This window comes from Perognathus longimembris, chromosome 24 (genome assembly GCF_023159225.1).
Source record: "Perognathus longimembris pacificus isolate PPM17 chromosome 24, ASM2315922v1, whole genome shotgun sequence".
NCBI classification, from domain to species: Eukaryota; Metazoa; Chordata; class Mammalia; order Rodentia; family Heteromyidae; genus Perognathus; species Perognathus longimembris.
Window position 1 is genome coordinate 28,963,725 of NC_063184.1, and position 144,179 is coordinate 29,107,903.

At 42.1% G+C, this 144,179-nt stretch overlaps 1 protein-coding gene across 1 annotated transcript; it reads left to right on the plus strand.

Annotated features, from left to right (window-relative positions):
• The first annotated feature begins 21,142 nt into the window (after positions 1-21,142).
• Positions 21,143-120,614, plus strand: Ttc29 (tetratricopeptide repeat domain 29). The gene is made up of 12 exons (XM_048333553.1): positions 21,143-21,202; positions 25,380-25,477; positions 27,821-27,904; positions 39,685-39,908; positions 43,777-43,962; positions 61,043-61,255; positions 63,383-63,468; positions 90,681-90,772; positions 97,513-97,636; positions 102,117-102,367; positions 110,163-110,187; positions 120,333-120,614. The coding sequence occupies exons 2-12, from the start codon at positions 25,386-25,388 to the stop codon at positions 120,612-120,614; spliced, it is 1,659 nt and encodes a 552-aa protein (XP_048189510.1). The 5' UTR covers positions 21,143-21,202; positions 25,380-25,385.
• The last annotated feature ends 23,565 nt before the right edge of the window (positions 120,615-144,179 follow it).

A 144,179-nucleotide genomic window follows, 5' to 3' on the forward strand; every position in this document is an offset into this window, starting at 1 on the left:
GCAGGGGAGAAAAGACACTGTCCATGTTGATGTGATTGATTCTAGAGTTATTCCTAGCCGTGCTCACCCCCAACATTTGTGCTTTACTGGGGGCGGGTGACGACATGGGGACATGGTGCCTCTTCAGGTCACGACGTGGTGCTAGGTGTGGTGACCTTTATTTCACTTGGCTCATTGGATGATGATCAACAAGAAAAGTAACCAGCGCCGAGATGCACAGACATAGTTTCCACCCGCCCTCTGCGGCAGCGCGCTGTGGCCGACCCCCACAGAGAGGGTCTCCCCAGCAAGCTGTGATGCTGTCGAGATAGTTCCACAGGAAACGAAGCAACAAGACCTCAGAGATGTGGACTCCACTATGCACCTCCTTTTTATTTAGAAAGCAGCCCCGCAGACTCTCCTAGGCTTCACCGGTTATCCAGATTGATGGGGAGAAGCTTGACGTGATTGTTGCATATTCCTTGTCTTAGCCTTGCCTTCTGCTCCCCAAACTGAAAGGAGATTCTGGTAGACCGCACCCGCCATGCCCGCACGCCGCCCGTCCCCGTTAGCTGTTGACACGTGTGTCTGGGTTGAGTTGTGCAAACCTCCAGTCCCAGGCATGCAGGAAGGAGCAGGACAGCAGAGCCCCTGTGCTCCCCCTGCCTCTGGGAATCCACGGGAGACCGGCTCGCGTGATTCGTCCTGCCGGGATCCCCAGAAGCAATTCTTTGTTTATCCAGATTTCCTCCAGATCATCGCCAAAGGTCTATGTGCTTGTGTTTTAATCACCCATGTTTTATTTACAGCTTCTTGCTGAGAGCAGGCAGAACAGAAAGGGACTTGTGTTTTGTGACAGATCCTCCTTTCAAGCCTTCATGCTCAAAGAGAATTGACTGCAGGGGGGGTCAGGTGACCTTTCACTGAGGCTTCCCAAGGAAGGAGGATACAGCCATCAGAAAATGGTTCTAGGGGACTGCTCACACCAAGCCACAGGACAATGTCACGAGCCCCTCCCCCATCTTCAGAATCTGAATACTATGTATTTATAAAAAGAAATTCAAGAATGCTCATGGGAGCCATTTGGTCTTGTCCCATTATATTTCCTTCCTGGATAAAACTTATTCAGAAGTTGCAAACAATGTGTTGCACTTCTGCCATATTCGGCTCAGTAGGAAACCATGTCAGCCAGAGATATTAACTCCTGCTTGTGTGCATGTGAAAGTGTACAATTACATGCCATGCCGGCTCTCAACTTATTGGAGAAGAGGAAAAAAAAATAAGACCTCAGCATGAAGCTCAGTCTGACTCTAGTATGCCCCATGAACGGTGTTTAAAAATTCAGCAGAAAATGTACTCGTCGCATACATGAGGCTCATTTTTAAATGCCCAAGGCTTTAAATGTGAGGAGTCCTTTCCATGACTGTGTTCCCAGGGAGTCTATAAACGCAAGAAAAGATGCTACCATCGGTGGCATTGTCTGCCAAGATGTGTCCCCTGGTGTCCAACTCCATGGGGCTGCCGGCAGTCCTTGCTGGATTTTGCACAAATAACGAGTGTTTCCAACATTGCTTTGCAATACCTACTTCTGAAACCAGTGAAGCAGTGTGTTAGTCAGATTGCTGTTACTGTAACAAAACGCCCACAAAATCAACTTGAAGAGATGAAAGATTTGCTTTGGTTTAGTGTTTCAGAGCATGACTGGTTGGCCCCTGGGTCTTCAAGCCCAGAACAACACAGTGCTATATGGTAGGGACAGACGGTGAAGCAGAGACGGGGAAGAGGCAGGGATTCTGCTATCCCCTTCACGGGTGTGCCTCCAATGACCTAACTTCCTCCCGGTTAGGAAGCTTCCACCACTGCCCAATCTGGGGACCCCGCCTCTAATAAACAGGCCCTTAGGGAAAGTCATAGTCCAACTATACCAACCTGCTGATGGCAAAATAAAGGACAGAATAAAGCAGTTTCAGATAGTGAAGAGGCTGGCTCAACAAGTATGGGGTACTACCATACACAGCCCATCTTGCCCAGACCTTCCCTGGCTTATTACCACATACAAACCGTGAAGCCCAGCTCTGAGCTGGGCCGTGATAGGCAAGAATCTGCCCTTCAGGGACATGGGGACATGTCTGACATGTCCCATCATCAGTAGTAGTCATCTGTCTTTTGGAGCTGCTCTTCCGATTTATCTCAGGTGTCTCTGCTTTTTTTTTTTTTTTTTTTTTTTGCCAGTCCTGGGCCTTCGACTCGGGCTTGAGCACTGTCCCTGGCTTCTTTTTGCTCAGGCTAGCACTCTGCCACTTGAGCCACAGCGCCACTTCTGGCCATTTTCTATATATGTGGTACTGGGGTATCGAACCCAGGGCTTCATATATACGAGGCAAGCACTCTTGCCACTAGGCCATATTCCCAGCCCCGGTGTCTCTGCTTTTGTTCTTGAGTTTGAAGTATGTGCTTATTAGCATCCTCTAAATGACAGGCCTGGTGCGGGGCGGGGGGGGGGGGATTCACTCTTTGATATGGGTGTGAGAAAGCCTACATTTCTCCGCAGAATGGCGGATGGGATTGGACTTGTGGCACTCTGAGAGGCATAGCCTTGTGTTCTTGTGGTCCCAGGGAACTGAGCGATACACTGGGCCCTTCAGAGTTAGAGGATTGTGGGTCCACTTCAGGGGGTTCAGTGGCATGACTGGCTTCTATCTGTGACACCCCTCCCCCCCAATTCATGGCTACCAAAAGTGTCTGCAGACATTTCTATATAGAACCCTGGTTAAGGACACTGAGTTGAGGAGTCACTGGAAACCAGGGTTGGAAAAGAAAGTCAGGATCAGAATCAGAGAGCTTCCTTATCCTGGCATGCTATTTATGCTTCACTTAGCAGTCACTGGGTACTTGGGGATAGGGAATGAGAGGAATCACTGTTGTTGTTTATGGATAATAATTTGGCAGTGTGCACACTTTTGTGAAAATGTGTGTATTTACTTTTTGATCTACTGCAATAATTTTTAGTTTAGGTCAATCCGTTTTCTCAACTATAAAGCAGGACCAACCAGGGCTTTGCAATGAGGATTAAGTGAAATGATTCGCTTAGGAATTGCAACAGTGACATGTTTGAAGTGAAAAAATAAAATTCCTAATCAGAATCCTATCACATCATTTATACCAAAACCAAGTCCTAGGACAGCCGAAACATGGATCCTCTGGGAGATTGCCGCTCCAATTTCTCCATCAATCTCAGAGTCAGAGCTAATGAAATCATCTTTCAACCCCCAACTGGAGACAACGTCCAAGAGATAACTAAAGCTGATTTTTAAAACATCTTCTCAAATATGTATCGGGATGCTCCCCAAACCATGGAAAGACAGACTGAGGGGAAGGCAGCCGCCTAGAACTCGTCTGCAGGGGCAGCTTTGAATGGGTCGCCTTCCCATGGCATAATTGCTAACAAGCCACAGGTACCAAGCCACAGGAGTAGATGATAGCCTGAGTGTTGAGGAGAGAAATGACAATTCTCTACCCATCATTCATCCCCAGGTGCGCCTGCCATCTCCCATCGCAGGGAACGAGTTACCTTTTTATTAGTGGCTTTGAGAATATTTTCTCAGCGAAGTTGCAGCAGCGACCCTCTCTGCAAAACTCGGTGTAAATGAGACTACGCCGGTGGAAGGCATGCGAGACACCTGCCAGGAAGATGAAAAGTGTGTGTCTGAGTTCTCCAGCGCGACAACCAGGCGCCGCTTCCTCTCTGCCTTTCACACACGGGTGTTGTCGGGGGGCACATTTTGGGCCCGAACCACAGCACGAGTGATAGGATCGCTTGCTGGTACAACCGGTAGTGTCCGATGTTATGTCCACTGCCGTATGAAGTCATAGACTCGGATGTAAAAAAAAATCAAGACCTGACAAAATCGTGAAGGAGAGCTTTGTCCCGTACACCGTACACTCACGGGCATGCTTGCGGTCAAGGGGTGCAAGTAGTTTTCCATCTAAATTTTGTCCTTGTTTCATTCTAATCCTTGATCTCTCTGGGAATAAGAAACGCTGAATACTTTTTTTTTTTTTTTTGTGGCACCAGCCTGGGGCTTGAACTCAGGGCCTAGGCTTTGTCCCTGAGCTGTTTTTGCTCAAGGCTAGCTAGCACTCTACCGTTCAAGCTACAGCTCCACTTCCAGCTTGTTGGTGAATAATTGGAGTTCAGAGTCTCATGGGCCTTCCTGCTTGGGCTGGTTTCCGACTGTAATCCTTAAATCTCAGCCTCCCGGGTAGCTAAGATTACAGGCATGAGCCATAGGCACCCGGCCAAATAGTTTTTTTTCCAATGAAAATAAAAGATCGTGACCTTTTGTTTTTAAAAGTGGAGAGCAGAATGGAATCCTGTGTGAAATAAGAATGCTTGGTATCTGATCAGCAGTTTAGGTTCTACCTAGAGCATGTTAATCTAGAAGGATAAAATTCTGATTGTTACTGTCATATTCCCAAGAAATCTTTTTTTTTTTTTTTTTTTTTTTGGCCAGTCCTGGGGCTTGGACTCAGGGCCTGAGCACTGTCCCTGGCTTCTTTTTGCTCAAGGCTAGCACTCTGCCACTTGAGCCACAGCGCCACTTCTGGCTGTTTTCTGTATATATGTGGTGCTGAGGAATTGAACCCAGGGCCTCATGTATACGAGGCAAGTACTCTTGCCACTAGGCCATATCCCCAGCCCCCCCAAGAAATCTTTATCAAGAACAGGGTGGTAAATTGTACTTAAAAGGAATCCACTTTTGCCCAACTTTTCAAGTCTGAAGTTTATGTTGGATGCTGTACCCAATGGGGCTCCCAATAGTTATTTTTAAAAAGACCAGATGTTGTTGGGTGCCAGTGGCTTACACCTGTAATCCTAGCTACTCAGGAGGCTTAGATCTGAGAATTGTGGTTTGAAGCTAGCCTGGGTAGGAAAGTCTGTGAGACCTATCTCCAATCAAACACCAAAAGAGTTTGAGCAAAAATTCATGGACAGTGTCCAGGTCCTGAGTTCAAGCCCTAGGACCAGTGCAAAAACTAACTAAATAGATAGCAGATCTTTACTTAAAGATTATACTTAATGTAACAGCTGCCACTATGTTAACTTAGCTTGTAAGTATCATAGTTCTTCAACTAAAAAACCAGGAAACAATTCTCAAATTGAAGGATTAGTTTTCTTTTCACCTAGAAAAAAATTTGTGAAAGATGAATGGAAAGCAATACAATACAATAAATTACCATCTATCTATAAAAGGTCTCATTTCCCCTTTCTCATTTCTTCCTTATTCCTGGCTTTATTGCATGCAGTTTTGATGAAGGGTAGTCAATGTGGGGTTTAAAACAAATCAGAGGACGTTTCAATCCCCCCACTGAAGGTTAAATTCCTGCACACACATACTGCTGCTCAGTTGTCTTGAAGAATCTTTCTCAGTATCACTCTATCATCTATTATGTGCAATTTGCTCAGTGCTTCCCTGGTCCTAATTTTGTAAAAAAAAAAAAAAAAAGTGTGCCTCTGTAAAGTCAGTAGTTTCCCCCAAAGCAACGTTGTTGTTGTTGTTTTAAAGAATGTTTTTTCATTGGCGTGATAAAGTGAAAATCTGAGACTGGCTGAAAGGTGGCATGTCTTTGGCAGAAGTTGAGATGTACTGTGGGGAAAATGAGTTAGGCATCCTTAGCACTGTTCTGAACTGTACGCAGCCTGAGCATCTTTGTTTCCTCAACAGTGGTCTCCGTGGAGCCATCTTTTTGTGGATACCAAAGGTCTTAGGTAGAGGAGCCGAAGCACAGAAAGGTTAGTAACTTCCTCACGGAGTTGACAGGAGTGCTGAGATCTCCATACAGAAGCTCGGCCATCATCAGAGTAGCACATCCTGTGGAGCCTTGTGTATTTTAGGCTCATAGAAACAGAGATCAAAATTAGTAATAGAGTTCAGCAGGCAGGCACACCTGTGTATAACATAATAGGATCCAAACGAGAGGGTTAACAGGGCTCACATCTGTAATCGCGGCCACTCGGAGGCAGAGATCAGAAGGAACACAAGTTGAAGACCAGTCCTGACAAAAATGTCACAGGACTCCCACCTCAAAAGAAGCTGGGCGTGGCCGCACACCTGTCACGCCATCTATGTGAATAGAGAGGCGTGAATAGAGAGAGAATAGGAGAGGCGTGGTCCAAATCTGTCTATGCATAAGTGCAAGACCGTTCTTAAAAAAATAACCAAAGCAAATAGGGTGCGGGTATGGCTCGGGTGGTGGCGTGCCTGCTTCGTAAGTGGAAGCTCTTGAGTTCAAACCCGAGTACTATAAAAAATAAATGTAAGTTGAACTTGAAACTTAGGATGTCAGAAATTAGTTGTTTGTAAATATTTTTTCTTAAATATTTGTTAGTTGGACTTAGGATATTAAGCATCAGTGATGCTTGCAATGGATGATTTTAACCCCCAAAAGGCAAAAACAAAACACAACAAAAACACAAAACCCACACCTGGCTTCCATATGCCATTTGCCCTGAGGGTGCATATTGCCATACATTGGCCAAAACAGCTCAGCTTGCTCAACTTCAGAATGAGTGATGATTGTGTTCAATCAAAATGGCAGGGTGCCTGTTGGCTTCACATTCTCTCAGATGCAGTCTCCTTTGATTCCTCTCCTCCTTCTTTTACCTTTCTCTTCCTTTTCTAAGACCAATTCCCTAGTCTACCCAGCTTAGAAACTTTAAGTTCCAGACTGGACTTGCCCAGGTGGTGCAGTTAAATGGTTGAATTTAGCAGCACAGGAAGCACAGGTGAGCGAGCATCCAAAGCCAAACCAACTTCTTCGTATCTTGTATTCCTTTTGCCATTTCATTTTTTTTCTCTACAGTCAATAGCTAACAATTAGCATTTATTGCATATCAACACTGTGCAAAGTACTGTACTACAAAGAGGCATGGGAGGATCCTTTCTGCACGCTATAATTCATTGGGACTAAACATAAAAATAAGTATCAAGCCCACAGCGAAAGTGTCCACTTGCTCCTCTGCTGGGAAGAGACCTTTTAGAAGTATTTGTTGGTGGAACAGGTGGTCTGGCCAAGTACTGAGGGAGTCTGGATCTGCCCTTTGCTCAGTTCACGTAATCAGAGATCGGGATATTCTTAACCTTTCTTTTTTTCGGGTGGATGAACAACAAATTAGGAATTTTGAATTGTCTCCTCCCCAAGGACCTTCTCTTGCAGTGGTATTAGCAAGAAAGTGTTGTTCATCCAGGGTGATGTTAACTTTTTGTGAAACTAAGAGACCTTTATTTGAAAACAGCTTCTATAGCTGGAGGCGCAGAACAGAAGAAATGTACTCCAGGCTGTAATAATTGCGGGCTGCCCTGGGAAATGGCTTCAAGGCTGGAGAGTCACGGCTCTACGCAAGCACGTCCTCTAATTACTGGAAAACCTGTGTAGAGCCTCTATGTTAATCAGTCTCTCAGAGACTTCAGCTTTATCTGCTTAGTGCAGATTCATGGCAGTTTTCTTTTCCTGTTATTAAAACTGATATTTCACAGGGAAGAAACTATCTCCTGACAACTGTTAAAATGCAAAGTTTCCCTCATAAAAGAGAACTACAAGATTATTCTGAGAATATCCCATAGAGGATTCCAAACAAGGCTAAGAAACAACACATCAAAGGAGGAGGGGCAAAATTTGCTTTTTTAAAAAAAAGGCAACTGAGTCTGAAATATTAACAAAAAGACTCAACAGTTGGCCCATAGAATCGAGAGGTTATAGTGTAATTAATTTAAGTGCTTGTTATAATTATGGAAATAAACATTTCATGCATAAATGCAAACCGAATTATACATAATTATGAAAGTACCAAACTAATTGGAACATTTGGCAGAACATAGCAGACGCCAAATTGCCGTTTAAGCCAATGACACAGTGCTTTGCATGTGTTTTGCATGTGCCTGGGAACTATTAATACTGCAGAAGGGTATAGTTGGAAACCGTATATCTGCCATATTGGAACTATGTTTCCTTTGTTGATTATACTGTACATTCTACATTAAGAAACTACTGCGAAATGTTATGGAAGAAACACAAGAGGAAGGCTGTTTATTATCCAGCCGTGTCGTGTCATTTCACCAAACTAGGATGATGCAAATCCTTATCACTCACAACCCTCTGTAGACATGTCTCCTGCTTGGAAATAAAAAATAATGCAATATCACAGGACAAATATTCTTTCTGCTTTTCTTCTGTCGTTTTGAACCTTAAATTCCTATACAGCAAGTGACTTCAAAGAAGACAATCAATTCTTGAAGTACTTACTGTTCATGTCCCCCATGAAGCACATGGCATTTGTCCTCCACATGTTTACGCATACGTAGATGCACAAGATGGATTTATTTAAAGTCCTTGGAGAGTAAGAACCATGACTTTTGTTCTTTGACTTCTTAGTGACTGGTACATGTGTGCAGTAGTGTAGCCTCTGAGGACATTACGAACTTGAATACCTCATTACTCCCTTCTTGGCTACTGAGATCGTAAATGAGAGCATTTGTGGACCTAAAATGGTTTCCTTACACCTTGCTTAGATTCCTATGGGTGTAAAATATTCCGTTTATAGAACTGTACAGAAGAAATGTCCATCTTTCCTGTGTATTCTTGTTACAATAGAAAGTAAGACATAGATAGAAATATAGAAAACTAAAAAAAATAATAAACAAGCTAAAGCTCTTCCTGCTTTGGTGCAAAGGATTAAACTAGGGCCTTGTGAATACCAGGCAAACCGTCTACCACTGAGCGAATCTCCAGCCTCTTTCTCCTCCTTCTCCTCCTCCTCTTTTTCCTCCTCCTTCTTCCTTCTCCTCTTCATTTTTACAAAAGAAAATCCACTGTGATTTATATTTTTCAGCATTTACTTCATCTAGTGAAAGCACACATCATGTGAACAAATACCAAGTTTTTTTGTTCATCACAGGAATGTTGAGTTGTGAGAGTTTCTCTACCCATTTCCCCTTTCTTCTCTCCAAGGGCTTGGAAGGCAGCGTTTGAGGTGAAGAGTTTGAGTTAAGAGTCAGTCAAGACTGTATGGACACTTCTCTGAGCCTCAGAGATCTCCATTCAGCAATGTGGATAACAATTTCTTTTGAGAATTAGGTGATGTAGTCCAGTGGATCCACTATTACCTGATCTGTGGGAAACATTCATTAAACCACATGATTTTGCCCCCCCCACAAAATGCTCTAGAATACTATGGTACTTGTTTTATTTTCCTAGCCAAAAAATGTGTGTGTGTGTGTGTGTGTGTGTGTGTGTGTGTGTGTGTGTGTGTGTTGGTCTCAGGGCCTGGGGTACTGTTCCTGAGCTGTTTTGATCAAGGTTAGTGCTCTATCACTTGAGCCACCTTCCACTAATGTCTTTTTGGTGGTTGGTTGGAGAGAAGTGTCTCAGGGACTCTCCTGCAAGGCCTGGCTTTGAACTGCGATGCTGAGATCTCAGCCTCCTGAGTAGCTAGGCTAACAGATTACAGGTGTGAATCATAATCACCTAGTGAGCCAATCAGTTTTTTATTCTTAAAATGTGTATGACAAATTGTCCTTTCTGCAAATGTTCCCGATGAAATGGAATTGATCCTTTACAATTAGGAGGTCAAGTCCATACATACTCACTCATGTCCACAGGCCACGGCTACTGCTCGCTTAGTGAGTTAAGAAAATTTTTACTGTTTATGCATGTATTTGCTGCATAGTTAAAAATACAAGAACACATGTATATCCTACCATTATTTAGAATGCACTTATTCAGGGATAATTAATCTTGACCTTAATTTAATGTCATCCCATTCTGGTTAGTTCCTCGGTACATCATTGGGTGTGCCATGATGTTCTAGTCAACAACAGATCACACATCCTGTAGTGGTCCCAGTAGATTACATCACCTGCTGATGTCATGGCTGTTTTAGTTTATGGTATACAATACTTGCACAACCTAAAAAAAAACAAACCCAAATGGTACATTTCTCAGAATGAATGCATCCCTGGCATTAAATGAGGAGTGATTATATATGAAAACATTACACAAATATTACTGTGGCTGCCTGTTGCTAGAGTTTCACTTACCAGTGACTTGTTTCCCTAATGTTTCATATTCTAGCATTTACCGCCCTACCCAGTCCTTGTGCTACTGCCATGCATTTGTCTTTGTGTTTGCATTGTCTGGTAATTTGGATATTTTTATTTGAGATTATTTGGCCTGTGTCAGGTATTCTTCTTTGTGGTCCCCTGGGTCTTGTATCTTCTTTTAAACTTCTCCTTTTTCCTTGCTCTCTTTTTTTTATCAGATGTCATCCATTGTGCCTTAGTATTTTACCCTTGGGTGTTTCAATTATGCATGAAGGAGATCTGCCTCGCACGCGTTTCCATTTTCAGTCAAAATAATGGCACACAAGAATGAAAGTCTCTGTGTTTAACTTGAGGGACTTTGCCGGGCCGGGGTTCAGTTGAACTTTCTCCTGTTCTTTCTCCTACTATCTTGGGGGGACCTTTACATGAAGGGTCCTCTGGACTCACCCTACTCTGGGATGGGCCGAGTTTTTCCATCAGCCTTTTCCAGCATTCTCACCCATCTTGTAGCTAAGCCTGTATTTCCATGTGTGTAAACTTGTGGCTACTGTGGTTGCTTTGAGCTTCCACTCAAACAAGAAGAACCAGGGAGTGGTGCCATCAGAGAAATGTGATATTTCTGCAGCCCCTTATTATAGTTTGAAAATGAAATGTCCCCACAGTCTTGTTGTTAAACATTTGATTGTTGGATCTGTTTTGAAAACTTTAGAAGGTGGAGGAAGTCAGTCACTGAAGAAAGCGTGTCCTTGAGGGTTCAGGCCCAAGCCTTTCTCTACTTCCTTCCTCATTTCCTGTCTGCCCAGAGGTGACTAGTCCCTGCCATTTGCTACTACCTCCATGATGCTCTGCCCATCAGGGCCTAGAATCAACGGAGCCCAGGACTGGACTAAAGTCCCGGCAACTGTGACCTAAAACAAACCCCTCCTTCCCGCAGGTATTTTGCCACAGTAATGAAAAATCTGACTAGCACAGTCTTTAACCAAAAAAAGTCTCCATGTGTTCCTGAAATCAAAAGCTTTCAACACTTGTTTGGTTAGTGCCAGAGGAACCCTGTTGTCCTGCAGGGATCTACCGTGAGAGTAACATCAAGAAAACCTCAAGAAACAGAAAATCCACCCACAGACTGGGTTTTGCCCACCTTCCAGATAAATCTTTTCTCTTAAGAAGCTTCATTGTCATTCAAACTGATCGCTTATTACTAAATACGATTTAAATGGGTTAAATGCAAGTGAAAGACAATGAACAAAATATTCGTCTGTGTTACGATCAGCAGAACTTCTAACGGCATAGATGCATGGCAAAGTAAACACAAATCAACAAACAGAAGTGAAAACAACATGGAGCCAAGCAACCCATCCCTCCTGGGAACTGTGCTTTAAAAATAAATAAATAAAAAGAAAGCAACCTGCTTAAACAAAGACTGGATATGAAAGATACAATTATTAGTTAAATCATCTTAATGAAATATACAGACCTATGTGCTCTTATATAGATAATTCATGTGTAATTTTATTATCTCTCCAGGTTTAATTAAATCTGTGCCTTTTGGCTAATCAACAGCAATTAATAGGAGATGCTTATGTTCATACAACTTATAAGAAACACTGCTGTAGCTACCACTGAAAGTGTCTGTATGAAAACAAGGGTATACAAGATGGCGGGCAGGGTGGGGGGTGGGGTGTTGCCAGAACTGAGTAGCATCAGTCCAGGAAACAGAGCCCGTGTGTGTGTGTGTGTGTGTGTGTGTGTGTGTGTGTGTGTGTGTGTGTGTATGTGTGTGTGTGTGTGTGTGTACATAAATGTGATTCTGTGATTTACATAATGAAATCTCACGTTCTGGTTCTCATGGCTGGTGTAGTTCTGACACGGAGTTCCTACAACTCAATTTCCTGGGTGATAGAGATGGCAGGACAGTATTTGTGCCTATCATTTACTCCTGGACCCTGGTTCCGACCCGAGTTTCTACTGATCTGAATGGGGATAGGCCACTATTTAATTAGGTCACTCTTGGTGGGCGCCTACATGGGGGTGGATTGAATCTAAAATTGTACCTTTATAGAAACATCTAGACTAGTGTCTGACCAAATATTGTAATTCCATGGCCTAGCCGAGTTGACACATATATTAAACATAAATGAACCATCATAACTTTGGGAAGTGAAACAAAGAAGTGAGAATATTTATTTTAAAGTAGGAGACCAGAGACAGATGAATATTCTAATAAGACAAATATAATGAATGTCTTCTTTAGGTATGGCATTTTTCTGTGTAGAACTTAACAGAATTTGAATGGATTGAGAAGAGGAGGGTGTGAAATGAATGACTGATTGGAATAACCTGAATTGTTCGAATGTCATTTTGGTTTTCAGAATGCAAATTCACCCCCAGCAACTAAAACATGTGCACGAGTCATCTACGAATCATGAAAACGCAAAGTAAGAGAAGGGGCACTTATCAAAGGCCTGGAAAACTGAGTGTGTCATTTGTTTCATAACTTGTCATAAAATAAATGATGACTTCTTGCTCCTCAGCTTGGTGTCACCCTTTCAAACAAGCAAGATGACCGTTTCAAAGCCTTCATATCACTTGAGACTATAAAATCCTGGGAGGGAGAGAATCATGATACTGAGTCTAAATTATATATTTGGACAGTTGGCAAGCCCCTTGGCAATGCAAGAATAAACATCATGTCATTTCTGGTGGAAATTTGTTTTGCTTTGTTTTATGCTTATGCTTCATTAAAAATAACTTGGAGGAAAGAAAAAGTTTAAACCTCAATCTATAATAAACCAAGGTTTGGAGGGGGAAAGAAGGAGAAGCCTGCCCCTCCCGCACCATGCACCATATAATTCGAATAGCTCTGATTTGAGCATGAAGTTAGACTCATTAGCAGAAATGATTCTATGACTTGAGAAGGCTTTCAAATCACCCTCTACACCATTTTCCTCATTTCATGATATTGGAAATTATCAATCATGAAATTGTTTGGATGTCTACAAAAGCTCAGGAAAATGATGGCACTGCTGGGTCCTGGTGATTCTATGAAGAACCTTTGCCCCTGGCAGTTCAATTGGCTGCCATATTCTCTTCCTGGCCACAGCCCACCAAGCTGGCAGAAAGTTTGGCCAACAAGAGGCACCACTGTGAGCAATATATGTCATTCTTTCCTTTAGGTACGACAGCCTTCCTTGACACACAAAGGCAAGCGAGTGGAAATGGGCTGGGTTTCAGCTTCATTTTCCACCTCTTCTCTTTGGGAGTCTTTGGGCAAGGTGGGAAACACACAGTGGAGCTTCAACCCGAGCGGATACAACCCAGCAGTCCAGATAAGGTATTGAATATGACAATATCTGCTTGGCAAATGAATTCCAGTGGTTTTCAGTAGCTTTCTCTGCTGCTAGTTGTGTTGGTAGCAAATTTCACCCAACACTGTCCTGACAGATCAAGTTACAGAGCTTTCAGACACAAAGAACACTAACTCATGTAGAAACACATACACACACACACACATCAAAGAGGGAATAATGTGTGTTCTACTTTTACATTCTGCCCACCCTTCCTAGAATTCACCCTCAGAATAGGCAGCAAAGAGACAGCTATTTTCTTAGATACAAGAGAGGACAGCCATCTCAAGACTCTCCTTTCCAGGAAGAACGGGGCTGATTTTCTAGATATTTCCTCTTCAAGGGCAGTATCTCTGCCATTCCTGTCGGGGTTAGAAAGTTCCGGCCTGACCTGACAAGAAGCAGAACATGCAGAATGGAAGTAATACTGTGGATAGAGTCTGGGCCAGGAGAACGGTGTGCACCTGGAAGGATAGAGAAGTCGTTGGAGAGATTGAGGCACTGAGACCGTATAAGAGACTGGCAGGGACTGAATAAGGAGAGGAGGGGAGGGGACAGAGTGACATCTAGGGAAAATGCATTCCGCCCTGGCTATCACCTACCAGGAAGCTGGAAAAGGGCAGTGGTTAGAGCAAGCTAAGGAAGACACTGTTGAAGTCTCTGTCTTTTGGAATGTGCATATATTAGTGAGTATTGCTGAATTGGTGACTGATGATGATAACACATCAGGAAAAAATACTTTTGAAGAGTGTGTGTGTGTGTGTGTGTGTGAGAGAGAGAGAGAGAGAGAGAGAGAAGCAGTTCCTCACCTTTTCTCTACTCTCTTCCATTTACGTCTGCTCATCTAGTGTAGAAGAGAAGGCAAAGACAATCATGTAAAGCAGAAAGCGAACAGAATCAGATTCTTTACACAATTTTCCTTCTCCTCGCAGTAAGACCACTTTCATTTCAGTTCTAACTGTTCTCTGTTGTGAGAGGAGAATAGTGCTTCTGTTTTAGAGAACAAAATTTGAGCATACTCTGAGAAAGGATAGACAGTCATTAAGTTCCAGAGAAATTGTTCTACCAGGTCTGGATTCACTGGCGTTGTGTGAGAGTTGGGAACATGGCGGAGGCTTTTGATCTGTACCAAATAAGTATGTCAGTGTGGAGGCCCTGTCGACACCTCGAGGGATTTTCGTAGCCTTTGCTTTTCCTCCTTTTGTGATTTTTTTTTTTTTTTTTTTTGGCCGTTTGACTGCTCACTAGCAACGCTACAAGAAATACAAGAGGAAGTAAAAGAAGGTAAAATTCCAATCAATGGAGTGGTAGAAATTCTGATTTAGCTAAGAGGAAAGTTTGACATTCTGACTAAACATGCCGTTTGTGTTTATTTGTGAATATCAACAGTCGATCCTCTCTCTCAAATATAGACCACGTATTGTTGTGCTGGTACGGGCTTGGAGAGGGCCCCCGCTTTGTCAGAGTTGGCTGTCCTAGGTTCTGTCCTAGGCTGTCTGTTCCTTCCTTCAGCCAAATAATTGCTTCCTTTCTTGGAGCCGCCATTTCCTCAATTGTAATTTGGACTAGATGCTCGCAATTTGTTGAGGAAAAAAAAAATCCTTGGTTCCAATCAAGCTACTGGGAGTTACAGAAATGTACTTTAACAAAAACTCATTGTACTTGCCTAGCCTTCTTGTGGTCATCATTTTATAAGAAAGACATCTGGGCGTTAGGTGAACGTTTTGATCAGGAAATAGAGCTGCACCCCTCAGCTTGCTTTCACTCATCCCTTATCATTTTCCATGGTCCTATTCTTATAGATGCCAGTCTGTGGCTATTCTCGTGACTCACTCTCTTCCATTGGCAGTGGTCTTCACTTCTATCCCCTTGCCGGATGAGGATGATCTTGGCTGAGAATAATGTTTTCATCCCCCCTAGTTCAGGAACCTAGCTATTGAGTTCAATACCCTTCACATCTGAAGACTGAAGAGTATGCATATGTTAACAACTGTCATTCCTATATAATTCATATTTATTCTGATATAAATCTAGTTCTTACCCTAATTCAGACATACTGCCTGCTTCTCTTACTTCTGTATTATTGTTGTTTCCCAAACACCCTGTTTCTATGTAAAAATCTTTAACCAGAACACCCAGTTTGGGTCTATTCATTCTTTTCTGGATATCAGCATAGGAAGTACCTCATAGCTGTTCATGACTCACTTTGGCTCTCTGCTAATCATACATGTTTGCTCCTGTAGAATCAATGTTTATTACTGTATGTGTGAATTGAAAAGACACAATTGAAACTTTCAAAGAAAATCTTTAGTGAAGTTAATGCACATAGTCTTCTATATCAAGTACTCTTTTGCTATATAATATAAAGTAGAGTAATTTTGTTGAAATGTAAACACATGAGATGTAATTTAATTCTTCCCACAAAAAATGGTGTTTATGACAGGTCATAATGTCATTATGACAGCTTCATTTCTCATCACTTGCTTACCCATCTTTAAAAGGTGTTGATACTTCATCCTGAAACATTTTTTCCACTTGTTTTGAAATTGTGATTACAAAATGAAACAGGGTCGGTGCCTCTTACCAGTTGTGCTGTTTTCATTCTGGCCCTCAAGGGCAGGCCTTCTTCCTTGTGCTCGGTGCTAGATCCTTTTCCCATGTCACTTTTTTCCCATTCTGTTTTACTTCTTCTATCAAAACCCTTTGTTTTTCTCTCTCTCTGAAGAGATCCACCAGAGTTTCTAAAGCTTTCAGACACATACCTCATACATGTGTCTTGAGAAATGGATGCAATGAAGGAAGCTTGATATCTTTATAATGATAATTTAATGGCTACACTACTTGATGTTAGAAAAATCCTCAAAGTAAAATAGTCAGAATGAGATTACAATGTGTGCAGTCATTAAGCATATCTGATAGGCATGATATGAATCATAGATTAAAATGTGTTCTGAGTTAAATTTCATGCATTAGCTTAAACAATCCCCTATAGGATAAATAGTGTCTTGGCCTAGATTTTGATTATTATCTTTCATTCAGTCCCAAGAAGACCTTCAAACTTACTTGCCTGAGGCATTCGTAGGCTCCAGGTTTTTCACACTCATGAAAGAAAGATAACAATCACCCTGGAGAAGTGGGAAATCCTCTAGCAAAAATCAGTGTGGGATTATCTCTTTGTATCTTCACCCAATCAATCTCACTTTTTAAAAAATATTAATTTATTTTTATCCGTTCACTTAACTCTTCAACCATAATCCTGTATCAGGCTGGCTGCTGTGTGTTCACATTAACTAAAAGATAAGGGAGGGTGCTGTAGGTCTGAATGCTTGTAGTCCACACAAATTTATATATTAAAACCCTACTGCAATGAGGGGACACAGAAAGAAACTTCCACCGAGGAACATCACACAGCAAATCTGCTCTCTTCACCTTGGACTTCCCAAGCCTCCAGAACTGATAGAAATCAAGCTCTGTGGCTTATAAGCTACTGTCCTGTTGTGATTTGCTAGAGAAGCCTGAACTGCCTAAGACACGCGGTATAGCTGAAGTGGGTATGGACCATAATTCCCAACCATGTCACCCTGAGTACCGTATTCTCCAATGTTGTAATCTGGAATGTCCAAATCTCAAAAAAGACTCAAATCCTGAAAGATGAAAATCCCAAAAAAACCAATTGTGAAGAAAAAATAATCTAAAAATATCTTTCAAATTCTTGCTCCTTTTTTTATTTTAGAAATTGAGCATTCCTTGATACGTTTTCTGTTGCTTTGGGTACACATACATGGTCATCGGCACAACCACAGATTTGGTAGAGCCAATACTCGTAGCCAAATGGCTTATTCTTCTATGCAAACGATTCATTTCAAGCCAATCGTGAACTTTCATGGCTTCTGAGGCAAACACATTTTTAATTCAGTAGAATCTCTTGGAACTGTATTAGGCACAATGAATGCCAATGCAGATAAGTGCTGTGGTTTTAGCCAGAACTGTTTGCCATACCACACAGAAAGCCACTTATTTTACATTTTCTGTCAAATGCACGAAACTAAATGGAAACCCAGATCACACAGACACAAGCTTCATGGGTTAGCTGAACTTTCCTTTGGGGTGTCCAAATGACACCTAAGTCCAGATCTGTCATCATAACTGAAGGATTCAGCTGAAACCAGTTTTCTTCCATAAGATCCACCATATCTTCCAAGTAAAGGTGTATAAAATTTAACACACAAACAGATCAATATGTTCTGGAATTTTCAGATCCAACACGGGGTGTGACTTGTATGAGGATGATCAACATCAATAGTGATTACTTTGAAAATGCCTTGTTGTCACTGTTTTTTAGGTACCCTGTGTCTTGTACAGATGATTATCTGATTTGGGGGAAGGGAATGGGGAATCACAAAATGGTGAGACACAGCACCAAGGGTGAACCAGTGCAACAGCGATACACACAAGGCACTATGTTGGGAATGAACTTTACAGCTTGGTGGGAGGGGAGCCAGGGGGGAGGGAAAGTGGGAGAAAACAAGGGAGGGGGTAACACTGTTCAACCAGAAATGTGTTCATTACCTTACTTACGTCACTGTAACCCCTCTGCACATCACCTTTACAATAAAATAAAGTTTCAAACAACACAAAAGAGAAAGTGCCATCCATTAGTCAAAGTGAAGCATCAATTCACTGTGCTTTGTTAGATTTGATGGTTGAGAGACCACGTCAGCCTTCTTCAAGCATCAAATCTCTAACCAAGAAGAGTACGTCATGTAACGTGCTTTCTAACACAGAAGGGACCTCTACATCAGCAAAGGTCTTTGGTTCAGAAGGTCACCAAGCTTGACACCACGTCTCACTTCTCCTTTTGCAATGAAGAAAGGAAATCATTGATCAGACATTCTGCCGGCACGCACAGAACTAGAAGAGGTCCATGTCCTTACCAGATGGGAGCTTTGGCCACACGTGGTATTGCATTTCTCTAGGGGCATTCTTGCCTAGAGGACGTGTCATAGGGTGTCAGCACTTGCATCTCTGCAGCGCGCTTGAAGGACACTCTTTCTAGTGGTCACGGCATGGCCTCTTCTAGACAACTCATACTTGCTAGTGATATTAACTGTAGACTCAATTTCCCCAAAATACAACGAGGTCTTGGAGACTGAGACTAAGAACCCCCCACCCCCACCAAAAGTGCTATTTTTGCAGATGGTTACTCTTGCTTATAATGGCTGAATGCTCATGTCTATTACAATAATGCTTATTTCACATACAATAACATGACTTTAAAAATTTTTTAAGATTTTTTACAGCTCTCAATGTTATTTAAAAACCTCTTCCTTTCCCTGTTGATATATTGTTACTCGTTGGCTCCTGTAGCTTCCACGAACTGACTTTCTACTTTATGAAATAATCATCTGCTCTGCTTGCTGTGATGGTACTAATAGGGGAAAAAAAAACGAAAAATATTTTCATGATAAATTTCATCAATATTTAGAAGACTACGTTGTTGGAAAACATCTGTGGTTTTCTCTCACAGTGTTCAGTGTTTCCCCCTCTGGAGCAGAATGTGATGCAGAGGACGAAATAAACACATAGAATGTCAAGTTCCTTGAAAATATTTGATTCTCCTTTCCATGTGTTGTTGGAGCAGTGAACCCTGACACAAACATGCTTTTCTGAGGTTCTGATGTTTAATGACTTGCACTGCGAATTATATCTGCTGAGAACCCTTACAATGGTGCTTTATTTCATTTTCTACATCACTGTCTCCTTTCAGCTCACAACCTGAATGTCTTAAAAAGGACACGAGATTTGGGGAATTTCTGCAGCCCATCTATTTCAAGTTAGTCCATTCTTCCATACTAGAAAACCAACAGGAATTGTCAACTGAATCCATCATCATCCGTGCCCTGCATATACAAAAATATACCTTCTTTCTTTGACTATTGTGCAAAATTAAGTGTATAATGTATGCCTTTGTGACTTGTGGCAAACCCTGATTCATCTAACACCGTCTAGGCAGATGTGAGTCTATACACGAAGGGGATCTTTTCCCAACAGAACCTTTGCCATTTCAAGAAGGAATTTTTACATGAGGTTACAAAATATTGTTATTCCAATTGTGGGGATGGGTTAGGAGCCCAATGGAGCACTAGAGAAAAGCACACCAAAAGTTCCAGGAGGCAGAGAGAAGCAAGGATTCCGGGATGGAATCAGGCAGAACAGGCCATCACATCCATACTGTTCTTTCTAGAAAAGGGGAGTAAATTAACATTAGATAGCCTGGTAACGGGTGAGTGCAAAGACTGGAGCAGCACAGGAATGATCTGAAAGGCGAGGGTTGGTTTGGGTAGAAGCTAAAACTTTCAGTGAGCTAAAATTTGAAAACATAAAGAACATCAACTCCAGTCAAAAAGAAGGAAATACAGATTCGATGCTAAGCAAGGCATTTAGATTTTCAGTGCCATGTTCCTGATGACTTCTTGGGTGGTGAGAGAGCAAGTCATTTCTTAGCAGCTCAGCTTCCAGTTGGCTCTGTTCTGCTGTGGGTATGACTGAGTTCTGAGCCCACAGACGGCCCCTTCTCCTTTGCCAGCTGCCTCTCCGTTTACAAAGTCCCACGGAACAGAGGGGACACATCTAAAACACGTAGTTCAGAAATGATTTCCTGATTCTATTTGATTGGCTCTTTTTGTGTCCTTCCTCCCTCCCTCCCTCCCTCCCTCCCTCCCTTCCTTCCTTCCTTCCATCTGTCTGTCCTCCCTCCCTCCCTCCCTCTCTTCCTTCCTTTCTGCCAATCCTAAGCTTGAACTCCAGGAACTCTGGGCTTTTTCAACTCAAAGCTAGCATTATGCCATTTGAGTTATATCTACTTCTGGCTCTTTTTAACTATAACACATTTGTGACAATTATAAGACCAGTATACCTATGGATAAAAATTTATAAAAAGTCTTTCTGCTCTACATTTAGTAAAAATAATGGTTTACTAGCAAGCATCAATATGCAAGTGACTTTTTTCTGGGGGGGGGGGTGTCTAACCTTAGAAATAACTAGTGCAGTCCAACTGTTTTAGGTGCGATCCATCAATATTGACTGAACTTCTCCATCTGATTTAATACACGAAGGTAAGACGTCTGAACCTAACGAAAATAAAGTAATTCACAATATTAGTCAGGTCAGAAACCACATCAGCAGTAGAGAGTGAATAAACAAAATGGTTTGGCCTCGATGTTTAAAGTTAATTGTGTCAAGAGTCTATGTAAGCAGTAGGAAAACACGCCAGGGGAAGCTAGAATCCTTCAGTGCCCAAGCTTTGGGTTTATATGAACTTGACTTGGCTTGCAAGGCCTGCTGTTCCCTCGGGCCCCGCCCACCTGTCCATCCGCAGGCTCCGCCCCGCCCCCTAGCTCCGCCCCCACGCCGCAAAGCGTCCAATCCCGATCCTCGGCTCGGCATGGCTCCGCCCACCTGTCCATCCGCAGGCTCCGCCACGCCCCTAGCACCGCCCCCCACGCCCAGGGGTGGGACGGGAGGCTGCAAAGCGTCCAATCCCGATCCTCGGCTCGGCCCGGCCCCGCCCCCCCCCACGCCAGCCCGCCCGCCCCCCACGGGCGCTCCGTTTCCCTGGAGACGCCCGGCGCGTCCCCTCTTCCAGCTCCCGGCTGAGCCAGGCCCCGAACCAACGCGGCGGAGGGAGCGCCCGGCCCCTGCCGCACCTTCCACCCCGACTCCACCGCCAGGAAACCCGGCTCGTCCCCCTCCCTCCCCTCCCAGAGCCGGACCACCGAGGTTTGTGATGCCCGGGGCTGAGGGTCAGGCTGGGACCGGACGGGACGGGCCGGGCCGGGCTGGGCGGCTAGCTCCAGGGAGAGGCGGGCCGTCCTTGCGGGCGGGCTGACCCCCCCCCTCCACCCATGGGCGGGGCTCCAGCTTCCAGAAGGGAATGGGAAGAGTAGGGCAAGGCCCCAGGACGGAGGGGACAGACACGGCCCCAAGGAAGTCAGTCTCCCAGTCCCGGGAACTCTGGACCTCCCCCAAGTCACGAGTGGGGTGGGAGGAAGCGTGTAATTTCTATTTATTTAACAACCTGCCTAATGGCCACAGAGCGCTGGTGTCCAAAATATATATTTATATTTTATATATTTATATATAAATATATAAGATATATATTTATTATATATTTATACATAAATATATGGAGAGTATATATATGTATATATATGAGAGAAGGGATAAATAGCTAATAGCTTTTTAAACTTGTTCTTCTGTCGTTTTTTCTTTTTCTTTCATGAGGAGACAATGTGTAATAGGAGGGGGAAAAAACAAAACTCAGGCCTCCCGAATAATGCCGCGTCGCGTCACGGTGGTGAAACCACACTTATTTTGAGCTCTTCTGATGGTGCATAAGAAATTTGCTTGCTGGAGTAGGTTGGTTACAAGCTCTTACTTCAGAGTAACCAGACCCCAGAGAGACTGGTCGGCCTCAGCCCTGGCCCTCCCCAAGTGGCATCCCTGCTAATCCCTCCCTCCCATGTGTTTGCTTTGGAGGGCATCTCCGGGGGTCGTGGGCAAGAGGGTTCGTCTTTGAAGAATTTTACTTGGTGGGGCGGCCAATAATTTCAACTCACACCGTGGGACACAGTCGACCTGACCCAGGCTTGCAAACCTTTCATCCTGTATTTCTTCATTCTCATTTGTCTTTGCATGCGGGGGCCAAACTTAGAGTCTGTAACTGCTAATACGAGAGCCAACCCGCAGATCAAAGAATGTACCAAATCTCTTCTGAATACCAACAGTGCAATGGCTCCGGGCGGCCTTTTGATCTTGTCTGAGCCCTGTGGTGCCACGTGTAGCACTGCCCACTTGCTGGCACGAGGGGGTGTGGGCTGCCTCTGGGTCCTTCTGGCAGACTGCCTCAGCCCGGGTTTCTGTGGCTAAGCTCATCCCCATACCAGCCCCAGAGGCCCCTTCCATTCTCCTCCTCACTCTCACAGTTCCTAGAAGTACCTCTCCTTCTCTCCTACCCACCAGAACCTGAGCCAGGCTCCTTCCCTCTGTCTCCTTCCTCCTGGGTTTCCTTCTGTGGTGAGAAGCTGGGAGGAGCCCAATCGTTAAGGGGGCAAGCGTTCCAGTTCTGCTCCTGGTCGAGCTCAGTCCCCATAGAACACTAGTGGGCTGGATTCCTCATTGTTGATTCTGGGTGGAAGGAAGCTTCCCTGGGAACTAAGAAGGCTGTCTGGCCGCCACTCACGTTACAAAGCCCAGGAGGCTTTCCTCACCGCAGGTGTAACTACACCCTGACAAGACGTCCCCTAAACACGCTCACACTTCTTTCTACTCGTGTGCCTCTTCGCTGCTTCTACTTGCTAGAACACAACGGCTTCCTATTTTAAGGAAACCAAGCATCAGTACGATGGAATGTATGCAGATAAAAGGGATGTCAATTACTTAGACAAGGATAGTAGCACTAATGAGAATAATTGGGTACAGGATGCCGTTAAACATTGGGTACATTTCGAATACCATCCGAAAATCTAGATCACACATGGTCTATGATATAAGGCAGAATTGGCCAATAAGCCTGGGTGAGGTAAGATACGGGGTTTGGGACCAAGACACAGCTGGCTCTATTTCCACCCTCACTCCCGGCTTAAGCTTCCCAGCGTAGATGAGCTGAGCGATATTTTTTTTCAACGTTCACTTAATAACTTTTCTCCTACTTTATAATTCAGCTCTGACCACCCCCCATTCAGCGTTTGTGCCTTGAGGCTTGCCAGCAGGGCTTGCGATACTTACATTAAACTAAATTTAAGAGTAAAGGTGTTCCTGCTGCTCATGCACTCAGATCAGAGGAGAGCAAAACGAAGGAACTGGCAGCTGAAACTTTAATGGTAGGAAACGTTGACTCAGAATTTGAGGGAGGAAAAAAAAAAATCACAGTTGATCTGTGTGACAAAGATACATTTGCACTTGATTTTATTAGACACTCGCGTTTCCTAGCAAAAGTTTTCTATCCGCAGTGATCATGAAAAAGGGGTTGCTTTCATGCATCGCGCTGGTGGGCCAACTGCGTGGGGCGTGTGGAGCGCATCAGAGTGTCTGTCTGCACGGGTTTGAGGGGGCTGCAGGGCGAACCCTTCAAAAGCCCCTGCCGTTGCGTAGAGATGACCCTGGCTTTGATGCGCATCGCACAGTGCAGTATGAAAGCAACTGCTTCCACGGGCCCTGCGTTGGCAAATGAACAGCATCTGTGGCACACGCGTGCGCACAAGCACACACGCTGGTACTGGAGTTGGAACTCAGGGACTGGTTGCTGTCCCTTAGCTTCTTCCTCTCAAGGCTAATCGTCTACCCCTTGAGCCACAGCTCCACTCTGGGCTTTTTTTTTGGGGGGGGGGTGGTTAATTGGAGATAAGAATTTCCTGAGCTTTCCTGCTTGCTCTGACTTCCAACCCGAATCCTCCCATCTCAGCCTCCTGAGTAGCTGTGAATACAGGTGTGAGCCACCGGCGTCCAGCCCCATTTGTCCTATTATTATTATTAGTTTTTGGGGTTTTTTTTAGCAGAAGTATCTATCGGTTCTTTCGCAATGAAAGGAAGCCTTTGCAACGTGGGAACGTTATTCTATTGTATCAAGCCTCCTGAATGAAGATCACGGAGGGGGCCTCCCTCGTCGCGCCCGCGTTTCTTCCCCGGTGCTGGGGTTTCCGTCGCTTTGATGGCGTGGCCCGCCTTTCTCGTGGCTCGAGCTGTAGCGCTCCGTAGTTCCCACAGAGGGTGCCAGGGTAACTCCTGACACACATGCCCTCCTCGCCACGTGTGTCTCACACTCCCCCGCCAGCAGTGCACCTGGGCTCACTTGCCTCGAATCGGGGGTGGGGCTTGAACTCAGGGCCTGAGCACTGGCTTCCTTTTGGTCAAGGCTAGCACTCTGCCACTTGAGCCACGGCGCCACTGCTGGCTGTTTCCTTATATGTGGTGCTGAGGAATCGAACCCAGGGCTTCGTGCATGCGAGGCGAGCGCTCTACCGCTAGGCCACCTTATCATCATGAAAGTGATCCAGGACCAGACCCTAAGAGTGCGTGCCCCTCATTGGGATAGTAGCCCTCCTTGGAGCCCCATGCTGTCCCTAAGGACTGTGAGGAAGCCCGAGTCATGTGAGCAGACCTCACGAATGGGTTCCAGCTGACAACCTCAGCGAGGCCCCATCCATAGGAAACTTTGACCTTCAGATTCCTGCAGACACCACTGGGTTCCTCCAGCTCTCAGGCTCCAGTGGACACTTGGCGAGGATGAAGCGGAACCAAGTCATCTCTATTGTGCCTGGCCCAAATTCCTCAAACACAAGCAGGAGTGTGAGAGAGATAAAGGTGTTTGGAACTGGCTTTAAAACCACCGCACACCTTGACGTGTTCTGTTATACATCACAGGAGAGCTGAGGGCCTCTGGGGCAGCTGCCCCCCCCCCCCCTGTTGAGAATCTTCCTCAGCATCCATCTCTGCCAAGGGACGTCTTCGTTTGTAAGTGACAGTGTTCTTAGAAAACAAGTATGAGATAGTTTCAGTTATTGCTTATAATAGGGGGAAAAAAAACCCCACCAGACACCCGAAATGCTTATTTATCCTAAATATCTTGCTTTCCTTGCAGTCATGACCCTCTAACAAAACTTTCACCCAAGCTGCTGATTAGCTGACTCTTCAAGGCAGTTATCAGGTTTTCTCCTTAAGCCGCTGTGGTGAAGATGCAGGCAGGGAATAAATTGGCCAAAGAGGCAGACCGTAAAAGAAAATAATGAGAGAAGCAACCTGTAGAATCCACTCGCGAAGAATTGCTCTCAAATAACCCAACCAGCGCTCCACCTAGACGAGAATGCTTACCGTGACAGATTGCGCGTCGTTAATCATGCGGTAACGGATCACTTGAACATGCATTCTTTAAAATTCTATTTCTGCTTCATTTTTACAGTCCAAAATGACCACCTTTCCCCCACTGCCCGTGACGAGGACAAGACTTTCTGTGTTAGCGAGACAGAAGCTACCATGCTCCAAAGGAAGAATTCCAAGGTATGCACCCTGCTTCTTGTTTCTTTTCCTGTGGAATAAAATTCCCCCGATAAGAGAGAGGGGTGGCATAGCTCAGAAAATAAAATGTGTTTAAGGAGCAGAGCATCAGTGGCTCACACCCGTAATCCTAACTACTCAGGAGGCTGAGATCTGAGGATTGCATTTTGAAGTCAGCCCAGGCAGGAAAGTCTGTGAAACCTTTATCTCCAATTAACCACCCCAAAAGCCAAAAGTGCAGCTGTGGCTCAAATGGTAGAGTGCTAGCCTTGAGTAAAAAAAGGCTCAGGGATAGTGTCTAGACCCTGAGTTCAAGTCTCAGGAAAGGCGCACACACACACACACACACACACACACACACACACACACTTAGGAAAGTAGACAAATGCATGATGGTATTCAGATATTCAAATTTGCTGTTGCCAAAGTATCAGCGAAGCTCACTCCAGTGCCACAGGTGTATTTATTGGCCAACGCAGTGCTTGTGGAATTAGTTTCTTTCATACCGCAATTGTGTTGTTGGGGCCGATAGAGTGGGAACATGTTTTCTTTTGTAAATGTGTGCAGAGAGAGGAAAGCAGAAGCTTTAAGAATGGAAAGTAGACAGCTTTTCATCCACATGGCCCCTGAATGCTGACTTGGGAAACAGGAGGGAAAAGCCATACTCCCCAAGATAGACTGGATGATGATGTGAATTAGCTCTTGAAATGACCCTGGGGCCAGAAAATGTACTATGAAACCCACGGCTGCCGGGGAAGGGTGCTGAGCTACTGTACTGTAGTTCCGTGGAGAAAATGCAGAGCAGGGAACTTGATGCATTTAATCCTATTTAGGAATGCTGACTGAGATTGTGCTACTTTGTCACCATTTCATTTGATTGGCTTTTACTATCCTGCCTCTTACTTGTCAATATAAATAATTTGCATATGTAAGTTTCACTGTTTTCCTCACTTATGTCTCAACTCCTCTGAGGAGTACTGATCCAAGTATGACATCGCTTCTTTGTTCTCACACCTTATTTTGATTATTTCTGGGGAAAAAGCAAACGCCCTGAATTAAGATAAAGATGTAGTTAAATGAACGTAAAGGTTCTTTTAAGATAGTAAATCAAGAATTTCCTTTTCGTGTCGTTGCCAAATTTTTCAATAGCTGCAAACTTCCTGTGAATACATGCCTACGTATACATGTTCCAGTGTTTTACTTTTGAGTATTGTGAAATATTTACACAATCTGAACAGGCTTGTTCTGCTTTTGTTTGTTTGGTGCTGGCCCTGGGCTTGAACTCAGGGCCTAGCTGCTGTCCCTGCCCTTTTGTGCTCCATGCTAGCACTCTACTATTTGAGCCACGGCTCTTCTCCAGTCTTTTAGTGATTAATTGGGGATGGGTCTTACAGACTTTCCTGGCCAGAGTGGCTTTGAATCTCAGCCTCCTGATAAGTTATTATTACAGATGTGAATGATCGAGATTATATTTTTTCCCCAAGGTGAGTAAAAATATAGTCTAGTCTTACATCCTGAAAATAAGATGGACTTTAAAGAAAAATTATTGAAGAAAATATTTAATCACCTACCATTTTAGGCAGAGTTTATATAAACATACTTTAATAATAACATTTTAAATAAAACAGAGATTTTTTAAAAAAAAATTAGTCTTGAATTACCCTAGTTAGGTTAACTGTTTTCTTTCTTCCTTTTTCTAGTTTTCTTTCTTACTGCATTTTTATTGCTGTTATCAAGGGGTTATAGGTAATAACTCAGGTAGAGGGTACGTTTCTCTTTGAACAAGGTTGACTATTTCAAAGATGCAAGGAGACATGAGGAATGAACTTGCTGAAACTTGCTGAAAGTACTTTTTAAAAAATGATTTGCACCTTGAATCTCTATCAACAATTGGAGTTTCAGGTGTGATTTGAAACAACTACCCAAGCAGCATTTACAGGGAAAATTTTTTAAAAAGACTTGGAACAAATGCAGCTTATACATTTGTATCAGATAGGTGTGCCTGATTCAAGATTCTATGCCACACAGAACAAAATTTCCCCAGTGAGATGCTTAGGACTGTGAAACACCATGAACTAGACAAAGGCCCGATGAACTCAGAGCAGTCTCCACTTGAGGATGTTGCCTGTTGGTATTTTATTTGTATCTTATTCATATACTTCCCTATTAAAATGGAAATTTTGAAGTGATCTATCAGTAATTCAGTTCTCTAGCTATTCAAAATATTTATTAGCAATGCTGTTATGATAGCTGACCTACACATTTCTGTTCTCTTAGTGGCCTTCTAGGTGTTTGACACTGTCAAATGGCCTGTACTGCTTGCTTACTTCTTCCTATTTCATTTAGGTCTCAATTGATCAAAGAGAAAGCTGACATAGATTGTTACCTGGAGGCGAATATCAAAGGCTTATCAAAAGAGGAGGTTGCAGCGTAAGTACACCCTCTTAAAGGCTTTAATATCAAGTTTGTTTCTTTTGTCTTGATTCTTTATTGAAATTTCAATGATCCTGGGTAGTACACTTTTTCACTGGAACATAGCATTTAAATATTTAAACTCATATTAAATAGTGATAAGTCATATTTATTGATCTTACACATATCAAGGTGTATAATTTTCACTTTCCTATTCTTATATTTACTGAGATAGTATTCGCTCACATTTGCACTATTTAGTTAAGTCTGCACATTCATTGCTTCTCAACCTCCATTTTAAGGTATATTTCCTGTATTGGGGAGAAACTTGCTTTTAAGAGGAAGACTTTCCCTCAGTGGTTAAACAAAAAGCAAAAATAACTCTTAGTAATGTATATTTTTCCCTCCTCCAAGAACCTACAAAAAGAATCAGTTTGAAAATAATTTGAAGTCATCTGGGTTTATTTTCAGAATGCACAATGTAAACTTTGCCATGTTATCTCCAGTTAGAATGTGGTATGTAGGATAAATGAAAGCGTTCTAGAAATCCATGCTGGTCAGAGAGAAAGGAGTTGCGACCTCAAACAGGAGCTGAGCACTTAATCCTGCTCTCCTTTGGGTGTATTGATCATTATAGTCCATTCTTTCGATCTAAGTATTAGAAACTGAGAATCTTCGGCATGTGTGTGCATGCATGGAATTCATTTATGTCTTCAATTATAATATTCTTGGCAACCAAATGTTTTATTTAATATTTTATTAACATTTTTATATTTATTAAATTATCTAAAATCCTGAAATTCTACTGTTGACATTTTCTAAGGATATTTTAGCCATTTCATTGGAAATTATCTTTGGTGATTTGTATACAAATGTGGAAAAACAAAGTAGTCCGTTGTGTCAATAGACCCTCTGTAGACTGACATTTACAATAACTGTTGTCACGTCTGTGAGCTCTGTAGTGGCCCTCTGTAGTACTTAGGACTGCCGTGTAGAGTGCTAAGAGTACTTAGCACTAGTACTTAGCTAGTAGTGTGCAATAAATCATTGGAAAATATTGTTGAGCTTTTGTTGGGATTGGACAAAATTTATGTGTTACTTTGGGAGAACCGAGGTCATTACAATATTGAGCCCCAACTAACAAAACCCACATTTTCAATATTGTGAGGGGTATACCTTCACACTCCTGCATCCAGTGAAAATGACTTTACAATGCTACAAGGCACAAAGCTTCACACACACACAGCTTTTTAGTAAATATACATCGCCAACAGTTTTAGTTTCTGCTTAATCACAAATGAGTTTTTGATGTTATTAAATTATTTTCTAGCAGATGCTAAGATTATATATTTACCAGGTTTTCTAATTGTTAGCTCTTCTTACAAATTTGGAACAAATCCTGCTTAACAAGTATAGGTTTGTGTGTGTGTGCACGCGCGCGTGCTTGCCTAAGCTTTGCATCTAAGTCATGATGATCTTGATTTCTGAATTTTCTTTTGCTCAGCTACAATTAGGGATTATGTCAGATGAGCTACGGACTTTTTCGTCTCTCGATATACTGGAACATCTCAGATGAAAGGGGAATTTCTTACTTTTAGTGGAACTCCCTTGCAAAACCAAATAGTTACGGTTCCTTTTGTAAGAAAAGGGATTAGGTCTTCTAATTGGTCTTTTAAGTCTTTTCTAGCCAGTACCAGTCTTTTTTTTTTTTTAACAATGTCTACTGATAAAAAAAAATTGTATTTTTATGGGACGTTAATGATGGTGTTTTCTATTAACGTTTAAATGTTTCCCACATCCACTGAAATAGTCTGTGTATCTCAGAGTTTGACACACTAATGACTGGCCCTGTGGGTTCCAGAATGAGACCGCTTGGATGAATAGCCCAGCTCTGTCGCTCACACTGAGTGTGCCCTTCCCTAGTTCTGAGCCTCTTTGTACCAGTTTCTCCCTCTGCAAAATGGAGAGAATAATAATAGTTTACCCATCTGATTTTTAAATGTGGTGCAAGGTTTAAGAAAGATATATTGAGAATAGCAGCTCGGTGTTTCTGGGACTTCAGGTGACAGCTTGCAATTTTATTTATTTATTTTGCCTTCTTACAACTTGTTTTTTTTTGGTCTCTATTTTATTAATGTTTTGTTTTACCTAGATATTTCTTTTTTGTTTTTTGGGTTTATTTCGCTGTTTCTTTTTTAAGATTTTTTTTCTTTTGTTAAGTTCTTGTATTCTGAGTTGAAGCTAGATTTCTCTTTACCTGTACCGTTTATTCCTTTGTGTGTGTGTGTGTGTGTGTGTGTGTGTGTGTGTGTGTCCTAGGGCTTGAACCCCCTACCTGAGCACTGTCCCTAAACTTTTTGCTTAAAGATAGAGCTCAACCACTTGAGCCACAGCTCCACTTCTGGCTTTTTGGTGGATAAGTGGAGATAAAAGCCTTGTGACCTTTCCTGCCCAGGCTGGCTTTGAACTGGGATCCTCAGATCTCAGCCTCCTGGTTGCCCAGGATTACAGGTGTGAGCCACCAGCATCTGGCTATTCCTAATTTTTAATAAATTCCATCCTACAAACTTCCTCGGGCCTATTGTGATTATTTCTTCCTCCAGATTTTGATGTTTAGGTGTTTTAAAAGTCCGAATTATAGTAATGTCCGTAATGGTTTCATCTTTAGGAAATAAATAAGTTAGTAATATATTTTTAATTTTTCAGACAAATACTTTTTCGTGTTTTTGTCAGCAGGGAATGCACAATTATTAATAGCAAATATTCTGTGAATGATAACATTGTTTTGAAAAGTTCTAATTTTTATAAATATTCTGTGTTCAGAAGATAAATATATTCTCTACTTGCTAGAAAGTTTAGGCAGAAATATCTATCAGAATTCAATGATCAGCTCAAGTCGGTTATTTCCATTAACTTGGGCACTGGCTATTCATACTTCTTTGCTTCACCTTATCTGTAAGTTTCTTTTTAAAACATTTTTTAAAATCAATCTCTCCTTACTCTGTTAATTTTGCATATTTTGGAGCTGGGTCCTTGGGTGCGTTGTTTCCTACCGGGTGTATTTTTCAGTTAATGAATCCATTTATGAATCCTTGATAATCACATGTTTCTTTAATTGTGTTCTGTTTTAATCCTGCTTTGTTTAATAAGAATGTAATCGTAAGTGTTTTTTTGCCATTTTTGCAACTCCAATTTTTGCAATTCCCATTTTTGTATGGGAATACAAAAGAAATGACATTGTTTGCCTATTATGTGATAGTTTTATCTACATTTTTAAGTTTGAATGCAAGGTTTGTAGTCTTCTCAGAATACTTTTGTTTTTTTACACTCTTTTTGCTGGTGCACATATTCGATTTTAAATGATGTTAGTGATAACTAGCAATTTCCTTACTATTTAAGATAGCTAAAATAAAATTAATATGACTTGCAGGAGAACAAGATAGTTATACACATGTATCTGGTAAATGGATCAGTGATCTATTTACTTTCTGTTTTTAATAGAGTTTTCATTATTTTTCTGGAAGTTTGATCACTGTGCTCAGATAGTCTGTGAGAAATTTCGGCTTCCCTATCTACTGTGTTCATGCATACCTCTCTGTAATAGCCATCGAAGAGTATGTAGTATGAAAGGTTTATTCACATGGCTTACGTTTGGTATTTACCTCTCACACATTCAGAAATAAAATATTTTTCCATATGGAAAAAATTAAAATGAATTTAGTGAAAGGATAAACTTCTAGGATAGGCACTTAAAAATCTAAAGAAATGTGGCCAACTGCTGTTCTTAAATAGTTGGAACTTGACATTTCTCTTTAGTTAAATGTCTACAGATTTTCCACCCAAAAAATATAGAATGATAGAGCTGAAGTGAGCCTAAAGAATGATTTGAGTTATTGTTGTGTTTCATTTTACCAATGAAAGAGCGAGCAAGAGAGTGCATTAATAGGGTATAACAGGGTAGTCTGTGAAAACAGCAGTGCTACGAGAAAATGTCCTTGATTTTCTTGTGGTAAGGTAGCAAAATCTTTCTAGAAAAAAATGCCAGAATTCAAGAAATCTAAATGAAGGTTTTCCTATTTACTTCTGTGTTATCTTTCATTATACTGCTGAAAGAACGTGAATAATATTTTGTTTTCATTTTTAATTTATGTGATTTTCATTTTGTGTTTTACCATTTACCATTCCCTTAGAGACTTGTCATACTTACAGCCTGATGCTATTTTTTAATGACATGTGTCATCCTAATACTTTTTACATATTGTAAAGGAATATGTATTTGGAGAAAACAACATTAGAATATGTAGCACAAAGCTATAAAGTATGAGGAGTTGGTTGATTTCCTTTTCCCAAAGAAATCTCCTCATACAGTTGTTTAATGTGAAAGGAAAAGGTGGGAAAACTTCTAATCAACTTTTGTACATTATGTAAAACTTCATTTTCTAAACTCTGCAAAAGAAAGTTTCATATTTAATGGGCAATCATGAATTATTCCATTTATTATCTACTTCCTTCTTTCAAAGACATGATCTGGATAAAAGGCGGGGTGAATAATTTCAAAAAATACAATACATTTTTAATGGGAAGGTGCAAACTACAGATTCTCATGACTATTAGCAAGTGCACAGGAAACAGAATTTAACTTGCAAAACTCGTCAAACTCTTGCAAAGATAAAATGTATGACACACTTTGTGAAAATAGAACACAGAGAGGCAAAGTTTTCTTTTTAACGCAACTTCTTGCTTTTGCTAAGTTTATGTTCTCCAGTTTCCTACTTTTCTTAAGTTTGGTATTTCACTCCATTTATATAGAAAATCAAGGGCCCTTTTATTTGTAAAGGTGTAGAAAGAATTGTTAGAAAATAGTTTGAGGGAAAAAATCTTAAATAATAGGATTTCTGAAAAAATAGAGGTTATCACTAAGTTATGTTTCAAACACAAAGCAAATATAATTTTATAATTTTTGTGTTAGCAAAATTTAAAATATTAATTTGGACAAAATAATGTTCAGTTGAGCTAGCATGAGCACAGACAGCTACCTAGGTTTAGCACAGCTACGAGGAACATGGCTTGCATTACTTTGTTTTCCTCCCCCTTTGTCATGTTTTCTGTCATTCCATTAGGACAAAATAGAATGGGATTATATTACTCTTTCAGATTTGGCTTTATCATTATTAGTGAAATTAAAAGCTATGAGTACTTTCTGGCTTTTCTTTCACTTACATTTAAATGGTTTTCCTATCATTGAAAGGTACGGTGTTAATTTAACAGAGCACAAGTAATAGGCTCACTTTGTTTCACTACTCATGTTTAGTTCTGGCTTCAAAATACTTTCTTGGATAATATTTACTTTTAAAATGGTACCAATCCACTCCTTTCCCTGTCTGATCTGTAGCTTCAATCTCATTCTTTTGTGGAGTGCATTTCTCATAGTATTTTACAAATACGAAGATTGCACGTCAAAATTGTGAGTATAATTGGCTTCATGTAAGAGTCTCTTCCATCCTTTTCCACCACAATTCTAAGGAAACAAAAATAAATGTTTTGCGTTTGAGACTTTTCAATGAGGAAAGTAACTGATTCTAAAATGCTGTGTGACAGCTTTGTGGATATTCCGACGACAATTTCCAATGCTATGTTTATTCATTGCTTGATGCCAGCCATTGTACTTCAAATATGCGATGGATGAGCAAATCATTTTAACAGGGCACAACTATTGAAAATACTCTTATTTTGTTCAGGAAAGTACTGAAGGCATTGAAAGGGTATCAGTATTCCACTGCCTGATAAATACGCTCAGCTTTCCTCTGTTATTGGGTGATTATCACCATCAAAATCCATTTTTGACTTATAACTATTCACTTATTTTACAAAAAGTGACCACATTAATGCTGAGCATCAGTTCTAACTGTTGAATCAGTGAGTTGATTTTTTGCTCAGTTTGACATGAATATTCTATGTGTCCTAAATAAAATCACCATGTTGAACTGAATCCTATTCTTTTAGGAGAGTTCTTTACTAACCAAGTTTTAGAATATTATTCATTGGTTAAAATAATTACATGCGTAATCTTATTTATAAAAAATATTATGGGCTAATCTTCATTTCTTAGTAATTATTATTAAGTTTCTTTACAAAAGAGTTATAGGATGATTAAGGACGATTAAGCTGTTGTTTTTTTCCAACTGGACTTTTTCAATTTGTATACATACTTTACAAGCATTAGAAATTTCACAAAGTATTTTAATTCTTATTGTTAAAAGATACAAATTTGTATTTAAGAAATATAGAATGAAACGTTTACATGGAAGAATCTCCTCAGGTTCAAGTTAGTAAAAAAAAAAAAAAAAAACAATCACACAGTTCTATTTCACGATCTTCTGGGGAGTAAATTTTATTTATTTATTTTCAAATTGAATCTAAGCTGAAGCAACCCTGCTACATTAAATTTATATTCTGATTTGTTAGCAATGTTTCTTTCTGTTCTTAGTTTTTAAAGACTTTTTTCTTTTCTCAATACATTTTTATCATCTTTAAGCAATTGTATGAAAGAGTTGCCATTCAACAAAGCAGTTAATGAACACAGTGTACTTGATCCACGCATCCCTTTCCTCATTCTTCCCCCGTTCACATAACATTTACATGTATTTTTTTAATTAAAGAACTGGAGGTTATATCACATTTATTTGGACAGTAATTCCAATAAAAATTCCATAGTTAATAGATGCATAAAGGTATTTATTTGGAATGAAACTAAAATTTTATATTTTCAATTCTTGCAAGAGCATTTTATATAAAATTATAGCAATATGTAAGATGTATAATGGTACAGTGTAGGTATAGCCCAAAACTTTCACATCAAAATTATTTCTTTCTCTTAAAATAAATGTCTATGCATTTTGCAAAGAAATTAAAGATTGTTAAAAATGGTTATGATATTGAAATCCTTATTACATGGTTAGTCCCAATCTCAGTAATATTATAAAGAGGGCTATCTTGTTGAAACATATGTTAGAATTATATGTAAGGTATAATGATTGTATTGTGCTAATTTATTTGCATTATTTTTGAGGCTTTCAAATATTTAGGAGAAATTAGCAGTGTTCACGTTAAGGATACTAATTATAGTACTACTTATAATGAATGATTCTTTTGATTCAGTGATAATAAAACTATACTTTCTGAGTACTAGGAATACTAATTGAATACTCCTCATAACATATGATTCTTTTGATTAAGACATAATGAAATTTACTGATTTCACTGACATCTTTTTTCTAGTGAATTTTATTTTTTAATTATTTCCTTCACATAGTTATACAAAGGAGTTGCCATTTAAACTAGCAGTTAATGAATACAATATATCTCGACCAATGTCACCTCTTTCTTTCTGAAATCTTAACATATCTCCATTTTACTAAACGGAGCAAATAAACAATGAGCAGCAAGTCCTTAGTGAATGGTGGAGGCACGGAGGGAGTTTGTTTGAGAGAAACCCCAAAAATCAAAAGTGATTTTTTTTTAAATCTGCATTCTATTTGGGTCAATGAAAATGCTTCACTAACTACAGGAGTGTTGAGTTCTAAAATGTCTTCGCTCGTGTTTCCAGTACTGAGAACTGAGTGGTTTGGGCTGAGATGTAAATCTGCCCTGTTCACATTTTGCACGGACTGTGGAGAGCTGATCTCACAGACAGTTATGTTTGGCTCTTCCTAGATGGAAGAGATAGGAGGCCACACATAGCTATCTTTATTGTCACTCTATTTCCATGCCAATCAACATAATACCTGCATGAAGCTAGCTAATGAAATTCATCGGTTACATGGCGTACCTGCAGTTTGCTCCATTTCCAGTAGATGCCTCCAGAGACCAGCCAACTCTTTGGAAAGCTTATAAACTTTAAAAAAAAGAATCTTTTTTTTTTTTTTTTAACATATCAAACTTTTTCAGTTGGGTGGCCGGCAGCTTATGCCTATGATCTTAGATACTCCGGAGGCTGAGGTTTGAGATACAAAGTTCCAAGCTAGCCAGAGCAAGAAAATCCGTGAGACTCTTAACCACCAAAAAGGCCTGGTGTGGAGCTGTGGCTCAAGTCGTAGAGCATGAACCTCGAGCAAAAGAGGTCAGAGATAATGCCCAGGCCCTGGGTTCAAGCCCCATGCCTGGTACCAAAAACAAAACAAAACGGAAAAGCATTTTTTTCTTGCTATATTCTGAAGCATTTGGGAAATAAAACCAATTTTTAAACTCTCCGTTAGTGTAATTCTTTTTGTGTTCAGTACAAATATATGCGTAATAGTATTAATCTATAATAATACTATGATGAATAATTTAGGAAAACCTAAATGTATAAAAGTTTCCATTTTTACTATAATTCTATATATTTTTAAGTCAGTTTCTTTCTACCTTATCTTCTTTATGTACTTATATGGCTGAAGAAATGTTGTAGTCCTGTTTTGGGGAAAAGAATACACCTGCACACACGCACATGTGCGTGCACACACACACACACAATCAACTAGTAAACATACTCAAAAAACATATCCACTTGTCAGTATGTGTATTTCTGGTCCTTCAAAGTATAGAAAATTGCTACCTACGCTAAGTCTGGGTGAGAATACTGATTCACTTTATTTCTTAGAAGTTATATTATCCAAGGCTGTTTAAGTATTAATTTAAGTCAATGTAATTATCCTGTAGGTGATTTTAATAACATTTATCCCTACCGTATGAATGTGAGATGGTGATAATTGGCCCAGATAACCCACTGGTGACTTATAAATATTAGCTTAATGGAAGAAAAGTATCATCCCGACTTTTGATTAGCTCAGACAGATCTTTAGAGTTTATCTTTGTCAGATTGGATAAAACTTAGATGGCCTTGTGTGAAAGCACAGGCTGAGTTTGAAATATTTGCCTGACTGAGGTGCTACACCTTGATGTGAGAATTTCAGTTCACCCCAGCCCCCGTATACTGGAGGTCCACCGCAAAGGGTATGTGTTCATTTCAACGTGGAGTGAATCAAGCCCATTCATTTCATCTACTTGTCTCTTTGATGGGCGTAGAAGCCTGTGCCTTTTTTATTTTTTTATTTTTTTATTTTTTGCCAGTCCTGGGCCTTGGACTCAGGGCCTGAGCACTGTCCCTGGCTTCTTCCCGCTCAAGGCTAGAACTCTGCCACTTGAGCCACAGCGCCGCTTCTGGCCGTTTTCTGTATATGTGGTGCTGGGGAATCGAACCTAGGGCCTCGTGTATCCGAGGCAGGCACTCTTGCCACTAGGCTATATCCCCAGCCCAGCCTGTGCCTTTTAAAATCGATTTCAGTGTGTGTGTGTGTGTGTGTGTGTGTGTGTGTGTGTGTGTGTGTGTGTGTGTCAGTGTTTCTACTGTTAGGTCCTTTTTTTTTTTTTTTTTTTTTTTTGCCAGTTCTGGGCTTGAGCACTGTCCCTGTATGTGTATATGTGGTGCTGGGGAATTGAACCCAGGGCTTCATGTATGTGAGGCAAGCACTCTACCTCTTGGCCGTATTCCCAGCCCAGGTCCTTGATTGTGAATCACTTCTATTTAGTCTGCTCTTCCGTGAGTGCTCCCTGCCAGTTCTTCCCTCTTTTTTTTTTTTAAAGAGGGGGGGTCGTGGGGCAGGATAATAATGAGTGGATAAAAAAGATGAATGGCTTTCCGATGAGAGATTACATTATAATTGTCAGCTTAGATCAAATTCTCAACCAATGTAAATTGAGAACATCGGGTAGAGGGAGAGGAGAAGAACCAGGAGGAAGAGGAAGGAAATAAGCTGCAATTGAATACAGGAGGAGCTCATGGACGGAAGAGGAAAGGACTCAGAATCTGTCACGGAAGAGGGCTTGGGGCGAGTCCCCACTCCGCCATTGATGAGTCTGTGTGGTTTGGAGCTGGGTGATCTGACTGAAGACAGGGGTCTCTTGTTTTTATTTTTGTGAACATGGAAGTTGCACTTCACAGAGATACTGAGCAAGTTGAAAAATGATGGCCACGCAGGGCCTGACTCATTACAGGCACCCCATTGTATCGTTTAGTATGGTTTCGTTTCTTCTTGCCCCCGTAGGCTTTTTTCATGCACGGGGGGCATGGGCATTCCGTGCACAGACAGACAGAGGAGGCACTGCTTAGCTGAGCAAGTTGGGCTTCGAGCCCCTGCTGTCTGATGCTCCAATGCCACACCTTCTGCCTCCTGGGCACCATTTGCCCTCAGCCTCCCCAAACTCCAGTTATCTGAGCCCAAGCTCATCTTTCCCAAGCCCTCATGCATCCTTTTATGTTTAGCAAATTACCAGTTATTCATGATCTCCTAGTCTGGATGTCTTTCCAGGTCCCCTCTGTCCTTCACCTCAAGCTCCTTTCCGTCGACAAGGATTCCATCTTTTTCCCTCCTAAATATGTTTTCGGATCCACCTGCTTCTACTGACCCATCACGCCATCACTCCTGGTGTCTATCTCTGGCCTTGTCTCCTGGCTTACCCTTCTCCTCCTCCCTTCTCATGGATCAGGTGGGAAGTTCAGATTCACAAACCCAAGGATGCTCTGCGGAAAGTCTTTACGTTTTTGTCACGTACTTTTTATTCTTGGCCCTGAGCCTCGATCTTCCCTAGTGTACAAATCCAATCTTGTCACTCTCCAAGAAAGTCAGGCCCACTCAGGTTGCTCAAGATTCTAACCTGTCTTCCGTGAGCCCGTCTCCCTAGACAGAAACCGTTGCATGCCTGAAAGCAGAGAGGAGTAGATAGAGCCAACAAAATTTTTGCAGAGATGGCTCAATTTCAGGTTCGAAAAGCCAGAAACCCTTTTTTTTTTTTTGTATAAATATGCCTCATGTAGCATTTACAAGATTCTAATATGAAAGCAGTTTGTTGAATGAAGAGGGATGGAATATTTACCTGCTATTTTATCTCCTAGAGTGTGGTTTATCATTGAAGTGAGAAAAGAACAGTTTTTGATTGATGGCTTTGTTTATTGACTTGGAAGTCTTGCTAGGTTGCCCAGCCTAGTTTTGAACGCCTGGACTCAAATAATCTTCCTATTTCAGTCGCTTGAATATTTAGAGTAACTAAACTGTTAATCTACCTAACTGTTGACTTCACTCTTCCTGAAAATCATTTTTGTGTATATATGTTTCATAATAGATTGCAACAAAAAAAGTGTTCACTATGGAAGCCCAACTATTAAAGTTACACATCATATAGTGGAGAAACTACCTAGTATAGAAAATACATTGTTATTAAATAGCAAGTCTGGGATTTTTTTTTGCCTGGATTATTGATTTTTGTTGTTGTTGTTGTTGCTCATTTCTTCAGTTGGTTGGTTGATTGGCTGGGTGGGTAGGTGGGTGTGGTTGGTTGATTGTTGATTGGTTGGGGGGTTGTGGCTAGTTGATTGTTAATTGGCTAATTGCTTGGTTGGTTGATTAATGATTGGTTGATGGTTTGGTTGGATGATTGCTTGGTTGGTTGGTTTCAGTGAGAGGCTGGTGTATCAAATACTTTTGAATATTGGTAGTCAACTAGCTTATTTATCTTAAAGGCAGCTCAGGTCTGGAATTGATCTGTCTATAAAGCAATCCTTTTTCAATCATCGTATTGCGGTAGCTTCTGGCATCTTTCATTCAGCGGAAGTGATTTGGATGGAAAGATCCATTGACAGGGATTCCGCCATCACTGAGGGGGGTGGGGTATCACGGGGGTGGGGGCTCCCCCTTTCATTGTGAGAACACGCAGACCTCAAGCAGACGGACCGGGCGAGAGCCGAGCTCTGCTGCGAATCTCAGTTACAGGAACTCCTACAAGAAGAGCATCTGCGTGGACATGCTTCGAGACGGCTACCACAAGTCCTTCACCGAGCTCTTCGGGCTGATGGAGCGCTGGGACTCCCTGAGGGTGGCGGCCAGTTTAAAGTCCATCTTCTGGCTGCAGAAGCCTCTGGAGGAGCGGCCGGACACGCTGGATCGTTTCTACCACTACCTGACCAGGGCCGAGAGTGCCGAGCGGGAAGGTGGGTGCCCAGCGGGAAGGTGGGTAGGCGGAGGCGTGCGAGGAAACAGGACCGGGGGAAAGACTTCAGAGTGTTCCACTGATGAATCCGAAGCCTGAGGGCAGCACTGCATGGTGCACTGCACATAGAATAATTCCAGGGGGTGGGGGAACACTAACTCACCAGGCTTCCCAGGCCCAGAGGACGACATTGCATAGCACCTAAGGGCGTGCGTGTGCGTGTGTGTGTGTGTGTGTGTGTGTGTGTGTGTGTGTGACATTGCATAGCACCTAAGGGCGTGCGTGTGTGTGTGTGTGTGTGTGTGTTGGTGGATATAATGGAAGGTGATTGTTCATATTATGTAACATATTTTAAATTGCACAATTAGTATAAACATATAGTGAGCGAAGTTCAAAGCCAGCCCAGGCAGGAAATTCTGTGAGGCTCTTTACCTCCAGTAAGCTTCGCAAGAGCCAAAAGTCAGAGTTGTGACTCAAGTGATAGAGCACTAGCCTGGAGAAAGAAAACCTCAAGGACAGAGCCCAGGTCATAAGTTCAAGCCTTAGCCCGAGGACCAACACATATACATACATACACACACACACACACACACACACACACACACACACACATACATACATCATGAATTGGACATTGATAGCTCACACCTGTCATTGTCAGCCTAGCTACTCTGGAGGCTGAGATCTAATGATGATCAAGATTCAAAGGCAACTCAGGCAAACAGATCCCTGGGATATTTATCTCCAGGTAACCAGCAAAAAGCCAAAGCTGCAAGTGTGGTTCGAGTGGTAGAACATCAGCTTTGAGCAAAAGAGCTAGGATTTGGGGCCCTGAGTTCAAGCCCCAGTAACAGCACAAATTGATCATTTTTATTTTTATTTTTTGCCAGTCCTGAGCCTTGGACTCAGGGCCTGAGCACTGTCCCTGGCTTCTTTTTGCTCAAGGCTAGCACTCTGCCACTTGAGACCACAGTGCCACTTCTGGCCTTTTTCTGTATATGTGGTGCTGGGGAATCGAACCCAGGGCTTCATGTATGGGAGGCAAGCACTTTTGCCACCAGGCCATATTCCCAGCCCCAAATTGATAATTTTTTTAAAAATTAGTCTTTTGATGAACTTTAAAATATGATTTACATATAATTTCCCACAAAGTCAATTTCTTTTTTCCCCCCTGTTGCTGTTGTAGTAGTGGGATTGAACCCAAGGCATTGTACACTTGAGCCATGCTAGTCTTTTTGTTTCTATTCTCCTTTTGAGAACATTGCCCATTCTACTCTTGAGCCTCAATCCTCACACCTCTGCCTCCTGAGAAGCTGAGATTACAGATATGCAACCACAACACCTAGCTTCAAAAAGCTAACTACTGTAAATAAAATATGCTATTGCAAGAGACCTGCACCCCAGCTATTAGCCCCATATTCCAAAGTGATACTTTTGCTAAAGTAAGATTACTCAAGGTAAATTTCACCCACTGGTCATTTTTAGGGTGAAATCTGTCATAGCCACTGATTAAACTAGAGGCTTCCATTTGAACAGTATAAAAAAAGGGCCAAACTGCTGATTTGTTGTAAAGGAATAAATTTATAATGCATTTTCTAATTATGAGGAATCTGGAATGCTAAATAGTCTGTTTTAACTTAGCATGCATTTTAATTTCTAGCCTTTTATTAAAGAAATGCAACTACATATATAAACATACTTCTCCAATTTCAGAACCTAACGAAGTCCCACTTCAGTAATAGCTAAAGTCTCATGCAAGTAGTAGGAGTCATGAAATACTTTTTCCACTTTATTGTATATCTGGTGACTAAGTTTGATGGGGAAGAAACCATGACCTCTTGCTTAGAATAACTCATATACAATGCCAGGGGTAGGGAGGGGTGGTGTTCTATGAAATTAAATTAGAAAATTAGAACTCTTATAGGAAGATTGTTATGGAAATATTTCCACTGACCAACATGGAAGCCTTTATATAATCACTTTAAAAAAATGGGGTAACGTTTTGCAATCAACGTGTCAAGTTCATTAGGGAAAAATAATGGCTTGCGTAAGGAATGCACCAGGAAATGGGATCTGTACTTTGATATGTTTGAATCGATCTTAACCCATGTGTGTCTGTGTGTGTTTTCAGACGTGTACATGTTTGTGTGTGTATGTGTGTATACAACATATAGAAATGTGTTACCAGTATCTTGAGGCCCCCTCCTCTGTGTGTCTGAGACAGTCACCCCAAGATGGCCTGGCTCTGAGCCTCCCAACTGTCTCCCATCGGATAGACCTCAGTCTGAGGTCACAATGAAGTTCATTTAATCACAGCTGCAGCACTAACAGTGGCCATCACAGGTCACTTTGCGTCCCTGGAGATTCGCAGAGCAGCAACCCAGAGTGATTTACATCACCTGGCAAAACATCTCTCTCGTGCCATTTTGTAGCAAAGTTGTGTTTAAACTCAGCCGGTCCCTTCTTTTTCATTTGCCCGAGCCTTGCTTTGTGTCTGTTACACTTCTTGTCCTCCCTGTCCTGGTGAGCTACTTCTGCACCATCTGTAATAATTGCGATTACGGTCTTGAGCCCCAGGGAGCTGGGGAGGAGATGGTAATAACCCAAAGGGGAAACTGACTTGATAGATAATGCAAACATTATTTACATTTGACTTTTAAATTCTTGTCAGAGATTGAGCAGCCTTTTTTTTTTTTTCCTGGTTACATGTTGTCTAACATACACAAAGTATATCCCACCTAGGGCTCCACGTGACACAAGTTTTATACAAAGCAAAAACAAAGCAAAAGTTGTCTGGTAAAATAAATTTAGCAACTAGCAGGTGTGAACTACATTGACACCACGGATATGAATTTATTGCAGGACTTATCAGCGTCTTTCATATGTTTGTGCATATTGTATGTTTTATTAACAGAGGAAGATTAGCAAGAAGATCTCCCCAATGTCTTTCACCATGAACAGTCACTTCTTTAGGGAGCAGAATGTCTACAAAACAAGCCAGTAATAGGGTTTCATCTTCTGAGTAACCCCGCTGACAAACTGAAAGCAGTAATCCACACACAAAGGGTAAAGGCTGCTTACAATATAAAGGGTAGACATAGAAAAATACCTTAGCTATTCCAGGAACAGGGTGCATGCCTGTAATTCAAGTTACACAAGTGGCAGAGGTCGAAGTGCAATCTGAGACTAGCCCAAAGTGTGAGACCCTATCTAAAAACTAAGGCAAAAAGGGTTGGGAGCCTAGCTCCCATGGGAAGGGGAGATGACAGGTGCAAAGGCCTGAATTCAAATTCTAACCAGAGAGAGAGAGAGAGAGAGAGAGAGAGAGAGAGAGAGAGAGAGAGAGAGAGAGAGAGAGTGTATGTGTGTGTGTGTGTGTGTGTATCTTCCAATTTATATGGCAGGCTAAACACAGAATCCTGAAAGCTCATGTAAGTAAAACTTGCTGGCTTAAAACTTCATTAAATGTTGAGACTATTTGGTATTAAAGTTTAATTTCTGAAAAATAGGAAAAAAAATAATTCAGTGACACCACCTCGCTCCTCTCTCCCTAAAGAAATGACACTTTGCTAACAGGTGTCATCCTATCCTGTCTTCTGTATCTCAGTCTCCTGTTTTAACAACAACAACCAAAAAAGTGTCTATTTCTAATCTGTTCTGTGTTTCCAGAAAGACATGTATTGCTTTATTCAAGTGTGCGTCCTTTTACTAATGTAATTGTCTTCATAGGCTCACCGGCATTTCCGCATTTAGATATGGTCTTGGAAACAGTCAAGGAAACGTGGAGAGTATAGATCCCCGCGTGGTCACGCAGGCCGAAAGGCTGCACAGTGGAACTGACGGCCACTCTGCTGTGTTTCTCTCTGAAGGCTACTTTGAAGACGTGTATAATAACTTGTACGCCCTGGCCTGTTACTTTAGCGATCCTGAAGACAAGTGGGTGAGAAACCACTTCTATGAACGCTGTTTCAATATCGCACAACTCATTAAAGTTGATGGAGGGAAGAAAGAAGCGGAATCCGAGTCACACATGGGCCTTCTCTACGAGGAAGAGGGTGAGTCTGACCTCTGACCCCAGGTCCTTCACCCCCACCCCCACCCCCCATCAGGCACCAGTGGCCATGCATGGGGGAAACTGCTGACCCAAGAGAAAGGATGCAAATTATCGAGGTCACAAAGCCAAGCAGTGTGACTTGTGCACTCAACTGCAGCATATTCCTCGAAGAATACCGATTCAACCACTCCCCATTTCTCTGTCCTGAATTAAAAAAAAAAAAAATCTCCACGCATGTTGGTTAGGAGACACATACACCACTTTGCTTTGTTGTTTCATCCGGCAACCTCTGGCCGCGCCGTGGCCCTGTGGTGAAGGCCGGTGAGCCCAGCTGGGGCTGGACGAGCTGGGGAAAGGCCAGGCGGAGGGCTTGCAGGTCTGGGGCTGGCTCGCATTAGAGGCTTCGTCCTCCGGCATGATGAAACACATCCATCCACCGCAGCAAACAGAATGTGGGGGCTTTGAACTACCTTAGGATTTCGTGTTTGAAATGATGTTGGTTTTTTTTTTCCTATAGCTACAGTCTGTTATTTTGCTTTGGAACTATCTCTTGTCAGATCTAAAAACGTGTTTTCTAAACCTTTAGATGGTGGATAGACCCTAGAACCATGCTTTTATTGCCTGATGAATAAAACAACTGTCAGTGTTGATGAAAATTCTAGAGGCTGTTTGATATGCCAAGTGATGATAAAGAAAAAACAAACAAACAAACATCCGTGTGGCTTTTGTAACCCGAGGTAGGATTTTCCTCTGGAAGAGTGGAGGAGGACTATGAGGAGGGAGTACAGCGAGATGGGGCGGGACTCACCTGGCTGGCCGTGGCTCTGATTGGTCCAGACAAGCTTGGCAGCAGCTGAGCTAGGGACAGGTGGCTGCCTCCGGATTCCACGGGTGCCCCCCCCCCACCTCAGGTGAAAAGAGGCTATCAGCCAGCAGATGGCACTGGGCCGGTTGTCAGGGCCCAGCGGAGCAGGCGATAGTCCAGGGCAAGCCTCCAGCTCGCACAGGGGTGACCAGGGAGCAAATGAGGAACACGGGATGAAGCCATTTTCACAGAGACGGGGCACGTGGTTGCAGTCGGGGGTGATGTTCAGCCCGCGGGCACAGAGATGGCCAGGCCCCACTCGGAGTGGAGCAGGGCAGACAGACCCAAGCCCCCAGGGTGGACGGTGTGGCCTTGTTCCCACTGGCTCAAGGGCTGGCAGATTCATCCCTCCCATCCACTCTCCCTGGTAGGCGCGCATGGGCCCTGGATTAACAAAACACTTGTAGCAAATCTCTGGCCAGTATCTGCTTCTGGAATCTTCCTTGGATTTGTAAGGATGTGTCATTCCCACTGGACGCTCGGACAAGCATCCCCGGGTCCCTGGAGAAAGCCCTCGAGTACTGCATCAGTATTGCTTCTAGAGCAGCGTTGTGAGCTCTGGCATGGCGGATGCCGGCAGTACAAGCCGTCGCCTTCCCTGATTGAGGAGGGGCCTGTGGCGATATCCTCAGGGAGGGGCTAGAGCCAGAAGACCAGAACCATGTGGCACAGCCTCAACTTCAGTCCTGTCCGGCCAAGCTAGCCTCGGGGAGGGGGGTCTGCTGCGGTCAGCCCCTTTCCTGGCGCGATGAGCGGACCTGGGTCTGTGCTTCAGTGGCTGGGCATCGGGTGAGGGATGGGTGCAGGCTAGTGGGGGGGGGGGGCTCGTTCCGACAGCACCTCCCCGCTTCTCTCTCTAATGACTTAGGAACTGATCGCGTCCTTGTGTTTGACCTACTTCTGACCACTTACTAGACTTCAGTGCCAAGCGGGCTTGTTTCCCCAGAGCCCAAAGGAAGCCATTCTCTTTGAGGAAGGACTGGACCCGTTATTAGCCCTTCCTTTCGGTACACCTTCTACGCCGCCCTGTCCCCGCCGTCCCAGTGGGAGTCTTCTGAGCATCGTCTCGAGGTCTTCCAGCACTGGCACCGTTGCTGACTGCTGGGGGGGGGGGGGGTGTGGGAGGACGACTTGCTGGATGAGACCCATGAGGTAGGGGACATCCTGGTGGGAACAGCCTAGAACAGCTTAGAGCAGCCTTGTGGAGTCTCTGCCCGGGACAATGATGGTCAACCATCAGTTCTAGGACCTGAAGCAGACAGGACAGCCTATTCTTTCTTCAGAAGTTCTCTCAGTCATTGGAAGACTTGGGGGCCGATATCACAGATCTGGATTCATCTCTACCCAGCCTCTGCTAACAGGGCCCTTGCCACCTCATGAAAGCTCTACCTCGCCTCAGTAGCACCATGGGCTGCCTGACCTTTGAGAGATGTATCGGTGGGATGGTGAACTTCGTAGAGACAGCGAATCCTTAACCCTCAGTACCTGAAGAATGTGACCTCAGTAGAAAGCACGGTCACCAAGAGTCTCACACCTGTAATCCTAGTTACTCAGGAGGCTGAGATCTGGTGTTCACGGCTCAAAGCCAGCCTGGGCAGGAAAGTCTGTAAGACTCCTATCTCCAGTAAACTATTCAGAAAAATCTGGAAGTGATGTTGTGGCTCAAGCGGTAGAGCACTGGCCTTAAGCACAAAGAGGCTCGGCAATAGCACCCAGGCCCTGAGTTCAAGGCCCAGCACCAGCACACATACAAAGCAGGGTCATTGCAGATGATCAGGTTAAAATGAAGGCATCGTGATGCCAGGCACTGGTGCTCTTGCAGCCTGGGCAAATAAAAAAATCTGTGAGACTCATCTCCAATTAACCAGCAAAACATTGGAGCTGTGGTTTAAATGGTAGGACACTAGCATTGAGCAAAATCCACAAAAACAACACAGGGACAGTGCCAAGTCCCTGAGTTCAAACCCCAGTGCCAGAACAAATAGAAAGACAAAGGGGGTGGGGAGAGATAGTACAGAAGGCCTTCATCGTCCTTGGCCATGCCCAAGCAGAGCTGGGAGCCCTGACTGCTGAGCCAGCCGGGTGCAGAGGAGAGGTGACGGGAAGACTCAGGGACCCCATCAGCAAGCCAGGCCATGCCCTCGGCCACCCAGGTTAGCAAGGGGCAGAGAGGAGGATTGTTTTTCCTCAAAGCCCTCAGCGGGAATCTGCTCTGCTGACATCTTGACTTGGGAGTTCCGGCCTGGACTTCCGGTCTGAACTTCTATCCTGAACTTGTGGCTCTGGGAGCATTGAGATCATACATTTCTGTTGGTTAAACCCTTAGTGACAAAGACATTATTTCAGAGGGGAAACAAAAGAAAATGTCAGCGGCGGAGTCACATCTGAAGACTGTAATGTGCTTTCCTTTTAAACTCTTGACTTGTGAAAGTCTGGGGGTGGTGATCAATTGAATACTTTCCAAAGTGACACGAGATGATAAACAAAAACTCCTTAATATCTCATACAAATGTTCTTTTCCTGGCATTTTGGTTTTAAAAAAAAATTATTTTACATCCCGTTATATATGTGGCTTTATTTTTATTCTTTAGCATTTGAAGAGAGGTTTATGATCACAGTGCTCAATTCTTAATAAAAAGGTAAAAAAAAAACCCACAATAATTTAATACAATCCAAGATACATCAAAATGGATAGAAATTTCATTGTAATTTCTTATTTGTCACGGAATAGCATTTCCCAGTTTATTAGAAAAACAGCCTTAATAACTAAAAGACATGCAATGGATATATCAGTTTTTAGTGTGGTATTTTATTTTCTCTTTCATTTTATTAAAAATTAATAGAGATATACGCGCAGTTGAGAGGATTTAAAAACCCATCAAATACACAAACTCTCCACTGGGGCAGCCTCTGGAGAAAGGGCATTGGCAATATGGAACGATATGAAGACTTATTCTGCATGATATTGCCTTTCCCCACTGTTAGAACTGATGACTTTGTGCATGTGTTAGTTTTTAATTGGAGGAGACCTGACTAGATTAAGAAAAAAGTCGGCAAAAGTATTGAGAAAAGATAGAAGGTTTTGATAGCGAATAAGAGATAATCAGGAAGATGAAAGAACCATTATAGATCCAATCACACTACTAGTGATGCAGGGAAGTGTGAGATGCTCATTAAATGCAGAGATTGAACTGTCAGCAGCTAGCTACAGAAGCCCAAATCTGCAGAGACTTTTAGAAATGTGGGACAAAAGTTTTAAATAATAAGTATCAAGCAGACCCTGCAAATTCACACACGGGGGGGCTAAACTAATGATGGCTAGTAGACACTGGAAAAATATTAGACAGGACAATCCACTGAGCTTCTCTCTTGACTGTGCCATTTGCTAGTTATTTCACCACTGAGCTGCTCACTGGCCTCATCTCTAAAATAAAGGGTCAGGGTGGATCTTTTCAAAGTTCATGCCTTCAACAGTATTTCTCTTCCCCTCCCTGACCCCCCCCATCCCAAGTTCCCCCCCCCCCCGCCCTGTCCCACCCCAGGCCTCTGGAATACCCTCTGAAGACCTACATAGCCAACATGCAACGACAGCAAAGCCATTTAGGAAAGGTCGCTTGTGAGCTGTGCACAAGATTTTCCTCGTTCTCTTTTCCTGCAAACATGCACCCTTGGAGAGAGGAGACTGTGGCCCAACAGGAACCTCCCGGTTGCCTTTCCAAGTAGTTAGGATCACTTTGGTGTATGCTGCAATCGGTACGCGGTACATTCCATCCATCTCAGTAACTTGAAGGCTTTCTTGCCCCCCCCCCATTGTATTGTTTCACTTGTATGCTGGGCTGTTGTACACAGCTGAGCTAAAATGCTGAAGAGAGAAGTAGTGTGGGTTGACAATGGAAGGAGCAAGAATTGTTCTCCTCCGCTGACTCATATTTCGTAAGTCTACAAAGCGATGCCTAAGGAAAAAACGCTATAAGCACGACACTAAGGTCAAGCAAGGCTTGTTTCTGCAGAATGACAGGTAGAGGAAAATATGGTAAATTGGAAAATAGTTCTCGCTTGCTTTGTACTTTCTATGTCTTCTTTCATTTGCCAACTCGTGAAACCATTTCCCTTCATCATTCTGTCTTCAGTCCTAGTTCAGCCCAAGAATCCTGTATAGAATTCAGCTGGTACCTCTCCCGTCACGACCAAATCCCCTCCAGACCAACCGATTACCTACCACACAGGTGGATTTTTAAAGAAAGCTCTGTGATGGTTAGTACAAAATAGAAATCTTCCAGAAATGGGGAACACAATTAGTGAAAAGTATTGGTAAACTGAGTCGGTTGGAAGGAGAAGATGTGGATGGGTTTACTTATAAAACAAAGTTTTTTTTGGTCACATATTGAAATTCAAATGTGAGCTTTGTTGTTTAGTAAGTGTGGGTAGAGTGACCACCAAGCAAGGGAAATTAGAGGAAGAAGGGAGGTTGAGGAGGTGCTATGATCTGTGAGTGGAGAGGTGGGTATGTTGTGTGGATAAATGTAAAGGAGGTGGATGGGCCTATATCACACAGGGAGACAGCAGCAGCATTCAGACAGAAAGTAGGGGGTGGGAAACGTGTTTTATATGCAGTACACATAGCAAAGGATTAGCAGCTATATTCGATGTGAACTATATATTAATTGATAAGAAAAAATGCCAAGACAATTGTAATTTAATAGTAAAAGATATGGACAATTCACCAGAGTATAATAATGAATTCATGGGGAAGAGACACAACTTAAAACTCAATTTGAATAATTGAAAAGCACTGTTTAACACTTCTTAAAATAGAGGTGGGGGGGACAATCGCTATTCCTTGAAGTAGGGTTTATGTGAATTGCTAGTAATAGAGAATCATTTCAGTGGTTTGGAAAGTATTATAGCAATATACAACCTTTCAAAACGTAGTTATGAAAATACACAGTATGAAAAATAATTCTAATATAGGAATCTAGATAAGCAGGAAACTTATATTTGACTCCTTCCAATTGTATACCAATTGCAAATGAATATAGAAGCAGAGTAGAATAAAAACTAAGCAAAATAAGCACCTTTTGAGTGATTGATGGTGTCATTGTTAGCAATATTTTATGATTTTTTTTCCCTGTAGGGTTTCATTCATGCCGATTTATTTTTGTCTTTAAGTAAATATACCTTGCATTATGGTTTTGCTAAATATTACTTGTTTTGCTTTATTGAATTATATTTTCAGAGTCCTTTTTGTATTTTGGGTCACAGTGCAGCTATCATCCCAGGCCTGAAGTAGTTCCTAGAACTTTGGTGACTTAACATGAGAACCAGGACAGTCCCTTGGAAATTGGCACGAATGGAGTCCCACTGAGGAGAGCAAATATTAACATTTCCTTTGTCTTTCTAAATCTGGTATTTTATTCATGGATTCGAATACTGAGGCAATAACGTCCTTATTATTTGCTATTAATAGATTTTTGGCAAGCACGATAGGATTATTCTTGGTTTTTAAATGACTCTTATTTTTCTATCTAAATTGCTGTCATATTTTAAAATTTGTAAGGAAGCAATGTCTGTTTTATACACTGTATTGTTAGGGAAATGACATTTTACACTGACAATGTATCTCTTTGTAAAATAGCCTTGAGAAATACACTTGTTGATGAACATTACAGATGTCTAAAGGTGTCTTTGACATCTTTAGTACAATTAACCAAGTTCATTGGAACATTTTCCCCCCCTTAACTGTTTATTTTCTAAGTACTTATTTTCCTTACTTGTAAATTTCTTCTAAGCCTGCATCTTAAAAGTTTCTTGGAGGAAACGTTTTCCCCAAAGGTTCTGTGGTAGAGCAAAACCCATTCTTCCATTCTGGTTTCCCAATGAGGGGATGGAGTCACCAGCAGACAGCTGGTCGGAACCCTTTTATTCAGGGAACCAGGTAGGGGTTTGTGGGGGGGGGGTGGGGAGGGGGAAGGGGAGCTCACAACTTCCTGGCTACTTCTTCCCACACTTTATTTGGGGGGGGGGGCAGAAATCCCACAAATGGATTTCAAAAGTGGCTCCTCGTTTACATTATCCAAGATGAGTCTGACCAGACCAATGATTCGCAATGGAGTCACTTGATACATCCATGAAGGTCTTTCATTAGAGTCTAATAATCAAAACTATTTTTAGAAGTCAATTAGCATTGTATTCCTATCTAAGCTAATTGTCCCTTTCTGGGTCATGTCAGTTTATTTCTCCATCTACTCTGTGTACACATTCATAAGGCCTTATAGTATTTAATGAAGAGATCCTTTTTAAGTATTGATAGCCATGAGAAAATTATACCATGTTTGATCTGTGTTAAAGAATCCAAGTCCAAGATCTTTGAATGGAACTTAGAATAAAAAATGTAATTAGGTTACATCCCTAAAGTCTGATATATCTTTAAACAAGACTGCAAATGAAACTTTATTAAAGCTTCAAATGAATTATTTCATGGCCTTTTTTTTTTTTGAAAATTCATTTTCTTCCCCTTCTCTTTCATGTCTGTGTTACTGACACTGCTGCTTGTATTTTACCTGTCTCTCTCAGGTGGTTTAATTATTTACTGCTTAACGAGTAGCACAGAAGGCTTCTTCAGAGGTACCGGTTCTGCAGCAGGTTCTCTGTTTCAAAGCTTTGCAAGGAGGCCTTGAATAGCTGCTCCACTGAACCAACCAGTCTGGAAGCAATTGCTAACTCTGACTGAAGCCAAGAACTTCCCTAGAAATTCCTCTACAGAGGCACAACTGAGCCCGAGTCAGATGGCTGCATGAACGCGTATCAGTGTCTTAGAGGACATTTACTCACAAAAGCCACACTGTTCTGTACTGTTGAAGTTCTAAGGCACTTCAAGGAAAGGACCTATCCATAGTCAGTATCACTGGCGAACTTAAACAGGTCACATGACACAGGAAGTCGCTGGGTGTCTGTGGAACACCAAGCGTTCGGCACAGAGCTGACACAACTTTATTGGCATGGGCTGCAGCCGCACTTTGACTGTGATGTTGAAGTGCAAACATTGGGCCCTGCCTGGAAGCCCAAACATCTGGCACATTTTCCATCAGGCTTTGAACATCTGTTGTTCTGTCTAATCTGTCTAGTCAGGACAGTCATCAAAGCTCAGCTTCCTCATCTCTAATGTGTAGACCTTGTATTAAGATAAATGAAACTATTCAAATGTATAGAGAGAGATAGAAAGACATATGTGTTTACATGTATGTATTTACATGTGTGTATGGACACACGTATAGACAGCAGCTAGTATCATGGCTGGCGCTTATTTATGTATTTATTTATTTATTTATTGCCAGTCCTGGGGCTTGGACTCAGGGCTTGAGCACTGTCCCTGGCTTCTTTTTGCTCAAGGCTAGCACCCTGCCACTTGAGCCACAGCACCACTTCTGGCCGTTTTCTGTATATGTGGTACTGAGGAATTGAACCCATGTATACTAGGCAAGCACTCTTGCCACTAGGCTATAACCCCAGCCCGACTGGCGCATATTCAAAGTTCAATATTGGTATTTCTCTCTCTTCACTCACCTAAATAGATGACTTTCTGTTTGATGGTAGGGTTTTTTTTTTCCCTCCTACTATCTAAAACAACATATGTTCACCACTCATCAAAGCTGGACAAAGAGGAGAACGTGAATACTCTCCTCTCTCTCTGCACCGCTGGCCTCATTTGCCAGTACTGATACTTTGGTATGTATGATTCCACAGCTATCATCTTGCTCTTAGAAACATATATGAATCAGATTGAATGTAGATGATTTAAAATCGTGAGCAGTATGTAACCAAATAGGAGTGCCATTATTGATTAGATCTGAGTAATGTAACTCATTAGTTAGCTGATCAAAGATCAATATGGAATTTATTTCCCAAACTTCTATACCTGTCACCACTTTTTACTAAACATCTTCAGTGAGGTGAAGACATAAAGGTAAAAACTATCATGTGAAAAAAATAATACATTCTGCTGACTCTCTAAGGCATGTTACCAACTGGTATTAATTTCATTCTTACACAGAATAGAAACGTTGCGTCGTCTTAACATATTTTTAATTTTTTTGAGTAAATTTGATGCCCTCCCTTGTTTTCTTTTAAGAGCAAAGGTTCTGGGTTAGTCAGACTTTTTGTCACTGTAAAAAAAAATAAATTACCCGAGAGCCGTAGTTAAGAGCAAAAGATGTACTTTGTCTTGTGGATTCAGAGGTTTCAACCCATGGGCTACTGGCTCTGTTGCTTTGGATCCGGCTGAGACAACATGGTGGTGGAGGTGATGTCCAGGGGAGAAAGGAGGGGCCCAGCACAAGGTGTCTCTTTCTAGGGCTAGCCCACAGGGACCTGCTTCTTCCAACCAGGCCCTGTATCCCAATAATGCCGTCATAGTACGAATCCATTGATGGATTAGGTCATCCACTGATTAGGTCCGAGTCTTCAGAATTCAATTATTCCCATTCCACATCCTCCCCCAAAATGCCCACTGCTTGGTAACCAGGCACTTAACACGTAAGCCTTTTGGAATTCCACTTTCAGCTTCAGCCCTAACAGGCGCTTTAGCGATTGAGGCCTAGGAATTGGCAAGCTCGAAAACCAGTACTGAAGTTTATCGATACATAGCTGATTCGACCTTGTCCAACTGTCTACTGCTCAGCCTCCTGAAATCATAAACTACAAGCACTGATGACAGTGCCTCCAGAATATTTTGACGGTTGTAGCCGATGTTCTAGATTTTCATTTTAAAAATTAAGCCAGGCTCACTAAAGCATTCCTGTGGTACCAGCTACGTAGGAGGCACAACTCGGGAGAACCATGCTTCTCTAGCTCAGGTAGAAAGTTAGGGAAACCCCCTCTCAGTCAGTAAGCCTGGTATCTGGAACCAGCTAGGTGGGTAAGTAGGAGAATTGCTGTCAGAGTCTAGTCGCAGGATCAAATGTGATGTGCTAGCTGAAAAAAAAATAACTTTAAAAAAATCTGTGCTAGTTTTGTTAACATCAGTGATTAAAACAAAAACCTTTAGAGTACTCCTTCTCCTGTACATGTCTTTCTGAATTTTTGACATCCTCTTCATTGACTTGGTGACTGACATTCCTTAATGGGTGTCTGGTCTCTTTCCTCTAATCCCTTCTTGAAATCTCTATCCAAAAAGGACACAGAGATTTTTTTTTTAAGGGAAATAACATTTTGAATTTTTTCTAAATACCCTAAAGTTGCTACTCAAAAGTTATAGGTACATTTTCCTTGAAGTTTATTAGAGATGCTATTGAATTATGGAACAAAACCTTTGTCTCCTGTGTTCCATTTTGCAGTGGTGTATAGTAGAGGATAGTGTGCCACAAATCTCACCAGACAGGAGATAAACCCTGGCAAGTGATCATTTCCATTGGAAATGTGGCGAGCCCTTAACTATTTCAGCGTGTGCCGTGCCGTTATAATTATCATAATTGAATGTAAAAGCCAAAGGATAATGTAAATTGTTCATGCAGTTAAGCCAAAATGGAAGGCACAAGGCCTTTTGTTTTTAGCAAAGGGTAATAACGTTTTTCTCTTTTGCTACTGTTCACTCTCGCTTTTAGTGGGTTTTATGTCTCCACTGAACAGAGTAGTAACTTATGCCAAAGAAGTTCCAGATTAAAATGCAGCACAATATGCATAACGCCTTATTGTTCCTTTAGGTTGTTGTCTTAAACTGAAGTGGACGATTTGCTAAAGTCTTCGACAATTGTGCACACAATTTGGAACTAAATAGGCTCAAGATATATACCAGGGTAGCTAAAGAGAGGGGCCCCTCGTACCTGTCAAATTATTTTCATACAATTGTTTCTAAAGCATTATTTTTCCTGGCGACTGTGCAAGTTGATAGAAAAAGGAGATAATTAGCTATGTTCAGGCTTGCTCATGCACAGAGCTAAAACAGGCTAGACCCCGCATCTCAGAGACTGTGACATTTTAAATTACCTGAACAATATCAGTAGCCATCCTTGGACATAATTAACACCTTGCCTAATTAATGTCACATCTGGAGTGAGTCTCACTTTATTTATGAAATGTGATTTTATTCAAACTTCTATCTTGCAAACTTTGGATTTGGGTGTTGTTTTCTTAAACAGGGCAACTTCTTTTCTTTTTTTCTATTCTTTCCTTTTCTATTTTTTTCTTTTCTTTTTTTTTTTCATTTCCCTCCCCCTTCAAGTAATCAATGCACTGCTGAATGAGTTCATTTTAATGCACTCAATCATGCCTCTAATGTTCGTAGCTTACGGGCGCAAGCATCAGTAATGCAGGAATGTTATATGGCTTTAGTTTGTGCCATTTCATAAAATATTCATGGAATCAAAAATGTGCATCAAAATAGCGGCTGGGAGAATTACATTTATGTTCCTGCTTTTATGGCAACTTCACATTTAAACCCATTTGTGTTAATATCTAGTCAATCTTCCTACTTTAAAAAAAAAAGCTAAAATGGGAGAGATCATATACATTCTCCTTTGCTTAATATTTGTTCTAGGCATCTGCTGTGATACAACAAATATCTATAAACTTTCAGTGATGTTGTGCAGAGAAGGGGAGGGGAACAACAATTTGGATAATATCCAAATATATAAAATCTTATTTTTGCTACATAGTGTTTGTCTTAACATCTTACAAAGCATTTTGCAGTTTGCAACACTATCTGGGTTTTGTTTTTATTTCTAAACCTTGTTCTTGGGGGCTTTAGATAATGTGAAACTTCCTTGTAGTACTTTTGTTTTTAAATGTGTTCTTTTAGGTCAAAAACCTACACATTCATACCAAACTTTATTGCTTATGAAGATGTCCTATAACTGTTGATGATGATTATAAACAGTAACTTGGGCTTCCTCTCTACATACCTATTCTTGCCTAGTACCATTGTTTGTGCTAGTTTTCCAAAGATGGGTTTTCTGAGATGATTTTATATCATGGAAATAAATTAATCACAGATGATATCTGTGCAGAGGCATCCTCAGAAACAGACATTCCATTTCTGTGCCTAATTCCATCGGACTTGCTGAGAGTCTGCCCGGACTTTTGCTTGGTGTAGACGCAAGCATTGCTAGCAATCAGGCACGGTGTTTGCGATTGTTGGTGTGTCTTCTTTGTCCTGTTCTTGGTAATTGGGATCCTAGTTACTCAATAGTCATGACAAAGGTGAAGATTTGATCCTGGAGCCCTGTGATAATCTCCCTTTCCCATTCAGTTCTCTGTTCAGTTGTATTTTTGTGACACCTTTGTGAAATCACTTCCCTTTCTCCTGCGTCTCTTCTTCAGTGGAAAATATAATGCTAACACTTGATAGTTTCATGGAAAGAAAATTCTTGGACATTTTGGCTAAAACATTTGTCCTTGTCCCTCTGAAAGATTGACGGTGGGATCCAAAAATCTCATCGGGCTTCTGTAAAGATTACTTGATAAGAAAGGGTAGACTATGGACACTGAAAAATCTGGTTTGTTCTCATCATGGATATTTACATTGAGCTTTGCATAACGGTAACTGGACTTACAGACTTTTATAATACTTCCGTTAGGAGTATTGAACTCAGATTTCTCAGAGAAAATGGGGAAGTAGTGCTGTGGCTCAAGGGGTAGAGTGCAGCCTTGAGTTCAAGTCCAACAAATGACAAAAATAAAACACTCCAGTGAGCTGAACGACTGTCCAAGCTGCCTGGGGTGGAAGGTGACCCAAGTTGGTGGAAGGTGACCCCTGCAGAGAGAACCCAATGGGCACCCCACACCCCAAACCTGGGCTGTTCCCACTGGCCTGGCCAAAGCCACAAACCCCATACTAGACCTCTAGTATCGGAGAAAATGGGTATACACTATGTCTTATTAAATGCCTAGTTAATAGCAGGGTCCTTTCTCCATAGGTAAGGTAATTTTTAAGGTTCCTAATCATGGTCAGGAACACAAATTGGATGGAAATCATCTCATTGTTGATCGTGCTCACGGGGAATAGTTGCGTGTTTATCATACTGCCTTTGTTGCACGGACATACCTTTTTAGTATTTTTAAATCAAATTTAACATTAAGCCGTGGGCTTTTAGATTCTGACCAGCCTTCGGGAAGAGCAGTCAGGCCATTTATATGGTTGGATCATTTGAACCATTTGGATCAGATCATTTCCTATGTTACTTACCACTACCAAATAATTTCAGAAATGAGTCCCCTGCATAGGAGAAGGACTGGGACAATTGGACTGCTGCGTTGTCGTTTTATTTAAGATAGCCCTGACGAGAGAACAGCAGTGATCAGTCTCATCCGTGGCCAGGTGGTTGAGGGGGCGATGCCCCTGAATGGCTGGAGGGAGCTGTCCACGGGGCCCTGGCTGACCATGTCCAGGACACCCCACGCCCTCCCGCTGTTCCCACGTGGCTTGGGAGGACTTCACATGGAGCTGTGGTTGTGTACCAGACTCCTGTGGAAAGACCAATTGGAAGCAGTCAGGCATAACGTCTTCCCTTTCATCGGCCATTACTTGGGACAGCCCGAGTCGTCCCAGGGTGTGAGACCCAGAAGAGCCTAGCATGCATGCATGAAGCCCTGAGTTCGATTCCTCAGCACCACATATACAGAAAAGGCTGGAAGTTGCGCTGTGGCTTAAGTGGTAGAGCACTGGCCTTTAGCAAAAGAAGCTCAGGGACAGTGCCCAGGCCCTGAGTTCAAGCCCCAGGACTGGGGGGACGGGGAAGATAGATGCAGAGAGGAAACCCTTCCATTTTGGCAAGCACCCTACGGAGAACTCTGGGAAGCAGTGGTGTTTTTGTTCACGTGAACGGGAGCCGCTCAGGCCTCCTCGTGGAGACCTTCGGTAGATCCTCGGAGATCCCAGCCTCGGCCAGCAGTGCAGCCATTCTCGTCCCCAAAGCTCCAGTGAAAACCAAGTTCAGCCTAAAAGACAGTTGCTAACTACCGCAAGGAGCCTCCCATAGCCATCAACTGACACCCACGTGCCCAGCCCTGCCTTACTCTACTCCTGACTAGAGACGGCCGGGCGGTCCAGGAAACCTTAGTTCCCCAGGAGTCAGTAAGGCAGAGGGATGCCGGCTTCCTGAGAATACACACAGACACTGACCCGCCACCCCTCTTTCTTCCGTTGTCCAGCACCCCCCTATTTTTTTCCACCTCTCTTCTTCCTGTTTCTAGTCTCCCTTCCTCTTCTTGCCCCTATGAAGATCTCATTTTAGGCACAGACATCCATTGTTCATTATTTGCATCCATAGACTTCATTTGCGTCCAATTTTAATTGATTGGATTATCTAGAGTGTCATCTCTTTCACATTCCTTCGTCACGGTCGTTGTTTTCCCAGAAACTACCTGGTTCTCTCCTTTTCTTGTGTCCCTATTCACCAGACCCAAAAGAAATATGTATCTCTACTTTATGAATAGAGGGGGAAGAAAGAAAGAACACTCGTATACATCTTTCTAGGGATATAGAGCTATAGTTTTAGGCAGAAATATAGTTGACCAAGGAAACATAACGCACGTGTGTGTCACTGCTCCATTCCAGTTTTTAAAAATGAGGGTCGTGGGTATTGGGAGGAAGGTGTTTCTGGCGAGAAGTGCTAGAGGAGGGGAATGAAAAACGACGCCTGCTTCTGTAGGAGTGCAGGAAAAAATTACGAGCTGAGAGAACAGATAGAGTGGTGAACTTCAACCTGGAACATTAGTGCAAAGTGAATAAAGGATTGGGCATTATATTTAAAATGACTTCTCTTGTATAGTGCTTGTTGCAAAATAAACGTGTTTTGATCATAGCAACTTTGGCAAATACAGTAAGCGAGAGGGAAGCAATCAAGGAAAGAAATAAGAAAATCGGGGGGGGGGGGAATCCATCCCCCACATTTCCGCCTCCCAGAGATAATGCTTTGAAAGTGTTTGCTCGGCGTTCACTTGCCATACACACCTTGCCGGATTGTGTACCACAGTATTCTCCTGTAACATCACGTCGATGGCATCATAGTTTTTATCGTGCAAAAAAGTCTCACAAGTGTGAAGTGTAAGTGTGTAAACAGCAGTACATTGCACCTTCTTAGAGGATCTTCGCTGACGCCCTGCAGCAAGGCACTGAAAGGGACTCTGGACATATGCAGACGATCCACTGTTGCTGGTTCTCTTCCCTTGATGGTATTATTCTTATTTGAATGCGTGTCCTTTTGTTTAAAGTATTTTGCTCTTATAAGGTGGTATACAGAGGGGTTACAGTGACGTAAGTCAGATGATGAGTACATGTTTGTTTCGGACAATGTCGCCCCTTCCCCTCGCGTTCTCTCAGTGTTTCTCTCCTCCCCCCCCCCCACGTGTTGTACAGTTCACTTTGCCCTTAGTGTCTAGTGAGCACCACTGCTGCGTTTCTCACCCCTTGTCCCCCCTTTGCTGTTCCCCCTTACCCTCTCAAAGACAGAATAAACCAACAAACAAGACGGGGGGAAAAAAAAAAGAAAACAAAAACAGCAGCAAAGAAAAAATAACTCTTGTTTCCATTTCATTTTGATAAATATTATTGCGTAGGATCAGATGCACACAGCCGTTGCGGCTCTGTGTTCTTCGTCCTCTAAGTATAGGGTGCGTGTTCGTTTTGTTGTTGCTGCTGCTGTTATTTTTTGAGACAGGGTCTCACCATGCAGCTCAAGCCGGCCTGGAGTTCCTCCTGCCTCAGCCCCTTTCACACTGGGCTTACAGCCTCCTTAACCTGCCTGGTGTGTGCACCTTTCATACTAATTTGGGTCACAAATTCGATGCACCGAAGTGAAATTGTACGCAGTGCCTATAGTCAGCAAAGGTTAACTTGCCCACACGATGCTGCTGTTAATCAGTTCTTACAATAACAAATAGCTAGTTAATTCTTACAATCCTTGTTATTTGATAGTAGTAACCAATTCTTGCTTTTGCAGTAAGGGTAAGCTGGATTTACAGCATATAACTAATGACTGACTTCATTTCAATTGGCTAATAGATAATGGAAACGCTGTTAGTATGACAACTAATAACGTCAGCCATTTTGATAGAGTACCCACTCTGGAACACGCTGAGTATGTATTTATTCATTTCTCACAATAGTGCCCCCAATAGTTACAGTGTGATCCTACTCCACAGGATAACAAACCAAAGCATAGAGAGGCAGTAATCAGCTTGAGACTTCTACACAGGAAGTTGTGGTGCTGAAGTCCCTCCTCCCATCCTTCCCCTTCTTCCCCTTCTTCCCTCCCCTCCTGCCTCCTCATCAAGATCTCTGATCGCCTACACGCATGCTCTTAACCACCATGCTTGGAATGCTTCAGTGGAAGTGAGTTTTCCAGTTAAGTCGAATGATATAGCTCTCGAAAACTATATGGTAGTATATTGTGAACATTCCCACGAGGCAATTAACAGGTGAAATATGCCTTGCCACATGGACCCGCACACCACTCTTCCAGAAATAGGTTAGCTCAGATTTGAAGGAATGGATGAACTCAGGGCACTTTGGCTTAACTGCTTGAACCACGTCCACAAAGGCGATTAAATTAGAGTCTAATGATTCTACACAGGTTGCAACACATACACACACACACACACACACACACACACACACACACACACACACACCCCTCACACTCTGAAAGGCAACTGAAAGATCCACGGGGGTTGGATTAAAACTCCGTACCAGACAAATCCTCTCTCACCATGTCCAGACGCTTCCTGAGCATGGGGACACGGCTGTCCCTCAGAAAGCAGCGCAGGGTGGTGGCTCTGGAGAATTCCTGCCGCAACACTTCTACACCAGGAGGCCTGAGCTGAGCTCTTCACCTCTCTGAGCCTCAGCTTCCTCTTCTGTAAGACATAATCGCAGCAAACCTCTGCTGGATTGTCCTGAGGAGTAGCTAGAAATGAATGTGAAGCACGTTTCTCAAAGATGGGGCGCTCGTTACATGTTGGCCCCTATGATTCCTGTTTGCAAGTGTTGCTGGACGTTCACACGGTCTCTCAATCTCCACCATGGGAGTTAGCCTCTGCACGCCGACGCTCACCCCTCCTGCAGGTGTTTCATGCCCAACCGGAGGCCCCGGAGACCCAGCTCCTTCCCTGTTTAACTCCCCCGTTGTAGATGACCCTTCACCGCACTCCTTTAACTGCAGAGAGCTTTTGGACGCGTCCTCCGGCCCGTGGTTGAGCTCCGTGAATGGCTTTTATTCCCCAGGTGACCTTCTGCAAGCTGCCGAGCATTATGAAGCATTCCATCACCTGACGCAAGGGCGGATATGGAAGGACGAGGAGGGTCGCTTTCTCAGCTTGTTGGCCTGCGAGAGTCTCCTGCGCATCTACCGATTGCTCGCAGACAAGATGGTGGAAAGCCAAGACTACAAACAGGCCATTAAAACTCTAACAAAAGCTTCTGAGATAGCCAGAGAAGGTAGGTGGGGAAGAACACGGTCCCACTGCTGTCTTTAATGCAAAGACCCGGGTTCTCCCAAGACGGAAGTTTAAAAAAATAATAATAATTGCCACGTGATAGGGTGATTATTTCCAATGAAATGCAAAGACAAATACCGTCAATATACTTTCAGATTCCACGACAGAGCAGAGGTGGCCTAGTGCTGACCACAAGAAATCCACTGTTTCTTGAGAGCTTTATCTCTAAAATGACAGCCCACTAGGGATCCTCTGTGCTGGAACCCACAATTAGAGGATAAAGTCATCTGCGAAAGTTGTGTGTGTGTGTGTATCTCGTGTGTATCTGTGTGTGTGTGTGTGTGTGTGTGTGTGTATTGAGCGCTGTGAACTTCTTACAATTGGAGAGACCTTTCATTGTTTACTCTCTCTTGTCAGATAATTGAGAAATCCTGACAAATACTTAGCAGTAACAGGAAAATAAAACAAGGCCTGGCCACACACGCACATCACCGGACGATACCACAGTGTTCAGGTTAGGGGAATTGCCAGAGTTCCCTATTGACCCCACAGCAAAAAAAAAAAAAAAAAAAACGCTTTTGTGAGAGCTGTTCAGATCCCTAATGTTCCAGAGCATTTGTGTCTCTGTGGAACAAAGAAAAATCAGAGCATACTCCCAAGCTTTTCACTTGCAAACGGCAAGGGAAAAGAGACTTGCCTCTCTCCATCATTGCGTAGTAACTTGCTGATAAAGTAGACATTTTCCTGAAGGAGAAAATAAAGTTCCAGTCCTGAAGCTGTGGTCTCAAAGTTAAGATGATTAGTCTCGGGGATAAGGTGATTAGCTCACGGACGTATTGAATCGATTGGTTTATTAATTAACAGATGAAAGTCAACAGGATTGGTTTTTCTGGTTGTGATTTTGATCTATTAAAGAGTGAAGTTAGGGGGCTGGGGATATAGCCTAGTGGCAAGAGTGCCTGCCTCGGATACACGAGGCCCTAGGTTCGATTCCCCAGCACCACATATACAGAAAACGGCCAGAAGCGGCGCTGTGGCTCAAGTGGCAGAGTGCTAGCCTTGAGCGGGAAGAAGCCAGGGACAGTGCTCAGGCCCTGAGTCCAAGGCCCAGGACTGGCCAAAAAAAAAAAAAAAAAAGAGTGAAGTTAGAATGTCTAAGCTTATTTTCTCTGTGACTTCTTGTAATTGTTTTAGTTGAACTATTCTCAGGGAATGCTCCTCACTGAAGAAAATGCTCTTGAATCAGTGACGATGCCTTCTTGGCATCAGCCATTCCCTCCCAGATCAATGTCCGCAGCAAACGAGTCACAGGAGACATTCCACAAGAGTTTCATGGTAAAGGAATGTACATTAGAAAAAGATATTTCACTTAAGCCTCTTTAGTGGATTCTTTATGACTTCCTATCTGTAAAATGATGTCATCTAAGTTTTCATCGACGGTTTTTTAAATTCACGTTATTGGGACAACAGTTTTTCATTGGTTGGTTATCCGCTCTGTTAGAAACTTAGCTGACTGTCACATATGTGGTGCCCACCATTTCAGTGACTTGCTAGCTGCTTCCTGAGAATAGTATGTTGGACAATCATAGATCTTTATGTGGTGAACTAGGAAACCCATTCTCTATTCCTGCCATAGTTATATCATAATTTTAGCGTATAAATGGAACATTTTCATAATTATATTATCAATACATTTGATTTACCCTATTGTCTGGGACCCGGGTAAGTCCATACTTACATCAGTCTACTTTTTCTCTTTCATGCACACAGCTAGGTTGTAGGGTCATTGGTTACGTGTGTATTCATTTAATCAATACTTTCTCCTGTCTTAAAAAAAAAATAAAGGGCTGGGGATATAGCCTAGTGGCAAGGGTGCCTGCCTCGGATACACGAGGCCCTAGGTTCGATTCCCCAGCACCACATATACAGAAAACGGCCAGAAGCGGCACTGTGGCTCAAGTGGCAGAGTGCTAGCCTTGAGCGGGAAGAAGCCAGGGACAGTGCTTAGGCCCTGAGTCCAAGGCCCAGGACTGGCCAAAAAAATAATAATAAAAAAAAATAAAGATGCTCTTTATTGTGATAAATCATTTTCCGAGTGGGATGGTAATTTGATGCGTCTTCGTTTTAGGAAATGACAGAAAGATGGAAGGTGAAGCATCCTATTACTTGGGTTTGGCACGCTTATCTGCTGGAGACTACGAAACCGCACTAGCAGTAAGTGGAAGTAGACGTCTCATCCTTGTTCACATTAGGGCAAATGTTGTTATAAGTTTGGGAGCAACAAGTTGGTCCTGATGTAACAGAATAGCAGCTGGGGGCTGGTGGCAAACGCTTGTGATCCAAACTGCTCAGGAGACTGAGCTCTGGGGCTAGGGATACAGAGCCAGCCCGGGCTGACACATCTGAGAGACGCTGCTCTCCACTCAACCAGCAGAAAGCCAGAAGTGGAGATGGGGCTCAGCCTGGCAAGAAAACCTCAGGGAGAATGCCCCGACCCTGAGTTCAAGCCCCGGGTAGTGACACAAAATAAAATGAGATTAAAATAAAACAAAATAAAAAGAGTAGCAGTGTCCTAGATGCGTGAGAAAGTGCACCTTCTTGTTTATAGAAGGAAGGATATGTCAGTTAGCAGAAAGTACTTCAGGGTATCTGACGGGTTAAATACAAGAAGCTCATGTCGTGATACAATTAGTGTGTGCTTGTTTTGCGGCCGGCTCTGTTTGTTTGGACTTAAACACAAATATATCAAGAGCTCTCTCTTCTGAATTAAAATGAAAATTATTTTTTCCCTTTACTTCCCCCTAATATATGTAAAATGCAGCCTCCTATTTTTGTTTCAATTCATGTATCTTATCTAATGATAGTCTTACTTCCCATGTTTGGTTTTGGATCTTATTTGCTCCTTTATATATTTATACTAAGTAGGATTCCTGTATTTGGGCCGGAAATTTTTCTGTAGCTTCCTTACAACAAATGATGGACAATCTAGACTTTTCTAGATGACTCTTCTACTTGCTATTTTTAGGTAATGACATGCACTGGGCAGAGGGCTCTTCCAGGTGCCCTGGGAAACAGCGACTAGCAAGTTGCACACTTCTTATTAGGAGCTGATTTAATAAAGGGTGACCGACTTGTAAACCATTGTAATTCAGAGCAGGATGAACAAAGGGGTTGGGTTCCAATACGGAAGACCAGCGAAGTCCCCACTGAGCAGCCCTCTGGGGACAGGTTCCTGCAGGCAGAAACATGGGAGTCCATGTTATTTGGGAGTCCTGTTATTTTCAGTCATTTGTAGTAATTTGATGTGTCAGCCCTAGGGATCTAAAACAGAGAGTGATTAGAAGAATTAATTTATGTGAGGGTTTAGAAGAGTCTGGTATATAACAAACCTTCATTTATTAGCTTTTGTTATTACTGTGCTAACCTAAAGTTCTGACTTAAGTAGCGTTAGAGACGATAGAGGGAAATAGACACAAAAGTCATGAAGGACTTGGTTCTAGAGTTCATGAAAAGAGGGTTCAAGGAGAGAGCTACAAAGGAACCGAGGCAGGAGTGTCCATGAACATAGAAGGAAAGCAGAACAAACGACCTCACATACGGCAGGGGAACTGGGCGTGGCTAAGACAAAACCAATGTGCAGTTCCCCTGGGTGTGGACCAGAAAGAGAAAGATCCGAGGACGGCTTTCCAGTGGAAGCTTCTCCTCTGTCCCTCAGGAGCAGGCGTGGCTAGAGGGAAGGTTAGGCCTGCCCATTTGAACCTCACGTGCAGGTTTGGGGGGACCAGGCAGGACCGCAAGCCGGCCTCCCTGTCGGCTTGCTGCAACCGACCGTAAACAAGCCTTTGCAGTTAAAGAAGCCGCAGCACGGCCTTCAGAGCCTGGGTCTCGCCAAAGGATGTAAGAAAAGAAACAGAGCAGGAAGGCAAGCTCAACAGTTCAACAGGTTTTATTCAGGCTGAAAATCTGGGAAGGGCAACCAAGTCTGGCTGGCTGAAGAAGAAATGGTACCCACCCCTGACAACTAGGTTCCCATTAAATATAAATATAGGCTGGGATATAATATATATATGGCCTAGTGGTAGAATGCTTGCCTACCAGGCATGCAGCTCTGGGTTCGATTCCTCAGCACCACATAAACAGAAAAGGCTGGAAGTGGCGCTGTGGCTCAAGTGGTAGAGTGCTAGCCTTGAGCAAAAGAAGGTCAGGGACAGTGCCCAGGCCCTGAGTTCAAGCCCCAGGACTGATATATGGATACATGGCTGACCTACATCTTTAATATCACCAGTAGCATCACCTAGGAAAAATACAAACAGATAAATAATGTGTGAGAAAAAAATTAGTGACATATTCTAGCAACTTGTGATTTGTTTGGTAAATACTTATTAGCAATGGAGGACATGAGTCTTGTTTGTAGAATGATAGCTTCTTGGTGTTTTATTGAATAATTGTCTTGAAATTTTATTCTTTCTAGTTAACAGGTGCAAACAAAGATTAAGCCATAATGTGTTTAGTCACTTATAACGAAGAATTGAACATTACTTAATTTGTAGTGCTTTGCTGATAGTGCTTTGGGGGAAAATAACTTGTTCGTGTTTAGTCTCTTTCTGTATATAGCTTTTTCATTCTTGCTTAAAAGTCATCTTGGTAGTGGAGTGTCAATCTAGCCAACCTAAGTTCCATTGGAAGATTCCACAGTAACATGCATAAAGCAAATTTCTGCGGTTCCTTCTTTTATACTTTTTAAAACTGAGGGACAATTTTTTTTAAATTCCAATAACTTCTAAAGTAACTTCAGTTTTTACTTAATGTTCTATAATCACCAGTAAAAAGAGATGGTATTCTTCTTTCACAGAGGAATTATTTTGTCAGTTGTGGACTTGAACTCAGGACGTAGGCATTGCCCCTGAGTTTTTTGTTGTTGTTGTTCCTCAAGGCTAGCATTCTACCACTTTTAGCTACAGCTGCACTTCTGGCTTTCTGGTGGTTAACTGGAGATGAGTCTCAAGGGGACTTTCCTGCCCCAGCTGGCTTTGAACTGCGATCCTCAGATCTCAGCCTCCTGAGTAGCTGGAATCCCAGGTTTGATCTACCGGTACCCAGATGCAGCACAGAATTTAAATTGGTTTCTTTCCTTCCATTTCCCTGAGTTTTCTATTTGTCAGTGAAACATTCTGCATCCTGTATCTTGAACTTCATTATCTACACCGTGCCACACCTGCGTTCTACTGACACGTTGATTATTCCTCTTTTCCCTACTCTCAGTTTTTGGCCTTATTTCCTTTCTCAGGTTAATAAAAGTCTTGGCTCTGTTTACTTTTCATCTCTAGCTTGTACAGTTCCAGTCCCTTCTAAAAATTATAACCCCAATATGCATAATCAAACCAGTAGAACTTAAGCTAGTTTGAGAGAGGAAGAATTCCAAATCAGCCATTGCCAGAATCGGTAGCCTGGGATAGGAAAGAAAGCAATACAGTCAGGCTTTTGAACCAGTCAGTGGGTGCATGGTTCCAAGGAGACCAACACCGAGGAAAACCCACAAATGTTCAGAATGAAGAAGAGCTCAGTAGTGTGTTTGATGCATTTTTCCCATCATGCCACTCAGCTGTTGCTAAAGACGTGGGACTGTTGAACAAATCTCAGATTTAGACTTTCTCTGTTCAATTAAGCACATTCACTTTTACTTTGCTTTGGGGAAATCTTTAGTTTCTGTGAGATTTCCAGAAAATTAAATGGAGGGGAAAACTCAGCAGATTCCACAGCAATCTAAACACAAGAGACGATAATGTGGGACTAACTGAAGGCTTCATTTTCTGCATGCCTCGAGTGGTATGACGCATGAAACATTTGTTCTTGAAAGTTCTTTTGTTACTTATTATTATGTTTACTCCACTTGGTCAAAACTTCAGGCGCTACATCCATGAATGCGGTGGAATTAATGTACACTGACTTGCTCAAAATCTAGGTCCCTTGTGCAGTAGTTCCAATACTTCCAACTCTAGAAAGTTCTACGTATTTTCAGGACATGATAATAAGACAAATGATAATAAGATTTGTCTTATTATCATGTATACCTGTTTCTGTATGTCGTCTGCATCAGTTGGTCTATGACAGCCATTGCTTCTTTGCACCTACATTCTTCGCCTTTCTCTGTCGTCCCCTGGCTGAAAACGAATGGCGGTGGGAAGACGGCCGGGGCTGGGTTAACGCGGGGGCCGTAAAACTTGGTTAGAGTTGTCTGGACTCGAGTTGCACTCACTAGCAAATCCGTGGTCGCTGCATGCCTTTGGGAAGTTGAGGGCAGTAAGTACGGGCATTTCTCAAATAAGGTGCACCCGATGTGGTGCTCAGAGTCCATTTATCAGCTCTTCGGAGCAAGGAAGCAGCAAAGTGGTTAAGAAGAGGCGCTTTCAAGTCCGGCTGATGGAAGGACTCCAGCTCTCCGCCAGCCCACTGCGTGCTGCTGCCCGAGGGACTAGGCCTTTCTGAGCATTCGTCCCTTCTCCTCTGCCGTGGGGCTGATACCACCACCCAGCTCATGGCTGCTTTGTTGTTTTTTTTTTGGCCAGTCCTGGGCCTTGGACTCAGGGCCTGAGCACTGTCCCTGGCTTCTTCCCGCTCAAGGCTAGCACTCTGCCACTTGAGCCACAGCGCCGCTTCTGGCCGTTTTCTGTATATGTGGTGCTGGGGAATCGAACCTAGGGCCTCGTGTATCCGAGGCAGGCACTCTTGCCACTAGGCTATATCCCCAGCCCTCATGGCTGCTTTGTGACACTTACAGAAATACATGGAGACCTGTGGGCTCGAGCACACAGAAAGCCTTATCTCTTCCATCGCCATGAACATACTATGAAAACTTTCAAAGGGCTATCTGATCCCACACATAGGCAGAAATCACAATTTCTGTTCTTTTTACTTTGGGCCATAGTACTCCCAAACCTATATTATTAGCATGGAGGGAAAGGCTTGGTGTGTAATTGAACGCTGCATAGCTGGAGATGATTGAAGGAATGTGTTCAGATGCACACATTGCATGTTAAATACCACCTCCGTGTCGCAGAGTAAAGGTTCAATGGCTTTCTAGTTAAGCGGTCAGAGATCTGAAGTGGCAGAAGACTTTCCTTGCACAGTGGGAGGTGACCAGGGAATGGGGAGGAGTTGGAGACGGGGAGGGGAGGGGGGCGAGGACGGGAGGGGGGTGGCTGGAGGGCCTGGGTTTCTGTCCTATTCACCGTGGACTGGCTGTATGACCTTGTGTTGGTCAATTCACTTTTTGGAGACTCGGTTTCATTGGTAAAATAAGGAGCTCAATGGCAGACTCACTAGGCCTCTGTGAACACAAGTTAAATGAAACAAACGTAGGTACACTTTCAATGATTCTCAGCTGGAAGCTCCTATTGTTACTAAAGGCTATAATATAATTAACACTGAGTAATGAAATCCAAAGATATGGTCATAGGCAATATTTGATATCTATTCAAAGGGCCTGTTTCTGTTCTTTTTTTTTAATGCAGTGTTTATAAATCTCATGTGTCAGTCACAGAATGCTTAAATCTATCTTTACATTGGCACATTTTTTAAATTTTTAATATTCTTTACGAAACTACTATTTAAAGGCAGCTTATGAATGCAATATATCCTGATCAATGTCACGAATTTTTGGTTTGCCCTTTGTGCCTTCGTTTCTGTGGCCCTTCCTTATCCCCTCAAAGACAGATAAATGAACAAGACAAAAAGAAGAGGGGGAAAAAAACCCACACCTCTTGTTTTCTTTTTCCAAAGTCATGTATTTTTTTTAATGGAAACAAGCCAGCATTGCATGGAGAACTTTGATTACTGATTTATTCATCGTCTTTCTTTGTGTGAAAACAAAATGACATGAATCCAAGGAAGGGAATTGGAGTCCTCCTTTTAATGACCTATCAGGGCACTTCACTGCTCATTAAACAGGAACTGATCTTACTTAGCAATGAGGAATCCTTAGCCTTTGGCCTGTGCTCTTGGTTTCATGGCTCCGTATCTGAGGGGAGGCTGGTCGATGGGAACTGTGGCCTCTCGCTTCCAGAGGAGGCCGGGTGCCGTTAGACACGGCCCTGTACACAATCCTGCTTGCGGCCAGTTTGCCCCCTGGTCCTGTGTGGGCGCTCACGGGTGACGCAAGCCTGCTGAGCGCAGTGGGGTGTGCGGCACCTGCACTGTGATTCTCAGCAGCTTCCGCCTGGTCCTGTGGCCCACCTCAGGGAGTCTCCTGGATTACAGGCCAGAGCAGTCCTGGGATTCTTCTCTCTGACGACTGGGCCCACAGAAAACCGGAATTGTAGAGAATCACTGTCCGTGGGATTCAGCCAAGGACAGATGGAAAGGTACACTGGCTTCCTTGTCTCACCACCGGAATTCAGGCTTGTTCCTACACGGCGGCTCCTCACGTTCCAGAATCGCCGTTCCATTTGAACCCACTAGCGAGTGGGTTGGTGGCAGCGTTCTTTCTGCTGACTTCCTTCTTCCTGATTTCCTGATTCTCCTTCTGGTAGGACCCCCCTCCCCCAGTTAAATAACCTGTGTTCAGATCCATGTCTCAAGGTCGGCTTGGGGGAAACTCAACCCCTGACCTTAAGGTTGTTAGTTTCCCAGTGCAGGAAAAAAAAGAAAGCTCACCTTTTAACAAGAGATTCCCCATACGATTTCATAAAATATCTGAAGATGTGTATGTGAAGAACAAGGCGACACAGGTTGAAATCAAAAGTGTGTTAAATTATGTTGTGTTATTCGTTACAAACATCAATGGTGTCCTTCGTGACATTTCTGCGCACGTGTTCAGGGCACCTTGTTCTAACTCACCCCCTGCCTGCTCCTCTCACTCCTACTCCTCCAAACAATTTTCACACGTTCATAGTTCTCTTTTCCTACATGCACACAAAGTGCTTTGACCACGTTTCCCTCCCTTCACCCTCACAGTATTGAGTTAGCCACTGTGCTCACAGCGGAGCACGTTTTTCTTGATAGTCTGTATCCGCCTCCTCAACTGATTTCAAAGAACTTTTCCCCATCTTCTCTCCTCTTACTCATTTTCCTCCAGAGGCCTTCTCTACCGTGTCCCTAAGAGTTTGTCTGGGTGGATCTGCCCGTGTGTGGGGGGGCTAGCCTACCAAAGGGTTAACCACATTTGAAGTGTCACTGTATCTCACTGGCTAACACGCCTGAAACAGCTCCTGGGGACTCACATCCTTTCTGATCTTTGATCCTCTTCATTTCTTGCCTGTAAGTTCTGGCTTTTGCACAGAAGAATGTCAAAACCCTCTCAGGAAATGCTCACACACACAAAAAGCTGTTGTACATGTCTGTGCGGTCCCCTCTTCGTTCAGGAATTGGCATTTGGTGACATGGTTGGTGTCCTCATTCAGTTCCTTCTCTCTCTTTTATTTCTGTGACTATGATTAGTCATCATCATCATTATCATTTTAAAAAGTGATGAGAATCAATAGAGGACGTGCTTGAGAAATACGGAGAATTGATCTTAAAACAAGTACATTTTCTTAGTTATTAATTAAACATATGCTTATTATGGTAAAAATTGAAATTATTGGATGAACTAGTCTATAGATTAAATATTAGAGTCTAATATTAATGCTTTTATTCAAAGTAACCAAGATAGGTTACTTTGATTGAGCACTAATTATTCTGAATAATCTTTAAAGTCAATATTGCAGGTTAATTGGAGATCAAATAATTGCCCTTTCTACAGACACATTTGAGAATAACGGTCAGGGCTAGGGATTGAACCCAGAGACCCAGGCATTCCAGACGCTGAGCTGTACTCCCAGCTGCTATCTGGATAACGTTGAAGATGCTAAGTCACACACACACACACACACACACACACACACACACACACACACACACACACACACACCTCTAATCCCTGCTCTTGGAAGGCTGAATCAGGAGGACTTCAAGTGTGGGACTAGCCTTTGGCTACATAGTGAGATCTGGTCTTACCTTAGGTACATAGCCACATCCTATCAGAGATCAAAACCACACACATGAACCCCAAAAAATCAAACCAACACAGGGGAGAACAAAAACCAGTGCCGTTACAGTTTTTACTCATTGTCTTAGATGAAGTGCGTGTCCTTTGGCCACGCTTCCCGTGAAGTATGATCTTCACACGCTTCCTGCCTCACACGTCTCATCGGATAACCACCGTCTCCCGGCTCCCCCAGGTACGGCGCCTCCTCCTCTTCCCGCCCCCCCCCCCATCACCGTGTGCTAACAGCTGTGCCATCGCCCCTAGGTCTGTCACACGATTAGTCTTGTGATGAACTATGCAGGCTGCTTTGTTGCTCCAGGGAACATTTTCATACGTTAGGCCTTGAACTTTAAGGCGTGTACATACATTATGATCCATATGTTCCTTCCTGTTGACTGGCGTTGATGAGAGCGGCCAGTTTGCAGGTTCTTGAAGTTCGTCTTCTTTGGAAAGAACCCGATAAACACTCTTATCTGTCTATGCATTTGCTTTCGGTACGAATGCCAGAAATGTGTGCACTCTTTCTTCAAACGTGAATGACTACAAACAACAACAACAAGTCCAGCAGCTTTGCAAAGAGCTACTGTAGCCGCAATTTATGAATGAGCGAGACAATCAAGAAGTTTTGATTCCGGTGGTCAATACCCTCCATCGCGAGGGTACTGAAAGCTGGTTTTCACATGTTTAAAATGTCAGCATCACTGGCTACTAGAAATGAATGTTGATATTTAGGCTGTGCAGTCCTTCCTGACATACAACATCTCATAATTTCAACCGAAGTCTACGAGTTATGCATTTTTTTGCCTGATAAATTCCTGTTTTAAGAAATGAAAGTTCTCTCCTTTTTGGCCTCTCTAATTTTATATAATTCTTGCATCATTTAGGTGATAGATGCTATCATTTATAAAAAAAATACTTTTATGTATTTGTCATCTACAAAGCTGACAAAAATGCATGTCATTTTCCTGAGCTCTATAACATTATTTTGAAATCCACTATGGATTTTTTTTTTTTTTTTGGCCAGTCCTGGGGCTTGGACTCAGGGCCTGAGCACTGTCCCTGGCTTCTTCTTGCTCAAGGCTAGCACTCTGCCACTTGAGCCACAGCGCGGCTTCTGGCCGTTTTCTGTATATGTGGTGCTGGGGAATCGAACCTAGGGCCTCGTGTATCCGAGGCAGGCACTCTTGCCACTAGGCTATATCCCCAGCCCCCACTATGGAATTTTTAATTAAATCAAAGAAAGGTTTAAAAAGAATTAGAATCCAATTAATAAGGAAAGTAAAAAAATATTCAACTTACTATGATTCTATTCTGCAGAATGGAATATTCTTACTATGATTGTATTTCTTTGATAGAGAAACAGGCCAAATTATTGCTCTAAAGGTACCTATTTTTGTGTGTTAGAAGAATTGTAACTTTAAATACAAAGATTGTAGTAGCAAAATTGCTGGCAAAGTGCTTTTGTAACCTCTAAATTATTAAAGTGCATTTGTATAAACTTTAAAACAAGCAAAGCTAACCAGTCAAAAATGAATTAAATAAATCACATAGGGAGCCCTATCATATCTTATCTGTTAAATTGTGATAAATAATTTTGAATAATATTGTAGGTTGGAAGTGAATCCATTTTGTTGTTGTTGTTGTGGGTCGTGGGGCTTGAACTCAGGGCCTGGGAAGTCCCTCAGCATTTTTTCTCAAGGCTAGCACTCTACCACTCTGAGCCACAGCACCACTTCTCATTTTCTGGGGGTTGTTGGAGATTAGGGTCTCACAGACTTTCCCACACAGGCTGGCTTTGAACCACGATCCTTAGATTTCAGCCTCCTGATTAGCTACAGGCATGAGCCACCTGGTCCCGGAATGAATCCATTTTTTAAAATCAGGAAATGTCACTATTTTTATAGACATATGAAAAAATGTAATATGGATATAAATATATTTAACATGAAAATAGAATGTATGTACACTTATTGCACGTTATAAACACTTATATTTAATATAAGCATATCATACATATATTAACAATATGCACATTATAATATATTAAGCATATATTATTAAGTACAATAATGTACAATATGATATATATTTCTTTCATCTGGTCCTAGGTACTTTGAGAATTTCTGTTTTAGCACCATGTCTGAGATAAAGGAGAAGCAAGTACTACAAGTGCTATTTGTGTGCTGGTGGAGCGTGTGTGTGTGTGTGTGTGTGTGTGTGCGCGCGCGCATGTGTGCGTGCGCATGCGTGGAGTGGCTATGATATGAATGGAATGAGGTCAGACTGGCGGGTATAGGGCACGTGACCTCTGAGGGAGCCCAAGAGTCTACTCTGCTTGTGTAGATCCCTGACATGCAGGCTTCCTTTTCCTGTAAAATGAGGCAGTCACATTGCTATACGGTTTAAATTAGACTAAATGTAGTGTTTCCAGCACCTAGTAAACATTCAGTAGAACTTTGTTTTGTTTGAATGAGGTTTGCGATTTTATTTATTTTAATTTTTTTTTTTTTTGCCAGTCCTGGGCCTTGGACTCAGGGCCTGAGCACTGTCCCTGGCTTCTTCTTGCTCAAGGCTAGCACTCTGCCACTTGAGCCACAGCGCCACTTCTGGCCGTTTTCTGTATATGTGGTGCTGGGGAATTGAACCCAGGGCCTCATGTATACAAGGCACGCACTCTTGCCACTAGGCCATATCCCCAGCCCCGATTTTATTTATCTTTTGACTCAGGAATTATTTATCTCAGATTTTATCTAAAGGAACATGCAAAACATTAGGCATAATATTATTTGTGTAATAATTATTAACATAGAGATGTATCCATAACTCTTATAAACAACTTTATAAGTACTGTTTATATGGTGAAAAATCCAAAGGCCACATACATGTAAAATCACAGCAAACTGACTAAGGCATTAATTGTTGAGTAGCCAAGGAAATGGAATACAGACAATATTAGTTACACAATAAATATTTTATAACAATAAAAGTATTATTGATACACAGAGCAGAAAAATCAGGTTCAAAACAATGTATGTTATGACCCTACTTATATGTGTATACATGCATTATATGCATATGCATATAATGCATAAATATAAATATATGTACATATACATAAATGCTGGCAACATCAGAATGTTTTCAGTGATAATCTATGGAGGTTGAAATAATAAATGACTTTAATTTCTTATTACGGGGTGGAGGGCAATGAGCTCTACATCTCCAACATCTTCTACAATTCACATAGATTGATTTTGTATCTGCAAAGGGAAAAACAACATGAAAAGCAAACTATTATTTCTTTCCATTCTGTTACAGTTAGAAAGGCTTTCTTTGATGTTTTCAGTAGGTTTTATATAGATAACTCATAGTAAAAAAAAAAACAAACAAACAGCATATGATTGATCATTGCAGTTACTCATGTCAACAGATTGTCTCAACCTAAAACATTAAAAGAAAATTATTAAGTGTATAACCAGTAATAAAGGAATTTAAGTATGATTTCTGGGGAAGTGGTGCTGCTGGGAAAGAGACTGAAGAGAGAAAATGCTAAGGCTCGGAATAAACAGCCTGCCGGAGGTCCCCAAACTCGCAGGTTCTGAGCCAAGTCTGGAGCAGGTGGCTGTAACCTGTGTGGCTGTTGCAAATGGTGGGTGAGTGACCACAGAATAAGTTGAAGCTCGTTGTCGAGTCTCATCACAAACCTTCCCGATAAATTTCTAATCGCCATTCTCATCTGCTCTACTTAGTGAACAACTTACCGGCATAAACAACATTTTGTTATTCTTGCCCAGTAGACATGATTGTTGGATGATATTTGAACGTTCTAAGAAGAAATCCCTTTCCTACTGCTGGGCCAGTTGAGAACCATCATTGGAGTTTGGGAGAAGGGCAAGAAAAGACAGAAAAGGCTGGACACCCACACCTACATCCTAGCTTAACTCGAGAGGCTGAGATCTGATCATCATAGTTTGAAGCCAGCAGCCTGGGCAGAAAAGTCCTCGGGACACTTATCTCCAGTTACTCACCAAAGAGTTGGAAGTGGAGGTGTGGCTTAGGTGGTAGAGCTCCAGAATGAAACAGCCAAGCGAGTGTGTGAGGCCCTGAGTTCAAGCCCTAGTACCAACACGTAAAAAGAAAGGAGAAGAAACAAGGCCGAGAAAGTCAGAGGTTCAAATGGCACTGGGCTAGCAATGCCTACTGCTTCCTGAGCTCCGCAGGGAAAGATCTTTTAACTGCACTGCTGGGTTTACCTTGTTTTCTCCCAGGTGCTTTTCTGACGATAAACTCTGTATACCTCAGAGTGAGTACACTTGTAAAAAGAAAAAGTAATACAAATCATTTTCAGAAGTAGTATATTCATTGCATTATCCCTCTCCTTCCTAGAAGTCTCTCCTGCTCCTGGAACAAGTTTGCTCTCTATTAACAACTCTTAGGGCAAAGGAAAGATGCATCTGAAAAGCATTGTTAGTTCGATTTTCCAGCTTGAAAAGCTGGTAGTGGAAGATATTTATAATTTCAGTAAAAAGGAAGAGGACAAGAGGGGTAACTCCTTCCCATAAACCATCGTTTCCTTGGTAAGCAGCTCACCCACTGACTAGAGTTTGGGCGTGGAGTCGTCCTGCTCTCCAGTCCTTTGGCCTTGCGGAAGTCAGTGAGTCGCTCTTACACCAAGATTTCCTCACCTGCCGCACGAGGATTGTGCTAGTGCCTAACTCCAAGCGATGGTGAAGATTAAATGAATTAATATGTAGAAAGTACTCGGCATTGAGTCTGGGATAAACGCTAGCTAATAATTCTAGAGTAGTGAAAGTGTAATTTGCTAGGTTAACACAAGGATTATGCTATTCCTGCTGCATCTACTGACTTCTCGGATCCCAGAAAATTCTCCAAACCCCCGCTTTGTAAAATGAAGATATTTATTAATATAGCATGTTGATGACAATTCCAATGGAATAGTAAAGAGATAATGGTTTATTGGTCCTTATTATTGTGCTGCCAATGATTTAACTATACATTTTTCCTAAATTTAATTAAACATATTCATTTTCCCTATGAGCTTATATTAGCTTACAGCAGAGTGAGGGTTTATTATGTGCATTTTGTATGTTTATAATATCATAGATATTAAAACTAAACATTTTCCTCTTAAAATACGATGTAAATAAACATAAATATCTGTCCCAGGGTTTCAAAGCTGAAATTACCTTTTAATTGTTTATTGGTAAGAGATGATAGGGGAATGGAAAAGTGCCACCTAGTTATCATTACAATCTTCAGAACTGGCTCTGAAGTACCATGAAGACCATCAAGTCAAGAATCAGACATCCTTGGCTCTACTTACGGTTCTGTTACCAAGCTCTTTGGCCTTGCATAACTCAGTAAATGTCATTCAGTGTTCCTAATGATATTGTTCTGTGACACCCTTGTTAAATACTTGGCAAGTTTATAACAGAAGAGGTTGTACACGAAGGACCCAGAGCCCTGGCCCATTTGGTGCCATTATTAGCAGTTTCCTGGCAAAGAGGTCGGAGAGGGGGCCTTTGAAATCAGACAGCCAGGGTTCAAGGTCTTTGATGACTGCTTACTGGTTGTCTGGCCTTAGCCCAATGGTTTCATCTCCATGTACCTCAGTCTCCCACCTTTAAGAGATATTAGAAGTAGTCTAACCTCCTTGCTGAGAAGGTTGGGATGATATGTGTAAGCTGCAGAATAGTCTATGACTCATCCAGTGTGTAGTTTTGGAACACTTGCTGCCAAACCCCATTTTAGGTATGTGGGATATGCCAATAACAAAGAGGAAAAACGTCTTTGACCTTGTGGAGGTTCCAACCCTCTGGAGAAAGGCAGGCAGTAAGCATGGGAGTGATCAGGCTTGCAGATACCATGGGGAGTAAACCTGCCTAGGGAGTGGGCCAGCAGGGCTGACAGAAGCAAAAGGAGAGAGAAGAACAGTAGAAGACCAAGTCGGAGAGATAAAGAAAGGCACAGAGGGGCTTGTACTCATTATAAAACAAGGTATTTTTTCCCCCTGAGGTAAAACTTGTTCACTGCGTGTGAAGGAATGACATAGAAACATTCAGTGCTGGCTATCATTAACTATTATAATTAAGCAATGTGATCTTTGAAAAGCCAGCAGACATTAGGCGAAGGTGTGACCAGGAAGCGTGTAGTGCTAAAGAATATCTGCTCTACACTCAGTTCAAATCCTTCATCCATCACCAACTCACTGTGATCTCAGAGTAAGTCATTCAACATCTCCACACCCTATTACTCTCATATATATATATATATATATATATATATATATATATATATATATATATATGGAACATTAATGCACATCATAAGGGCCCCATGACAGACTAAATGCCCAGTGAATAGGAACTGAACATGTATGGTTTGGCCTAGTCAATGATAGTGACTGTCACTGGTCAGTGACAAACACCAAGCCACAGAGCTGGGCTCCTTGCCCAGGTGTATGTGTGGCAGAATGGCAGGTCTTCAGACACTCGATGAGTAGGAACTGAGCGGGGCACTAAGACAGAGTGGAGCAAGAAATGCAAAACTAGAAAGTAGATAAAATCTAGTCTGGGGTAGCTGTCAGGTGCTTTTCTCAAAGGACACAGCCAAAGCCCAGTGACATTAATAAAGATTAAAATGTATCGTATGATCCAGGCAACCTCTGATGATATTGAGCTCCCACCAGGACAGACCAGGAACAGAAATGGTCCCAGGCACTGAGACAGCTTTGAGTCACTAAAGGAGAGGCTGAGCTGGGAGGAGGATGGGGAGGAGGAAAGTCATTCCCCAAGTGAACACTATGATTCCTCCCGAACTATAATTCTCACTTTCTCAGTATTGATAAGCAGTTTGAAAATGCCAAATATAGTGGTAATTTTCTAGTTTGTACGGAGAAACCAAACGCTTGCTGTAAGAATGCAATCTGCGATTTGTTTTGTCATTTTATGTGCAGTTGGTATGTGATTCCGGAGCTGATCAGAGGCATTGGTTTACAAAGAATAAAATAAATCACACTTCTAAATAAACCACTAAAGAGTGTTAAATTGATTTAAGCGATTTGGAGATTATTAATATTTAAAACTGCTCCATCCTCTGCTTCTTTATGACTACCTATAGCAATAATAACTACCATTTCATTCCACTATTCTTCATTTTATAATATTACATGGTAAACTGTGTATAAATGTTATTTTTTTGTATTGGAAGGGAACTGTCAGAGTTCTGCCACTTATTTATGTTTAGATATCTTGAGTTTTATTCAGTCAATAAAAGTGTACCTGATTAATAGTTTGTATTTCCTTTGCATAGGTTGAAGGGAATAAAGTGCAGGATTTGGTTGATTATTATTACTATTATTACTAATATTATTTTAACAGACAATTTTGTCTCCCCTTCACATTCTTCTGCAGCAAATTGGATTTTAAGCAGCCTGTATTGCAAGGTGAGTGCCGATCTTCAGAAATGTTCGAGTTTTGTGATCTTGCATTTTTGGCTTATCTGGAAATATTCTTAAAATGGTACAGATGATTTTAGACTTCTTTTTAACTACGTGAGGTCAAGGTGGGGGGGACCCACAGGCAAGCACGTGCGTGGAATACGGATGATTATTCCTCAGTGAGAAGGTTTGGGCCCGGTGGCTTGGAGCCCTCCCAGCTGCACAATGTCAGGCAGGCAGACAAGTAGAGAGACACCACATGATAAAAACAACTCCGACATCTGGATCACAGCGCCGGCATCCAAAGGCATTTCTAAACTGTGGCCTTGGATTTGTACTTACCCAGCTTGTTCTGGGACTTGCTCCTCGTGTTCTTCTCTACCTTGGCCTGTCTTCATCTTGCTTTGTACTTCAGGAAGCCTGTTCCTTTACGAGTCACTTCTATCCGCTGATTTGTCTGTGTAGTCCTTCTGCCACCTGACTTACTGAGGGATTCTGCAGATGAAGAGCTGGCCTGTCCCCCCTTGCTCCTGCCGCAGTGACGTCTCCTGCCTGCCTGCCACTGCTCAGCGCTCAGTACCACACTGGCTTGTTTGGTCAATAACCATTTATTTGTTGCTGGAATATGAGCAGCCATTACATCTGACCTCCCTGTTTCATCAATTATGGATAGATTATTGGATGTGAACATCTGCAGAAGCTCGCTTGCTGAACTCCCCTTCTGGCTGGGATTAGATAAAGTACGAAACTGTTGTTTATTGTCAGGCCAAAACTATACTGGGGAGCAGAGGGAATTCCAAGAGTAGTAGAGGTCCTACAGAAGTACGGAAAAAAAATCATCTGTCTCACTGCCACCTCCCCTAAGAGTCCAGATATTTATTATTTACACCTATCATGAGCTGTTATAACCTCCCACTTGATAAAAGCTCTTGGCAGCATCCAGTCACCACCCATTGTCGCTTCTGTCAGAATAGAACTGACTCAGAAATGGTTTTCCTGTCCACTGCGTCTGTGTGAAAGAGCATCACGCGGAGCTGCTCCTTTGTGGAAGCATCTAGATCGCACCTTTTCTATCGAGTTTTACTTTCAATAATCCTGTTCACATGGCTTGCTGGACGAGCATGACACTCCAGATCTAAACCAGGAATCACCACATCCACCAAAACAATATCGCATTGTACAGACAGCGTATGCGCAAAATGCTCTCCATGCTTTTGTGGATTTCTGAGGATGGGAAATCTGAAAGAAAGTGAACCGAACCTGGTCTTCAATGAGAAAGGAATCTAGTAAAAGAGATCAGGTAGAGAGAGTGGCTTTGTGGCAAATGGGTGCCTGTAGATAATGTAGAACTACTCTGTGTCAGTACTTATTGAACGCTCATAGGTGGAACATGGAACATTCCCTGCGATCTGAAAGTCATGTAACTGAAGGTGGACAATGGGAGGGAAGTGGGCACTTGCCTATGGCTTTGAAGCACATGGTCACCATGCTGGTAATTTCCACAACATAACAACTGCTCTCTGTTTGTCACCCCTGGAGATGGGAAATATATTTTTCTTGCTTACTCAGGACTAAAAAAGGAAGGGAGAAATGGTTTGTATTTCATCCACAGAAAGGTAGAATCATTCACACTACACCATGACTATGCTCGTATATTCCCAGGCTCTGATCTTCGTGCTCCCTTACCATAATGACCACTGGGGCTGACAATGGAAAACATTATTATTTGTTTGAGCCTAGACCAAACAAGCACGTGTTTACATTGAGAGTTCTTGTGCCATTGTGACATTCATTTAAGTCCTCCTCCGGGAGTCTGGCTTGTTTGCCAATACTTAAAAGTCTCGGACTGGTTGAGAATCAAAAAATTCACACACACTACCTTCCACAGTGTCATCTGTTTTCCCTTATGGAGGTATAAGGCAAGAGTCAATACCGTACAGCAGCTCACTATAGCTGCAACCGGTGTCTCTACAGATACCCCACTCCTAGCGCTTTACAAGGCCTCCACCATATCCACTCAACAGCAGACACTATTAACACAAGGGGTCCCAAGGGTACAATGGAGAGTAACCAGGCATGATCCCTTTCCTCGAGGCCCTTACCACCTAGTTAGAGAGAGGAGAGGTTGTTCAGTAGTTTTATGTGGCAATGCATTAAGAATTAGAACAGGAAACCAAAGCAGAGTGTGAAGGAGACAAAACCATGTGAGCAATGGGTGGAGGAGACCCCAGTTCACTGCAGTGGCCAATGCTCCATACGGCTGGGGCGAGGCAGACCAGAGGTCCAGCACGTTCTAGCAGGTCCTAGATGTCAACGTTTCTGCATGGCAGAAACAGGAGTGACAACCTGCGTCTGATCACACTGGATTTGACGGGCCCCACTGTTGATTCAGCTTGCCACCACTGTCTTTACTGTCTCCAAGGAACAGCCAATTGGTATTATCGGTAGTGTTGTCATAGGTGTAACAGGTTTCCTCACAGTCACTTCACGTCCTCCTGGTAACATGACCAGATGGAGTTTGAGATGTCTTAGTCAATGCACCACCCCCCAAAAACAACACCACTCCCCCCATCCAACCATGCATTTGCACAGTATCTACCACATTGTATCACCCTGGGAGGAACCAGCCCACATTGGTGTTCACCCCTAAACACAGAGGCAAAAAGGCCTGCCGTTATTTTTTTGCCACGTTAGCGGTGGGCAGTCGTTTTATCTCTCAGTGCCTCACGGTTTTATTCCTTACATTCAAGGAAGAGGCTCAGATTACATCACCTAAGGGAGATGGTTGTAAAGATACTGTAATGCCGAGCTTTCCTGGGAGTGGCAGCTAGGGGGCCTTACTGAGCCCCAGAGCCTCCTGGGGCTGTTTGCTGATTACCCCTCAGCACCCCGTTGTCCCGTCTCGCCTGCTCTCCTGATGTCTTGTTATGTTTGAACACCTCACAGCCACAATTACTAACAGCTCAACTGTCTGAATGTCCTAGGAGGCCATGATTGAGCTAACTCATCACTATAATCTTCCGGGGAACAGAACTTTTTATATCAGGCCACCTCACAGATTGCTGGACCGACCATAAATCCACTACCCTTTTTGGTCAAGGGCCTCAGAGCCAAATACAAAACTAAGCCTCTAAAGGTTTTCCTCAGCAAGAGGTTAAGAGCAGGGAAATTTTTCTAGTGAGGAGCTATAAATATAACTCATACTATGATTGGCTACCCACTAAAAATATTTCCATGCTTCACTAGGCGCCAGGGACTCACGCCTGTCATCCTAGCTTCTCAAGAGGCTGAGATCTGAGCACCATGGTTCAAAGCCAGCCTGGGCAGTAACGTCTGTGAGACTCTTATCTGTAGTTCACCCCCAGAAAATCCGAAGTGGAGCTGTGGCTCAGAGTGGTAGAGTGCTAGCCTTGAGCAAAAGTGCTCAGGGACAGTGCCCATGCCCTGAGTTCAAGCCCATGGCCAACAACAACAACAACAAAATAGTAAATATTTCCATGTGTTCTGACTTGTAGTATAGAAGGGAGCACGTAAGAGTTTAGAATAAAAATGCTCTGAAATATGTGTCTCTTTACCATGACACACAACCAAGGATCAATTTTAGAAATGACAGTACAATCACAAGAAATATACTCACTGCCTTATTATGTAACTGTACCCCTTTTGCACAATACCTTGTCAACAAAATTTAATTAATAATAAAAAAGAAGAAAGAAAAAAGAAATGACAGTACAGAGTAATACATTCTAATCAAGAAAAACATAACCATGTGTGGAATTGTGTATTTTGTGGAATGTGTGTTGTTTAGAGATTTGAGGTGTATCTATATGGTGGATATTAGGGGAGTTGTTTCGTTTATTTTGTGTTTCCATGCACTTGCTGGTACTGAGGCTTGAACTCAAGGCCTGAGTGCTCTCCTTAGACTTTTCATTCAAGGCTGACCCACTCTACCCTTTGAGCCACCGCTTTTTATTGGTTAATTGGAGATATGATCCCCTGGGCTTTCCTGCCCAGGCTGGCTTTGAACCATGACAGCCTCCCGTCTCAGCCTCCTGAGTGGCTGGGATTATAGATGTCGGCCACGGATCCAGAGCAATTTCGTTTCCTGAAATACAGTTCTCTCCTTACAGCCATACGATATAAATCTTTAGCATAAGGTTTTCTTGAGCTCTTTTTGTGTATCGGGGCGGGGGGAGCGGAAATTATTATCTTTCATTTCAGCTTGTCGTTTATGAGTACAGTGCCTCTTAATCAGTGTCACCCATTCCATCATTCTCCACACCCCCGGTCTACCTCAGCTTCCCACACCCGCCCTCTCAGGTTGCTTGGTTTCTGTGTATAAGTTGAATTCACAGTTCTAACGCAGACTATGCCATAGAAAAGCAGTCTTGAGCCCTCGTTGGATGCTCACACGTTTCTGATTTCAAAACAAAAAAAAATTGCTATTTTTGAAGAGCCCTGGCCACTGTATTACTTGCTGCTTAATACAACTAATTACCATTCTAAATTTAACTCTCCCTGATAGCTGGCTACTATTTATTCCAATGTAGGCCCTTTTAAAAAAAAAAAAAAGTTGTTTTAAGAATATGCAAGACTTCTCAGGTGAGAAGAAAATGAGAAAATAAAAATTCTATTATTGCCAGGGGCTGGTGGCTCACACCTGTAATAGCTACCTACCCAAGAGCTGAGATAGGAGGACCACAGTTTGAAGCCAGCCCTGGCAGGAAAGTCTGTGTGACTCTTGTATCCAATTGACCAACAGGAAAGCAGAAAGTGATGCTGGAGCTCAAAGTAGTAGAGCACTAGACTAGCCATGACCAGAAAAGCTCAGGGACAGTGCCCAGGCCCTGAGTTCAAGCCCCATGATGGACCAAAAAAAAATGTTTAATTCTATTACTGAGATTATTCATTTGTTCCTTACAAAAAAAATTAAAGAAAAATAAATAAGTGGATAAGGATTTTCTAAGTCAAAGATAAATTATTCAAAGCAACTAAGCACATTTTAAATCACTAAACGTGTCAAAGTAGATGATCATTTCCTAAAATTCGAGGCATATTGTAAGAGAGAATTCTAGGCCATGTGATCCAACCTGATCATATTCCAGACTTGTACAAGAAATGTATCCAGTGCCTAACGTATGAAACTGTAACCTCTCTGTACATCAGTTTGATAATAAAAATTTGAAACAAAAATAAATAAAACAGTAGGTAACCAGGAGACTTGACCAGGGCCCCACTCTGAGATGTGCCATGGGGGAAACTAGAATTCAAAGCTCTTTCTTTCTTAAACTGACTTTTCGTTATCTGTCAATCGTCGTGTTATTCAACACATCGTTGCTATTCAACATGTCCATTTAGGAGGACGGTGTCTGTTGATCAATTACCCCTTCCATTCTTTCCCCCCCCACGCTCAGCCTCTTTGTGCCCAACCGAATGCAGCCTCTGCTCTGCCCACTGGGCAATGTTAGCAGGGGACAGGCAGCGGAAGGTCTGAGCGGCGCGTGTGAGGACGAGGAGTACGCTCCAGTGGGCAAGGTAGACGGCTGTCAGCCTAGCAAGGCGGCCTCACCAGGATGCAGAAATCATCGTCTTACCCTTTTGTCTGGTTTACAAAGTGGCGCACTCGGATCTCCTCTGTGCTCACTCAAGGCCCCATATCTGTACAAAAGAAAAAAAAAAAAACAGCACTGTACGCATCGCATGTTAGAATTCTTCCCTTTTCAGAAAGCCTGGAAGGGCCGGCTTTGAACTGCGAGGGCATTTTCGCTGACTCCTATTCTCCGGGATGCTGGTGTTGCCGGCCCCGCCTTCTCCAGCCCCCAGCCCGTTAACTGCAGCGCTTGTCAAAAGTCATTAGCCACCGATTCCTTTAACTAATGTTGTGGTTGATTGTCTGACTCCTGTTAAGACACTGTAAATGAGGCAGAAACACCCTCCCTGCTCACCAACTGTGAAAAGGCTGAGGGGGGCGGGATTGCCAGCAATCAGAATAAATGTATTTCCAATAAGATTTGACAATGATTTCAAGCACAAGATGGCAAACTTGATGTTTTCAAATTATTGCACAAATGTAAATCTGCATTGATACCTTTTTTATACCCCCTCCAGGTAAGGAACGACATTGAGCGCGGTGCAGAACTTTTCTTATTAAACTGCCTGATCTGGTATTTGGGCCTGCTTGGAGCGGGGGGTGGGAAGGGGACGCCAAAATATTAGCTAGACTCCCTTTTATGGTGCCCACGGAAAGAGGTTAAAAAAAATGCTTCCTAAGCAATCTTAACTTCTTGTTTCGAGACAAATCGGTTCAATGCCATTTATTATTTTATAGATGATTTTTGATCCAGGTTGGCTTGTTTAGATTCTTGTGGTACCCTCACACTTGTGGACAGAACCAGAAATCAAGTGTTTGGAGGTAGCTAACGCTGTTAAGGTCTCCTTGCTGCCTGTTTCTGAGCACCCTGCCTAGCTTTACACGTGCTGGGGGTTGGGTACACAAAGCAGCCATCCTTCACTATTAGAAAAGCCGTGACATGGAGCTGGACAGATTTGTCTTGTTGCCCTGCAAAACACCATCTTGGCTAGCAGCAGGTGAGGGCTACAGATTTTACCTCCACTTAGCCAGGAGTTTTCTCACGCCGTTGTCCAGTGATTGAGTGGCTTGTCTCCCAAGGGAAGAGTTTCCAATCAGGAAAATTGTTCAAGCGAAGGCTAGATCAGAGTTTCTCAATAGTGGTCTTGCTCGCATTTTAGGCTTGATCATTCTTTGTTATGGGGGGGTGCATGGTATGCGTTGTAGTTGGGTTACTGGCATCCCTGGCCTTAACCCACTAAATGCCAGTCTTGTATAGCACCGCCATTAGAACCGGAAGTGTTGCCAGATATTCCTGAGCAGGGTCAAAGTAACTCCCACGTGAGAACTGACAGGTTGTATGACGCTAGGGACAACTAAGTTGTTGCTTCAGTCGGATCCTTAACAAGCAAATATATTGAAATACCATATCTAATTAGAACCTTGTAACTTCCTCTCCAGGTAGGCTTTGTTAGTATCCATTTTTCCATCAGGGAAAAACAGGCTCGGAGAGACCTCCCCCACCCCATACTTAACTTGTCACGCAGTAGTTGGTCTGCCCTCACTTATGATATTTGCAGAAAATGTGGACATCCGGAAGGATATTTGGTTAATTATCTCATGAGGCCTTTCCAACGCCTTCTATGACGTCAGTGTGAGAGTCATGGCTGATTCAGAGGGTGACGTTGACTAAGGAAGAAAGCAGCATGGGAAGGGCGGCAGGGGAGGGAATAGAGAGAGAAAAATATGCCTAAAATAGCAAGCAGAGAAGGATTCAAATGCATGATATAATTCCCATTTCAAAGGGGCTAGATTCTAGAACTTCACCTAGTGCACCTGTGGACTCGTCTTCACCCACAAACAATGGTGGTTAACGCCCTTTGGGCTGGGTGGTCTGGTCATGTATTTTAGATCCACGTGTGCCCAGTTGGCGGGGGGGGGGGGGGCAGGAGGAACAGGGAAAGTCTTCCTTCTCCATTCTGTAGGCATACGATATTTGAAAACTTGAGACACTGGGAAACAAGACAGTTGGCCAGACCATCTTGAATGTGACTCCACTTCCCAGAAAGGACAAAGCCAGGCTGTTATTTCCTTTTTTAATTCTGCAAAGGCCTAAGTGGTTACATGTACAGAGTAAACAGGACGGAGATGGATGGATGACCTGCCTTGCCTTCTCAACAACACGCAAATCTTTTCCTCATAATTACAGTTTGAAAGCTTGTCACTCGGAGCAAATTCATCTATTGGATATTGTTACGTCTGTGCATCCCGATAAACGTCTTTGCTTTGCTTTGTACTATTTGCTCTCTTCTCCAAACAGTTAGCCAAGCATCCCCCTTACTTTTGACCCAATCCCTTTAAAATAGATCGGATTTCTCTTTTCACACGAACCACTCTATATCTCTTTTAAAGCTTATGAGTGTGAAGTCTGCTTATTTATTTATTTTCTTACCAATTGTCTCCCTTTCATCCAAATGCAATGCTGGTTACATAGGGCAGGGAGTGCTCTAGGTTCCGGGACCTAGAGCAAGGCTTATCCTCTAGGAGACACTCAAGATCTGTGCAATACCATACATAAATATTCTACCTCTTTGGACTCCATCTTTATAGCCCTTTTAATGACTGTAAGTTTTATTCTTTTAGGGAGTAATGCATTTAGGAGCAGAGACACAATTTTATATCTAGCTGTCATACCTAATAGAATGGACTGGAAGAGTTGCTTGCATGGTGCACTAGTTCTGAAGTTTGAGCAATACGAAGAGAGTAATGACAAGAGGCAATGGCAATAGCATAAGTTACCTGGAGAGGTGGTGTATCTACTGTGGCACCTTCCCCCTCTAATCGTTCTCCTGAAGGGACAGACATAGAGGAAAAGAAGAAGGGAAAGAAGGAAGGTAGGTAGGCAGGCGCTTTATTTAACATCCAGTGCCTGATAAAGAGATTTTCTTCATATCCAAGGTCAGCTTTCAAGGCTAGTCTCCTTCTAAATCTTTGCTCTCAAACCACCCTGTCACACACCATCTAAATTGTCCTATTGGTTAGATTACATAAAACGCCAAGAAAATGCCTTTTTCTTTTTGAAGCTGAAGGTTTCTCTGGCAGAGCTGGCGATCCCTGAGTCACTCCCGTCAAAAACATGAATGAGTTGAACCCACGGTTTTCTTTCTGTTTCTTAGCTGGGGACATTTCCCTGGGGAACAGCAAATAGCCTGGCAAACCACAAGGGTAGGGACCAGATGCCAAATATTTCAGCGGGTTTCGCAAGGCAGACTTTTCCTTCAAGGAAAAGAACCAAACTATTTCTCTACCATTCTCCTTTTACCCCCCTCTCCTAAGCAGGATAAGAAAAGTGAACTGAGAAGGGAAAGGGTCGTACAAGGGGCCATGTAGTGGAAATGCCCATATTTTGAATGAATACACATATGATAAAATAGCATACAACAGACACACATACACAAGGAAGTGGATGTGAAACTCTTGTACTTTGAGGACGACCGATGGATTTTACCATTGCCAGTGTAGGAGGAGCTGGATGAAGTAAGTGTACACAAGAGCGCCCATCATTACTTCCTACGACTTCGTGTGGCTCTGCAATTACCTCTAATTGTCTTTAAAACAAATGAGCTGGAACAATGTTGTCTTAAGGTGACCAGCTGTACTGAGGAGTTTTCTGTCCAATTTGGCAAAGTTAAGTGTGGCATGATAATCCTCAAAGCGCTTTCAAGTAAGTTTGTGTGAGCATTAGGGGCCATGATTGCTGGAATTGATTGTGTTTTAATGTTGTCTAGAATAAAAGACACATAGAAAGGAAATGCTGGGGTGGGGGAGGGGTTAGAAAAAGACAGAAGGAGAGATAAATACCAGTTTTTTGAACCAAAAGTCTAATGTCTTTTTTTGCTCTGCAGAATTAGTATTTTTATACATTGAAAGGAACAAATAGGATGCTTAATTGTATTAGACCGGAGTGTCTTTCTATTGTCTCTTCAAATATGCTAAAGCGCAAACACAAAATCTAGTCCAATCTAGTTTCAATTCTTATTCTTCTGAGAAAGATACTTTTCTACTCTCTGTCTCATAGATAGATGGTAGGTAGGTAGGTAGGTAGGTAAGTGGGTAGGGAGGGAGATAGATAGACAGATAGATAAAGATAGCACATAGGCAAAATAGATATCCCATTCATGTTCTTGGCAGGTAACAATCTTGACTTAAATCCAATGTCCACTTGAAAGCTATTGCATAAAGAAATTAATGAACTTTATAACTTGCTTTTACAGCAAACAATTCTTCAAAACATTTATAGCACATTGCCAGCATTATTTTTTTGTACATGTTCATTTTCTATGTTGACTATTCTACGAGCTTGGTTTTTAGGGGCCAATAGTAATTATCTCATTTTTAAGAACCTGGATCTTTCTTGTGTGTAAAAGTTTTCCCAAGCATCCTGTTTTCATTTCAAAGCCTAGTGAAATTGCTTGCAAAGCTGCATTTTCGCTGCTCAGTGGAGTTATTGGGCAGTTGAGTCCCTGGGCCATGAAACACTCAATGATTATTAAATGCATGAACTAACTTTGGTGACTTTTTCACTAGTGATGGCTGCCTGCACTTTGAAGTTTACATAGTAGCACGCTAACACATGTCATCCTTTTCCTTTCAGCAAAGGTCTATTACATCCATTGACCATAAACTTTAAAGATGCATGGTTTTTCCCATCCATCAACATATTTTGTACCTGGGGGTTCTTTATTCTCAGCTCTCTTTGATTTGCAATGATAGATTTTTAAACAGCCAGATTGTAGATTTGTTTCTAACACACAGCATGCCTCTAGAGATGTGTGATTGAGAACACTTCAGAGTTCCACACCACATTTTCTCACTTAAAGCATTCCTTGTAAAATTGGTTCTACTCTTTGTCTAATTTTGTTGCTTGATTTGTGTCAATCAAGGCCTATTAACTGGTAGATGATACCTTCCCTACTATAAGTAGTAGGTATAGCTGTTGTGCTAAACTTTTGCTGCTGTGACAAGATACCTTACATAAACAGCCTGAAGGGAAAAAAGAAAAAACTTATTTGGCTTACAGTTCACTCGAGTGGGCATATTAAATTATGATACTCTTCCCCCTTGTACAACCTTCCCAAGTTTAGAAAATAAAAAACAAAACAAGTTGGAGAGACAATGAGCATTTTCATCTCATCTTGACTGACTCTACGTTGTAAATATAGATCAAAAGAGACGCATTTATTCTTTGTCCATTAAAACAGACCAAATTTTTCAAGTACAAAATGGCCAACATTTTTATCATTGCAGGGTTTGTAAGAATAGGGTTCGTACAGACCCACGAGTAAATTTTAACATAGTCTTACATTCAAGAAAACCACATAAAAACAATTTTTATGAGATATCACACTGACTTCGTTGAAATTATTTCTCACATATTAACATTAGGGAAGTAAAGGTCATTATCAGCCCTGCTCTGATCCGTAAGCCTGCTAGGCTGTCTGAGCAGGCAGTGGTTAGGCCTCCTGTAGGCCCTCCCCCCACGGCGCTCCTCAAATGCCATCAAATGACTTTCAGCAATTCTTCCTCAGAAGATGTGCAGAAAGGATTTCCATACAGGTCTTTGGAGATTTCCTGTGTCCTCATGTGTGTAATAGGTTGGGTCAAGTCAAGATAAAGGAAGAAAGAAAGGGGATTTTGTTTTATGTATATTTCTTCCCCTTGTGGCGATTGCCAGCGGGGAGGGGAAATAGAAAAGAGGAGAATTATACCATGCAGATGATGTCAGTATTAACGTAAGGTTTGGCTGTGGCATCTGTAATCTTGTGATTATTGAGGAGATTGTGGGTAATCAAGTACATTTGTATGAATATTTTTAGTGCTCATCATGTACAATCCTCATGGTGAGCTATGCAGCTAATAAAATGATCGATTTAGAAATGCCTGTCACTTAAATTCATGCTCTTCAAATCACTATTTATAGAAAGAAAAGTGATATGTAAACTAGCACTATAGACTATTATAATCCACTTTATATCACCTTAGATAATAGTCCCATCTTTTAAAATAATGTTGGAAACCATTCAATTATTTACTCGCACCTAGGTTTTATACATTGGCAGATTCGGGATGGGTGCAAGAGAATCATTATTTTTTTACCAAAGTCAGACCTCACTATCATGGCTCAAAGAGATTGCCACGGAATATATTACACTGCAGATAAAAATAAACGGAGCTACCATGAATTTTTAATTTATAAAAAATACAAACATTTCATCGAGACACTAAAAACAACGGTTAGTCTTTTCTGTTACGAAATGAACCATCCGTGGGTGGGCGCCGGCTCTAGGTTCAATGTGCTTTTCTCTCCCTGACAGGACCTGGACAAGTACAGCCAAATCTCGACGGAACAGGAGGACGATCTCAGCCTGGGGAGAGCTTATGAGGCCATCGCCAAGGTCCTGCAGTGGTAAGTTGCGCATACCCCCTTCTTGCTGTCACTGTGAATCCACTCAGCCGTGACACACTTAAATTGTTTGAGGTCTGTCGCTTCCCATTACTGCTTGCTTAAATTTTAAGCACTGTCCTTCTTAAGTGACCCTTTCATCGTAAGTTATTTTGAAACCAAGGTGGGATTTTAAAAGATGTATCAAACTCCGCCTGTGTCTAGTCTTCTTTTCTATTATTTTTATTTGGGTGGGTGGTGTTTGTGTGTGTGTGTGTGTGTGTGTAAGTTTAACAATGACCTTGAGTGCAAGGGGGTAGGGTAGAAATCAGGTCAAGGCTCCCAGGTTAAGAAAGCTGAGCACACACAGAGCACTGTCTCGTATGCTTCAGTAGCTCTGGCTGCCATAACCTTTCCAGGGCTCTACTTGGAGGAAACTTTCCATCTGTTTCAACTATGATTCATCCATTAAGACGTCTCTCCTTTGAGCACGTCTGGATACACAGTTGGATGCAAAAAAAAAAAATCGATTCTTCCCAATTTCATTTAAAATACACAATGGTCAAAATGCACATGGACTTCTGACGCATCATGGTTGGTGGGAAAATAAATGATCTCCCCCTCGCCTGTTATTTTGTAATTGTTGTTATGTCCCATTGCATCATTCTCTGTATAGCACTTAGACTTAAGCCACAATAGGGGCACAATCAGCTGTTCAAGGGAAGGGCTTGTTAGATCCAGAATATCACTTTCTAGTAATAGCAGTAACAGAGAAAGGTTGTGTCAAGTTCGAATTTCTTCCCATCTGTATTTCATTGTGGACATATAGAGGGTGGTATTTTCAAGGCAAAATTGTGATTGGAAAGGCATTTCATGCTGACGTGCCTAGTGAGTTAAAAGTGGGGTTATTCAAGGACTGCTCACACAATAAGTACTGCCTACAGTACTAATACTGATGAAATGGAAAGCACCCTAAGAAAAACAAAATAAAACCCAGGCATTGCTGGATGAATGGTTTGGGGAGACATATACCGATATGTAAAGAGATATAGATATTTACTCCAGAAAGGCAAGCAGCAAGCGAGTGTTGTAGTCCAGTTCTCAGAGCAGCAGCCCAACTATTCCTTTCCAAAATGCAATGGTTGAATTGAACGAAGTGATTGGTAAATATTCAGGTTTATGCCTATTTGGAGCAAATCAGTTCTGTGTTCTATTTGGTGTAGTTGATTTTGATCGTTCAATTATGATTATTAAATATTCTGCTGTTATCACTGCACCAAGTCAGTAGAAAATGACTAGATTCCATATCGTGTTTTTGGGTGATAAAGCTAGGCCCAGCATGCAGCACAATATACATGTATTTCTTAAATTTGTTTGTAATTTTTATGAAACGACATCTCCCTATGTCCCCGCAAAGTTAAAAAGGTAGTTCTACTGTAAGCAAGTGTCAAACGTCACGGTAAAGTTCCTTTCTATACAATTAATATTCACTAAAACGCAGTGAACGACAGTACTGTAGGGAAGATTCTGGTGGGCAGTAGTCAATGGGAGGGGATGGGTGAGAGTTAATACGGTGAACACAGGCATGTATGAAAACGGAGCGATGAAACCTGTTGTAATGTGTCAAGAGGCAGAGAGTGGCGATGAGGGCACGTGATAGAGGAGGTGAAATTGATCGTACTTGATCAAACACATGTATGAAAACATCACAGACTCCCTTGTACAACTACTATGTGCTAATACAAAATTTCCAAAACAGCAACAACAACCACAACCCTAAAGAGTAAAATTCTAGGGGGAAATGCACGTTTTCTTTTAGAAATACTAAGTACTTACTCTGTCCCAGGACAAATTCTAGAAGGCCCCTCTTGTGACCGGTAGTGTTTTATATTTACTTTAGAGACTTCTAAGCCAGGCGCCAGTGGCTCAGGCCTGTCATCGTAGCTACTCAGGAGGTGAGATGTGAGGATCACAGTCCAAAGCCAGCCCAGGCAGGAAAGCCCTGAGACTCTTATCTCCAATAAGAACTCAGGAAACGCCAGAGGGGGCGCTGTGGTTCAAGTGGTAGAGTACTAGCCTTGAACAAAAGCTCGAGGACAGAGCCCAGGCCCAGAGTTCAAGAAAAGGAAAGAAACTTCTGGAGACATGAGGTTGGTTTCAAGTCATTCTCACTTGCGCACCTTGTATCTCATATAGAATATTTTAGTCAAATACTCCGAAATTTGAGTTCTTACTCTATCCAGTTAGAGCTCAGGAGAAAGTTGAGTAATTATCAGGTAAATGTGTAACAACAGCTGCTAATCTACTTTTCTTATTTTGGCTGCTGAGGTATTGTTTGGAGTTAGGAGAGAGGAAGGATACGGTGCTAGCTGATGGATCAGGAGGTCCAGTGAGCGTTTCTTAGGAATGGGGACAATTCTCTCCCAATACAATCAACAGCCAGGCACCTTGCCTTAGGGGCAACTGTGTAACAGAGCTAGACGATTGGTCCCTATCCTCTCCGCACCCCCTTTTTTTTTTTGCCAAGTGAAGCTAATCCCACGTACAAGCATTGCCTTCTACTAGCGTTCAATAAGGCTGCCAGAGATTGGTTTGGTAAACAGGAGTCACTAATTTCACAATGTTCCGTTACCCACAGCAGAGCACAGAGCTTGCTCCTTCTGAGGTCTTGGGGAAAGTATCTCAAAGCTCTGCGCGGCCCATTGCAAACCTACCGCTGTGCAGCACGGCTGGTCACAGAGAAACACTGCACAAGTATTCCCTTAATACCTGTGCAAGATGATTCCAGATTATGATGTACTGACTGGCAAATGTTTCAAAACCAAAAATTCTATAGAGGTAGACAACACCCACCTGGCTATCAGAGATGCTTTATTGAACTGGGCCTATAAGATAATCAAATCCTTGGATGTGAATTTTGTGCTCATTTAGAAAATGTGGCTTCGAGGGCTTGACATCCTTCAGTAAACATCTGTACACACACACACACACACACACACACACACACGCGCGTTATCTTTTTCATAGTCCTAAACTGTTCTTAGATTACCGGCAAGTGAAGAAAAAAAAAAAAGCACACCACAAATAGATGAAATCACAGTAGTGGAAGGTAAAAATGTATAAATCAAGTTGTGTATGAAGCTTAGCATCACCTCTAAATCTCTTTTTCCTAACCCAAGCAATTGTACCAGTTTACTAATGGTAGCCCTGTCTCTATAAACATATTTTATCTCTTTAAAGGAAATGGAAGAAGATAGCCATGTCTAGGGCCACCAGCTGTGCATGCATGAGAGGTGAATTCACTCTAAAGCTGGAAGCTTCTGAGACGGTTATGAGAATTTATACGAAGCCCTCGATTGAAAAACAACCCCCTTCTCTCCAGATTGAGAATTTGGTCCTGTGGAGTTGCCCATTGGTGGATGCTAGACATAGATCCTGTGTTAGTTACTAAGGAATACGTTATGATGTTCTTGCTATTGGCCTGAATAACATTAACTGCACAGGGTTTAAATAGCATAAAAGAAAACCAGTATTTACAGTGTCTTTTCCCTCTTTACTTGGAATAGGAGTGGGGCGGGGGGCAAAATAAATGATGTTTCAAAATTGCCTTATGATACACTACTATTGAAAAAAAACACCAGAATTATACTTCATGAAAAAAAGAAAAAGTTAATTGAAAAATCTACCCAGTAAATATTATTCTTATATAGACAGTCCAAGAAAATACAGAAAGGGGAGCCTCAATTTTCTTCTCAATGTTCTTACACACACACACACACACACACACACACACACACACACTCATTTACCAAAGTAACTCGTGCTGAGATGCCAGAACTCCTTAGGTCAATCGGGACAACTACTTGAGAAAACCCAGATGCCACCAAAAAAGAAAAATGTATTCAAGACTCAGTGGCCTCAAGTAGAACCCACCCCCCCCCCGGGTTTATTCCACACCAACTGTAAATTTTCTTGCAAACTCAACTTAAATTATTTCCTAGAAAACTTTCCACCGTGGAGATCTTTAAATCAATCAGTACAAAGTTTCAAGGGTGAAAATTACCTCTCTGTTATAGCTGAAAATTAATTTCCTCTCGCTGGAGAGGAGTGACATGCCCTAGTAATTTTACATAGATCCTTGAAAATGGAGCAACTAGGCTTTGATGCGAAATTTCTGGAAAAGAAAATGACCCCCAAACTACGTGGAAACATCCCTATTAATTCGTGAAATGGAGAACGGCTCTTTTTACATTTTCTCCTGTCACCGACCCCATTTGCCTGATGATTTTTCATCTGTGGCCCACAAACTTAGTGGGACAATCAAGCAACCCCTCGGTGACTGTTTCGTATCTTCCCTATTTGATTTCTTCTCTCTGAGTAAATGATTAAGTTTTCATGCATTGGTTCAGCCAAAATCTATGTTCGCTCAACCAAATCCGTTATTGATTACTTCTAGGGCAAACAGTAGGCCAAGTGTGATATACATAATTGGACAGTTGTCAGGGGACCTGGGTGTTAACCGTTCCCGGTCCCCAGTTGGAAACTCAAATCACCTTGATACACAAATATTCTGCACTGTTTCATTCTCATTCTTTGGACCGAAGAGTCCTGTTCCTCAGAATATATGTTTTTAACTCTCTAAGGTCTGGTTGAATGAATTTAATGATTATACCATATAATATGCTGTTCCAGCTGCACCTGTGCACTGCATATAGAAAGACGGAAATTGATATTTGTCTAACATTTTAACCTTGGCCTTGAACTTACACAGATAACCAGTAGCCTGTCTGTCGGAAAATATTTGATTTTTCTCCTTTTCTGAGGGAAGACCAGCTTCTCCAGCCATTTCTGGCTGACCAACATTCGTTGTTTATGTTTCAGTTACTGTATGAATGACTTTGCTGGCCACAGGGCTACACCTTCATTGACTGAAGCATATAATTTGTAATTGAAAGATTTACTGTAGCATTATTTTAGAGCAATCTAAAATAATTTGGGATGTTTGGGAGTTCTCTCTTTCCTTTGGGAATTTTAACTCAATGCCTTAAAATAACTATATCATTTTTGTGGTGGTTCACTGAATTCTTTGCATTTTTGTGGTTGTTGTTTGTAGGTGTTTAGACTTAACAATTCTTAGTAGTAGGCCACACTTAATCCAAAACATACTTCCATCCAAAAAAAAAAATGCCTGCTTTTAAGAGCAGAAGCATAAACTTCAGTGAGTACATTTTAGCTAAATTACAAATAACATTGAATTTTCCCCAAGGTTTTACAATAATATGCAAAGAATCTCCACCTTTTTACCTTTCTTTCCTGACTATTCTACTCCAAGAAAGAGCTGGAGAAGGTCTAAAATGTGGATCTAAAATGCAGGAGAAATCTGGGCCAGAAATAGATTTCCCAAGCATTAGCGCCTAGCAGTTAGGTCACGCCGTGGAAGTCTCTGAGATGTCCACAGGGAGCAGCGGTGGGGAGGAGAGGGCCCGGCCCCAGCCGAGCTCGGGAAAGAGCCAGCCCTTGCGGGGCAGAAACCTCAGTGTCGGTGAGTGATCTAGAGATGAACGAGAGATGTGGGGAAATGAGAGAGGAGAGGGGCAGGCAGAGAGCGCGGGAGGCGGGAGAGGAGAAAACACTTCTAGAAAAACAAGGATGCTTAGGAGCAGTGGCTCCAAATCTATGGATTGAAGACCCAGGAGAGGGCAGAGGAGGAAGAAAGAAGTCCTCTGTGATCGGGAGCATGCTAGCTAGGTCAGATCATTCCAAGTTCCCTTAGCACCTGTCACGATGGCTTTCCGTCTATCTGAATGCTTGGGGATCATTGTACTCGCTAGATTGGCCTTCATTAATTCATCGAGTTCCTTTGAGCTGCCTTGCGAGTTGAAACGTACCCCTCAACTATACTAGGCTGGGAGACGGTGAAATCAATGTCAAAGCATCACGTAGGGTGGACGGTTAGCTCATCGCCAGACCAACGGGAAGAGTCTTCAAGGGTCAGAGGCATAGTCCTCAGACACTCAAGTATCTTAGGGTATTTGCTAACTCCACAACTTTTCTTGATGGTCTTGAAATCACTTTAGTCATAGATTCCACAGCTGAGGGTCTCACAATTTACCTTCATATTGAGTTCTCTTGTGTACAACGTAATTCCCTTCTCAAATTTTCAACTCTATGTAATGCATGTAATATATACGTGCCTGCTATATCCCAAGCGCTCTGCTAGAACCCAGATGGCTTCTGAAACATTTTGTCCAAATACAGAACACTCATATGTACGAGGTTAGTGATGCCTGAATTATCAGGGCTGGGGAAAGCTTGGAAGAATAAACCAACATTGGTCTTTTATAAAGGTTTGTGAGCACACAAACTTTATCTCATTTTAAGGCCTATAGGTTACCCTTTAAAAGAAATCCTGCACTCATTAAAAAGTCATTTCTCCCCCTTCCCACCCCGCCCCAACCTCTAGGAGACACTAATCTGCTTTCTGTGGGAGTGTCATATCACATGTAATGTGAATTCAACCACACAAGATGTGATCTAGCTTCTTTGATGTGGTATGTTTTCAAATTGCATCCATGTTTTAATACTTATCAGTGCTTCCTTTTCATGACTGCATTTAATATCTTGCTGTATGACTGCGCCGTATTTTGTGGACCCATTCATTCAACCACCCTGAATTTTCTACAGCATAGATACAAAATACCCTCTTTCCACTGTGATATTACATGAGATGCTGTTCTCATGGCTCCCTATGTTATCTGTTGTAGCAAAGGAGAGACAACAGAAGCAATCAAATACTTGGAAAAAGTTGTGAAGATTTCTAAGAACAATTTCCAAAGTCTGGATGTTGTGAGAGCAAGCACCATGCTTGGCGACATCTATAATGAGAAAGTGAGTATCTGTGCTTCTTGTTTTCAGAGAAAATGTGCAGAAGTTTGGGAGTCTGTGCTCACTTGGTCCTTGCCCTTCCTGTACCTGCCATGTTGAACAGTCGGGACCTTGGCTGTAATGAGTGCGCAAGACAAGGCCTGGGAAGAGAAATCCCTCTTGTAGTCCTTCACGCTGCCCGAGGCAAAGCCCCACAGCCACTAACCCTGACTTACATAGAAACAGCCCTAACATTCTCTTTCTAGCCCCAAATTCTTATTTTATTCATCAGGCTGTGACATATGATGTTCAGTCCCTGAGGAGAAACAGCAGCCCCAACGTGGTTCTGTAGGACACTTAAGTATTTTGACAGCATCCAAGTGCACTGGTTGTTGTGGGCTCTTGAGTTCTTTTCTCCCCATTTTGTCCTTTCTCCCTCCCAGAATCTCTTTGAGAAATCATAAGAAAGAGGCTTGCTCCTGTAGTTGTAATTGCTGTTTTGACCATGTATAGGATCCATCCTTTTCTTAAGGCAATAATATTCCTCAGTTGTGCATGTACTCTTTCTTGATCTCATCAAGACGCTGACTATGTAGAGAACCTAACTCTATTAAAGTTGCATTTAATATTTATGCAGTAGTAGTAGGGAGGAAGAGGAGGAGGAGGAGGAGGAGGAGGAGGAGGAGGAGCAGGAGGAGGAAGAGGAGGAGGAGGAGGAGGAAGAGGAGGAGGAGGAGGAAGAGGAGGAGGAGGAGGAGGAGGAGGAGGAGGAGGAAGAAAGAAGTAGTAATAGTCATATTTCAAGAGCATTCTTCAAATTAAAAGAGCTACAGATGACATACCAAGCTAGCTGAGTTGTTAAATAATTACAGAGTAATATTTGACAGTTAACAGACACCAAAAAGTAGATTCATTAGATTAAAGTAATGGTTCTTTTATTTTTCATTCTTATAGTTTTGAGATGGTGGAAATCTTAATAGCAACTTGAATTTCTTTCAAGTTTCTAAAAAGCCATTTCCTAGGAAAACATTGAAAATAAATGATTTTATAGCTCTGCTTTTCAGTGACTTGCAGATATTTCCTAATTTTATTGCATACCTTTATTCCAGTTATATAGCTTAATATAAATTCACAAGGTACTTAGTGGTATAAATACCTTGTGAAATTATATATATATGTATATGTATACACACACACACACACACACACACACTCACACACACACACTTATATGCCAAGCTTCTCCAAGAAGAAAACTCTATCAGTCAGGCTTCGGTGATACAAGACTGTAATCCCAGCCCTCAAGGGAATAAGGCAAGACAGTTATGAGTTCAAGGACTTCCTAGGTTATCTAGTAAGACTATATCTCAAAAGTAAATTTGGTCAGGTGCTGGTGTCTCACACCCATAATCCTAGCTGCTCTCAGGAGTTATCATAGTTCAAAGTCAGCCTGGGCAGGACAGTCCCTGAGACTCTTTGCTCTAATTAACTACCAAAAAAAAAAAAAAAAGCTAATAATGGAGTGGTGACTCAAAGTTATGGTAGATGGTTATCCTTGAGCAAAAAGGTTCAGAAAAAGCACCAAGGCCCTGAGTTCAAGCCCCAAGACCAGTACCAAAAGTAAATTGGAAGTTACAGCAAAACAAAGAGGAACTACCTTGGGTTTTATCCACCTAAATTTGAGCTATAGAGTTAACCACTAATAAAGTAGCTGAGCCCTTAGGCAAGTTATTACTTTGATCCTCGGTTTCTACACCTTTCAGTTGTCAATAACAAGGTACCTTAAAAGCTATGTACTGGGATGTGTCCCAGTGTGCATTGACTATACTATGATGCCTAGCTCTGTAATAGCTCAGGCCTCAATCTCCCCTGGGCCTCCTGTCCCCAACTCTAGATTCATAATCCACCAGCTCGTGCAATTCGTCAATGTTTCCTTACATTCTATGTTTTCTCCTGAAATCATCACATCTTACCCTTCATGAGATTTCTCATTCCTAAATAAGATCAGATAAATCACATAATTAAAAGAATCATAGCTCCAACACTAAAACAACTGAGGAAGAGGGACAGGAAATGCTTTGTCCTTACTCCTGAGAATACCCATTGTTTTCGAGGTTGCTGGTTGGATTGAGTGACATCGTAGACATGAAGACAGACTGGTAAATCAGAATATCGCATGAAATTCTGTGTGACAATGCAACAGCCAAGGCATTGTTTCGTGTCTGTGATGTCACTGAGATCTTCCCCTAGAATTGTCCCACATGCCTATCATTAAAAGACATTTTCTTCTTCCTGTAAGATGATTTGTGACATTTTAAACTCATGGCATCTCTCAAACTCAGGCTTAAGATTGTCAGGACTGTTGAAATCTTTTGCACTTATTAGAATAGAGATGATTTTATAACAGGAATAAACTGTGGAAGATTGCACAGATTTTGTTTTTAAAAAAAAATAACAAGAGATTCAATTTAAATAATAAATTCTTTCAAAATTAAAACTCACTCCAAAACAGTAAGTATAAAAACGCTTGCATCTCAGGATTGATGGTAGATTTCCTTGGCAGGGTTTTGGGCTATCTAAGTTGAGACCAGATCTGGGTCTACAGATGGAATGCAATACACAACTTGAATAAAGGATAATTATCTAAGTTCAGTGCTCCTGTTCTAGAGAGAATCACTTATTAGTTAAAGCTAAGATATATCATTACTTCCACTAATGACAAGCTCACTACCCTCTCTCTGTCTTCATGGGGTCACATCCTGGGTACTTAGTGAGCAAACATGAAGAAGTTCATTTTAACGTGACAAAAATGGAAAAGTGATTCTCAAAATTTGAATATGTCCATTCATTTGTGCCCATTTTCCAAATTCAAATTCTCACCTAAAACCATAAAATTCAGTAGCATAGGGCTGGGAATATGGCCTAGTGGCAAGAGCGCTTGTCTCGTATACATGAAGCCCTGGGTTCGATTCCCCAGCACCATATATATAGAAAACGGCCAGAAGTGGCGCTGTGGCTCAAGTGGCAGAGTGCTAGCCTTGAGCAAAAAGAAGCCAGGGACAGTGCTCAGGCCCTGAGTCCAAGCCCCAGGACTGGCCAAAAAAAAATCAGTAGCATAATTTAGAACTATAATTAGATACATCTCTCTTGCTTTCCTTAAAAGGCTGTTTGGGGCCTAATCAGATGTTTTCGTGTATTTTACCCTGTACCTTTGATATCAATCAAGGCAATTCATATTTTCCTTATCTCTCACATTTCTACTGTTTCTCAGTCAGAATTTATTTCCTCATCACCGAAATATCACCTTTGGTACAGTTTTATTTTTTTCCTAATGAACTGATCTTTTTTCTAACATAAATTCTATGTCATTTTAATAAGAGAAAAAAAATTCCTCAACAAACAAATGTTATCACAATACAATATAGAGGTATTCTGTTTAAATTAGCCCCAGTTCCCCGCCCTGCTGTAGAAAACAGGAGCTCACCACTTCTACCTGTCTATGTTTGGGTAGTGTGAGTAGTTTAGTTTGTTTGCATGAAAGTAGGGAGAGGAAGAAGAGGGAGAGGGGAGGAAGAAGGAAGACCAAAGGATTATGAGGGGCTGAAGGTGGGAAGTTTAGTTTTGTAGAGTCTTTACAAGTATAGCTCAATCCCATTTCATTTTCTATAAAATAAAAATAGTATTTTCTTCCTGGAGTGACTGATGGAAAATGAAGAATATGTGTGTGTGTCTATATATGTGTCTCTCTCTCTATATATATGTATATATATATATTTTCTACTACTGGTTTCAATATTTCATAAAAGCTTCTATTTGTGGATAATGGCTTTAAAGAAAGATAATGGACAAAGACAAATCTTAAATACTTTTAAGTTTAAAATGTTCCAATAAACTTAATTTTCAAAAAAGCATAGGTATTTATATACAGTCCTTTTATTTGTGTTGGTGCTATTGAGATCATGGGTTTTTAAGGAACCTAGTTGGTTCACGGTTCTCAGTTGAAGAATGGCAGGTATTTATGTGAAAACAAAGACCGTGACCAAATCAACAAATAGACTCTTTTCTTTCATTAAATAAATTGGCAGAAAAATGGCCTTTTACTGTGACAAGAAGCAGAGGATAACTGAAACATTTCCTTAGGTAAATCCAATGCTGTGAGAAATAAAATTCCATCAAAACCAACGCGGTTTGGTTCCTCTTTTTTTTACCCCCAGTCTCCTGTCTGCTGTTGTATTAGGATACCAGATGAAACTGACAATATTTGACCCCTTTATTTTTAATCCAAAAGAACTTCAGTTTCACATAATCCAGCGTAACAATTGCAGCTTCTGACCAAATTAGAGGTTCTGAGCCAGCCTAGTCTACTGGACCCCAACCACGCTTTCTTCCCGAAGAGGAGCCATCAGGCCTTGAAAAGCCCACCTGTGACAGGCAAGGGACGGGAGCGGATATGGCAATGACGACAGAAGACATTTCAAATCCCCTCTTACTTCCTTTTCCTTAGGGAAAGTACAGCAAAGCTTCTAAGTTCTTCCAGCAAGCTTTTGACACCACAGTAGAACTGATGAACGTGCCTCTGACGGAGGAAACCAAAGTTCATTACGGCATAGCTAAAGCCCACCAGATGATGCTAGCGATGAGCAACTGCATAGAATCTGACGATGGCGGCGGCGGCGCCGGCCTGGACTGCCTGCTGTCCTGGAAGGAGAACCGGAGCCACCTGGAGCTCGATCCTGCGCAGGGTAGGGCTTCGGCGTTTGCTAGCATCCTTAATCGTTTGCTGGTGTCTGCTGGACAGGGTTGTTCAGCCACTGGGGATTTTAATCTGGTCGTTAATCTTACTCTTTTTTTTGTTTGTTTGTTTTTTTACTTACTTCCTACACGAGGAGTGGTTGTACGTGTCATAATGCACTTTGGGGCATTCGGGAGAAGCATATGATCATGGGAAAAGATTAGCCCTACCTGATGGAGTCACTGTTCTGGAGCTGGGTGGTGGGGTTTTTTTTGTCTCCCAATTATCTTTTTTCTTTTCTTTTGGCAGTACAGAGCTTTGAACACAGCACCTTGCGCTTCCCTGGCTTACTTGCATGGCTGGCACTCTACCGCTTTAGTGATGCCTCCAACCCTACTTTTAGACTTGTTGTTTTGGAGCCGGAGTCTCCGACTTTTCTACCCTTGAAGCCTTGCTTCAAATCATGCTCCTCCAAATCTCAGCCTTCTGAGCAGAGTACTGAGTAATGGGGTAACTGGAGTGTGCCACCATACCCAATTCCCGTCACCTTAAATAGTCCGTAGAGTCCACTGAGCCACGGAGGACGGACCAATTGTAAGAAATGTAAAATCACACTACACTTTTTAAAATAATATTTGCTATCATGCCACATGCGTGCGAGAGAAAGCTTTTAAGGCTAATATGCTGTTTTATAGCCTGCACTTACCTGACTGATGGTAGTTAATTTCCCTATGTTATTAATTTTTCTTGAGTATTATTCAGAAAATATTTGAGAGTGACTTCCTTTAAATACTACATTTTCCTATATCCTTCTTATCATGGGAAAAATTAAAGTCAGTTACAAACAACTCAAGAGCATGTAAAAGTTTACGTGACAACTTGGTTCAGCTGTAGCCTCCAGTTAAGAATTTTGGAGGAGAATATTATAAAAAAAATAAATAATCAAGGCCAGGCATGATAGTGCACACCTTTAATCCTAGTATTTGGGAGGATAAAGCGGGAGAATTGTAAGTTTAGAGCTGTCCTGGGCTATAAAGCAAGACTCTTTGAAACAAGCAAACCCAGTTTCTGACAAACCTTTGACTTATACAATTATTTGTGTATCAAACTTTGAAATATAAATTATTTGAAAGATTTTACAGTAGCTTAAGTGGAAGCATGAGGCAAAACCTTTGTGCTGTCTGAAGATGCATTTGCTATGTGATTTGAACTCATTCTAGCTCAAACAAGAACATATTTTGGTATTTATAAACCCACAGGATAAAATAATAAACCATAGTAACTGAAGCACAAAGGATTTTATTGACTCTTTTAGGTCAGTAGAATTTCACTTGCTACTTGTGGTGCCCTGGTTATGAAATCAGTAGAAGTCTTATTGCAAATACATTTAGAGTAAGAGGAAACAAGATAAAGCCTTCAAACGTGGACAGTCTGGTGAGTCTCTGTGGATTCAAGTACTCCAATTGCCAATAACCACTGTCATGATTTACATCAGGATTCTGTGTTGTCTTGGAAGTTTGTTCTAGAGTATTTTGAGTTCTGTAATTGTCAAGCTTTTATGTTGTCTGCCAAGAAAAAGAGGAGACAAAGCAGAGAAAAATGATTTGTGTTCGAGGACTTGCCCTGCTAACAGTTTGTTAGAGCTGAACTTGTCATGTTTTCAAATTTTATCTTGGATAAACTCCCACTGTTGTGATGAGAACTACAGATGAAAAATGTTTCTCCTGAATAAAACCAGCTTATGATTAGCTGAAGATCCATACTGGTTTTGGCTTTTGAAAAATCTTCTGTTTTTGTTTACTCTACAAAGCCATTTTTTCTGTACTTCTAATATTTCTCTCCCTATGTTTTGAAAAGGGCCTGCTTTGTTGTAAATGGCTTAGGAAACAGAACCAAAAAAGGCATTTTAATTATTATTCAGATATTAGAAAGTCAGTTCTTTGTAGGTTGAGGAGGAGGAACAGATTACATCCTTTGGAGTGCTCTAAAACCATTCCTTCTTACTGATTGATTTTACACATTAGAAATCCAAGCATAGGTCACTATAATAATAAAAAATAACAATATTTCAGACTTAAGGACAGATGAAAAGTTAATTCTCTTACAACTGACATATTTCATGTTTGGAGGGGTATTCTATGAGGAAATAAAACCTGTACCATATTATCAAGCATGCTTGATTGTTTAGATACTCTTTATTCAAATTATAGCAAAAAAAAGTCTATTTAAAATGCATCAAAATAGTTATTAAACTGTAACTCTTTCTCCTTACTCTGCTTAAAATTCTTCCCTGGCTTCTTACTGACTTTTGGTTACATACAAACTTCTGGACATTTTGTGACCACTTCCTTCCCTAACTGCTTCCTCGGCGTTGACCTTCTGTTTTATCACCAATTCACTCAGCTTCACCCCTGGTAACAAATGTCATTCATTTCTCTTCAAGATCTGGTTATTTGTAATACCCAACAGCCTACTGTTGTCTTGCTGCCCAATTTAAGAGTAGGAATCTCTAAGAAAAACAAAACAAAACAGGTCCTGATTCTTCATATTCTCTATAAAAGAAGGTTGGTTGACATCTGTTAGGACACACGTAAATAGCTGTTGAATTAGGTGGAATTCAGGATGTGTGGCTATGCTCTGATCATGAGTTAGCAAGCACTAACCACTTTCTCAAAACTAAATTTGTAGCTTCTTTGGGAAGGCTGCATTCCCGGTCCAATTATCACATGAATGAAAGAGGCCGCTCACTAAACACGATGTTGACAAAATGGAAAAAAGAAAAAAAAAATAACTCCAAAAAATATTATTTGGGAACCTGAGCCGCTTTTAAGTTTGGAATTTTTTGCCTTTCTTCTACAAAGAGACATGTTTAATCTTGCATGGAGGGGTCCCATGTATTCAGGGAGAAAAAAAAACTCAGATCAAAGATCTGAAAGATACATTATAAAAGCTGTGCGGTTATCGCCACCTTGGAGACTTCCATCCTCCAAACAAATCATTAGCTCAGAGAGCAGGCAATATTCTTTTAAGCAGAGGAACCTGACCCCCTTGGGGATTCGAGCCGGGAGAGCGAGGTCTCGAGATGAAATGGAGCGGTGACTCCTGACTCCGAGTCAGCTTCCAGTGACTGCCCTACACTCAACACCCAGACAGGGGCACAGAGACTCGGAGCTCTCCCTCCCTGCCCAGTAGTAGAGTAAGTGAAACTCCTTTGCACTGCTACTTCTTTTTTAAGGCAAAAATTATAACAATAAATTAAAATGGTACATGATATTTTTTAAAAAAAGGAATAGAGTTTCTCCCAAGCATAGAAATTCAGGGAGAAAAACAAAAAGTGAAGTATTGCACCTCAATGAAATGATACAAGCCTGAAACAATTGATACAGATTGGCAGGCTGAGGACGTTTCTACTGAGTTCTCCATAGCATAGTTTAATCTTTTTACTGTAACTACTACTTCTATAGTCAAGGAAACATCCCCCCCACCTCCTTTTTTTTGTAGGAAAGGCTAATTCATCTTGCTTTCTGGATCGCAGACCCAGATGTAAAATACCAAAAAACTGAATCCCAATGATAACCTAGACCTGTACTTACAGCCATTTAGCCAGCTCTGTTACCAACATCTTTTATGGGCATTGTCTCCCTTTTTATTTTATTGTAGTATGTTTACTTGACAAAATTTATGCATGCTTGCAATGTGATGTTTTGAAATATTAATATATATCATAAAATGTTTCTATCAAGCTAATTAATATATAAATTGCCTCGATTTTTTTTGTGGTAAGAACATTTATAGTAGTGATTTTCAAAATATATTATCAGTGACTAAAATCATGTTGCACAGTAGACTACTGAATTTATTCCTTTTGTCTGATCACAGACTTTGGAGTCCTTTAGCCAATGTCTCTTCAACCCAGATATTGTTTTTTCTATTTCCAAAGCCACAAGTAGTTGGGATTTCTGTTACTTGCAAAAATAAAGTTCTAAGCAACGCTGTCCATTACCTGTCATGAAGGAGCAACTTCGACTATCCCTGTCGCCCCAGAAGTGAGCAGGCACCTGACGCATAATAGTGCGGAAGAAAAAAATCTGAATTATTTGTTGAATGACCTACTTTTTATGGTAGAAGTCTGTTAAATATTTTAAATCAGAGGCAATATTTCAAAATGTGATATTCTCTCTGAATTGTAAAAAAAAAAAAAAAAAAAAACCCACGCAGTGTTCTCACGTACCTCTCCTCCCAACTTACTTCCTTTCCCGATGAGAACAACCATTCTTCCAAAGCATTGAAAGATGTTTTTAAGCAGTCAGTGTGGCTGAACTGATTGAGACGCCCTCTTCTGCCTGAATGTTCTTTTACTTGTTCTGAATTATTAGGGTGGGTTTCAATGCTGGATGATCACCCGTGGCTCGAACTCAGGGGCATTGGGACATGGTTTGCAGTTCAATCATCCCGCCACAGTGGGATAAGATGATAAGCCCAGCATCCGCCTTATGGAAATTAGCACTGAATTTACCTCTATAAACCAACCCTGGGTGTCATTTCTTTCCTATCTTCAATTTGAACCTACTTTTCATTTTTTTGTGGGGAAAAAGAAAAGGTTGTTCGAGTTTGTAAGTGATAAACTACTCTCGGATGAACCTCACGAGAGCTAAGGTGTCCCTTTTCCCTTCAGGAAAAACAACCGCCCTCTGTCATTCCTGCTGATCATGTAGGAGGCACCATTGCTGGAGGAGGAGTCAATGGTTCAAGTGCTTCCCAGCGCTAGTGCCTGGCTTTGCTTTGCCCAGTGCAGGGAGTGCGGCGCTTCTCAGCCTTTTTGGCACTGGTAGGGTTCTGTAACAGGACATGGCCAAGGGGCCCTGGGTGGGCCTCCCCACGGGGGAGTGGGGTTCAGCCTAGGCCACCCCACCAGAGACCCTGCGGCCCATTCTTTCCTTGCTGTAACCATCACAGAAGATGCTTTCCTAAAAGCAATGGAGCGACAAGATGGCAGGAGCCTGGGCGGCTAAACCTCCACATGGAGGGCATTACCCCCCCCAAAGGCCCCATGCCCATCTGTGGTCACACGATGCACCTCCGATATAGGGGGAGTCTGCCGTCTGCGGTGTCCTTGTCCCCACGATGTCACTTGGGTTGGCCTAGCTCCATCCAGATGATAGAGCTTGCTCGGAAGCCCGCAGCCAGGGACAAGGAAGGCAGAGGTTTACACACCAGGGGTCTACCCGAGATTGTTGTTTTAAAGGAGCAGAGACTCTTAAAAAAAAAATCTTTGTGTTCTATTTTCATTTCTAGTCAGGGAAAATGAGTGAGATGAGACAAAGGGCATATAAAGTATTAAAAGATGGGCCTTATAGACTCCAGGCGAACGTCAAAATGAAGCAGAGGAAAGGCAGGCAACTTTGCTTTTGCTAAGTTTATTGAGATCATCGTGGATTCTGTAAGTGTATCTCTCCTAATTATCAAGACAGAGCTTCAAAAGGCCAGGGGTTTCTGCAGTTGATCAGAAAACAAGAGTATTTCCAAAGACGAAACATACTGACAGGAACAAATCAATACTTAATTGTGACCAAATTTGGAAAGAAAATAGAGAAAATTTTGAAGCTGTATTTCAAGTGTTCTCACTCAAATACAGTTCGCCCACCTTCCACCTGTTTCTACCACACAAATGACTAGTTGCTTTCTGAAGAAACGAAGTATTTCTTCAGAAGCTGACATTCACTTCATTGGGAAATAATAATGTAGCTCTAGATCCCTCGGGTTGAAAGATTTTTTTTTCCCTTTTTCTTTCTTTTTTTTTTTTCTTCCTTCCCCCTTCTGAGAATCTCCTTCTCTATCTGCTGCCTTGGTTCAATAAAAGAGAATTCTTGATTGCTCAAACAAAACTAGACTTCTTTTAGATTCTGCTCACACTTCTTGGTAGCTAGTGGTGTTACCAGCCTTAACTTTCTCGTGCACAGTGAACTCGCCACTTCTTTGGGGTGGAAAAATGTAATTGAGTTTCTCTAATCCCAGTTTTGTTTCTGTGCTGTCTTTAATTGCTGGCTTAGAATGCTTAAAGGCAAGTTCATTTGTTAGCTAGGGCAGAGTGGATGCTGAGACTTCATTAAGGCCAGGGTGTCCAGTTCTGGAAGAATCCGCTGTTACCCTTTGTATTTGTTTCAGAGGGTTCATGGAGAGGGTTAGTCTTCTACGCCCCACCGTGCCCTTTTACAGAATGTGTCCTGCATTCCACACGCCAATCCCAAGGTCGTTAGATGCTTTTTACCACTGGATCTCATTCTGCTTTGGTCATATTCTTTCAGGACACCGCTCTTGTGAATTGATTTATAAAATGTATTCTGAAAAAGAGGTGGCATGCCATTGTTATTTAAAGTATGAACGTACCAAAGGCACAGGTTTTATCAGATTTAATTCTTGCTAAAGTCAGCCCAGTGTGTGTGTGTGTGTGTGCGTGTGTGTGTACACACATGTATTCCTCCCAGTCACAGAATTCACTTTTCTTTCAATTCTGTCTTCCTTGTGACTCTGTGAGTAAGGCAGCATTTGCATTGGTGGCTCTCACCCACAATCCTTGCTGCCTGGGGCATCATGATTCAAGGCCAGCCTGGGTGAAAAGTTCTCAAGACTCCATCTCCATCCATTATAGAAGAGTTGGCGAGCCTTCGAAGATGGCGCCGAGACAATAGGGAGGCACCCCGACTCGCACCAACTGAATAGCGAGCTGGGAACTCCAACACCCAACACTCCACCAAGAACCCAGCAAAACCAGCATCCAGAAGCAGTGGAGAAACGCAGGAAAACAAAAAGGAGCAAAAAAGAAGAACCGAAAACCTACACGGAGCCGGAGATTAATCGGGGCACCCTCCCCCCACCAGCCGGCCCTGGCCCAAACAGGGTCAGGCTGGGAAAGGGAAACCCGGCGATCGGCAGACAGGTTGCCAGGAGCGCAGAATCCATATAGCGGGAGACCCCACGGACACAAAGCAGGGTGCGGACCAAGACACACCCAGCAGCGACGAGAAGTTCGGGTCCACACCGGATTCGGACAAGGGAACCCAGCGCGGCAGAAAGAGGGAACGGGGGAGCCACCACGACACTTCGCCAACCCCTGAAGGGCCAACGGCGGTGCGGGACACACACACAAAGCAGCAAAAGTGAGTCCCCCATAATCCCTTCCCCCAACGGGAGACCCAAGCCCGACAAAGACGATATATCTCCCTCCCTCCCCCTCCCCACTCCCGTGGGAACAAAGATTCCCCAAATCAGGCGGGAAGCTCCCAGCAGGCACTGGGAAGCCAGTCTAGCAGGGGAAGGGCGGAACAGCCCCAAGCCCCCAAAGGTTCCTGAACTGGCAGAACCGGCCCCGTCCCCTTCCCAACAGGGGCCAGGGACGGCCGGCAGGGCAAGCCCCACCCGAGGCGCCTAGACCTTGCGGACTCTTACAACTAAAATCACAGGCGCTGGTGGGCAATACCAGCCCAGCAGGGTCACCTGAGCCTGATCTCGTTCCCCCTCCTCGCAGCGGAGGCGAGGTCTGAGGGTGCCAAGCCACACCCGGACAGTCGATCCCACTGGGCCCCACGCATACTGCTTCCCCCCCCCAACGGACTCGCGGGAGGGCGCAAGCACAACCCAACAACCCAGGGCTCGCTCTGGGAGGCAGACCCCACTTAAGTGCCTGTTGTAGGGGACTCACAGTGCACAGGAGGGCGGGGCCCCGGCGAAAGCGCCCGCTCTGATAGGCGTGCCCTGCACTGGTAGGCGGGGCCACAGCGACAGCACCTGCTGACGCAGACACGCCTACACAGAAGGGAGGGAAGATCTACACAGACTTCCAGATGCGCAAATCACAAAGAAACATAACTCAGTTCATCAAAGGACAAGCCAACTCGCCAGCTCCAAAAAGCAGCACGACTGGAGAGGAGATGGAGAATAAAAAAGCAAATGAGGACATGTTAACAGGAATGATCGAAACCGTCAGAAATGAAATCAGAAAACAATTCCAGGAGTTTAGAGCGGAAATCTGGAAGGACACCCAGGAAGCCAAGAAAGAAATGGAAGCAAAACTGGATACAATGCAAGCCTCGTTTAAAGAAATGGAAGCAAAAATGGATACAATGCAAGCCGCCTTTAAAGAAAATCTCCACACCCTGAGAATTGAAATGCATGAAAAAATAGATTTAAAATACAACTCTTTAAAGGAAGAAATTTCCACGATCAGAGCTGATATGACAACCATGAATAGCTCTCTGACATCCATAAACTCCGCAATTGAAACCATAACACAAAGAGTGGACCATATGGAATCCAGAATCTCTCGCCTGGACGATGAATCAGCTGACAACAACCAGAAAATGACCACACTCCAAGAAAAGGTGAAGCTTCAGGGAAGATTACTCCAGGAACTAATGGACAAAGACAAGAGATATAATCTGCGTATAATTGGAATAGAAGAAGGAGCCGAATATCAGAGCAGAGGGCTTAATCATGTTCTCAATAAAGTTATTGCAGAAAACTTCCCCAATCTCACAGGGGACCCCATCCAGGTAACCGAAGCCTATAGGACACCTGGCAGGCCAGACCCCAGGAAAACCACCCCAAGGCACATAATATTCAAGACTACAGACCTCAAGATTAAAGAGCAAATTCTGAATTCAGCCAAAGCGAAGAAGGAAACTTTTTTCAATGGGAAGAGGATTCGAATAACATCCGACTTATCCACACAAACTTACCAAGCTCGAAGTGAGTGGAAGAACACCATCCAAGTACTTCAGAATAACAATTTACAACCTCGGATCAAATATCCAGCGAAACTGGAGTTCACATTCGAAGGGAGAACCAGATCTTTCCACACCAAAGAGGAGCTAAAGGAGTATGTGAATAAAAAACCAGCCCTACAGCGAATATTAAGAGGGGAAGCCCACCCAACAGAGATCGTAAAAGACACACAGACAGATTCAGAAAGAAACTTCAATAGCCAAAGTCCAGCAGAAACACAAGCTCACTAAAGACAAGAAGAAAAAAAAAAAACAACAGGAAAAAACAGCCCAACAAGAAAATGGAAGGAGAAAAAACACCCTTATCCTTGATCTCTTTAAATATAAATGGCTTAAACTCCCCGATCAAGAGGAGCAGACTGGCAGAATGGATCCGCAAGCAAAAAGTTGACATCTGTTGTCTACAAGAGACCCACCTTACAGCAAGGGACAAAAACAGGCTTCGAATGAAAGGATGGAGCAAGATCTACCAAGCAAATGCACCCACCAAAACGGCAGGTGTAGCCATCCTGATCTCAGACAAGCTGGATTTCTCTTTAAAGTCCACTCAAAAAGACAAAGAAGGACACTACATATTGATACAAGGAAAAATCCAGAATCAAGACATCACGGTGATAAATGTATACTCACCGAACAAAAGAGGCCCGACATATGTCAAGCAAATTCTCACAGAATTACAGAGCAAGATAGATGCAAACTCAATCATAGTGGGTGACTTTAATACTCCTCTCTCTCCAAGAGACAGATCCAACACCCAGAGGATTAGTAAGGGAGCTGAGGACCTAAATAACACCATTGCCCAAATGGATCTAACAGACCTATATAGAACCTTCCACCCTACAGAGACCCAATACACCTTCTTTTCAGCAGCCCATGGATCATATTCCAAAATAGACCACGTCATAGCCCACACAAAGAACCTCAGCAAATACAAAAGAATTGACATCATCCCATGTATTATATCTGATCACAGTGGATTAAAGGTAACCCTCAACAACAAAGGATACCACAGAGCCTATACACACTCTTGGAGGCTAAACCCCACGCTGCTATCCAACACTTGGGCCACAGATCAAATTAAAGATGAAATCAACGAATTCATAAGCCACAATGACAAAGAAAACACATCACAAAGAAACCTATGGGACACAGCTAAGGCAGTACTGAGGGGCAAGATCATTGCACTCAGTACCCACATTAAAAGAATGGAAGCAGAGCAGGTGAATACCCTCACGATGAAACTAAAACAACTGGAGAAACAAGAAATGACAGAATCTAAAACGACTAGGAGGGGAGAGATTACAAAGATTAAAGAAGAGATAAATCTGATTGAAAATAGAAAGACCATTCAACAAATAAATAAGACTAAAAGCTGGTTCTTTGAGAAAATAAACAAAATTGACAGACCCCTTGCAAGACTCACAAAAAAAAGAAGAGAAGAGACTCATATTCGTAAAATCAGGGACTCCACAGGAAAAATTACAACAAATACACACGATATTCAAACAATCATAAGGAGCTATTTCCAAAACCTCTACTCAACAAAAAACAATAATTTTACAGAAATGGATCAATTCTTAGAGAAGTACAAACTGCCCAAACTGAACCAAGAAGAAATAAATCAACTAAATAAACCAATAACTTACGGTGAGATACAGGAGGTAATCAAGAACCTCCCTACTAAGAAAAGCCCAGGCCCAGATGGATTCACCAATGAATTCTACAAAACCTTTAGTGAGGAGCTAATTCCAATACTCCTCAAACTCTTCCGCGAAATAGAAACGGAGGGAAAAATCCCGAACTCATTCTACGAAGCTAATATCATACTCATCCCCAAACCAGGCAAAGATCCAACAAAAAAAGAGATCTACAGACCAATATCACTAATGAACACAGATGCAAAGCTCCTCAATAAAATATTAGCTAACAGGATCCAGAAAGTGATCAAGAATATCATACATCATGACCAAGTAGGCTTCATCCCTCAGTCACAAGGATGGTTCAACATCCGTAAATCAATCAATGTAATTCACCACATAAACAGAACTAAAATCAAGAATCACATTGTTATCTCAGTCGATGCCCAAAAAGCCTTTGACAAAATACAACATCCATACCTATTAAAAGCTTTGGAGAGAACAGGAATAGATGGAACATTCCTCAAAACAATAAAAGCCATATACAACAGACCAACTGCTAATATCATATTAAATGGAGAGAAACTTAAATCATTCCCCCTAAACACAGGAACAAGACAAGGATGCCCACTCTCCCCACTTCTGTTCAACATAGTACTGGAATCCCTAGCCATAGCAATAAGGCAAGAGGAGGACATCAAAGGGATCCACATCGGCAAGGAAGAAATCAAGTTATCCCTATTCGCAGACGACATGATCTTATATCTCAAGGACCCAAAAAACTCAGTACCCAAACTCCTACATCTAATAAACCAATTTGGCAAAGTAGCAGGATACAAAATCAATCCACAAAAGTCAGCAGCTTTTCTGTACACCAGCAATAGACAAACAGAAAAGGAAATTATGGAAACGATTCCATTTACAGTAGCCAAAAAAAGAATAAAGTACCTAGGGATCAACTTAACCAAGGACGTGACGGACCTATTCAATGAAAACTACAAAAATCTAATAAGGGAAATCAAAGAAGACACAAGGAGATGGAAAGACCTCCCATGCTCATGGGTAGGCAGAATCAATATAGTGAAAATGGCCATACTGCCCAAATTGTTATACAAATTCAATGCAATACCTATCAAAATCCCAGCCACATTCTTCACTGAAATAGAGAAACCAATCCATAAATTCATATGGAACAGCAAAAAACCTAGAATAGCCAAAGCAATTCTAGGCAAAAAACATAGTGCAGGAGGTATCACCATACCAGACTTCAAGCTCTACTACAAGGCCATCATAACAAAAACAGCATGGTATTGGTATAAAAACAGATCGGAAGACCAGTGGATTAGAATTGAAGACCCAGAAATAAAACCGCACTCTTACAGCCAACTGATATTCGACAAAGGAGCTAAAGACATACAATGGAATAAACATAGCCTCTTCAACTACTGGTGCTGGGAGAACTGGGCAGCCATATGCAGAAAACTCAAAGTAGACCCAAGCCTATCACCATGCACCAAGATCAACTCAAAATGGATCAAGGACCTCAACATCAGACCTGAATCCTTGAAACTACTGAAGGACAGAGTAGGAAAGACACTAGAACTTATAGGCACAGGAAGGAACTTCCTGAATAGAGTCCCAGGCGCACAACAAATAGGGGAAAGACTCAACAAATGGGACTACTACAAATTAAAAAGTTTCTGCACAGCTAAGGTCATAGCCACCAAAATAGAAAGACAGCCAACGATATGGGAAAGGATATTTACCAGCACAGCAACAGACAAAGGCCTGATATCTGTCATCTACAGAGAACTCAAAAAACTAAGCCCCTCCAAGCCCAATAAACCTATTAGGAAATGGGCAAAAGAGCTAAAGAGAGACTTCACAAGAGAAGATATAAAAATGGCAAAGAAACACATGAGGAAATGCTCAACATCCCTGCTAGTAAAGGAAATGCAAATAAAAACAACCCTGAGATACCACCTCACCCCAGTTAGAATGGCCTATACTCTGAACTCAGGAAACAACAAATGCTGGAGGGGCTGTGGGGAAAGAGGAACCCTTCTCCATTGTTGGTGGGAGTGCAAATTAGTACAGCCACTTTGGAGAACAGTATGGAGGTTTCTCAAAAAGCTCAATATAGACCTACCCTATGACCCAGCCATACCACTCCTAGGCATCTATCCTAAACAGCAAAACCCAAGATATCAAAAGGACATTTGTACTTCCATGTTTATCGCAGCACAATTCACAATAGCCAAAATTTGGAAACAACCCAGATGCCCCTCCACAGATGAATGGATCCAAAAAATATGGTACTTATACACAATGGAATACTACATAGCGATTAGGAATGGTGAAATATTGTTATTTGCAGGGAAATGGTCAGAACTCGAACAAATAATGTTGAGTGAGACAAGCCTAGAACACAGAAAACAAAGGGGCATGATCTCCCTGATATATGACTGTTAACAAAGGGAGATGGAGAGACAGTAGAGACCAAGTCTGTGAACACTGTATATGTGCTTGATACATTGTATACTGCATATGGGTCTACCTGACCTAGACAAGGGATGGGAAAACAGGTTGTAAGATATCACAAGAAATGTACACAATGCCCTACTATGTAACTGCACCCTCTTTGCACAGCACCTTGTAAAAAAAAAAAAAAATTTATGTTCAATTGATAATAAAAAAAAAAAAATTAAAAAAAAAAAAAAAAAAAAAGAGTTGGCGCTGTGGTGCACACTTGTCATCCAAACCATGTAGGAACCCTAAGCAGGGGGTCCAGGCTTCCTTGGGCCAGAGGCTAGACCCCAAGCAAAAATCATTCCAGGCGGTACTGGAAACTACTGGAACCCTCTGAATAATGGCAGCCATGAAATGAATATTAAAAGCACTAACCAACATTCAACCTCCCCAGATCCTCTGCTTTAATGGTACGTTTTGTCTTTTTTCTTTCTTCCATTTCATCCTAACCCTCAATTAGATATCCTAAGCAGACATACAGTTCTTAATTGTGCTCTTTAAGGTGTTAAAGTAGGACTTGGTCAAACTAAGAGGGAAAACTCGAGTTTGTTTATTGAAGTCTTATGCCTTTATCGACCTCCAGCATGAATCAAACTATGAGAAATGACAATCGAGAAACCAAAATGAGAAATAGGCCAGTTCAACCTAGCCTCTGGCAAAATCAGTCTGATTTATCTACACTAAGACTATTCACTCCATTGTATCAGTAGTGAATAAACTATATTTTGTACGCTTATCAAAGGAAGTTTATTTCAACATTTTCAAAGGTGTTCTAGCCTTGCATCTTCTATGTTAAGCTCCTGAGAAAGGATATTTTGTTTTCAAGCTTCCCTATATTTTAATATCAGATGTTAAATAAAAATGAAATGAAGTTTCAAAATCAATTCAAGAAGATAGATTCATGAAGAAAGGCCAGGAAAGGCTGAATAAACAAAAGCACCATAAGAATTTGGGGTTTCTATTTATAGCATTCAGACCATTCTTTGGACCCAAGCTTTTACCATCACGTGCTAGCAAGGATATGAAAGAGCCAGATACCTTCTACTGAACTGATTATGTCCAGCTTTTTGCTACTAATTTCCCTCTATAACTGAAAAAAAAAAGTTGTGTTGCATGCAATATGAGCAGAGGAAAACGTTTGTGTCTGAAAATAAACCCTAGTCAACACAGATAGGCAGACTACTACCCCAGTGCTATCACACGATACTCTCTCATAACACAGATGTCCAAGTCGCCTTTCAGCCCCGTCTCCTCTGAGTGAATTCGCTTTTTCATCAGTCCGCTTGTCCATCACTCTGTCACCTCCAACCAGGACGTTACGTTGTCATCCTGTTTGCAAACGTATATGATGCAATTTGAAAATACTATATCCCTTGGTCATTTGACTGGCAAGAAATAGCCGGCAGAGTATTCCGAGTATCACTTTTCAATCAATGTGTAACGATTTACATGATCCACTAAGTTGAGGCACACAATTGTCTGACTGATTATGTTGGAAATCCAAGTGGATGCCTCAATAGATGACCATGCCCTGAAGGCCCTTCCGTTTTGCTCCTCCTGTCTCATTTCACCATGCAAATGTTATTAGGCATTTCTGGCTAGAAGTCTTCAAGCATGTGCAAATGTAATTGCATAGATAATTATGCATAATTTTGTAAACTTTCAGTATATAACACAGAAATGTTCCTTTCTAGAAAAATATCAGGTTTCTACAGGGTAGCTGTCCTTATACAAGTACAATTTCTAAAAGGCAAGTAGAGGAAAACCAGCTTTGGGGGAAGAAAGACAAGAGCATATACTGAAAGAAAAAATTAAATACCTATAAATAAAACAATCCACCATCACAAATAGATCCACTTGAAGGTATGATTCAATAATTAGGATATAATCATAATCATACTTAATGTGAACTTAGGTCTGTATAAATATTTATAGACACTTAATAGGAATACAGAAGGACTGCCTGCAAATAAAAATTTAGGAAGAAAAATCGGGGTTTCGTATATTGAAACCAAGTCTATCCAGCATCAAGGAAAAAAAATAATAATACAGTCCAGAGGAAACAAAATGCCAACAGTGCCTATCCATTGGCAGGTTGGCTTTCTGCCAGGAGCACTTTTGGGGAGCCTTTGCAGTCCACAGCCCTGCCGGTGGGATGGATGCTGAGCAGCCCTCTACCACTGGCTCCCAATGCCCGCGATTAGCATGTACACAGCCCACTGGTGGGGGCTGGCCGCAGGACCTACCTCATCCCAGTTGCAAGGGAAGGTGGGAAAACGATTTGCAACACCTACAGTGAGAACCGGGTTCAACTCCCCATCTAAATGTATAAAGTAGGAAATTGTGTTAGCATGAAATGGAAGTTGAGAGCCTGATGAAGAAGCTTTAGAACTTGGGCTGTGCATGAGGAAAGGAGAATAAAGGTGACTGAAAGGATAGAAAGAGATGGGGTCTAGGGAGGACTCTTTGGAACAGAAGATTCCAATTAGGAACCCTCTTAAAAGAGGCACCGTCTGCAGGGAAGCCTGGCTGAGGTGAGAAAAGCCGGACCTGCACCTGTCTTAAGAGGGAGGGTAGAAAATGTCCAGGGGAAATGTAGGCTGCTTTCTTTTAACAATAAAAATACCAAAAAAAGTTGCAGTAAGTTGAGCCAGGGAGAGATAGGCAAAGCTGGTCTTTGAGGGGCAGTTGTTAATTTAGTCCTTCTAAGTCTTGGTAATGACTTTGGGTTTTATGTCTGTTCAGGAGGACAATTATCACTGAGGTCCGAATGTTGAAGACTGATTAGTTTCTCACAAGGCTCCTGGGTGAAGAATGAATTGTAAAAGAACAGACTTTTCTCCTCTTTTTTTTTTTTTTTGAACTCAGGGCCTGGGCACTGTCTCTGAGCTCTTCTGCTCAAGGCTAGTGCTCTACCATCTGAGCCACAGAGCCACTTCCAGTTATCTCGTGGTTAATTGGAGATAAGACATCCTGGTTCCCAACTCCTGGTCGTCAGATCTCAGCCTCCTGAGTAACGAGGATTTCAGGGGTGAGCCACCAGTACCTGGCTAGCAATAGACTTCTTGACTAAAATCTACCAGAATATATTCTTCCTTGTGACCTAGAATACATAACAGAATCAACATTTTGTTTGACAAAACAATGAGTACCATCTGAAAAGCTCTCTGGTATTTTTCTGCTACATTCTGCCTCCAATCTACTCTGCTTCATTTTTTTTTATTTTAAAGAAATTATAAGCGGTAAAATCGGACGAGGGAGAATGACGTTAAAGGTTGGAAACAATGCATGGGTGACTTGAGATAATGGGTTGAATTTTCCACTACTTGTAAGTTTTTCCAGTTGCCCTGTGGGAAATTTCATCTCACAATGAGCCTGAGGCTCTCTCTCAATGAGCAATTCAAGGGCCACTTATACCAAAATTATGGGAGAGGCGGGGACCAAGAAGAAGAGTCCTTATGGTTGTGTATTTTAGGGTACTTCTGAATTAATATCTAATTACAGAGTCTACAAATGTTCTTTTAACAAGCTCACCTGGTACCTAAGTTGCTTAAGTTGTTTTGAAAAATATTTTAGGTGATAACGCAAGGCTTGCTTCCCTCGTGTATTCTTTTATTTATTAACACACCCCCGTGTAAGCCCATTTAGTAGGACCTAAGGCTGCTGCTCATCGTCATGTTAAATATATTGTGCACCGCTCTTCACATCCCAACAGTATCTCTACAAAGTGCTTTGTGAAAGGATAACATTCATTAGCAATGTTGTTGCTGCTGAAGGTTGTTATAAATTCACCTGTGATCAGCCCAGCAGTTCGTGCACTGGAGAGAGGAGGACTCGTGTTTGAGACCATGCTGGGGGTGGGAGGAGCTGGGGATGGTAAAACGCAAGCGCTATCTGATAAATAGCTGGTGGTGGATAAGACTTAGGATTCTTCAAGTGGTAGAGCACTTGAACATAAGGCCCAGTACTACAAAAAAGAAAGAAAGCAGAAGAGACAGGAAGAAGGAAGGGAGGGAGGGAGGGAGGGAGGGAGGGAGGGAGGGAGGGAGGGAGGGAGGGAGGGAGGGAGGGAGGGAGGGAGGGAGGGAGGGAGGGATAAGGAAGGGGAAGGGAGGAGAGTGGAGGGGAAGGGAAAGATTCCATATGAAATAGGTACAATACTTCAAATCAGTGTATCTATTCCTTTTGTCTCCTTTAGATACCTACTTTTAAAAAAAACTCAAATGAAGGGCTGGGAATGTGACTTAGTGGTAGACTGCTTGCTTAGCCTCCAGGAAGCCCTGGGTTCGATTCATCAGTACCATATAAACCAAAAAAAAAGCCAAAAGTGGCACTGTGGCTCAAGTGGTAGAGCTCTAGCCTTGAGCAAAAGAAGCTCAGAGACAATGCCCAGGCCGTGAGTTCAAGTCCCAGCCAGGACTGGTACAAAAGGAAAAAAAAAAATCAAGTCAAAAGTTTCTTGCGCTCATCCCCTTCGTCACTTCAACACCATATCAATTCTTACCACTTCATAATTTATCCAAACGTCTCTCCTCTATCCAGCGACCTGTCTACCTTGTCCTTCTAAATTTCTATGCCCGACATTCACGGCCCCGTAGTTCAACGTTGTGAGCGGCGTACCTTCCATACATTTGCATGGTTTTGACTTTTACTAAACAGTGTGCCCCGCCGTAGGATGAGTGAGATGTCCTCATTCTGCTCTGATGACACACGTTCTGGATCCAAGCTAAATGGTTTCTCCGTGGGCGTGGGGGGGTGGGGAGGAGAAGGAGAGAGCCTGTAAACACATGGACATGTGTGAGAAATGTTTCTCTGCTTCGTTTTGAGAAGAGCCACAGGGAGCCCTGGGCAGGAACTGCCCTGTGGATCACACACCTGTAGCGTCAGTCCCCTTGGACGGGACCGATTACCTGGTGCCACCGAGTAGTTTTGCACAAGGCTTTTCCCGGTGGGTGGAATCGTGCCCCAGCCTCACTTGTGAGGATCCCCCCGTGAGGAAGCCTGTGGTGGAAAACAGGAACTTCCATATCTCTGGGCCACAGCCAAGCCCTGTGCCTTCTGCGGGCGCGGCAAAGGAATCGCCACCCATGCGTTCCGCTTCACGAGCTGAAAGGGGACAGAATTCTCCTGTGCTGGTGGGGAAAGGTGGGGTGACTGGGGGTGATGGTTGGCCTGCCTTGCCGGCAGCGCTCGGTTGCCTGGCTCTGGCCAGGGAGGGCTGTCGGGTGGCAGCTAATGACTGGGAGGTACCGGGTCCTCGGCGCTCTCAGGTGGACTCGGTGGATCCGTTTCCGCAGAATGATGAAAAGGTTGAGATAAAATAGCCTGACAGTTGCTCCCCATCGCAGGCAGCTGAGGCCCTGGGAGCCGGCTTTGCTAAACAAAGGCTCTCGCTGCAGTGAGCAATGAACTCCAAATCAGGAAAAAAAAAAAAAAGGAAAAAAATGGGGTCAGATTGGCAGCTGGTGGCCAGCAGGAGGAGGGGAGGAGGGAAATCGGGAAACACAGCAATTGTTGGCTAATTAGAAGCCATTCCCACCTACTTAATACCAACCCATTAAGCAGAAAACACTCTCCTTCTTTCTCTCTGGCTACCCATGGCATTGTACTCGGATCAATACACACACACACACACACACGCGCACACACACACGCACACACACACGCACGGGCTGCCCCAGTGCCCACAAGCCACTCTACCCCACGTAGAAGGCTGCGGTAATGGATTTGGGACAGTGAAAACTGCGGCTTTCACCGTCCATTTTCCGAAGATACTAATGCAGCACTTGCTGGGCTCAGATAAAGCGATCATCCCTGCAAACTGACAGCTGTCAAAAACTGACAGGCACAGAACACTGCAGTGTGCCGGGCTGATTTGAGTCTCAGTAGCAAATGAGTTGTGTAAACCTATTTCCTCACTTTGAGGGAAAAACAACTGAAATATTTGGCTTAAATATATTAACTATCAGCAGAACTATTTCCACCCTCTCCACACACGATGCATGCACACACACACACACACACACACACACCCCACAACACACACACACACAGTATAATAGATGGATGTACAATTATCTTGCCTTACCATTTGAGTAGAATTCCTTATTGGCACCTTTTTTAAACTTATGGGACTATATCTCAGCAATCTAAGTGAATTACTAGAAATTAATCCTAATATGATCATACACTATTCATGTGTCATCACCTTCATATTATTTCAGACAATTTCCCATTCTTGCTAGGTAAGTTTGTCTGCTCTCAGAAACAAATTCTATCCTCAAATAAGTACTTGAAAACAAAGCATGTATCCAAAATATTATTTTGGTTTGCTTTGTGACTTTCGGGAGGACTAGGTTGTTTGTTTGTTTTTTTCCTGAGTTTAAATATTATCTTCCAAACTTTACACAAGTTTTCTAAATGACAGTTTGACACTTCTTTGCAACCTGACTCACTATTCCTGGGACTTTGATCATATTATTAGTCAAACATTTTATACACGTTTGGGTAAAGTAGAAAGAATAATACATTATTCTCCTAGGTTATGTCTGTATAACCAGAAAAGAATTGAGAAGCCAATAAGATTTCAGCAACTGAGGCTTAAGTTACTGTATAGAACATCATCGGGTATCCATTGTATATGAGATTGTCTTAGGCTTTCAAAGTAGGCTGGGCGAGAGCTTTTTGGAAATGACGCTTTTCCAAGGGTCAGAACATGGTGCTTATATTTCATTCATGCACATAAACCAACTGACGTGTGATATCCAAATGATCTTTTCTTTAAGGAGGAGAAATGTATTTTGGTTCACCAAATGGTTCTTTAATGACTGTGGGTAGCGTGGGCTCAATTTTACAGCAAATGTTTCAAACATTGCCTGAGAAATACCTGGCACCATCAGACTTTTGTAGAATGGCAGGTATCAGCCACTCGAGCAGTGTATCTTACACATGTCCACAAGGAAAGAGGGGATCTATAATGCTGAGGCACTAGAGGGAGAATGGGGATAGTCTCCTTGCTTTAAAGTTAGAGCTCGGTTCCAACAAACAACCCCACGAAACCATTTTACTTCTCAGTATTTAAACCACCCATATCAAGTTTTGTCCATAAGACATAGGATAATTCTTTTGTTGTCCCCCAAATCAACCAAGCTTACTATTTGAATCGGAAGTATATGTGAGATACATACCATACACACAAATATGTGCTCTATAATAACTCAACATTAATAAGATAGTACCACAGATTTAGTGATCTTTAGTTAAACTCTCTTACTTTAGATCCACGCATATAAACATAAAAGGCATTTGCATCATTTTAAGATAAATAAGCATAAATGTTAAAAGAAAGTATTAAATTACTGTGATTTTGGTTTTGAAACTGGCCAGCTCAAAAGACACGTGAGAGGAAAGCAGTAAAGAGAATTTACAAAATCACAATGAGCATGTTTAATCACTTGGAAAATGTGACACGGGAGCAAAGGCCAAGACTCTGAACTGTGGGGACAAGTTCTCTAATGACCTCATAACTGTGTCTAATCAGTGTCCTTAAGGAAAGGAGACTTGAACTGTTGTCCTCCGAGTCCTCAGAGGATGAGACCAAAGAAACCAATTGCAGCACAAGCGATTCATTCTGAGCTCCCTTGTGATGAGAGTGTAGAAATACCCCGACTATCAGCCAAATTCTGGGTGACTCCAACAAATCAAACTTTCTAGGAAATTACAATCTACTTTGTAGAGTGTTGTGTTTGCCCCTCTACAAGTGCATTAAAACATAGCAGCAAGTTATAAATAGACACCGAGAAAACATCAATAAACAACAGCTGAAGTTCAAACACAAGCAACATCAATAAACAACAGCTGAAGTTCAAACACAAGCACACATACACAGAGCTGTGCAAACAAGCATGCAGCTGTCTGGGGCCACTTAATGTGGGAACCAAGAGACCTTGCAAATTCAGTGACCTCCTACTATGTAGAATAATCAGTTTCCCTGTTGATAAACCTCAGCCACCTAGAAAATATTAAATTAGCTAAACCCAGTCTCTTTTAAGAATGTGGGGAAGAAAGTGCTGTGGTCAAGTGGTAGAGAGCTAGTCTTGAGCAAATAGGGTCAGGAACAGTGACTATATATGTGCACATGGCACACACACACACACACACACACACACACACACACACACACAAATGGGTGCATCCGTGGACCCCACTGGACATTGAAGAAAGGGAACTATCCAACTCGTGGGTGGAGACTGGAGGGAAAGACTAGGAGAGAGAGGGAGCAGAAGACACTGTACGGAAGATAATAGACTCATTACCTGACTGGTGTCATGGTAACCCCCCTGTCCATCCGGCTCTGATCCTCTGGGTAGGACTCAAGCTATCCACAGGTATCCACAGGAGCTGTGGACCTAATAACCATCCAGCCACCTCTTACCAAAGGCTCATGGGGGAGAGAGGGACTCAGTCCTCAGTGTGCTGATGTCTGGAAGATTAGCCACACTCACCTGACTTGCTCACTGGCTTGCTGACTTGGGTGGCATCCTGCCACCTGAGCCATTCCTCCAGCCGTGCTTTGGGGCTGGTTATTGTGGAGAGGGTGTCGAGTGAACTGGCTGGGTTTGAGTGGAAATCCTCTGGGTGTGTAGGCATGTTCACATTATGTCCCTAAGTATACCCGGCCCTGTGCGCTGTAGAGAGGGCGGGAACACCGGTTTCTACCCACACGTGGAATCCACCGGAGCACCATGGAAAGAAGCAGCCCGCTCAGTTCACTCTGAGGAAATAAGATTGGTAGACTTGAGTGAATATATGCATTCTAGAAATATAACACCAAAATTGCCCTTTTACAGCGGTTTTCAACTTAACTAAAACCTTCTTATAAAGTTCTACTACAAGTCAGAACGTGGCATCTCCTGCAGATAGGAGAGGTTTTAGAATAACACAGGGAACTCGGTGTGCTAAGAATGTCTTTCCTTTTATCTGTCATGCTAAAAATTGATACACACTTAAGCATTCTTTGCTTTCTCTTAAAGCTAAAAATTTTTTGTTAGAATTGTGTTTACTGGCCTTGACATTTCACAGAAAGGTAAAAAATAAAATGTATAATATGTTCAAATTGTAAAATATTCCAATTTTTGAGAATCTCTACAGCTCTGGAATGCTAAGGAGTTATAAATGTCATTGCAAAGCCTCGGTGGGGGTGAAATATAACATTTTATCAGGCAAAAAAAAGATGATTGGAATGGAGCGTTGAATTTAAGATTCACTTTCTCGTTTCGGCTGTCTAGTTATGAGAGACTCTAAAAGCAGTAGAAATAGCAGGTGGTTCCACTCTACATGAAAACCTATAAATTCAGCCTTATTTTGACTAGCTTCCCGGTTAGTCTTCCATTAAGTAGAAATTCAGAGCCAATGTCAAGGAAGTGAAATGAGCACAACAGTCTCACCAGGAGCTGGGCGATAAATGGAGAGCGGACCGGATTCATCGCACTGAATGTGGAGCCCACTCTATGCTAACTCTCGCCCATTCTAAAACCCCAGACCATGAGGACAAAAATTCAGATGAACCATCCTGCCATCTACTTCTTTCATTTAAACATTAAGTAATTCCATGAGCTGTTTCCAAGAAGAAGGAGATCATAAGATGCCCAATAAATTTAAATTCAAGAAAAAAAATTTTGTGTAATCCTGCCGTTGCTTACATTTGCTGACTTTCACGGACAAATATGTCTGTTTTCTTAGAAGCTTCTGTACATACCACGTAGTCTTAGACCAAGAACTGACCATGAAACTCACTACCAAAGCCCAAGCATTTCTTATTAATGAAGGCCTTGCTCTCTGCTCCAGGGCATATTTACATAATATGCCAGTAAAGTCTGCTCTGCATCCAAAATTATGATTAGTATCTTTAATCAGTAGTTACTGTCCTTATCAGAGAGTGTCCATTAATCAAAGTGGTATGAGCTAATTGGACATGCAACAGGACTTCAGCACTAATACAAATTAATGGCTAACATTTTATTGAGCCCCTGGATGTCAGACTGTGTGCTAAGAAGTTTCCCTGTAGTATCTGTTATTCACACAAAGATACTATACGGAAGTTACAGGAGGTTTGCTTGCTTGCCAGGGGCTGTAGCGGCTACTCTACTCTCCCCGTGACACCATCATTGAGTAGGTTTCAGAAGTACTTAATGAGTAAAGAGAACAAATATCACTGCCACTTCCATTTTACTCATTAGAGAACTGAGGCTCAGAGAAGGATCCGGGGCCTCGGGGTGCCCAGCTTAGTCTGATCGCAAAGTCCCTGCTTTGAGGTCACTATGTGGTCATTGGTTCCAAACTCTCTGAATTACAGAGTCTTACCTCATGCAGCCCTTGGGGTTCTCTGAGGAGCAGAATTCAAGGGAGTGTATTTCTGTGGCGTGACTTGTCCTTCACTTAGGTCAGTGGAATAGTAGCCAAGTGCCTCTAGTTCCTTCAGGAGGGAAGAGCCAGTTTATAATCATTTCACTTAACTGTTTTTCCCATCATGGAGGTAGTGTAAAGTGGGTATGAAGGAGGAAGAATGGGCTTTGCTGTACTCTGTGCCTGGCCATGCAGCCATTTCTCCAGGAATGCAGACTCCTGGGCCTTCCCATGCCTGCTAGGCCAAAGCCTGCGTTTGGAGGAGATGCACAGAATGCTCTCCTCCTGCGCTTCGGTCCTCTAAAACCACTGACACTTTAGGGTGACTGCAGATGATGAGAGTGGACCGCAGAGCTGCAGAAACCTAAAGAAGGAATTGTGTTTCCCCCTCAAAGAAATACAGCATGTTTGAAGAGACCGATTTGAACATTACACAGTACATACGTGCACTGCAATGTCATAGAGGACTCTATGCTTTATGTATCAATGAAAAGCAAAGCCCTGCGCCAGGCATAGGGGGCCACACCTATAACCTACTTGGGAGACAGAGATTGAGAGGATAGCGGTTCAAGGCCAACTTGAGTGAGAAGTTTGTGAGACACCCCCTCCCACCCCAGTCTCCATCAACGGCTTGGTGTGATGGAGTAGCCTATAGTCCCGGCTGAGCAGTAGGATTATCACAGTCTGAGATGATCCAGTCAAAAACACAAGACTTATGTCATAAAAGTACCAAAGAAGGAAGGAAGGCAGGAACAAACAAATGAATGAACAAACAAAAAAATAAAGGGAAAAAAACAAAGAAAATCGGGTGGCAGACAAGAGCATTTTTGTAAAGTTTCCCAAGTGAGTCTAAGCAGTAACAAGAATTGAGATTAAAACCTGAAAACCATATTCTAGCTTGAACCATCCCCAACTAGATTGAACCAGTCAGCTAACTGCTCAGTCTTCCTTTTAACTATTCAATTAAGTTGATCTACTGTATATTTTACCTGCTTCAAGGGAGTTGTGATAAACATTCAAACAACAAGCCCTGAGAACTTTAATGTCCAGTTGTAAATGATGTCTTTAGTAAGCATAGCTGTCTCCAAGCCCATCGTATGAATGCTAGCACTGGCCTCACCTTAAATGAGCTACAGCACGCAAAGTTGTTATTTTCTTTTTTTCAGAAATTTAGAAATTGCAAAAACACTCGAGGGTGTTGAAGCTCCTCTGACTTTACGAGGAATAAGAGAAGGGCTTCAGAACAAAACTCAGTTCTGGGCCACTTCTCTACATCAGTCCAAAGCCTGAGAAAGTAATCGATGCAGGCCATTGCCGGTGTGGGAAGGAGGCCTGCACGTTTGTTCGGTGCTGTTTAAATCACAGCAGAAACCAAGGCTGACTCCCTTCTGTTTCTTGATTGTAGCAAAGGGCCTTTGCGTCCCCAACTTTCTTCTGGGCATGAATAAAAATGGATGCCTTTCCCTCTCGCTATATTTTAGTATCTGAATAATGTAATTAGCCAATAGACCCTTACACCGCTTTGCACTCCTGTGTCTTTTGTAACTATATGTTCCTCAAATTCCATAATTAATAGAACTCTTGCCGGACACCAGGGGCTCACACCTCTAATCCTAGCTGCTCAGGAGGTTGGGGTCTGAGGATCAGATTCTGAGCAAGCTTCATGAGACTCTCAGCTCCAATTAAGCAGCAAAAAGTTAAAAGTGGAGATGTGGCTCACCTGCTAGACCACTAGCCTTGAGCAAAAATGCTAAGCCAGCAAGAGACCCCCAAGTTCAAGCTCCAGTACTGGCACAAAGAGGGAAAAAAAAAAAAACAGAGAGAAGAAATCAAAATATGGCTTGAAAGGTTGCTTATTTGATTTTTAAGAGCTAGAGAAATATTTTTGTTGCTTGTAAGTCAGTATTTATCTTAGAGGAAAGTCAAATAGGCTACCACAGGAACAAACGCATTCATGGTTTTGTCTTCTGTATCGTCAGGGTTTTTAGTGCAAATATTGACATCAAGGATTTTATTCAAAACTCATATATTCTAAGGGCTGCAATATATAGTTTGAAGAAAAAGAAAGGTTTGAAGTGGGGAGAGATGCTTGAAAATAACGATTTGACGGGGGAAAGTTAGGCACAGTTAATAGGTTAATTTCTGTTTATTGAATAAGAGAGGCCAATCCTGATTGATATAGTAATTTCATGTTTGCTATGGCAAATATTTAGCTCATTATCAGTTTTAATAGCCTTGTTGCAGAACAAGCCTTTTCTTGACATCTAGAAAATACTATTAAATTTCCCCCACATAGATACATTGTTATGACACGCAGTAACTGCTTGAATATAAAGGGGATTAATAATTTAAAAGGTGTTAACAAATTAGGGCCATCATTAAAAATAGACTTTGAACCATTTTGTAGCAAAATCAGATTGAGGTAATGCTCTGCTCTTATGATAAAGAATTACTGCATTAATTCGGCAAAGTGAACTTATTGCTCCTATTCGTCTCCAAAACCCTGGAGCATTAACAGACAGGAAGAGTGAAATGATCACTGCATTTTTTTTTCCAGACACACCAGCCCTAATATTTCCATCACGATTCGCAGCTCGGTCCGCCTTGTTGTGTTAGCAGAAGGGGAAATCTTCAGAAAGGACATCTCTTTCTTTAATTCTGCTTTTAGCCTGTCACACAAAATTAAGCCAGCTTTTCTTAGACAGTTTATAATAATAAAAACAGAATTATATTTAACTGGGGCAATGGTCAGTATTGACTACATAGCTTAATAATGCTTTGTATCCGATGTGTGTGTACACACACAAAGACTAGGGATTACACTCAGGGCCTGGACACTATACTTTAGCTTCTTTGCCCACAGCTGGCACTCTACCATTTGAGCAACACCTAGACTTCCGGCATTTTGCTGGTTAACTGAAGACAGTCTCGGAGCTTTGTCTACCTCACCTGGCTTTGGTCTGTGATCCTAAGATCTCAATATCCTGAGTAGCTAGGATTACAGGTGTGAGCCCTGTCTCCAGCTGTGTCTAGCATTTTACAGTTTAGCCCGTGAGTATGGGGATGATTATGTTTCACGTGGGTCACCCGACCCACAGGTGGAGTTAACTTAGCTATGAAATGCTAGATGTGCCCCATTACCCCCTCTGCAGGTAACACCAATCCTAAAACCTAGCACTTTGGAATGTAGAGAACGGAACGACAGAAGTGCTTACTTGTTCAAGAGATGCCGGTAACCCACTCTCCTACTTGGATCTGCCAATCGAACGCTCAGTTTCCTCTGCTTTCCCATCTTTCCTCTTGAGAACATGGCGTACCATCCCATCTTTTTGAAATGCTATGGTACTCGCTGACAACTAACTTCCCAGTGACAGCTCTGGCCATGAATTGAAAATGAAGGGGAAACTGGCATAAAACTGCAAATAGAATGCACGTGTTCATAAAATCGTGGACTCTTAAAACTATGTGGACCCAAAAGAAAAAAAAAAGTCACCTTATCCAGCTTGTCCAATTTAAAAGTGAAGGAACGGAGCCCGAGATAGGCTAAGCGGATGGCCTTGTCACGCGTAGCACGAATGACACTTGCGCAGCATCCGTTTTCCTTCCAATCTGAGAGACTCACGCTTCTCAGTACCGCCTGACGGTTTATTGATTTAGCTGAAAACTGGGCTTAGAATTAGCTGTGCTGGAAGCTGAGTCCCCCGATCATGCGTGCATCCTTGGAGAAATCACTTCACTTCCTGCCGGTGTGGGATGCCTCGTCTACTGAAGGTAGACAATAACCCCTACTTGGGCCTTGCTGCGTGGATTAACTGAGATTATACACGTGCAATCCCCGTGAGCTATAAATCTTTCTACAAACTTAAGTTGTTATGAAGAAGGAACGAATGTCTGCTTCCACCAAATTAAGGCATTTTGTTATCTGGGAGGGGAATTATGAGTTAGCAGAGACATTACTGAAGCCCTGAAGCCACAAGATGGAATGATCAGTTTTCATTTGGAGGAAAGGTGGAGAAAAATCTAAAGCGTTGGCAAGTAGGACCCAGCAGTCAGAGACCCAGGGCAGTGGTGAAAACAGAACAAAGATCAGAAGGAGATCCCCAGAGAATGAAAGCCGGGAGGGGTTAAAGTGATTTGAAAACAGTGGACCTGTGTCAGAGAAGATGAGAACTGGGCAAAAGCTAGGGACTGTAGATTTCTGGGGAGCAGATGTAGTCAACAGCAACAATCTTTACAAGAAGAAGACTAGATAAGATTCCTTTCTCACTTGGTGGGGGGGGGGGAGGCCCACATTATGAAGGAATTTGGGGCGCTTTCTAGAGGAGGACTAGAATGCAAAGTTCCTAAAGCAATGACTGAATGATAGACTAATGGTTTTATTTATAACATGATTGAGTGAACAATTCTAAAGGAGTTCTGGTTGATACTTAGCAATGACTTTTTCCTCAATTAGTGACAAACTGACTCACTCACTGGCTGCTTTTTCCCAGTTCACAGTCCTTGTAACCATCCCCCCTTAACCTAATTGGAAGTTATTTATAATGGATTAAACCTTATGATTTCATACTCTGTCCAAGATCACATAACATGTAATGCTGATGTGTATGTGTGTTTGTACACACATACATGCATACATACAGTCATTTTGCCCAGTTTTGAAAATTCCTACTATGAAATTCAGCAATCATGGGACTAAGGCTGTATTGCAAACGAACTTTAAAAATACTTAACTCCCTTTACTTGTTTAATTTTTATCAGACAGGAAACATTTGCAATAGACATATTATTAAGATATTTATGTAGACTATTTCTCCCTATCCCTTCCACACAGTGGATCCATCCTTACACACCTTTGGTGCTGGCAGTGTAGAAAAAAAACTTACACTTATATTCGAGACACTTACTGGTATAGAAATAGAGAAAGAGAAACAGCTGTAAAAGAGGACTGTGTCTTGCCAACCCAATGGCCACATTTGTGTACTGTGATCAAAGTATTTCCACGTGTGATAGAATTATTTGCTGTCCTACATCTTCTCCTCTACGTGTCGTGCAGTGATAAAAAGGATTTACGTTCACAAATGTTAGCTTTTCAACGCGAACATCTGTATGAAACTGTGGCCGTTCATCCATTTGAATTGAGTGTTTTCTTCCTCACACTTAGCACAGCTGCACGACAACCCTGGATCTGAGGTAACAGTCCTTTGACCCCAGATGGCTCTTCCACTTTCCCGAAGATGCAGCTCCCTGTCCTGCATTCGTGTTTACGCCAGTGGCCGTGTATTCTGGAGCCAAAGCTTTAAGAACATTTCAGTCAATGTTAGTACCATAGACTTCCTGTTTTTGAATTTTCCCTCCAACCATCATTATTTTCCCCAGACCACACAAAGTATCATCATCACTTCAAACGGTAAACCTGAGCAGATGTCAAGAAACAAATACCCATCCGCACAAAGTTGCCGCGTTCCCACGTGCATCGTGGCCAGGGCCACAGACTAAATCAACAGTGCTTATGTAGGAACAAGAATGTCCTGGTTATTATCGAAGGATCCTGCGGTAAAATGTGGAGATGCTTCCAGAAAGATTCTATTAACAAAATCCTTTCCTGTTTGCAAGCAGAACAAAGATTAGAGTTTTGTTTCCAGACTTGCCCATTCTTTGACAAAGAACACCCCGCTCCGTCCAATATCTTTTGCTTCCATAATCCCTCCGGTTTGGGTTTCCTTTGAAGGAATAACTGATTTAACTGTATAAGGAATTGCCGTCTCTGCAAACGTGTTGCCCGTTTCCTATGAATTTGCTTTAATACACACACTTTACCTACTAATCTAAAAACACAGTAACATTGCTTATGGCTAAACTCAGACTTCTCAGCCAATCTTGTTCATGAAAAGTAAAATCAATAAACAAGATTCTGAAGAATCCGACGATCTTCATGGCAAAGGGAAGGGGGGGAGAAAAAGAGCCTCTCTTTACGTTTGCTGTCACTTGCAGCAGACAGGGAGAGAAAAACACTCCTATGCATGTACCTCAGGACATAAGCATCCTGTTTGAACTGAATTTATTCAGCGTGCTCCTGAGCCTCAGCTCCGTGTCTCCAAGCATCGCTTGACTCAACCTTGTTAAGAGCCGATGTCTGGCAGTGATTCCTTTATTATATTTTGATCATCTGTAGATAAAACGTCAGGCACAAGTGATGGGATAGAAGCAGATGATACCTATGTGTGAACATGATACAAAACAAAGGAAAAATGTGTTATATAACCTAGACCGGGTGTATGTGTTCTCGTAGCGCCGTCCTGTCTTCGTGCTTGCTTTCTTTTTCTTATTGAAGTACTTGTAAACCAATTAACCAGGGAACTGGGTGTCCAATGCCTTCGGGGATGTTACTGGTTGGGAGGATGGGGGGGGGGGCTTGGAGTTGAGATGAGACACGAGAGGCCCCGCCCTCCTTCACAAAGAGGTTCAGGCGGCTGTGTCTCTCCCAGTAGCCCCTTGAGGGTAGCTTAGAGCAGCACTCGTAAGTTGGAAGAAGCTGTCAGCCCTCTGGGCTACAGGAATATGCTGTTCTTAATAAGAATCTTGCACAAGGCAGTGTCTGTGAATTGGAGTCTATTTCTCTCTCCTCTATCACTCTCGAAATGAAACAGATCACAAAGTGATTTCAGTCCTCCGTGTGAACCTCGTTCCCCATGTTGGAAATGGCCAGGAATTTCAAGTTCCACAAAGTGGCTTAGGTCTGAGGCATTGGGGTGGCTTTGTTGCCCCTAGCAGAAGAGTCTCAGCGAGAGAACTAACGAAGGCCTGTGGCTATCAGTGCGGGCCTCTACTGGGCTTTAGCAATAGTCAATCCCGTTACGGTCCCATCTTGTCTCTACAACAGACTGTAGATGGAGTCAGCCTATAAATGTGAAGACCTGTGAGTGTGTGTGTGTGTGTGTGTGCGTGTGCGTGCTGTTACTGGAGCTCAAATTCAGGGCCTCACACCCATGCTTAGCTTTTTTTGCTCAAAGCTGGCACTGTAGCACTTGAGCAAAGGCCTTCATTTCCAAGACCCTGTGTCTAAAAAGAGAGTAGGGTGCACCCTGAAATACAGAGGCTTTCTGATGAAGTCTGTTAGTGCTGCAAGTGTGGCTGTCATTGTGTGTGACTTCCACCTTCGGCTCACTTCTAGACGATAGCCAAGAAAAAGAAATGGATGCTATGTTTATTAGGCTTTGTGGAAATGACTAAGCTTCATGGATTCTATTTTTCCAGCAGTCACGGCCTCATAAAAGTAGCCAAATAACCCCTAACATAAAAGATAAAAGGAGAGATCAGCAAAAATGAAAAGTGAGTAGCAAAGACCAGAAAACTGCTCAGATGTGATCTGAGCCAAAAAACAATACAAAGGTCATTGATTTGGCAGAGATTATTTTTTTTAATTTGCTAACAAGTCATATTTTTAAAAGACTTATAAGAAGATTGTCCATTACCAAGGCATCACTTTAACTGAAATTTTTCAAATGTTTCCCAAATTGCTAATGGCAATCAGTTTCACTCAAATGAATAGCTCAGATAAAACACAACTAGTTAGCTAATATAAGTTAGCAGGTTGTTTTGAGCCCACAGACATTCCCAGGTCACTTAAATTATATATATATGTATATATATACATATATATACTATATATATGGTGTATATATAATTATATATACACCATTCTAAAGAAAGACTAAAAAGGAATGGCAGTGACAACCCTATGAAAAATCATAACTGTTTATGGAAAAGGTCACAGTTTTGTATACACCAGTCTAAGGAATTGAACTCAGAGCCTAGGCGCTGTCCCTAAACATTTTTGCTCAAGGCGGGTGCTCCAGCACTTGAGTGACAGCTCCACTTCTGGCTTTTTTGGTGGTTAAAAATAAGAGCCTCAGGGACTCTCCTGCCCAGGCTGGCTTTCACACACACACACACACACACACACACACACACACACACTCCCCAGATCTCAGCCTCCCCAGTAGCTAGGATTACAGGCGTGAGCTGCCAGTGCCCAGGTTGCAGATTCCGCATTTTAACCCAGGGAACTCCAAGGCAACTTTGACCCTCTGCTCAAAAAGTATCCCAGACCAATTTTCAGCTCTTATTTCAACATTGATTACCTTTGCAGTATACAAAGCCTGCATTGGGAGCGCACTTGAAGATATTTGTTCTAGAAATATTCCTAATTACTGAAGAATTAGAAGACAGATTCTCTTCTATGCATAAAACCTGTAACAAGAGAATCTTCCCCCTAATCTTTCTGCCCTGGTGTTCTTTAATTAACCTGCTGTAACGTATGTAACTGAGGGTTGTTTTCAACTGTTAAACGAGATCAAAAGGCCCTGAGTAGCTGCCTACTGGTTTTGTATTTGCAATTGGCTGTGTGGAAGATTGTTGATTTGTATTGAAAATCACTTTCCCTGTGGAAGTGACTTGTTCTTTTTAATCCTGTCGTTAGCCCTTGACTCCCAACACTGTCTCCCTAAGCAGACGCTTAACACGGCACAGACACGTAGATTCCAGATGCCTAAGTTGGTTCTTTTTGCTAATGCCCTTCATCATCTCACGTGAGCTCTGTGGTGGGTAATATGGCCTAGTGGCAAGAGTGCTTGCCTCCAACACATGAAGCTCTCGGTTCAAATCCCCAGCACCACATATATGGAAAACGGCCAGAAGGGGCGCTGTGGCTCAGGTGGCAGAGTGCTAGCCTTGAGCAAAAAGAAGCCAGGGACGGTGCTCAGGCCTTGAGTCCAAGGCCCAGGACTGACCAAAAAAAAAAAAAAAAAAAAAAAGCCCACTCAGTAAGGTTCCTAATGCATAAGCATAGAAAAACAAAATCACCATTTGAACCTGACTGAAAGGCTTTGCTCAAGAAAAATCACACAGGGTCTGACTGTTTAAAACATAAAAAATTGAAAGTCAGCAAATAATAGGGCTGGGCTGAAGAAACACATTCTTCTTCTTCTTTTTTTTTTTTTTAAGATCAAAAGGCCTTTTGAATTGCAGCTTCCTGAGATAAACTCATTCCTGAAACGGAGGAGACTTGGTTTGAGGCCATTCTTTGAAGTACGTTTGGGGCCTGGGATACTGAAGCTAGAATTCGTTATCTCACTCACCAGAAGGGGGCAGAATTCACACTAAAGTACAATATCAGAGGAGTGAGGAAATGACTGGGAGGGTGAAGATCCCCAGAATATGCTCTCACTACAGTAGAAATTATCTGCCGGGGACATATTCTTCTGAAGTTATCTGGGGAATGACTTCTCAACCAGTATTTCACTCCATTTGCAGCTGGAGCACAATTGTAGGTATCTAGAATTTCATAGCCCAATAGGCTTCATGATTGCCTTTCAAGTTCAAATATCTAACATCACAATGTGGAGACAGTTGGAAAATCTGCCCCAAGTCCATTTGGAATCTGGCATGTTTAACATCTCTAATTCTGGCTCCAACAGTTTGCCCTTTTTCTTTTGGAATATTAACGAGTCCTGGATGGTTCAGAGAAGCAAATGCTGACTTGTTGCTCACTTCGTGTAACCATGCCCTTTGATTTTTTTTTCTCCCTTTTCCTTTAAGTTTGTAATAATTCTGTGACTGCTGCTGCTCACCAATATTTTATTTATAAAATCTGTCCTCCCCTAGGGCTGGTACAGAGGATCTACAAGCTCAAGGCTAGTCTGTAAACTCCACTCACTCTAGGAGACTGAGATTCCTCCAACATCAATCACTGGGCTGGGAGTTGAGACAGAGTAAACTAGCTGTGCTTCACAGGTTCAATGCAGAAAGCAGGGCTGGGAATATGGCCTAGTGGCAAGAGTGCTTGCCTCATATACATGAAGCCCTTGGTTCGATTTCCCAGCACCACATATATAGAAAACGGCCAGAAGTGGCACTGTGGCTCAAGTGGTAGAGTGCTAGCCTTGAGCAAAAAGAAGGCAGGGACAGTGCTCAGGCACTGAGTTCAAGCCCCAGGACTGGCCAAAAAAAAAAGAAATTAATGCAGAAAGCAAAGTGTCTCTTTGCAAATTAGTTTTCCTGTTGTGGCCTTCTTCATACAAGGAGAGGCATCAGTTATGAGGTGACAGTGTCCCTTCTTTGATTACTACTGTTAAACCACAGCCCTAAAGGCCTAAGAAAACAAAATGCTTTTTTCAGGCCTATATCCATCTCTCAATTAGCATATGAACACTGAATCATGAGATACAATTGATAGTTTAATGTTTTATAATTACAGTAGGATTCAAGATATCCAATAGTCTTCAAGTACTCTGTGCTATTGACCCACTTGTCTAGGCCGTTATTTAAATTATTGAAGCCTAATAGCACATGGGAGCCTGAGAGTCGCTGTAGAGCAAGCAGAAGTGCCGCCATATGCATTGAGGACTTGACTCTTCTGAAGACAAAGATTGTGTCTACCTGTGGAGCGGAGCACTCAACTTGGCAATGATCAATAAGTAAACAATACAGTAACCTCTAGTCTGGCCTTTGGCTAAAGTGACCCAATCACTGCACTGCACTGCACTTGCCGGGACTAGACCATACATGGGGAAGGGGGCTGGAAAAATGTATGATCGATGCTTCAGGAACTTCTAGCTCCTATTGTTCAGCTACTCAGTAGCTCTTATCCATGCCTTCCTCCCCCCCCACCCCCTTCTCTTCCTTTCCTCTTCTGTTTGTATTTTCTCACTCTATCTCTGTTCCTCCTTGCTTCCCTCTGCCTTTCTCTGTGTCTCCCTATCTCTTTGTGTCTCTCTGTTTCTCTCACTGTCTTCATCTCTCTCTCTCTCTCTCTCTCTCTCTCATACACATTCACAAAGCTTTGTGTGGGAGACATGTAATCAAAGCCTTGGGTAAATGGCTCAACCAAGGCTGGAGAAGTGCTCGCTCGGCTGACCCATAACATACTACTGGCCCCAGATAGGACGCGCCCAGGCGTGGCCGCTGGGGGAATTCAGCGACTGTCCTGCACCTCCTTAAAAGCAACCAGAGATAAAACCCTTGCCCATTTTCAAGCACTCTGTGAATTTTGGCTTCTCAAAAGCAAAACTAGGAGCAAAAAATAGCCAGCGGAGAGAAATCGAAAGCCATGTTTATTAATCCTGCACTAGACACGTTCACCCCAGCCCAGGGAACGTGAAGGGATGATGGACTAAAGGCATGTGGGATGGACAAAACATTTCTTTGGGCACAGTAAAACTGAAGGGCACCATAGACTCTATGCTTTGCTGACTTTAAGAGATAAAAGGGGAAAAAATAACCAAGAAAAGGCGGCCTGGCTACGCAGGACTTCACTCGTGAACTCTCAGAAGCATCCACCTCTAATTCAACCTGACACTGCTAATTTTGGCATTAGAGTTTGAAATGAAAATCAATATCTGTTTTGAGCTTGAAAACAGAGTGACTGTATCTTGGGTAGAGCCTGGCCAGGCACTTATTGTCAGCAATCGGTAAGAGAAGTAGCAGAAAATTTTCCAGTTTAGAGCACATAAAAGCAATCATTGGAGTGAAATCTCACCATCACTATGAAATTAATTATATACTGCATCCTCCCACCTTACTAAATCCAATTATAAACTGTTTTTCAAATGTTTCAGATGTAGCTGGGCACCCACCCAGTGTCTCATGTCTGTAATCCTAGCTACTCAGGAGGCTGAGGTCTGAGGATCGCAGTTCAATGCCGGCCCAGGCAGGAAAGTCCATGAGACTCTTATCTCCAATTAACCCTAAAATATAATAATCATTTAAAAAATAAAAAAACAGAAGTGGAGCTGTAGCTCAAGGGGTAGAGTGTTCGCCATGAGCACAAAAGCTCAGGAACAGCACCCAGCCTCTGAGCTCAAGAGACATTTCCTCCTCCTTCAAGCCAGGACTAAAAGTACTAATGTTGGTAGGGCTCAGTGCCTACTAAGCACTGGGTTATCTTGTAATAAGGTAGAAGTTAAATATCACCTGTGCTGAGAAATCCTACCTGTGACATCTCCTTTCCTTTCTGATTCCAGTTCTGTTTGCTTGGTATTTCCAGTAAAATATTCTTGAAAAAGGAAATGATAACATTTTGCTCTGGAAGAAGAGGAGAGAGCAAGGGAAGGAGAATGGGAAGAGTGAGAGAAAGGAGAGAAAAGGAGAGAAAAGAATGCAGAGAAGGAGGAAAGAAGGACATTAGTTCACATCAACTTGTGCAAACAAAATTTCTCAAGGATGGGCAGTGTTTGATTTGCCCGTATTTGTTAGATATATTTAGTCTACAGACTGATCGTTTCAGCATCTCAGCTCTCAAGGGGCAGAGTTGTCTACCCTCACATAAAAGGGAAAAAAAATGAGAAATCTTCTCCTCTGGGGCTTCTTAGCCCCAGAAAGGAATAGTAGACTGACTAGCATTAATTCCTTGGCTTTAAACCTGAAATCATTAGGATGGTTTAATCTCTCTCTCTCTCTCTCTCTCTCTCTCTCTCTTTGGCCAGTCCTGGGCCTTGGACTCAGGGCCTGAGCACTGTCCCTGGCTTCTTTTTGCTCAAGGCTAGCACTCTACCACTTGAGCCACAGTGCCACTTCTGGCCGTTTTCTATATATGTGGTGCTGAGGATTCAAACCCAGGGCTTCATGTGTGCGAGGCAAGCACTCTTACCGCTAGACCATATCCCCAGCCCTAATATCACAATTTTTATGCTGTCTTTTAAGTCTAGTGAATCTCAGGGGGGGGGAAATGAAGTCTCTGTGTCTATTACATTTAGTTATTCAGTTATCTAATCTTTTGTCAAATACTTACGCTTGAACTAAGTGCCAGGACAATGGTCAGTTGGTCAAACAAACACAACATAAAGATCCTTCTCAACCCATTCTGTCTGCTAGTTTTGCATTGCTAATAAGCTGATTTGTTTCATTTCTCAGCATGCTTTTTGTTACTTGTGAGCTACAATAAAATAGATCTTGATAATGCTCTTATCTACAATGCACAAAGATATGTTTCTCCCAACCCAATGAAATCTACATCATTCTGCCTATTTTGTCATGAAGAGTGGGTTCCGTTGTAGTAATAAAATCACTACAAATGCAACAGGTCCACCCAGCAGAGTTCTCTCCACATTTTTAATAGGCTATAGAGATTCCAGATCAGCCTGCAGAGTCTCTGCTCCTTGTAAGCCACCACAGACCCTATAACCTTCCATCTTGTGGCTCTCCCATCCCCCCCAGACCTATAATTAAGTGTATCCAACCAGCTAAAGCAGGGGCAGGCCACCATTTTTGTGGGGAAAGGGTCTGGGGATGAGCAATCTCACCCACACCTGACTGCAAAGGATGCCTGGGAGATGCAGTCTACAACTCCTCCCAACTAGGAACAAAGCAAATCTGATGGCTAACTAGCAATCAACACCACAAGCATTTACCGCCACCACCATCTGTACAGGAGAGAATGGGTACAGTGGGACACCGGATTTATTGATTATTAACTTGTAAGAGAAATTATAGCCTTTTTGATAAGACTATACAAAAAAATTCAGTCAACGTTCACTGAGTACTTATTTTCTATAATCCTTTGCTAGAATTTTGAGTTGGGGATGGAGAAGCCTATGGAAGGCAGAAATTAGAAATTAGGATCAAGAAATCAAGATCTTAAGATCAAGAAATTTTAATATAATTTTATTTGATATAATTTAACATAATGTTGCTGTTATGATTAAGGTATTGTACAGAGGAGTTACCGTTTAACAACTCAAGTGATATACACATTTCTCTTTTGGACAATGTCACCCTTGAATTTTTATAGTGATAATTTCAAAGGAAATTATGCAAACGCCAAGGATATAAGATAGACGTAACCATTTTCTAAAGAAGAGTGTTACAGGCGTTTCCAAGAGCAGAACCGTCGCCTTCAGCAGGCGGATGGGTAGACAGGAGGTGCTACGGTGTCTCTGGGGTTAACACTACTTAGAAGTGGTGGAGACTTTATTTAGGAGATGTGGCCTGATCGCAGGTCTTCAGTCTTGGAGTTATTCGGCAGACTTCGGAAGTAAGACGTTAGCAAACTGAACATTTTCTTAAAACCCCGTAACCTATAGAAACAGATGATAGGCATAAAACAGACCAATAAGTATCAGAAGACCTACAAAGCTCAGAGGTTTTAATTCAGGGTATTGACCTTGAAAACATAGTACTCCAAAGCACGGTGCACCCATATACCAAAGCATACCACATTCACACAGCCAAACAATAAACGGAAATGCCTATTGTGTGTCCCTACCATCAGCCATCGGAGGCTGGACAGCCATTTCTTGAAGCTCAATGGGTACGCTGAGATTATTCTCAACTTAGAAAACTCCATGTTAGGTTAAAACTCTTCATGTCTAAAATTACCCTTCATGACGTTTAGTATCTGAAATTCCTACCAGCGTCTATTCTTAATCTTTCATTGTTGTTGTTGTTTTCAGTAAAAGTAGAGCTGCTTTTCCTTCAAGAATCTATTGGTTATTGAATCCGTTAACACACTATTTTTGTTGAATCCCCAAACATACCCATCTTTTTTCCAGTTTTTCTCAAAACTGCCCATTTAACCTTGGTATCCATCCAATTCAATAGACTTTTAATCTTGTTGGAAATTTCTATCATTTCTTTCCGTTTTAAAAAATGTTATATATTTATCTTTTTAAATAAATTCTGTTTTTAATTTTTTTGTCGGTCTTGGGGCTTGAACTCGAAGCCTGGGCACTATCCCTGAGCTGTAATTTTCTCAAGGCCAGTACTCTACCACTTTGAGCCACTTCCAGTTTTTTGGTGTTTAATTGGAGTCTCACAGATTTCCAGGCTGGCTTTGAACCACAACCCTCAGATCTCAACCTCCTGAGTAGCTCGAATTACAGGCCTGAGCCACCAGCATCTAGTCCTAAATGAATTTCAAAAGAAAAATTTATAACTGAAATTGTGCTTGAAGTTCTTAATTAGAAATAAATTCAGCAATTTAAAAAAATCAGATTGAACAAAAGGGAAATCAAAGAAATAACTTACAAGTTATTCTTAAAAATTGGCCTAGTCATTTCACCTAAAGAAATACTGAGATCTAAAAATCATGCATGAGACCCTAAAGTTTAAACCAGAGCACCATATACACAGACACAGAGGGGGGGGGAGGGAGGGAGGGAGACACACACAGAGAAACATTTATAACTGTCCTATAGACAGGAGTGTAACATTGTCTTAATTATCTAGCTTTTCCATTTGTTGATAGGAACAGTTGCTTTATTGTATTCTTTTTTAAAAGATGAAGAAAGAACTGGGTACCAGTGGCTCACACCTATAATCCTAACTACTCAGGAGGTTGAAACCTGAGGATCATAGTTCAAAGCCAGCTCAGGCAGAAAAGTCCCTGAGATTCTTATCTCCAATAAACTACCAAAAAGCCAAAGCTGCACTCTAACTCAAGGGGTAGAGCACTAGCCTTTAGCAAAAGAAGCTCAAGAACTGTGCGTAGACCTTGAGTTTGAGCCCCACTCCTGGCACAAAAAAGGATGAAGAAACATTTCAAATCATTGATGCAGTTTTAGCTAATTTAAGCTGAAGAATCTCATGAATATTAATATCTGGGCTTTTTTAAAGTACTATGTATAGTTAGAGATCGCTTTGGTCTCTCAGACAAAGGTAGATGTCTAGGTTGCATTGGGACATGTTGTGTTCTCATGCTAAACAAGCTAATACCATTCATCATTTATCTGAAAATCATTAATGTGAAAGTATTGTTTCTTCAAGCCCTTATTTGTAGTGTTAAAAAAAAAAAAACCCAACCGGGGCTGGGGATATGGCCTAGTGGCAAGAGTGCCTGCCTCGGATACACGAGGCCTTAGGTTCGATTCCCCAGCACCACATATACAGAAAACGGCCAGAAGCGGCGCTGTGGCTCAAGTGGCAGAGTGCTAGCCTTGAGCGGGAAGAAGCCAGGGACAGTGCTCAGGCCCTGAGTCCAAGGCCCAGGACTGGCAAAAAAACAAACAAACAAACAAAAAAAAAACCCAACCAGGAACACATTTTTGGTGGGCATTTGTCACTCGTAAGGTGAAAGAAGATTTTAAACTATAATCATCCATTTTCACGTCTAGATAACACACCTACATAAAATATTATAAATAGGCTGTTTAAATGATAGGCCTAATAATACTTGAAAATATTCTTCTTAAATTCCACTAACTAGTAACCTACTGCATATTCAAGGAAAACAAGTTTGAAATTAGGTCTGTGACTTCCGTTCTTTTTTTACAAGCTCATAAATTATTTTGTAATATACATCACATGTACAGAGTATATAAAATAAAATATTTAGCATCAAACTACGATGCTAACTTCCACAGCATGCCAAGCCTCTACTAAATTCGAATGCTCACCACTAGCTTTATATTCACTATCTGCCTAAAACCATCAGGAAAAATCGCATGGCATCCGTTATTATAGCAATAAAGACCTTCAGCCCTTAACGTATAACCTTGCCCTTACTGCCATTTTCTTGTTAAGTAAAACCCTAACTGTGAGTCTCTAGTACTCAGACTATATGCTTGAAGGTCCACCAGTTCTATTAAAGAATCTGAGTCACACCATATAAAACCTAGCAGACTATGGGAAATAGTCTGAGATTATTATGTAAATGCATTTACATGTGAATGGTTAAAATATTCATTTATAACCCTGTGCCAGGTAGTACAATATGTGATTCTAAGAAGATCTACATTCGAAACCCCATGTCTTCTCTGAAGACCATGCATTCTTCCAGAGTTTGGCACTCTGCTGTCACACCCACAGAATGTGCCCCTGTAACTATCTACTTCAAACCCTGCTCTAAGCCACAGCCTAGCTAGCACCTGCTCACAAATGTATGTGTTTCTCCTCCTGGCTCGACAAATGAGTAGGAATTACCATTTGTGATTGACGCGCACTATTCAACATAAACTTATCAGCGGCTGCAAAGCAATCTACACGTTGTGTCATTCTGAGAGTGGAGGAGGGTGAATTTCTTTCCTCATTATTGTAAAGGTGAGACTGCTTATCGAATATTTTTAGAAGAGAACACAGGTCAGAAGGGACTGAGTCAAAGCAGCACTTGAGGAATCTTGATGTGCATTTTTTTTCCTCATTGTCCTCACCTTCTCTGACGAGAAGGCCTGATAATCCTTCCCGTGATATCTTGGCTTTTAAGAGTGTTGTTTTATCTATATTTTATGACTAACCTTACACTTGTTACGTGTAATTTTTGCTTTATGTAACATAAAAAAAATCTATGATATGATGCCCTATGAATTAACAAGAATGGCTGGACACGAGACAAGAAATCTTTTTTAAAAACCAATGTTCACATTAAATACCTTGGATAGGTAGGCCTTCTGGGGATTTTTCTCTAATGCAATGAAAATGCACCATTTCTGTTTTCAGAAATAGTTTCTTTCAGCTTCATACTGAGATTGTCTAAAGTCATATTACATAAGTCGGGGCTTAGGCTGGACATTAGTATTTTACATCTGAAAGTCTCCCTAAATCCTTTTTTGATCAATCTGATATTGAATAGATCTATATTGAATTCTTCTACACTTGTTTATGGTATTCATTTTGATAGATCTAGGATTAAAAGCCAAATTAACAAGTGTAATCAATTTTCTTAGTGATAGAGAAAAGTCCTCTAGTCCCCTTAGATACATGCATCCGGGATGAAAACCTTAAGTGAAGATGTTGTAATAAATGGATCGATTTATTCAATCACTGAGCATAAAAACATTAGTCCTGGGAAAGCATTTTCCTCTAAGCGCTTTCGCTACCGAGTTTCACTTGTGTGGCACCGAGTGATTTGCATTTTTAGAGAAATTTCATGTTTGCAGTGAGCTCCAATGAAAACATGAATAAATTTCTTTCTCCCTCCCCTCCCTTTTTTGACTTTATGGAGCTGAATCTAATAGGGGTTGACCAAAAGGTAAAGTGAAATAAAGGCCGCAACTTGCATGAGGAGAACCTAGCCCGGGTGTTGTGGCCGGCGGGTCAGATGAGTGGTTTGCAGGAATTCCCCTGGGGTATCTGGCTTATTTTTCTTTTAAGTGCTACATTACGAGGAGTCTCTAAAAGACAAGAAATTAAACTAGCAATGGCTAGGAACAAAATGGGAGCTGGAAGCTGGTGGCTCACATCTGTAATGCTAGCTACTCGGGAGGCTGAGATGTGAGGATCGTGGTTCAAAGCCAGCCCAAGGCAGAAAAGTCTGTGAGACTCTTTGCTCCACTTAACCACAAGAAAAGCCAGAAGTCCAAGCGTAGCTCAGGTGGTAGAGCGCCAGCCTTGAGCAAAAGAGTCAAATGATACCTCCAAGTCCTGGAATGTGGCTCTGATCAAATCTTATGTTGTTATGAATAAGAACACTGCATTTGTCAATACCTTTATTTTTCAAAGATAAGCTTTCTTTACTTATTTGTGGAAAATTCATAATAAGTTAAATGTTAAACATA

What these genes read in the sequence shown, in the direction of transcription:
- Ttc29 (XM_048333553.1), top strand. Translation starts at nt 25,386, where the DNA reads ATGACCACCTTTCCCCCACTGCCCGTGACGAGGACAAGACTTTCTGTG. An exon ending in TTCTGAGATAGCCAGAGAAG is followed by an intron (nt 61,256 to 63,382) that starts GTAGGTGGGGAA and finishes TCTTCGTTTTAG; the next exon opens with GAAATGACAGAAAGATGGAA. An exon ending in ATCGCCAAGGTCCTGCAGTG is followed by an intron (nt 90,773 to 97,512) that starts GTAAGTTGCGCA and finishes TATCTGTTGTAG; the next exon opens with CAAAGGAGAGACAACAGAAG.